General features: G+C 35.0%; 1 protein-coding gene across 1 annotated transcript; it reads left to right on the forward strand.

Annotated features, from left to right (window-relative positions):
• The first annotated feature begins 5193 nt into the window (after positions 1 to 5193).
• On the forward strand, positions 5194 to 106683 carry LOC149793235 (uncharacterized). The gene is made up of 24 exons (XM_089968968.1): positions 5194 to 5235; positions 5842 to 5892; positions 13831 to 13910; positions 14427 to 14498; positions 22810 to 22993; positions 31557 to 31651; positions 32652 to 32720; positions 36922 to 37141; positions 39804 to 39971; positions 44872 to 44999; positions 46016 to 46173; positions 86663 to 86723; positions 89226 to 89310; positions 89945 to 89992; positions 90933 to 91012; positions 94842 to 94913; positions 96126 to 96312; positions 98609 to 98703; positions 99671 to 99739; positions 101583 to 101817; positions 102683 to 102853; positions 104652 to 104822; positions 105484 to 105654; positions 106548 to 106683. The coding sequence occupies exons 1-24, from the start codon at positions 5229 to 5231 to the stop codon at positions 106553 to 106555; spliced, it is 2685 nt and encodes an 894-aa protein (XP_089825094.1). The 5' UTR covers positions 5194 to 5228; the 3' UTR covers positions 106556 to 106683.
• Positions 106684 to 144179: the final 37496 nt, after the last annotated feature.

Below are 144179 nucleotides of genomic sequence, written 5' to 3' on the forward strand. Positions count from 1 at the left end.
CGCTTGTGAAATTATTTATAACATATCTAATCATTTCATCAGAACTACTGTACGATATTATTATTATTATAATCAACAGGTTCGTATCCGACAAGAAGAGTGACACAGAATAATAATAAATCGAACATGATCTCATCCTTTAATATGTGCCGAATATAAATTAATTAAATTGCCTCTTCAAGTATAAATTGGCTAACTTGGAAAAGATTATTTGTTATCTGTATACTTTAGAATAAATACTGACCATCTAATATATCAAAAAATTATATCATATAGTACGGGTAGCATAAAAGAGAATGTAAGTTTATATTTCCAATGCCTCTACAGCTGAAGATTAGTTCCGTAAACTGGACAGCTTCATGACAAAACTTGTGCTGTTGTGATAATACCGAGTTGATTCTATATAAATACGATAGTATGGATGCTATCCTCAGCCAAATAGCGTAAGGTATTCGGTGTTCTCACTGCGGGCAACGTTATTGAAAGCCGAACACATTTTAGTTTAGGTATAATGCTAATATATTTCATACACACAATTCCATGACAAATCAACTCTTTCTTTGCTTAAGGGAAGGTCAGTAGATGAGACGTGTTTACCAGTTATACGTCGTGTCACTTAGTAGGTATGTTTGGAAACATTCCTAATGTTGTAAAAATGAATATGTGTATGCCAAGATATTCATACTCTTTTGGTTGCTTTGTAAGTGTATGTGATGGTAGGTGAAACGATTTCATTACTTGCGTGATATATTTAAATTAAAGTGTGTTACCTATAAGTGACAATCATGGATCGATTATATATATATATATATATATATATATATATATATATATATATATATATATATATATATATATATATATATATATATGTGTGTGTGTGTGTGTGTGTGTGTGTGTGTGTGTGTGTACAGTGCAAAACATTAATTGAAATGTGCAACTTACACTTCTGGGTTTGTCAACTCGTTCCTCCAGGAAAATAACTTCGGGTTAGTAGCAAGTTGAAAACTGTTGAAAGTCTGATCTACAATGAGATATACGCCCTATTATGCATTACAGTTTGACCAAATGCATGAAACTGAAATTGACGTTTATGGTTATCTTGGTAAATCAGCAATTCAATTAATACACATAAATAGTAATACGAGATATATAGAGAGAGCAGAATTGATTAAATCGCATGTTCCCATCATTAATCCTAGAATTATTGTCAAACATACGTGTAAAGAAATTAAAAGTGAATAAATTGTACTAATGTTTAGGGTCAACCGACAAAAGAAAATTCTCACATCAAATTAACAATTAAGTTAATAAAACTACGACCTACCGAGCAAACTATTAAAAATTCCATATACGCATAAATTAATACATTTGAGAAAGAGGTGATAGTAATAGTCTACAATAAGAGAGAAAGAGAATCGACCTTTTAGCAGATTTAAAATAACAATAAATTACTTCAAAATTGCATAGAAATATCATCGAGTGTTGAATATTTTATACAGATGCCTTGTCGCCATTGCACGCTTTATCTATTGGGTTAATATACAAACTGTTGCAATTACTGTACTGGAATATCAATTATCAAAATAATTAAGTGACGAGTGAATAACTTAATTTTGATATCTGCATTCTCCTCAAAGAGATACCAATAAGTTAAAAAAGTTGACATAAAAAATGGAAGGAAAATGTTTAATTGTATAGAAAAATTAGTAATACATATATTGTAAAAATTGGATTAATAGATACCATGTTTAAGATTAATCTGATACTAATTATTATACATTACATATTGTTATTAAGATGGCAGTCTTTTCCCCAAATTTAATAGATCAAATAGTAACGATATTATGTTAATCGATATATATATATATATATATATATATATATATATATATATATATATATATATATATATATATATATATATATATATATATATATATATATATATATATATATACATACATACATACATACATACATACATATATATATATATATATATATAGCATACGAGTTGAAGAGTTACTTTATGTAACTAGTAGCTCTTGATAGTTCATGGATCAAGCGTTATAAGTAGTCTGAGACATGATATTTTTAAGCTCAGTTATTTTTTTTTTCAGCAATACACGATAAATTCAGCTTCGCTGTGTTTTTGCAGACATTACGAATGCCTGATTTGAACGTTTCAGGCACATCGTGTGTCCTAGTACGAGTGTGTTACTTACAAGTTTAAAGAACGTCCTGTGTCATAGTAAATAACATGATAAATTCTAGCACACTGGGTTACTCCATCTTTAGATTAATAAATATCAGGGACTACAAGGCAACGTATAAACATTTCGCATCCTATAATAAGCGTCCAATGTTTTGCAACACTACAAGACGGGTAATGAAAAAGTACTCTTTTAAAATATTTCTTACCAATGTCTTTACATAGATAAATATCAGGGACTATAAGCCAACGTATATACATTTCCCATCCTATAATAAGCATCCAATGTTTTGCAACACTACAAGACAAGCAATAAAAAAGCACTCTTTTAAAATATTTCTTACCACTGTCTGCTTAACACTGTATTATGTTCTCTGATATGGAGAACAATATTCATTTATACATGTTACAAAATCACCCAAAACTCGTTCTCCACAACTTGTGTTTTGCCCATGGAAAAGGCCTGAAAAGCTAAGTTTCAAATTTGAAACATTCGCTTGCATTGGTCTGAGTTTCATGTTACTTTACAAACCCAGACAGTGTTACTTCAGTATCAAATTCTTCAAATTTTTAAATCGTGATTAGATCATATAAGTCTGACTTTGGCTCAAATTGCGTACCTCCTATGCGTGGTTAGCGCAACAGCGAAAGGGTCAAAATGGTTCAAAGGAACGAGATAGAACGTAGCTAAATTCAGTTAGATTTTTTTTCCCCGTAACCTACAAGCTTGACTTTTAAAAAGTCTAATATAACACATTGTCCGTTTCCCCAACACAGTGTTAACCCTTATAGTCCTTATTACCATGTAAAAGACAGCAGAGTGAACATTAAAGAAACATGATTAGAAGAAACAATATTTTAAAACTTCAAAATAGAATGCAAATGGAAGGTCAGTCTGCACTATTTTCACCTTGAACCAAATACATACTGAAAATAGTTCATACTTTGAAGTTTAGGTTGCATTGCTACACCTATACTGGATAATTTGATGGAAGGCACGATGAGGCATCAACACTTTCTATGTTTCTCTCTATCGATACTGATGTTGTGAATGTCTGGTTTCAATTTGGTTACCAAAATGGTCGATTCTGGTGGAGACAGATGTGTGTGCCAAACATTTTTTAATCATTTTGTAGCTAAATTTGCATAAGAACCTTGCCGTTTTCTCATAGCTGTGTCTTTATGCGTGTACCAGAATGCTCAGAATGAGTGGTTTTGCTTGAAATTGTTCCGTTTATGGTCCACTCTCCATGTCTTTGAATCAATATATGTGGAACGTTTTTCATTGCCTTTTCTTGTTTGAAAATAGGGAGTGGTGATGCCATAACGCTTTTTGTTGCGCTATCGTAGTGCAATTATACAGATAGCGAGCTTTTAAAACATTAGCTTAGCTGTGTTTATTTTTTCTACCGATTTCGTTTCTTCTTTTCCTAGCGTGTTTGATAAGGTATACATGCTGATAGTGATAGGGCTTCTGTTGGATTTAGATTGCCTTAGAAGTGCCACGATATATCTCGACCACGGCCGTTTAATACTACCACTGTGTTTTAGGGAAAGCTCGCTGCTCATATTGTCGACTAATGAGGTGGAAAAGCAATAGCAAGATTTATGATGCTGGCTGCTGCCGTGGCCATATTGGCTGTAAAAAAGGTCAGAGTTGTTATATAAAATTAGATGTATATCCTGAGGTTGAGAATATTAGAGAACAAAGTATTACAATCGGTTTTTTAAGGAGAAAAAGTAAGAGCAAGATCTTGAAGTGACAGCCATGTTGAAGTTTAGATTAATACTACCTTTTAGTCTCTTTCAGCCAGACCTTTGACATGCCTCCATAAGATCTTGGCTAGACAAAGATCATTCGTGTAGCTGAGATCCCAACACGCTAGGCGATAATCAGGCTGAGCGAGATAACACCTTGTTCATTTAGGTCATAATTTATATGCCACGTTTATCATACTCATTTCAGGATAAGTAGCGATAACAAGATGTCCAAGATTGCCGCCTAGGGGTCACCTATCCTGCTCTTAGCTCATTGTTTGAGAATAAACGAGAATCCTACATATTTCCCATACGTGGAGGAGTTCCTTGCAAAAATGTTGATCTTTAATCAATGTTCTACGCAGCGTTCGTAAGATACGGAGGATGGGATGTCATCCTGCGGAAACACCGGTTCGTAACTGACCTAATGTGTCTGCGTTGTTGTCCTTATGGAGACATAGGGAAACCATTTTCAACTGACAGGTTCAATTCAAGAATAAAATTGTGTAACACATTTTTTAGGATTTTCTCTATGTAGTTTAGGATAACTAGCAAAAAAAAAAATTAAAAAAAATAAGAAGCTGACGCAGGCCAGACGCTGGGCTATCGGTTAGAGAAGCAAACACTAATGAACATGCAAATACCATAGGGACACATTGTGTGTGTGAATGAATGAACAAACAATTTAATAGATGCATGAACAAACATGTGAAAGAAGTAGCTAATTCCGATTAGTTGCGCAATCTTAGAATTGATTATCTTTGAATTGTTTCTCTTGTCGCAAATAATGGCTTTCGAAGTGTTCGCATGATACGTGGGTAAAGATTTGGGGTGGTATCTTGGTTTAATGCCATTTTTCAGCACATGGGTAGCTCCAGATACGCTGTAAATGGTGTCAGTATATTTGGTAGAGACAGAACCCGGAGACAATCGGGGAAGGACTACCAGAAAACGGGAAGCTATTTACAAGAGGAGTGCCTTAGGCCACTCGTCCAACCTCTCCCCTCCTCCCGGGTAAAGTAAATAGTATCTATGCGATTTATGTTATAGGTTCATTAAGAACAGCCCATCCTAAAGTATCGGTCCGTACAATATTGGCAAATGACAATATGCCTTTAACGCTATTTGGTCCAATTGATAAGAACCATACTCCAAACTGTGAGTTGTGTCTTATCTATATAAATAGAAAAGCTTCCTTGTATTCTTAGTAGTACCTGATTTCTCCATTGCACTCGAGGATTTATTAAGCCAAAGGATGGATAGTAAGTTTAACCCAATCGAGCTAGTGATAGTCGTGCCCTTTCTCCAGTTTTCGAAACGTATTTGTTTTTACCTGCATGCCTTGAAGGAATTATTTAGATTGTTCTTATCTTTAATAAATTTTATCTTCACTTACTAATTCCATGAGATAATTACAAAAAATTGTTTAATTCGTATCAGGATCAGTACCTTACCGTTAATGTAATTTTGTTGTGTGTTAAACAACATTGTTTTCAATTGGAAATCTATAAAAATAACATCCTCATATATACGTTATTTAAGTAGTTTTCATGTGTGTTCATGTAGTGAGACCCACCTTATGAGTTTTAACATATACATTTTTCATTCATGGTATTCTTAGACGTGAGACGTTGTACATTATTAATTTCTAGTATCTATTAATCTAACTTTCTGTCGAACATTTATCGTCATTAAAATACAGACTGAAATTCTAAGTTGAAAGTACTTTGGCTATATTAGCAGAACTTGTATAAGTGACATCAAAACGGTCATGTATCTTCATTGCCTATCCATGAACCTGTATATCTATATGTCTAATGCCAATATATTCATAAATAAACACACTTATTTGCATGATATTCTTGTAGGTACTATATTTATTCTGGGATGTTTAATCAGCGTATTGATTTCCAGAACTGGTAAGTGATTAAAAGATTTAGTTTTTCTAGAGTTTGCAGTTGTAAAGTTTTGTGTAGTTTGATCTAATTTAGAATGATTCAAGTGGGCTAATTGCAAGGAAATCTGAATAAATATATCATTGCACAGGGGAATCAGATTGATTTAAGTCATTATATTACACACAGGAATCCGAATGCTTATATCAACGGATTACACGGGAGTCTTGGGTAGTATCAGGGGACCAAATGGGTTCAAATGGAGATCGTATGGGTACAAGGAAATTGTCGCTGGCCGCTATATTTAGAACGAGACCCTATGGGTACAAATTTAACGTTAAAAATGCCCAGACGTTTAATGCTTATGATTTACATGACCGGACAGTATGGATAGCGGAGTAATGACTATTTTAAACGTTAGAATTTGCTTTGATTCTATATGGGTGTGGATTTAACATTAGTCATTGGACTATCGCGATGAAAATGTATGGGCACAAAGGAAAGTGGCAATATTATAATTATTCATTGGACTGACTGCCGACAACTGATAAATTGAACGTAACCGACACTTACAAAACAAAACGATATTCGAGGTAACAAAACAAAGGTTAATACTAACCATTACAAAATACTTCTAATGAACACATTTATATGACACAAAAGAAGTGGATGAAATCTGACACATTTACATAAGCACGCATTTATACTATGTCGCAAGGGTATGACTTTTCACACATGCTAATATTCTCACACAGAAGTATATGAATGCTTTCATAGACACCAAACACCATCGCACACAAGTGTAGGAGTCCTCACACGAATAAGACCATGCCATCATATCCAAATGAGGGATTAAGTTTCAGTTATGAAAGACATTCACACACAAGCACTAATATAAAACACACAAAACATTAGCAATGGCTGAGTAGTACATCTAGGTGGCGATGAAAATGGCAATTTGGTTGTCAATCAATGAAGGTTAATATGCGATGAACGATAGGGACAAATCTCTGCACACTGTCTACCACATCTGGAGTAGCACCAAGGATTGACGGATGGTTTCGGATTCTTTATTTCCCTTGCAAGTTTCCTCCTGAACTAAGCTGTATTTGATGTTGCGAAATTTCTTTTCTTTCTGTCCCTCTTGCTTCCTCTACTCCTCAACCTAATGCTAGTTTAATTTTGGCCATATAATCTTACATTACTTCGTGGATATGTTCTTTTCTGTTCACATACACACAGGGATAATTTCCCTTTCAAAATGTCTTGATTTGGTAGGACAGTATTCCTTATTTTGGTCCAAGAGACGCTCTCGTTTCTAGGATATGACTATAGCTTAACCTGGAAGCCAGGCTGCTCGTTTTCTATGGTGTTGAGAAGTTGACTATGGATGGCAAAACTTCTGAACACACCAATATGTATGCTAAAGACGCATAGGTGGATGAAAATATCCCTCACATTTGGAGCCGCAGGCATGAAGGGAACATAATCTGGTGTTGGGCACGTAGAAGACAGAAAACAGGTCTGATGAAATCACACCGACAACAAGGAACACTCCTCCTTAAAAATGTCCAAAGATTAGCAGAGAGATAAAATAATAAGGATGTGAAACATTTTTTAAAAAATAAAATGACTCATTTTACACACACTTATCATCACTTACATTAACATACTATTTTATACAAGGGTATGTGTGCTCAGAGTCAACACACCAATATTCTTAATGCGGGATTACGTTTTAGCAGTATAAGATAAATGCACAGCATATAGAAACATAAAGCAGTAGTAGTATCTCGTGGTTTATATTTTAGAGCAATATATAGGACGACTGACACTCACTGTAGTTTTTATTTTGGACCAAAGTTCCACCAATATCCAGGACAAATGTCTCTCATTGGTCTGAGTAAATACTAAAGATGGATCTTTTTTAAGTGACATATGACTTAGAGTTAGGTTTACAACTTCCCTTACCTTGTAAAATTTTAAGTTGTTTAAAACTCTGCCAATATTCTTTTCGAAGTGGCGCTTTTAAGGGTAAACTTCTCTAAATACACTGCTCAGTAATTACTTCACTAAACTCAACAATTACATTGCTACACTAATTTGTTTGCTAGCTTCTTCGTTAATGTTCTTTGTGAACATGTCTATAATAGTTGCCAAGACTGCCAACTAATCCTGAATTTACAACATGTTCCTCCATTCGGCTATTCAAGTCAACTTCGAAAGTGGATAACCACGTAGGAATACGTTACCCTTAATTTGTGTTCTATAAGGGTCGGCAAAGATATTATTCGGGTCTGCAAAAGTACGTTCTCAATGTAGATTCGCCGTTGTCCCCTGTCCCCAACACGCATTTCGGGGACTAAACTGTAACCACCACGAACTAATCTTTTGACCATCGAGCAGGAAGGATTCACATAGTGTTTGCACTGCAGACAACCTAATTAATATTTGCATTTTAACCCGAAAAAACAATGCCCGAACTAGGAAAAGAAGGAACAGTACCAAACAAAGGGGCAACAGACGTAACCCTTCTCCTTGAAACGATATAGATGTTGTGTATAAGATGTACATCAATGTTTCTAACATTATTGAAATGCATGAGTAACGGTACTTATTTAAATTTAATGTTACGCAGTATTTCTCAAAGTAAAGTTAATTCTGTTGCGGTGGTGTCAGAAGGGTCAAAGTTGACATATAAAAAGGTTTTATCAATAGGGTTCTTTAAATAAGCCGATAATAAAACTTCACTGCTACAGACTTTGATCTCAGCTCATTTCCAGGTTAAGCCATCGAGCAGGCTGATCTACTCCAAATGCTGCAATGCCTGGAAAATGCCTGAATGCACTGGAAAGGTATTCTTTCCAATGTAGTTTCACGTCATCTTTTTCAGTTTGCAGGTCCAGGAATAACTGTTTCCTTCCCTAGAGATCCGGGGTGGCTGTAACTTTTCGCAGAATTTCTGTCTCCTCCTGTATGTCTGGTGTGTTTCCGTCTGGCCTGTGAAAACACATACATAACACAAAACAAATACTTGTAACGTCGATTCTGCGTGGCTAACACAGAGATATCAGCAAACTTTGCTGGAAACCTTTGTCGAATGGGTTTGCATCACGTATACTCTAATTGTAATAATCCTCATCATAGATTTGTCTGTTGGCTTAAGGTGCACGACACGATGTTTCAATTCCAACGTAGCCAGCTGGATGATCCTGTAAATATAATCAATGCACGCTAAACGTGTATCCTATTTGTACCCGTCCCTCACTAAGTTAGCCAACGTTTCTTCGTCACTTATACTTTTTGTTCTTGGGAGGGGGACACAAAATCCTTTCCATGTCCAACGATAAATCTGACCTCTTCCCTCACTTCTTTAGTTTCTCTTGGCGAAGACGCTAACTTTCTTGATCAAACCAATGCATGATGAAGTTGTCATATTGGTGCTTTAGGATGTAGAATTTAAAAGTCTTCAAACTTTTCTCCTTATTCTCTTCTATCATCCACTTTGATATATTTTTCTCCATTCTTGAATGCTCTAAGTAGGTTTAGCCGTCTCCACTAAAGTTTTCTGGTGAACCAGCTGTAGATGTTGCAATCATTGGACATTCCGCAGCCAGTTCTCGTTTTGACAACCCTGTTGTACTCATGAACGGTTGTTGTAAATTATACGTCTCTGCCAGATTAGGAGTATGAAATAAGTGAGGCATCCTTTTATAGTACCAATGATGGCGTTCCACCTACCTATTGTGAAAACTAAAGTTCAGTTTTTCGTCCTCCCATAAAATCTAAGGGTACAAGCGTTATTTGCTTCCACAATCGTGTGTCATTTTTTCTTCACCTCAAGACTCAGCGAGGTCTAGAAATTGACCCTAAAAACGAGCAGTTAATAAACGTGTGTACAAATTTTCCGCGTTGAAGGAGGACCGTTTTCGTAGGAAAGAGGGGAATCTTATATGTCACTATTTCCACAAAAAAAAAACTATGGCGGCTATTATAACTGGTGGAGAAAGAACTCGAGTATGCTCCAGTAAGAACCACAAGAAGCTACAACCACAAGAAGCTAGGCAGATTGATCACACTAGCAGATTTATCACATGCCACCCCTTGAGGATCTGATGTGTCCTCACTACGTGTCGTAAGAGGCGACTAAGTAGAGGCAACCTGTTTGCCCTGGGTTGCGCTCCATGTCGTGGAAGGAAAGGATCCTGTTAGTTGAGCAGAGGCGTTCCGATGCAATACACTACTTTGGCCTCTCAGGAAGTAATTTTACCGACCTTATAAGGCGGTGGCTTCACGGGTCAATCATAGGTAATTTTGTCGACTGAGTATAGCATATGTCTATCCCTATCACTTGAAAGGCGTCCCCTTGTTGGGCTCCATGGTGGGCGGAGAGCACGGGTGCTGAATTTTCATCAATGCAACACGAAAACGTCAACAAATAAATCAACACAAACGCACTAAAATTGGATCTGAGTCAGATGACGAACCATGTAGAGTGGAGCCATTTCACCGCTCCATGGTTATACAGTCCAAAGATGCCTCAAAAACTCTTGCCTCACTCTCTCCATTTGTGATTGAAAACACAGTAATGGGATCGATTTGCACACGAAAAAATGTGAAAAAATTTGATATCGCGTTGCCTTCTTGTTTAGTGTAAACGATGAGGTCAGAAAGAAAATATCTAGAAAATGAAAACTTTCATCGATATTCCAGTGACCTCATTCGCTCACACCACACTCAATATGTCAAGAAACGTGATTCGTTGTCGAGATGGAGTCAGCGACATCGATATCATTGAAGGAATGAAAAACGAAGGTGTCATTGCAGTCCGTAGAATAGTATTAAACGTAATAACAACCTGCAGAACACCAACACCATTGTACTCACCTTCAACAACCCAGAGTGGTCAAAGTTGGCTTCTTGCAAACGAAGGTTGAGATATACATTCCAAATCCCTTTCGATGCTATAAATGTCAGAAATATGGCCATTACGAAGACCGCTGCTTAAAAAGCCAAATATGTGGCCGATGCGGAGACCATTCTCATCAGGAATCTGATTGTAGAGCAACTCCGCATTGTGTCAACTGTGGAAAGGGGTACCACGCCATTTCCAAGGATTGTGATACTTGGAAACAGGAGAAGGAAATACATAGGTAAAGTACACAGCTAACATTCCCTATCCAGAAGCCAGAAGACTTGTACAGGCCAAAACAGCCCATCCTGACCCATCCTTCTCCACTGTAGTGATAAGCAATCCTAAAACAGCGAAGGACGCACAAATACAACACCAAGCTATAATATTTCCATTACTAAGCACAGAAAAACTCGGCATCTACTCAGACAACATTTAATAATACACTACCATCGAAATCACCAAAGAATAAAACCAAATCTCATGGAAACAGACAACACAAATAGGTCAGATGACCCCATTAAACTCTATCACAGGTTTGAAGACATTGAGAGCATGGATGCAGAAGAAACTGCTCCATGCGCTCAAGGTAGCTCCAGACCTACAAACAAAAAATCCCCCCCCCCCGTACTTCCTCCAGAAAAATAACCACACAAATTGCATCAGCAAAAGGTCTAACCTAGCTCCACAATCTTCAGTTTCAATTTATAATGAAGAACAGTATCATACAATGGAGCTGCTGATGATTTAAAGCAAATTACAATGATATGCTCCTCCTTTTAAAAGAACATGATCCTGCAATAATATGCCTTCAGGAAACATTCTTGAAAGATACGGATAACATTACACTTAAAAACTACTCCTTGTTTAACACCTACTCACAAAATGTTTACAGGGCCTCAGGGGAGTTTATGTTTTTGTGAACAATAAAGCCCCTCATAGCGTCATCCCTTTAAACACAAATCCGCAAGCCATTGCGGTAAGCGTCACTCTTCATCGAGTGATTACATTTTGTTCTATTTACCTGCCACCAAACACCAATGTAGTACCAAACAATTTAGACAAACAACTTCCCGCACCATTTGTTTTACTCGGGGATTGTAATGCCCATAACTTTTTTTGGCGATCAAAGCACATAAGTGACCGACTTCACAAAGTAGAAGACATCATTTCTAGACAAGATGTATGTCTATATAACACCAAATCACGAACATATTTACACCCAGGAACGGGTACATACATGTGTATCGATTTTACAATTTTCCCCCCATCGCTACTTTTGGACTATGAATGGAAATTCGCTGATGACCTTCACAGCAGCTATCACATTCCGTTTACTCTTAATACTACTGACGCAACAATTGACGAAGCAGCTCCACAAATAAATTTAAAGAAAGTCGACTGGGCCAAATTTGAAACACTTTGCACAGCTAGGCTGAACAAGGATACCATTTTAAACGAGAATAACCTTTTTCAATATTTTACTTCTGTTTTAACTGACATTGCAGAAGAATCTATAGCCATTTCCTCAGCAAACTATAAAAGAACCCGAAAACCGTGGTTCACACAAGAATGTAAAGAGGCCATTAGACAAGGCCGAGAAGCAGTGAAAACATTTAATAATCGTCCAACACCCGAAAATTTCACTTAGTACCGTATTGTTCGGGCCAAAACACGCCTCACAATTAAAGAAAGTAAAAGAGCATCTTGGAAAAAATTTGTTTAAACTTTAAATTCTCGTTCCTCGATAAAGAAAGTTTGGGACACGATCCAGAAAATAAATCGAAAGGGAAAACTCAATTCCTTTAGACATCTCAAATTAAACAACAAGAATTTCAAATCCAACCTTGATATAGTTAATATACTTGCTGATAGTTTCTCTAAAAATTCATAATCTCTAATTATTCAGAAGCCTTCAGAAGACTTAAAACTCAAAATAAAAGACACGGTTGATATTCACAACGAATAACTCAGAAAGTTATAATCAACCGTTTACACTGTATGAGTTGATGTAATCTCTGAATAAGGCAACGATACATCCACTGGGCCTGACGAAATACATTACCAGTTTTTGAAACACCTTCCAGAACCATCATTAACAGTCCTTCTGGAAATCTTCAATGATTTATGGATTACTGGTAATGTACCAAACATTTGGAAAGAAGAAACAGTAATAACAGTTCCCAAACCCGGTAAAGATAGCACAGATCCTAACATACACCATTTACATTCCCCGTGGATCGGGAAGCTTTAATTTTCACCGTTATCATCTTATCGTTTTAATTTCAACTATCTGGTTTTGATATCGCTGGTCGATTTCAGACTTTTTATAATTTTTAAAAGATTATAGATTAACATTTTGTTTGGCGCTAGATAGGCTAACAGTGTTGATGCGCCGTCAAAAATGCAATCAATCAATCAATCAACCATTCGCTAGTTAGACTAATTTCAGACCTATGTTAAACTCACGAAGCACTTTTACTAAAAGGAGGATTTCTCAATTTAATATATTGCTCTCTTATTTCGCAATAAAACATGACATTCTTAAATCCTAGTTATCGATTGTGTCGTGAATTACTGTTTGATGAATTTACTATGTGTTCGAAATATACCACAGTTCATTACTTTATATAGCCTCTCCTCTGTCTGTCTGTCTGTCTGTCTCGCGATGTTGCGGGCGCTTTCTCTGTCTCTGTCTCTCTCTCTGTCTCTCTCTTGCATCTTTTGCCTCTATCATGCATCTGTACATATAATTTTGTGAAACCACATTCTTGGTGAGCTTCTATGACATAAAGTTTATAATCTAATGTAGGGAAAGGTTTTGTTCTAAGTCATGGGAACTCATGAAACAATCCATTGAATCCCCAACATTTATATTAATAAAGCGTATTTGAACTATGAACGGGTACAGAAAGTTCACATCATATAAATGGATATTCATAAAACTCATCGATAAAGAGTTCAGACTGGTAGTGTCAATTAAAATATGAAGGAAATTATGATAAATATTTTGTCTAAATAATCAATTTATTTTTGCTGTTGAATTTTAGATACATACAAATGTCTTAGCTGCAAGGCAAGTGCTAGACCACGCGATTGTGAATTTGTCCAGGAATGTGGTCCGCATGAGGTATGTAATTCGATCTTACTATTACGTGTACATGTCTCCAAAATATATCTTTGCTATATTCTTCAACTTCAAACATGACATCCCTGCGTTTTAGAAAGTGCTGAAAACTTAAAATTAACAGAATAGACACTAACAATTGTCAAAGGAAACAAATATTATGGAAATGTGGACTTAAATCTATATTGATTGTATTTCAATAAAATATAATGTTGGAAATTTTCTGTTTCGATTTTTATACCGGCAGATGCTGTGACTGTTATCATACACAATTTGGTTCAAAACAGTAGTTTCAGTTACAATCTTATGCTGGCAGAAAAGTACACGTAAATTTCCTAACGTGATGAACTTCCTCTTAGTCAACTATTTTAATCTCTCTATCCTTTATATAGTACAATATTTATTTCACTGTACTACCAATTTAAATGTAGTACTACTCATAATGAAAACTAAAATATATGCGCCAATTGGATTTCATTCTGTAACTAGTGCAGACCCTCTGTTATATTTACTCTTCAGAAATGCTCCATTGAATCATATCTTACGACAACGGGCTACATCAGATACGATCTCGGTTGTATGGACATCCACGTAAGTATCATGTTTTAAATTTTTGGAAATAGTAATCATTAGTTGGTGTTATTATTGAGTGCAGCAATACTCATTAGAATGAACAGCACGGTCGATGAATTCTTTGCTTCGTGGAAATCAAAACTCATTAACGGGAAGTGATAACACCAATTAGAATCAATGTCTCCTTATTAAAGATGCAAACATTTTTGTTAACATGCATGAAATCAAATATTTGCATCGAATGCTTATTCAACTTATCATTATGGTATCAGTTACTGTATGGCTTCCAAACTCTCGATTGCTTTATACTTATGAAATAGGGCATCGCTCGAACATTTTTGACTCACCGTTTCATCTGATACCTTGAAATGAGAAACTTTCAAATAGAGAACAGTACATCATAACCATATTTTATTTGTGGATAAGAATGGTTAATATGGGTCATGCAATGGCTCATTTGAATGTGTATTTCTAATTGTGTCTGCTCGGAGTGAACATTGGAAAATTGTCAGTGTTGAAAATGCTCAAAAATGGCTCATGTTCATCAGTTTCGTACACATTACTTCTAGACAACATAAAAACTCTTTCCTGTGCCTATAACACTAATGCATAATAATATATTGAATAACTTGTAATTAGAAAACACACAAAATCAACACGGTTCAGAGACAATGATGCCATAAATAACGAAGTATCGTTTTATTTGTTCTCTCTCCAGAGCGAATCTATTTTCATAGCAGGCGTTCTCCTTCATCTATTTTTCACTGACAGGCTAAATTACAAAACCAAGATGTATTTAACACTATTATGAGATGGTGTAATAAAACAATATATTTCAGTACCAGTAAATATGTAAGAACCATAGTAAATTACAAAAGTGAAAAACTATTAAATTGCAGGCCTATATTACAACACCAGACTATATTACAATACTATAGTACATTACCGTAAAAGGTAAAACAAAATTCAGGCTATATTAACATGCCTGGCTAGATCACCATATCAGGTTATATAAGTAATACTACAATGGTAGGATGTACTACAACATCATGATATTTTGCAGTAAATGTCTATAAAATGCAGGGCTTCTTTACAGTAACAGAAAATATCTCAATTCCAAAATATCTTGTTTGTCCGTGTTGCACTTCAAACGTCAAAGATGACCATAGCATTAATAACTGATTTTGGCATATGCGAGTAGGGTGGTGGTTTCAGACTGATTTGCGCTGTAAACAATCTGTGCCACACAAAACAAGTAGGTGTGTCTTGTTGATGCTTCTTAAGTAAAGGAATTTCTTCATTTCCAATATTTACGCTGCTCGCTCATATGCACCGCCTCTGCAATTTCCTTATCTCAATGTATGTATATCTTCACTCAGTATTGAAATATTTTACTGATATTTTTAGGGTGTACTTGAATAGATGTATCTTTCCTCCCTGAAATCGGTTTTGTCCTTCAGCTCGCCATTGAAAACCATCTTTGATTGACACTCATCTCACATCCTGATGTTATAGTATGCCTATAACATCTGAACATTTCATGAATAAGTAGAAGCTTCGAATGCCTACTTTTGCAAGAACATCTGATTATGTCACCTTTTCTAGTATTTTATCCGAATCAGTTTATTCAGACATCATGTGTGAAAATGGGTCATCTTCTTGGCATGGCGTATATACACACCATCCCGGTTTTGTTTTTATATAGCAGGGTCGGCAGCAAATAACTTTGCAGACCTTCAGGATTGTTTCCAAAAACGTTTCTGTACTCCCACACATTTGCCAGAGGTCGACCAATGGTTACATGTGTTTCAACAAATCGGTAATGTGTATGCGTGTTTCAACCGAAGGTCTTCGTGTAAATGAGTAAGCAGAACCTCGGTTTGCCCAATTGTTCTTGACGTTCTCAGAGGTCACATTATTTTGTTCAAGCTGGCTGCACAGTTTAATGACAAATGTAAGTTTTAGACTCTCTTTCTCAATTTGAAAACGTTGAGCAATTCGTATATAGGCTGTATCCGGATGTCGAACTTAGAGACTATGAGCCAGCGATTAGTCTAGCATTATACACTTCTCATGGTATTCCTAACTCATACTTCCTGTCAGTATCTCCCCCTGCGGGTCGGGGTTGAAGAATTGGCCCCACGTGCCTCACTACATGTCGTAAGAGGCGACTAAGTACACTAATTTGGTCTCTGCTTCTTCTAGATTGGTCGGGATGGCCCCGGTCTCGACAAATTGGCTGGTCACGCCGAGCCCTAGGAATTCTTTATTTACTCGCTCACCTTTATCTTTCTTCTGGTACCTCCCTTGATACCACCGTTGCACCTACAGTCTATTCCTTTATCTTTCCCTTTCCAAAGTCTTCTAAGACTTCCTAGAAGGCGTGGCTTCACGGGTCAAACGTAGGTAATTTTATCAACTGAGTATATCATTTGCGTATCCCTGGCACTTGAAAAGTGTCCCTTTGTTGGGCTCTATGGTGGGCGGGAAGTACGAGTGATGAATTTCAAACAAGTCAACATGGAAATTTTAAAAACAATTCAACATAAACGAACCAAAACTTGATCTGAGTCAGATGACGAACAATGTAGTGTGGAGTCATTTACACGCTTCATGGTTATACAGTCTAAAGATGCCACAAAACCGCTTGCTGCACTATCTACGTTTGTCATCGAGAAAACAATCACCAAATCAATTGGCGCACGTAAAAGTGTTTTAAAAAGTTGAAACCGTGTTGCCTTCTTGTTGAGTGTGAGCGACGAGGTCAAACAGAAAATATCAAGAAAATTAAAATCTCTTCGACATTCCAGTGACCTGATTAATGCCCATACTATTTTATGGGGATCAAATCAAATAAACGACCGAGGACAAAAAGTGTAAGCGTTCATTTCTAGAAACGATTTGTGTCTATATAACACGAAATCACCGACATATTTACACCTAGGAACGGGTACATACAATGTTTTCCCTCTCGCTGATTTTGGACTATGAATGGAAGGTCGCTGATGACCTTCATAGCAGTGATCACTTTCTAATCTCTCTTAAGAACACCAACATTGCAACTGACAAAGCAATTCCACAACGGAATTTAAAGAACGCCGACTGGGCCAAATTTGAAACACTTTTCACAGCTAGGCTTAACAGGGATATCATTTTAAAAGAAATTTTTTAAAATTATATTTTACCTCTGTTTTAAACGACATTGCAGAAGAATTCATTCCCAAGTTCTCACCAAACTGTAAAAGAATACAAAAATTGTGATTCACAACAAAATGTAAAGATCCCATTAGACAAAGCCGAAAAGTAGTGAAAAAATGAATAATCGTCATACTCTCGAAAATGTAACTAAGAATCATATCACGATTAAAACAAATAAAAGAGCATCATGGAAAAGATATGTTTTAACTTTAAATTCTCGTTCCTCTATAAAGAAAGTTTGGGACACGATACGCAAAATAAATGGAAGGGGAAAACACAATTCCTTTCGACATCTCAAACTAAACTAAAAGAATTTAATCCCAAACTTGACGTAGTTAATATAAAGTTGCTGATAGTTTCTCTAAAAGTCCTCATCGGTTAATTATTAAGAAGATTAAAAACTCAAAAGGAAAAGATTCGGTTGCAATTCACATCGAATGGCTCAGAAAGTTGTAATCAACCGTTTACACTGTTTGAGCTGAATAAGGCCCTGGATACATCCACTGGGACTGAATAAATACATTACCAGTTTTTTAAACACCTTCCAGAACCATCATTAACAGTTCTTCTTGAAATCTTCAATAATATATGAATTACTGTTAATGTTCCAAACATTTGGAAAAAGCAACAGTAATACCAGTTCCCGGACCAGGTAAAGATTGCGCAGACCCTAACATCTATCGACATATTGCTCTCACAAGCTGTGTGTGCAAAACGGTGGAACGAATGATCAATTCTCGGCCTCTTTGGTACCTGGAAACTAACAATTTAGTATCTCCTTTCCAAAGTGGCTTTCGATATAGCCGGAACACCAATGATAATCTGGTTAGACTGGAAACATTTGTTTGCGATGCATTTGTCAAGAAGGGACATTTAGTAGCGGTTTTCTTTGATTTAGAAAAGGCCCTTAACACAACATGGAAATACGAGATACTAAATGACATGCACGATCTAGGTCTAAAAGGCCTTCTGCCCTCATTGGTATCAAATTTTCTCTTAGACAGGGAATTCAAAGTACGAGTGGGCTTTACCCTCTCATATCTGCACGAGCAAGAGATGGGTGTGCCTCAGGGCAGTATTTTATCTGTGACGCATTTCAACATCAAATTTAATAGCATCACCAAGTTGTTGGCTCCTGGTGTGGATTGCTCGATATAAATTGGTGATTTTTTCGATCAAAGTACATGCATACAATCGAAAGACAAGTACAGCAAAAGATAAACAATATTAAAAATCGGTCCAGTACTAACGGTTTCAAATTCTCGAAATCAAAAACGGTATGTATTTCTGTCCTTTACGGAGACATCACGATGAACCTAAACTCAAGCTACACGAAACACCTATTCCAGTTGTTGAGGAAACAAAGTGTTTAGGTGCTATCTTCAACAGAAAACTGACTTTTATTCCACACCTAAAGAACTTGAAAACTAAACGCTTAAAATCTCTAGATCTACTTAAAGTAGTAGCGCACACTGACTGGGGTGCTGAAAGAAAAGTTATCCTCAATTTATATAGAACGTTTATTTGCTCCAAACTGGACCATGGTTGCGTTGTTTATGGTTCAGCCAGAATGTCATATCTGAGAATGCTTAATCCAAGACATCATCAAGGAATAAGACTCACTCTGGGAGTGTTTAAGACATCCCCGAGTGAAAGCCTTCTAGCTGAAGCGAATGAGTCATCTTTATCACATCGTAGAGAAATGCTTTCCGTACAGTATGCTTCCACAACTCTTATCATGAACTCCTCAACAAATTTAAATGCTACACCATACTTTATACTGACGGATCAAATGATGAGGAAATACTGCTGAAGTCATCGTTAGTGGAAATCACACAACAGAAGTTCGCTTAAAAAATGTCACATCAATTTTTTCAGCCGAAATCAGAGAAATAGACCTTGCTCTGCATTAAAAAATGGGACAGACCTATTTTAAATAGCATCATCTTCTCAGACTCCCTATCAGTACTTCAGTCACTACACAATAGAAAACTGGAGATTCCATTGTTGACCAATGTTCTCGTCAAAAATACTAAGCTGAGTACCTCCCACAATATCGTATACTGCTGTTTACCTCGCCATGATGGTATTTCAGGTTATGAAAAAGCAGATCGCGTTACTAAAATGGTCCTATCTCATGGGGCCAACTGATTTTAAAGTACCGTATACTGATTTTAAACCTAGTATTAAAGAGACTTTACTTGAGAAGTGGCAGGTATCTTGCAATGATGCAGTGAATAATGAACTTCACGAAATCAAGCCAACCCTAGGAGAATAGGCTCCTTCCTACAGAACCATGGGTAGGGAGGAGGTAGTCGTTGCAAGAATTCGAATTGGTCATACTTATATAACCCACTCACACATACTAAAAGGCGAAGACACTCCCGAGTGCATTTCTTGCAATGAACCAGTCACTGTTAACCACGTTATATTTCGACTGTAACCTACGCGCGATCAGTATTACAATGTACATGACATGATTCGACTTTTTGACACAATAAATATCGCTTGTACAATCAATCAATCAAGCAACCTCTCTGTATTTTGTCTTGACTAAGATTAACCATTGTGGGTAGTGCGGATGCATACAAAACGTCTTGTCTGCCTTCGGTGCCACTGCTATTAGTGACTCACGGGCTTCATAAAATGTGGCCTTGATCTCATGTGGGTTAGTCATATTGAGAGAATCTGCCCTAAAGATAGCTGCTCTCTCATTTCCATTAATCTGTCATTCGTGTACTTTGTACAATCTGTGAGTTTGCTGAGCAGCAGTAATTTGATGGCAAAGTGTAGGTGACTGATAAACCTCCAAAATATAATTTTCCGTCAAGTCATGTTTTAATCAGAGCTGCTATCTAGATCTTAAAGATGGCAAGTTCCTTTCTTCCCAACGTGATTTGGTTGTCGTCTGGTCTATCTGTTGATGCAGTGACTTTTACAATACACACATTTCAAGCACCAACGTTTGGCAGGGTATTTTAAGAGCGCCTTTTGTAGCACCTCGCTTGTCTTACGGATGTCATTATCTGTGATTCTAAATCAGACTGCTCAGTCAACTGACGGAAGTAAAATTTTAGTGCTGCTTCCTTCCAGCGAAAAGCGATCCTGTATCTAGATCCTCGTGAGTAACGCTCTACAGATGCAGCTTACAGTGTATGCACACATGCTACTTTTTCGCTCGCCCATCGCCACAGAACGGGAAGCCCAGGACTTGTAAGCACTTAAATATCTTTGTCAAATAAATAAATGGCTAATAAAGAGCAAATCACACTGACTGGGTTTGATATTTTTCCAAAGAGATTTTGGAATTATTGCCTCAAGTAGTAATATACTTAAAACGTCCTACTTGGTAACAGGACAGAACTTGCTGACATGCCGAAACATTAACAGTGCTGTGTTCATTTTCATTTGAGTCAAAACCAAATTTTCAGCGTTCACGACGATAAACACAATATATTTCGGTGCAACTGGCACTCGTTCGGAATATTATAATCAAGATACAGTATCATTAATAACTACACAGGATTCACTGATCCACATTCAGTGGCCTTAAGGTACAACATAGTATAAATGAACATATTTTGCAGTAACATCTAGGACCTTGAAGAACAATAATGTATGCCAGTGTATCAAAGTATGAAACAAACGTTTCCATAAAGCATTCCTTTGAAAAATCTGTTATGAAGTAAGTTTGGAATGATTAAGCGATCATCAGTGAAAACCGCCATATGAAAAGCTCTATTTATAAAGAAATGTACATACTTATCATTTTTGTACACATGTAGTTCAGTATCCATCGAAATTACTCTTCCTTCCGTTAATAGTTCTTTTAATATGCTAATGTTTAGAGATAAACAACAACAATGTTTTGTTTTACGGATGCATTTACTCATGTCTTGATTTTTTCTGAGTGAGTTTGAAGAACCAGCAAGCTAGAAATTTCATAATCTGCATCAATCGGGACGAAAGTGTGCATAATATTGAATGAGATCTAAACATGAAAATTTACTTTACAAGAATTTAATTAACAGTTGGCCGATACTTCCTTAAAAACACCTAAATGATATGTAGTTTCTATCTTGTTTTCGATTTCAGACTTCAATAAAATTCTTAAGCAGTTCCTTTAAATTCATATATATGCCTTGTATTATAATTCAGCATAGGATTATAGGTTTTTGGGGACTATTGTTTTTTGTGCCTGAACCCTTATGTTTATACAGGCAGACTGCTCCTCCTGAACTTGACTTAAAGCAGCTAAATGCACCATTCAAATGTATTACTAACGTATGTCTGTTGCTGATTGTTATTGAACCAAGCGTCCCAATACAATAAACTACGATTCTAAAAGAACAACAAGAAACAAAAAACAATTGAATTGAATAACTTTGTAAAGAACACGCTCTCCATTTTCTCGCAAAGTGCAAACATTGCATTATAAGAAATATGGTTGGATACAATACAATATATAAGAGATGAATGAATGAAGTGGTATTTATCTTCATTCGGCTTGTATGTTTGCACACAATACCATACCTTTATCGCACTAGACAGCAACTCTAGTAATGGCACTGTAAAACATTCTGACATAGTTATATGTACATTTGGTAGAATATTTATATACTGTACCTTTTGTATGTAATTGTTCATGCACAAAACTGTACTCAAATACACCCTCAACTTATCTATTTCGTACTCGCAGAGACAGCGAACTTAAAGCTGCAGTACTAAAGAATTATTCTATAGGTATCCGTTCATCACAAGGGGTTAGAACTCTATATGCTATTCTGATTTTGTTTTGCAAAACTAAGCATACAAACCTCATGAAGAAAAGTTTCACAATTGTTGTCTATGAAATCACCAATAAACAGGACAGGAAATAGAATAATCAAGCGTGATAGATTTGAATATATATATATATATATATATATATATATATATATATATATATATATTAAAATCTCTCACGGGTTTCAGACCATTTTGCATTCAGCCTCTTGCAAAGAAATTTGCTGCAGCAACAATTGAAACCTGATATGTATCATTGACACGCTTTAAGACGCTTTCGTTATTTCAAGTAACCATATCTGTCAACGATTCAATGTTCACGTGTAAGCTTCGATCATATTTCCAGAAATGTGCAGCTTTTGGATCAAAAAGAGCTCTATTGAACGGCAATGTTATTGAGGAGATTAAACAGAAGGATAATTTTGCCGTAGTTCCTGACGAGCAATGGGATGATTATAACAAAGACTCGTTACTGTGTGCTGAATGTTGCACTAATGATTTATGTAATGCTCAAGGATGTGGTGAAGCAGGTAAGGACCATTTTGTGCAATCATGATAAAATAAGTTTAGTGGAAGTGTCAAGTCCTGAACATCGTTAGTTAATTGGATGATTGTATTATCTAAGAAGTACTCAAGACCTACAACGTAATATTGGCGGTACGGTAAAATAGGTCTAACAATAAAACTAACGATATACTGACGATTCATAGTTTTGAATATACTTTCTTATATTCTGATATTTGAGATACAAATGACGGATATCACTTTCCGCTTTGCATGATGTGTATTAGTAACTTCTATATTGATCTCTATATATCTCGATCTCTTTCAGAAGAATTTAAATGACCCCGTATGAGACGAAAGTTAATTATTTGGTCGTCCTTGTATCTGCTTATCAGGAATAGATATGTAAATATATGCATCGCATGGGAATGGTGTAATCATTCGATTATTTCATTCAGTTAATTTAAATACACGGTCTTTGCGAGGTGATGAAGATTTTAACATTTGCTGGCACAGTTGTTTCCCTTACACATATTAGCATTTGTAATTATGGATGGTTCCCCGTGCGGGTCCGGGGTTATAGAATTGGCCCCATGTGCCTCACTACGTGTCGTAAGAGGCGGCTAAGTAGAGGCAACCAGTTTGCCCTGGGATGCTTCCGGTGTCGGGGGAGGAAAGGCTCCCGGTAGTTGAGCAGAGGATTCTCCTATGCAGTACACTACTTTGGCCTTAGATGAGTGGGCGGGTTGGGCCCGTTCTTGACCAATCGGCTTGTCACCACCAGCCATAGGACGTCTTGTTTTAGTCGCTCACCTTCTTTATCTTTCCCCTTGTATCTCTCTTGATACCACCGTTACCCCTACTATCTAACCCTTTATTTTTCCTTCGTCCTACTCTCAAAAGACTTCCTAGATAGCGATGGCTTAATCGGGAGGTATCTTTACTTGCCGAGTATACCATCTATAATCCCTGGCACTCGAAAAGTGTCCCTTTGTTGGACTCCGTGGCGGGTGGGTGAACATGGTTGATGAATATAGAACACGACGTAATGGAAAACAAAAGCAAAAATCAACTGAAACGTTCTAAATCCTTAACGGACTCAGATGAAGTACCGTGTAGCTTGGAATCATTCCCACGCTTCATGGTTGTTCATTCAAAAGATCCTACAAAATCAAAATCTGCGCTATCACCATTTATATTCGAAAAGACTATACTTGTCCTAGTTGGCACTCGTAAAAGCGTAAAAACTCAAATCGGGTAGCTTGCTCGTTGTATGTGAGCGCAAGGTGCAGACCGAGAACATCAGGGAAATTCAGACTTTGTATGAAGTTCCGGTTACTACTTTCGCTCATTCGACTCTCAACTCTTCCATATGCGTTATTCGCTACCGAGACCTTGCAACGGACAGCGACAATGACATCATCGAGAGAGTGAGGAATCAAGGTGTTACTGCAATTTGCAGAATTCGTATCAAACGGGGCACATAATTGCAGGACACAAACACCATCATACTTACCTTTAACACACCAACACTACCTAAGGTAGGAAAATTCAGCTTTTGCAGGTTAAAGTTTAAGTGTATATTCCAAATCCTCTACCTTGTTTCAAGTGTCAGTAGTACGGTCACCACGATGAGTGATGCTCCAGAAGACTTGTGTGCGGCCAAAGCTGAGAAAACAGACATCGAGAAGCAGACTGCGTCGCAAACCACCAATGTGCAAATTGTGGCAAAGGTCATCATGCCAGTTCAAACGACTGCTAGACCTGGAAATTAGAGAAGGAGATCCAGAGGGTAAAATATACGTTACACAATCCCATTCCAGAGGCCAAAAAGATGGTCGAATCTAAAACCCAACTACATGGCCAAAAATTCTCAAATGTTGTAAAAACCAGTCCAAATACAACCAAGGATGGACAAACTCAAACTGATCTACCAGATTTAACAGCAGCTATTAGCATTCCACACTTCAAGCCACAACAAATCACAAACGTTCCTTGGATGCGGGAGGTCGTGGGTTCGATCCCCTGTCGAGTCATACCAAAGACCTACAAAAATGGAACTAATAGCTGCCTTGCATGGAGTTCAGCATTAAGAGGTTAAGTGTTATGATGGGTCGACCTGGTGGCATGATAAGGTGACTGGGTCGGACATCATGATACATGTCTTCAGCATCAATCCCCAGTGCTAGACATCACTATAACTGTCACACTGCAGACATCGTAGCGATATGACTGAAAAATCGTTAAAGCTACGTAAAAAATCCAAATCACGCACACACTCACAATCTCCACACATACAAATTTCAACAACCCCCCCCCCCCATATCTAAGTCTCCATACAAACAAAAGCAACAACAAAACAGGCAGAAAAAGGGGTCTGACGACCCCATTAAGCTACACAATAGGTTTGGCGACTTTGGGGACATGGATGCTGAAGAAACTGCTCCATGTTCGCAGGGCAGCTCAAGACGTGCAAACAAAACATTTAACTGGATACTTCCTCCAGAAAAATAACCACATTCAGTGCCACCGCGAAAGGATTAACTTAGCTACCTTATCTCTACTTTAAACTTATAATGAAGAACAAGATCATACAATGGACCTGTGGAGAACTTAAATCCAATTACAATGATATTCTTCCGCTCCTTAATGAACATCATCCTGCAGTACTATGCCTGCAGGAAACTTTCTTGAAAGATACGGAGAACATAACACTTAAAATCTACTCTGTTTTTAATAACTACTTTAAAAATGGTGACACATCCTCTGGAGGAGTTACTGTATGTTTGAACAATAGTGCTCCTCACAATGTCATCCCTTTAAAAACAAATGTACAAGCTATTGCTGTAAATGTCACTCTCCACCGAGTGATTACGTTTGGTCCTATTTACATACCACTAAACACCAACCTAGTACCAAATGAATTAGACAATCTTGTTCAACAACTTTCCACGCCCTTTGTGTTACTCGGAGATATTAATGCCCATACCATTTTATGGGGATTAAATCACATCAGTGACAGGGGACACAAAGTAGAACACTTCAGCTCTAGACACAGTTTGTGTATATTTAACACCAAATCACCGATTTATTTACACCCAGGAACGGCTATCGATCTGACAAGTTGTTATCCGTCGCTGCTTTTGGATTATGAATGTAAGGTCGCTGATGACCTTCATATCAGTGATCACTTTCCAATCTACCTTGAAAATATAAACTCTACTATTGATGACTCAAATCCACAATGGAATGTGAAGAAGCCCGAGTGGGCTAAGTTTGAACCATTCTGTAAAGCTAGGCTGAATGTGGATACAGTCTTCAACATTTATACCTATTCAGCATTTTAGTTCAGTTTGAATAGAGATTGAAGAAGCATTCATTCCGAAATCCTCACCGAACTGTAAAAGAACCCCAAAACCTTACTCACTAAGGAATATAAGGAAGCCATTAGACAACGCCGAGAAGCATTGAAAAAAATGTAACACTCATCCGAACCCAGAATATTTAAGTAAATACCGTATTCTCCGGGCCAAATCTCGCCGCACAATCAACGAATGTAAACGAGCATCATGGAAGAAATATGTTTCTTCTTTAAACTCCTGTTCCTCTATTAAGAAAGTTTGGGACACTATCCGCAAAATAAACGGAAAGTCAAAACTCAATTCTCTCCGACATCTGAAGATAAATAATAACACTTTTAGTTCAAAACGTGACGGAGCAAATATTCCTGCCGACAGTTTCTCTAAACATTCCTCATCATCTAATTATTCAGCAGCCTTCCAAAGATTTTTTTTAAAAAACGTCACGTTTAAAATTCATGTACAACACCTCGGATTTGCACGAGGAAGAGACAGGTGTGCCCCAGGGCAGTATCCTATCTGTGACGCTTTTCAACATCAAAATCAATAGCAGCACCAAGTGTTTGGCTTCGGGTGCGGATTGCTCGCTATACGTTGATGATTTTCTTATACGATATCGATCAAAGCACATGCATTCATTTGAAAGACAACTACATGAAAATATTTTAAGATTAACAATTGAGTTTCGAATTAGCGGAGTAAAATCCGAATGTATGCATTTTTGTAAGTTACAAAGACATCATGATGAACCTAAACGCACGCTGGACGGAATACATGTTCCAGTTGTTGAGGAAACAAAGTTTTTGGGTATTATCTTCGACGGAAAACTGACTTTTATTCCACACCTAAAGAAATTGACAGCTAAATGCTTGAAATCTCTCGATCGATTCAACGTAGTAGCGCACACTGACCGGGGGGGGGGGCTGATGATCTTCAATTTATATAGAACGTTTGTTCGCTTCAAACTGGACTAGGGTTGCATTGTTTATGGTTCAGTTAGGAAGCCATATTTGAAGATGCTTGATCCAATTCATCATCAAGAAATATGACTCGCTCTGGGAGCATTTAAGACATCCTCGTGTGAAAGTCTCCTTGCTGAAGCGAAAGCACCACCTTTATCACATCGTTGAGAAATGCTTTCCGCACAGTATTCTCTCAAGGTAAGATCAAAACATCTGAACTCTGCTGTTTCAGCTGTGTTTCAACCCAAATACAAAATCTTGTATGAAAATAAACCACACGCAATACCTTCCTTTGGAATTAGAATAGTATCCAGCCTTGACAGTACAAAAATTGATCTTTCTAAAATTCAGAAATCGTCCGTTCCCGACACACCGCCCTGACTATTTAAACAACCAAAAGTAATTTTTTCGCTACACGATGAAAAAAAAATCCGAGACAAACCCTTCCATCTTCTACAACTCTTATCATGAAGTCCTCGCCGAATTTAAAAACTACACAAGAATTTATACCGATAGATCAAAAGACTTGGAAAAGGCTGCCGAGGTTTTCGTTAGTGGAAATCGCACGACACGTGTTCGCTTACCAAATGGCACATCAATATTGTGCGGCCTTAATCAGAGCAATAGATCTTTCTCTGCAATATATCGAAGACAAACCTTTTTTAAACTACATCCTCTTTTCTGACTCCCTATCTGTACTTCAGCCATTACACAATATAAAATTGGAGAACCCTTTGTTGACCAATTTTCTCGTCAAAAATACTAAACTGAATATCTTCCACAATATTGTATACTGTTGGTTACCTAGCCATGTTGGTAGTAAAGGTAATGAAAAAGCAGATCTCGCTGCTGCAGATCTCTTTGCTAAAATGGCCCTTACTCAAGAACCGTTTGATTTTAAAATACATTATGCTGATTGTAAACCTAGCATCGAAGAGACTTTACGTGAGAAGTGGCAGGCATCATGGAATGAAGCAGTGAATAATAAACTTCACGCCATCAAGACAACTCTAGGAGAATGGACTCCTTCCTAGAGAACCATGCGTAGGGAGGAGGTAATCATTGCAAGGATTCGAACTGGTCATACATATATAACCCACTCCCACATACTAAAAGGTAAACACCCACCAGAGTTCGTTTCTTGCAATGAACCATTCACTGTTAAGCACATTTTGATGGAGTGCAAACTACTAAAATGTTCATTACATGAAGGAACTGTTTGATACAATAAACATCACTTGTATTGTGAAATTCCTGACAGAAGTTAACATGTATTCTAAGCTTTAACGTTTATGCCATCACCTAGAGCAGTTTTATATAATGTATTTACCGTCCCTTTTTTGCTCAATACCATTTCATCTGACTTTATTAACATACACAATTTCCATCCCCCGTTGATCGGGAAGCTTTTTTTCACCGTTAACCATCTTATCGTTTTACTTTCAACTATTTAGTTTTGATATCGCTGGTCGATATAAGACTTTTTTATAATTTTTCAAAGATTACACAGATAGCATTTTGTATGGCGCTAAATAGCCTAACAGTGCTGATGCGCTGTTAAAAATACAATCAATCAATTATGGATGGTCGCTTGTGAAGAGACGGAGTATTTAATCTGAAGAACAAAGATAGTGATACTGTTACATAATTGGTGATTTACCTAATATAAAAGCACGAAACCCTGCACTGACTTAAGTGGGACGTGCATCCAGGGATTCAGGGAAAATCGTTGTTTTAAATGTCATTACATAAAAATGTCTTATTAAAGCAATCACGTCAACAAATATCCTTGAAATAATAGCAATTGAAGTTTGTACATTTTATTAACAATTAAAACTGGTTAAATATAACATAGATCTCTTATCACACGCTTCGAACAATGTATGCTGAAGAGTAAATCTATCCTTCTATAACAATTTTATTTTTAGCTCAATTTCAGCTTTATATGCATTTTGAAAGTATCTTAAAATTATTTCAACATTTTGTGATAGTTTCTATTTTGTGAAATAAATATTACACATAATTAAATATAATTTATAGTAGGTGACGGTAGACGCAGAAATTGTCTGTACAGATCAGCCATTTTTGACAAGTTATTTTGTATAATTGTCTGTAAGACGCTGTGAGTAAAATTGATGCAATGTTGTACACTAGCTTGTACGCTTTGGGTCAATATTCACAAACATCTTCACAATCGAGATCATAATAGCAGTCGTTTGTGTGCATAATGCCTTGCAAAACAGTGCCTAGCGAGAATTGCATATTTCCACATGCACAAAGTAGCCAGTGTTCTGCCAGCACTATGTATAGTTAACAGTTTTAATTTGCTGAAGTAATTGTTCTTAATAAAATGAACAGGTATGCCTGATAGACGGTGTTCAAAATGCTTTACCTCTGTTGACAGTGTTGAAATTTACCTTATCTTGTTTAGAATGAAAGTATTTCCGACCGAATCGCATGGAATATTGAAATGATCAAGACTATGAGCTGCCGGATAAATTCGTAGTACATTTATATGTAATTAATAAGACAGTGAATTTAAAGCTTGGCGTATGTTAGACCTGTGTGCCGCACATCATATATATGATATGATGTCGACCGAGGACTTTTATAAGAGTTTCGAATATTTTGTTGCAACATTTGTATTCCTTTAAACTTCTAAGTAAACATAGGCAAACATAACATTGTATAAAATGATCATCTTCGGCTGTGCATCTTACGGACACATATATCTGTTGTGACGCGAAATAGCTAATTGTTAGTGGGCTAATGTGTCGGCGAAGAATAACAATTTCGCCAGTGAACAAATGACTCTCTGTAAAATCCATGCACTCTTAGAGTACTCTCTGAAATTTTTTTAAACCAGGTCTGGACAACGTTTAATGGTGTAATTCCCTGACATATTCTACAATACTGAGTTTGTTTTATCCTTGTAAAGATGGTCGCGAATCCATGGAAAATGATCCATGTTATGGAAGTGATATGAATTGGAAGTATTACCACTGACCAACTATTAAAAAAGCAACCACAGAACGTTAGAATCAGACTGCTGATAAAGCATGAATTTACTTTCTTGAACCCGAATCAACAGAAACAAATAAAGTTCATATCGAAGAAATTAAGCAGAGACTACAAATTGATCGAAGGAGTTGGAGTGTAAAGAGAACTGTATACGCATTAGTTTTTTTTAATGCAAATGTTCTTGTACTCAGACTCCGTCAAGGCAGATGGACTTAAGCAGTTGTCTTAAGTTCTAGAACACTAAATGACCACCCGTCTAAGTAATGGTACTGATGCCACTACTTCCATACAACCCTGATTCAACAAAACGTTAATTTTTGGATGAATCATTTTTAACAAAGATGTGCTGTGAGGCAGATGATTTGAAAATTGTCAAGCGAATGGGAGTGTACCTTTCGTGTGTATGAATAACATACCAAAACGTGATTTCCACATGGCATTTTATAACTGAATAAGCTGACTCAGAACGTGTATTGAGGTGTATGGGGAGTGCCTTCTGTGGATACACCGACATTATGGTTGCTACTAAAGAACTTTGTTGTACACTCACCAATATACAGAACTTTTAAATACTCCTCGCAGGTAATGCATAATTTTCATATTCAAGGAATCGGCGTGTACAGTCTTGTTGTTGCTGTAGTTTAAATTGTGATTTAATTTTATTTTCATTGGTCAGAAACATAGCGAACCTGCAATTACATTTTCACCATATGCAAGTTAAAACTACCATAATACGGAGATAAGACCGAGTACTATTTCGTTATCTGCTGGAAGTCAGTATAGAATGCATATGTCGCTGTGAGGTAACCTTACTGAATAGTTTGGTCTGTTTATTAGATATTTTTAAATCCGAGGACCGTTCCTTAAGACATTCATATAACCTTGTAGATTTGTTTCCAATCCTACATTAATGGTGGAATAAATTCTACCGATACAGATTCCTAAGTAACAAGAGCTCCAATTTATAGCTAAATTGCTCTTTGGTTTGTCGTTTTGCGTTACAGCCACAACAGCCTCTCTTGGTTAGTTTCTTTGGTAGAATGTAATAGCACTCATCGTATCAAATGTTGATGCAATATTGTGATAAATAATGTATTGGCATTTGTAACCGTGGCGAAAGTATATATTGGTTTTAGCTTGTAAAAATTGTTGACAAATATAAGAAGCTGATCATATGAAGAGACATTCGTCAGAGACATATAAATTTACTAAAATGTTGAGCTTTATAGTCTTCTTGATATTCGTAGGATATCCATCAGATAGCGGTCCCATCTGTTACAATTGTGCTCAAGGGCAGCGTCCCGACACGTGTAATCAAATTAAAGCGTGCGGCATAGATCAAGTAAGCAACCTTTGTTTCTTTTCCGTTACCTACTGATTAAATTACATCATTCAAATCAAAGTAGTGAATAATACAATTGTTACGTGTGATAAGTATATTAAATTAAGGATACACTAATATTAATAATTGGAAGATGCAAATATATATATATATATATATATATATATATATATATATATATATATATATATATATATATATATATATATATATATATATATGGAAAGAGAGATAGATACATACATACATACATACATACATACATACATACATACATACATACAATTTCGTCCAATAACAACGGATTTGTGGACACAAAATGTAATTAAAATGTGCGGTACACATGAAGTAAACAACTGTCGTTGTTTCTGTAATGTATTGGTTAAATTCCACATTTGATGTTAAAGTAGCATATAATAAAATTTGATCAATGACAAGCATGTTTCATTAAGGATACAATGCTATTAATAACTGGAAGATGTGAATATATATATATATATATATATATATATATATATATATATATATATATATATATATATATATATATTACTTCGCCTAATAAGAACAGGTGATGTAGACACAAAGTGTATTTACGTGTCATATTCTATACTTCTGTACACGCCGAAAAACTGTACGAGTAAAATAGTGTATTCGTTTCATTTTTCATAATAAGCACCTTGCTGCATATAGCAACAGAAAATAACGAAATTGTCGTAGTTCAAAAAAACAGAATCAGTAAGGACTGTAATAATTTGCGCTTCGACAAGACTAATTAACAAACCATGATTTCTTACTGCAAACGTGCAAAAGGAGATTAAATATTGGCGTCATCTATTTGCAAGTAACACAACGAATGTTCTAAATAAAATATTTACTTACAATGATGAACTATGCATGACAATATTCGACTATAATACAGTAGCTTCTTCCAGAATAGACTGCCATACTGTTATCACAGAGAAACATAAATAATTGATGCTATTCCCTTTTTCTCCAGGTATGCCACTTGTCATTCAATGCGGTGGGATCTGATTTAGTATTCACGACCGAATGTACAGCCAGACAGGTAACTTGGTTCTCGTTTTTATGCACAACGATGTAACATCAATCTGAACCTTTCATTTGTTTGTTTCTTCCTTTTGATTATTGATTTGATATCACATTTACCTAACATCATTTGGAAATCGGCTTATTTAGCATTACTAATTCTTCAACATAATACTGTGCATAAGTTTTACATTTCAATGGACTACTCCAGGGCGTAGAGAGCGATCACGGGCAAGGGGGTAAGAAACACCCGGGCTTCTCCTAGTTCTTGTCCAAACGAGGTTTTCTTTTACAAAATTAAAAAGTGTTGTTCGGCCCTGGCCCCCTTACGGGCCTTGGCCTCAGGGACATATCCCGGATTGCCCCACCCTCTTGTCGGCTCTGGACTACTCACTCGTTGTATTTGACTTTGCTAAATACTACTTTTGACTGCAGTTTTAAGCGGCCTTAATAAGCTGACCCCATGCTTTACCTATACAGATAAATAAAGTGAACATGTATTTTGGTTTTCATCTACTTTTCAGTATGGTTCCTTTATTTATTTTAAATCATAATCTATATTCCTTTAAGACTTTCATTTTTGCATGTAACCACGAACATTGCTCGCATATTCTATCTCCTTCATTTTCGAAAGTGCCCCTATCAGAATTAGCTCTGCATTCGCTGTTTAATTTTTAATTGATCGTTGCCCTTTCCATACTATTTTTCAACCATATCAGTATCTGTCCTCAGTATTCGTCTTCTGCAGCTTTTGAAGCTATCGTGTTTATCTATATCTCTATGGGAGCAAGCCATACAAAAATAACATATTCAATAGTGTGTGTTCGATTTTCCTTATTATTTGGAGGATAGGGGTGTGTGTCTATGTGACACTATCTATTCAAGGTACAATAAATGTGCACATCTTTATAATATTATAGCTTTTTGAAATCATGGACCATTGCGAAATATACAAATAAAGGAACACATAACCTATTGCTTCTAGGATCGCAACAATACTTATTAAATAAGCTCTCTGTATACTTGCTACGTTTATCTAACTTTTCCGATGTGCAGTTTGTATATGCATGCTACTTTCGTTAAAGAATGTGTAATTTTTTATTTTATTACAACGAGGCATGCTTTTATTTATCAAGTCTATAGTTATATATCTGTAATATGAACATGTTAATCACACAATAAGCTTTTATTCTACCTAAAAGAAAACCTTTCTTTCATACAAATAAGTTGCAAAGACCATTGCACTTGCTCTTGCTCTTTATCCTCTCTATTAACATTGTTTCAATTTTTAACTCTGCATGAAAGATGAGATAAGACTTTTACAGTGATAATGCAAGGCGAGCAAAACTTATTTTACATGTTTCCATTTTGATCTTTAAGAAACTATTTGTAAGCAAACCTATGTGTAAAAGTTGAACTTTTATACATTTTAAGATTTTTACATCTGAATTCTTTGCAAACCAAGGAAAAGACCTTTCCGTTCATTGTTTTTTTTAAAGGTTTAAATATTTTATTCCTTTTCTCGGTTGCAGCTAGCTACTGATTATTGCTAATTAGTGTTTCGTAAATTCTTGTACGATACTTTTTAACCATTATTGAAAGAGAAATGTACGCATGGGTTGTGTAATAGGATCGATGACGACCTCAACTTTATTTCTGCTCATGTTTATGAAAAATGTAGGTAACTGACCAAGAAACTTGTATATAGTAACCCAAGAACGACCTTTATTTACAAACTTGTTTATATACATAATTCCTTTTTGAATCCAGTCTTTGTATATAACACAAGATTGTTAAATCTATGTATGTGTGTGCTGGCGTGCACGTGCGTGCGCGTACATTCGGGCGCATGTGTGCGTCCATGCGCACGCGCGTGCATATATATATATATGTATGTATGTATGTATGTATGTAAATATGTATGTATGTATGTATGTATGTATGTATGTATGTATGTATGTTGTATGTACGTGTGTGTATGGATGGCTGGATAGTTGGATGGCTGGATGGATGGATACTTTGCTTAGGTTCAGACATAGACATATGTATACATGTATGTGTTGAGGATGGGTGATTTTAAAGCCATGAGAACAAAAGTGTAATAATATGAAAATAAGATATGTAAAACAGAGATATCAATTATTTTCATCCATCTTGCCTTCTTGTATGTAAAGTGTTTGATTTCAGCAACAGTAATATATTTTTGCTGGAATGCAGCTTATAATTTACTGCTCTGTTAAATGTTTACTTGCTATCGGAAGTCGTCGATCCTTAATATTGCTGCCATTCTGACATATTATTAATTAATATTTCCATATTCATGGTTCAGTTTGCGATTCGGTTATAGTAGTGGAGAAAGGGCGTTTGCAAATTGTATCCATGAGTAAACCTTTCTTTCACACACGATTGCAACGTAGAGATTTTCTGTGGATACACGAACCAGAACCGCACGTGTGGCGCGCTAATTTTGTTGATCAGCAAATCGGGCGACCGTCCTCCTAGCGTGCGTTCACGTGACACCGCTTTGCACAGGTACGACTATTTCTTCGAGCTTTAATATTGTTCTAAAGAGACATATACACTAAGACCGACAAAAAGAACCAATTGTATAAGCAAAATAACAGAATATGGTTTACAGTTTCAATATAAATTTCTATGGATCATCACAAGTGTTCGCCAGCGCTGTTAAGTTTATGTAGGAGGTTTTTTTTTCTGATGTATAAGATCTAAGCGCAGTCTAATCGGCTAAAGCGCTGTACAGGTTCCATTTGTTTAAAGCTCGACTCACGTTCGCGGAAGAATTGTGTATTTTTATTACTTGAGAAGACGTTGAGTCGGTGTTATGTTGCACGTGAAATATTAACATTAACTCTGAAGATGAGTTACAAGTGTCGTATACTAACATTGACTCATACATTTATTCAGAGTTTGTGTAATCGACATTTATTAGAACTCGTCAAGGACCGCTCGTGTGGCCTGTTGGTTAGAGCTTCCGCCTCGAATGCGAGATATCGTGGGTTCGAACCCCGACCGAGTCATACCAAAAACTGAGACAAATGGTACTGATAGCTGCCTCACTTAGAGCTCAGCATGAAAAGGTTAGTGTTAGGACTAGTCGGCCTGGTATCACGATAATGTTACTGGGTGGGACATCAGGCTACATGTCTGTGGCATGATGTCCTTGTGCTAGAGATCACTATAAACTACCACACTGCATATATCGAAGCGTCATGACTGAAAAATGTTTAAAGCTAGGTTAAAAATCCAAATCACACGCACACACACAGAATGTGTCTATTGTCTGCAAGAAATTATGTGAAAAACCTAAAAAAATTTAAATGTTACCATAAATGAACCTTTGCTAGTGATGGTATACATTAACAGGCAATATAATTTTATAATCACTAATATAATATTTGATAAGCGGATCCACGTGCACTCTTTATTTATGCATCCTGATTCTATACAATGGTCTTAAAAGTAAATCATGGGTGGATATAAGACTGAAGATACTAATTATATGATAAATGGGAACCAGGATAGGAAGGGGCGATGATAAAATTTAGTATATATGGCTATTGCTAGCCATGATTGTTTGATATGAAAATTTAAAGTTTAGTGAAAAGAAAGGTTTTAGATCTTATTCTATGTTTAACTGAGGAAAAAAAGCTAGAAGCAATGTTTTATTGATGTAATTTCAGTCCTTGTTCATACATGGTTTTGGAAACCACGTTACTAAAATTATCTCCTGATTCTTTAGGAGCGGAATTGAAAACACATGTTTAGAAAAAAAAATTGTTTTAAAGAAAGACGCGGCTTACCATGGTTTTCTCATTTATATCAAGAATGGGTGGCATTGAGAAAAATAATGGTTTTGAACATGAGCATTCATTAATGTTTAGTTATTTAATGTTTAATATCATGGTGTTGCCATAGGTTTACTATATAAACTAAATTATTATCGTGAGTTCTGAAGGATACACGCCCAGGGAGTAGATTCGAGACTAAGAGTCCTGATATTGAAATAATTATCAACAGATTCAAAAGCAAAATTGTTTTTTCGGTCATTACAGATTGAACCAATCGAACACCAACTTAGAGAAAATGTGTGTCTAGGTACTTTTCGAGCAGCCATATTTTAGCCATTTCATCCATAAGAAAATTAACAAGGAGAAAACGTACAATTGTAAAAATTAAACTTGTACCTTTTACTGCTGTAGGCGTGTCATGGAACCTTAGACATAGGACCCATTTTTGGTCGACGACGAAAAAGCATCGAGATGATAAGCAGACGCAAGAGGGCGCCACGATGTCATAAATGCTGTTCTAATAACCTTTGCAACTTAGACAACTGTACTTCATTGACCCACATAAATGCAGTTTCGAATCCGCCTATGACAACCGATTCAGTAACAATTGCACCGGTAGTTTCGCATTCAGGTACTTTCATGTCATGTCTTTCTCTGAACATTCAAACTGCTTACTTATCCAAACGATGATTTTTGTCGTAACATCGGATCCTGATGTAGTTTCAATCTAATATAACACTGTTAATTCCTTTTCATCATTTTTATTACGATCAACGTGGGTATTGCGCTGATTTCCATTATTCTTCTTCTTGAGAGGTTTTTTGCTAAATGACACATTACTTGAAGTACTTAGATACATATTCTCTTCTTAACGTACGCGTGCTTGTTTGTAATAATCATATAGTTTGTAGTAGATGCCACACATATCTTTAACTGCTACAGACATGCTAGCTAAAAACCGTATTTACTTGCTTGCTTTCTCCACTAGGCTGGAATACTTGGCTCCATTGCAGTATAAGTGTTGGTGTATGCACACGTTGCACAATGCGTGTCAATGACATGTATCATAAGGCAAATGGCTGACCTACGTACAGTGCTACAAAACTCATAGTTTTTCAACGACAAACCATACACAGTTAAAGCACTCTCTCTGGATCACTATGTTACATATTGTTATGTTTTTTCCTCATAAATTGCATTATTTAATTCTTTTTTTAAATATATTTTCCTTCTCAATGAAGCATCTGGATTGCATGTGGGTCTGAGAGTGTGTTTATTTGTGTATGTGTATTGGGGTAGGGTTGGGGGGCATTTAGTATTGCCTTGGTTGTTTTGGACGAGTAGCTTGGTCATGTGGAAACGTTGACAAACCGTTTTGTACCTGAAAAAATCTTCTAGGTCACTTGTATTTTCCCCACTGTGTCAAGTATTCACAAAATGGGCTGTGAGCGCTAGGACAATCGAGTTTAAGACAATACAATGTAAAAACAGTCAATAGTTTTTTGTCGATTAGTATAAAGATACTACACGTATTTACTAGGTACAATCGTTGGCTACAGAACATGTAAACTTTTAGCCCCTAGGCAAAGCATGTCCAGTCCAAAGTCCTACCTTGAGTCTAGAATGCTCTGGTAAATTTTGACACACAGCAGACTATGCTTACATGTTTAGTTAAGATATATAACGGTGTTAGTACAATTTATGGACAGCGCACTTCACGATGTCACGGTATTGACGTAAGATACATACTCTTTTTAACACAGATGAGAGAACTAATCTCATGCACCAAATTTAACAATCATAAGTACGCTTCATGTCGATGTTGTGTGTTGTTTAATTATGTACAAACATATTCGGAGTAGGACTCATTGAAAGCAAGTTCAAAAACATGTCGGCATTATTTATTAAAGAAAAGTCGACCCATATGCACAATTTAAGTCTTTGTACTTATGTTTACCTGCGTTCTGTGTGCTTTCTGTATAACTCCTCGAAGATCTTTAGAAGCTGAGTATGTTTAGGCTAACATGCTTAAGGTCCAACATATTAAGGAAAACAGCAGTGGCAGGCACCTTTGTAATTCCGAATCCGTGTAACATTTAAATGGAATATTCGTAAGGTCAGGTCCACTCAAAAAATAGGTATAGCAGGGCATGCATATCGCCTGTGCAGTTTGAAGGAATTGTCTCTTGCACATCCGACATGCACATAGTCATACCAATTGCACAAGTAGACTAGGTATTCAACTGATTCTAATTAAAGGTTAAAAGGAAATGTTAATCTTGTCGTCCTAATGATATAAATTTAGTTTACTAAGAGGGTGATAAACTAAGATATTCCTACCCTGTATAATTATGTCCGCTGTAAATTGCATTATTCAAGATCTCCGTCTGAAAACAATCGTTTGGAAATTGCGCTCAACAATTTCCCTCTTTATTTTACAACACTCAGAATTAATGTCAGTAAAATTTCTTGGCCGAAATGTTCACTAAATATTATTGACGAATGCATCTTTCTTACATACCCCTATTTGCCGCTATTGCTTAAAATTGTGTTTGAATGCATGGGAAAAATGAGAGAATCACTATATTCGCAAAAAAGATAAAGCTTCATCAAATGAGTAGAATATTAAATAACATATTACGAAGGGAAGACGGCTTGATTATCTTGGATTTCAATGTGGGGGAGTGTTTGCTTATTGTTAACCTCTTATAATGTGAAATACTTTAAATTAAAAACTAGCTATCTTGTTGTAGCTGGTATTCACAACTATTCGAGACGGTATAAGAATCTTAATATATATCTCCTTTTAGCGGGATGGATGCTGTTAACTAATAACGACGTGATAAAAGACTTCACGTCCTCATATTTGATGGTTAAATTTGATAACTCTTCAAGCTGGTAATACAGACCTTCCAACACATAACTTAACTTATATCAATCAACGCACAAGTATTTTCCTACCGTAAACAGAGCTTAAGAAATTTCAGGTTAGTTCCAATTTTGTATCATACCTCTGGTTGGCGACAAATATGAGTTTCAAATGTATCAACACAAAACTTTAAATTACCCTCGCTCGCTGATGGGCACTTTTTGTGAAATGTGCCCAACAAAGCAACCTCCTTTGCATCTGGATGTTAGTCGACGTTCTCTTGTGGATGAAGTATCGTATTTGTTTTATGAATAGCTGTAGTCGCATAAGTTAGATTTACTAAACAAATATCATCTTAATTAGTATTTCAACGTCTTATATCAATGCAAATTTCAAGACTGATCCAGTAATCTCTTCCTTTCAGTTGATGGCCAGTGGTCAGCATGGACGGCTTGGGGTATTTGCAGTCAAACGTGCGGAACCATTGGAATAACTGCCAGGCAACGTACTTGTAATAATCCCGCACCTTCTGCTGGAGGAAAGGGCTGTGTTGGTGGACATGTTGAAACGCAGCCCTGTTCGGGATCCAAAGGTAGGAAGACTATGAAAAGTACTCTCAGAACCTGGATAATGTTTCATGTCATCAAATAAATCTAATGATGTGTACCAATATTGCTAAGTATTAGAGTCACAATGTCTCGGATTTTGTTTTTTTTTTAATAATTTTTTTTACCATTATTCCAATCTAACCCAAGCTTGAAAAGAAGTAAATTATTTATTTTTAAAAGAAATTGTCATAAACCTTTACCTTTATTCCAATCTAACTAAAGCTTGGATAGAAATAAATTATTTATTTTTAATTTGTGTTATGATAAACCGTCCTTTGAAATAATAAAGACGTTATCTTTAAAGGAAGTTAAAATATTCAGTTTATTATTAAGAGGTGTAACCCATTATTTCAGTCACCGAAGTTGTTCCTAATTCCGTTTTTTTTCCCGGGAATTCTCAAAAAGTAATGATGTGATATATTCGGCCAATTCCGTTAGTGGCTAATCTAATAACATCATTTACAAAAAAATGTATTTGAGCGGGAGTAAAAGAGAGGCAGGTCATCCTTTCTTAATCGGATTTGAGAAGGAAAAGTGTGTACTAGATAAATTACGATATGAGTGAATATTGGTGATCAGCTCTGGCAATTGAAGACTTTGACTGGTGAACATTCTATATGAATTGGCAAGTTTACGACTTGAAACAAATGTGTCTTTAAAGGGAATACTAGGAGGTATACTGTCATATCGAACGTGATGAGACTCAGTTGATTTAAACAAAGTCACAAAAAAGGACGAACACCATCAAGTTTTGTAAAATTCAATTCACATTTACAGCATAAAGTGGCTGTGGAAACTCACGAATATTATTGTAGGTTATAATCAAGTCACCGGGTGAATCGAGCTGTCATGAAATCGAGCTGTCATGAAATCGAGCTGTCATGAAATCGATTTCACCGTAAGCTCAAGCGATATAAGAAACACATCCATCAAACAAACAAATCGTTGTTCAAATTGCCCGTCACACGTAACTGCTGTATAACAGGATCCGCATGGTGCTTGGTCGGTAATTTGTATTGTTTGATCGTTGTTGAACATTTCAGAGGAAGCAGAGCTTCCCAACGGAACGTTGAAACGTTCAAAGTCCGCACTGATGACATAAGGTACTTTCATCTTTTGTTGTAACGCAGAAATTTGAAAATGTTTTTACCAGATTAGGGCATTATTGTCCGCTGTAGTTTGTCACTTACTCAACCACAGTAGTAGTCATGGTCAGTGAGGTGTTAACTAGGTTAATGCAAGACTCAAATGGCCCTTGAGTGAATGTTTCACTAGCTCGTACGCTACCAGACTTTGTATGTTTGTATCCAATGTCTTATAGCGTTGGTAAATTTTATCAGTAGGGTTGCTTTGTTTCTTTAAGTCCTAGCATTGCTCTTTTTCTGCTTGTTTGCAATCAGATTAGTATATTGACTGAAAATAGGTGAGTCCGGATTCTATTGTTATATGATACCAAGAAATAATTGCTTAATGTATTCGCTCTTAGACCGGTTCAACCTTAATGCTAGAATATGCACTGCTCACATCATTAGACATTTCATTTATGAAATTCTCCTCGCTCGCTTCAGGTAAACTAAACTTCAGAGGTTCCATTTATTATTGCACTATTATTAAATCATTTCTTTTTTTTTCTGCTAGTAAGCTTGGCCATGTTTTCCTTTCCAGCTCTACGATCTTTCCTAAATTAATCGATTTATCAATGTGCAACCATTGTGTATCTGAAAAGGCATTTAACATTTTTTGAAACCCTTTCAAAATTCGTTCTATTGCATGCAACCGAAATAGCGATTTCAGATTTTCTGCTTCATGTTTAATTTGCATATCACTTTGCCGACTAACCCGATTCGCAGAGATAATTATATATTCCCTCAAATTAGTATTGACATCGATCGCTTCAGTATTGATCGACCTTACACACACACACACACACACACACACACACACACACACACACATATATATATATATATATATATATATATATATATATATATATATATATATATATATAAAGCTATCACACAGGTTAGATAATTTTTTAATTCGTAAACTAAGGAGATTCGAACCCAGATCCGCTGGTAAACGGCACCCATAGTCTTGGCTGCACACACAACCCCATATTCCTTCACCACTAAGCACACATCACCAAAAAATTATGTTAGTCAGTCTGTGTTATATGCGCTCGTGTGTAGCAGACACACTTGCATGAAGACCTAGTAATTAATTCTCGTGTATTTACACAATCGTTCCTGATTCCTATGAAAGAAATCGGTGTATATAGAATTAATTATAGAGACTTATAAATATACACCAAGCAGAAGTAATATTATTTGTATTAAAATATTAATTCTGCCCACTATTATGAAGCATTCTTCTATAGGAATCCAAGGATATCACTTTCCGTTCTGTCTTGTGTATATCTTACAAATTCGAACCCAGGTCCCCTGGTAAGCGGCACTCATTGCCTTGCCTGCACATACCAGCCTATATTTCATCACGACTAAGAACATTTCACCAAAAAATGATGCTACTTAATCGGTGTTATATCCACTTGTGTGTATATTAATTATCATCTATATTTAATCATATATACCTTGATTTCTTTCAGAGGAATCCGGAATTGTTGTGTAGATAGATGAGTATTAATTACTAGGTCGTCATGCGAGTGTGTAATCAACACACCAATGCATATAACACCGATTAAGTAGCATCATTTTTTATATTGACCGTTATAACACGTATTACAAAACGAACGATTATGAATTTTAAACTCATGCCATATCAACATCATAAGTTGAGATGAATTCAGTTGAAATCATTCAAAGTTTATCCGGTCGGCTACGTAACCATCTTTGGTTTTTGTGTCTAAGACTTGTTATTACAAATTCTTGATCAATTCTGAGTGCGGTGATGATGGTGTGGACATTAACGACCCATTTTTGATCATATTTCAGTCGACGCTAAGATTGATAACAAAATTGTCGTTCAACCTCTTGAGGAATATCGGTTTCAAAGTGGTGTTACTAAACATTCGTGCGATAAGGTATATAAGTGTGTTAGTGGTCAAATAGAAATGTGGCATTAGAAGAACCCTGATGTGAAATATCAACCCGAGGCCAACATAGAACCTTAGCGGAGGCAAGCACCCTAAGTTGACTGAACCAACGGCAAAGTAGCATTACCAGCTGTAACCACCCCAGTACCTTTCCCAAGTATAAATTTACACCAACATTGTCTTGAGTGAGATAAACATATCTCGACTTTTCTTCAACAAGGATCTACTTGTTTGTGTAACAGTTACTGAGCGAAGACGATCGTAAGAAGCAAATGGAAGATGCGTAATAATTGTGTTTTAAAAGAAGAGGGTGCTAGACTCCACGAAGCACAGTCTCCGGAAATTGAAATAGTCACATAACCGATATGACGATTCCTCTAAATACATCTTAGTTCATCATGCATTTCTCTCTCTCTCTCTCTCTCTCTCTCTCTCTCTCTCTCTCTCTCTCTGTATGTTGATTCCTTCCTATTTTACAGGAGATCCGCATGCTTTTATGAAATGCCAGTTGATCCCGATAATCTCGTTCGATCTATTAACTAACCAGCAGTTAATGCATAACAAATGAATCAACATTCAAGTCACTACGATATTTCTTGCTCATTTTTAAGAATTTTCTTTCACATTTTTGGGAATTATTCTTTTCGGAGTGGGAAATAATGTGTGATTTCACAAATTCTACTTGATACGGTTAAAACACATTTAGCAATCATACTGATATTAATGGATGCATGACCTATTTATGTTTACAAATCCTTTACTCCCTTTTCCAATATTTGGAGAAGAGACATTTTCACTCAGGTCAGAATCTTTTTTTCTTACAAACACGCACGCACACACACACACAGAGTCATTTAATAACTTGAATACTGGTGATTAGACAACGCAATACACTTTGACTCACATGAAAATATATTTTAGCCACTCTCATACATAAAACACCACAGTTTATCTACTGAACTCGTGTACTGAAAGCAGTACCTTTTATATGGAAATGTATATCCTTACAAACAGTCTCCTGCTCTCCGTACATATATAAACATTAATCGTTCTTTAATTTTGAATTGTATTGCACGTAAAATTGACATATCAATGCATAAAAATATATAGTCATAAGAACATTATTTGATATATATTCTTCAGGTTCATGTCTGCAAATACAAATTATAGAATATTCGAAGAAAAGGATAAATAATGTAAAAATTATTGATTTTTTTCTCACCTAACTATCGATACAAGATTCTGTACACTTTAATTATTTGATACTCTACATATCGGAAAATGTTAACAAGAAAGATTTAAACTAATGACAATAAAAGCATAGTATTAATACAGTTTAGTTGAAAGTGAAATTCAAAAAGAATCTGATAATCTTAAAATAAAAAAGCGTAATAGAAATTACATAAATGTGAAAAGTTATAGAGATGATGGTGTGGGGCTAGAATTTTGTATTAATTCAAGATATTTGTTTCCTTTCACCTCATGTTATCTTATTTCTTCAGCAATTATGATTTATAAATATAGCACCGTTTCTACATATCAGAGCAACAATTTTGTTTCAATACATTTAGGGGCATATAAAGAAGAGTAACTGCCAAATCCTTGGCCCTACTAAGAAAAAACTATATGGTCAGTCCCTACAGTAAATGGGACCATGCATGCTTGCAATGTAACTAATGTAAACTAGTATATAACCAACACATGCTACGTGTAGTTTTAGATTCATTTCTGTTCACAGTAGCAAGCAAATATGAAATATCAAGAGTTTGAAATGTGGGAGATTGACACATGTTGCAGTTCCGATTATTTTGTACCATTTCTACTTCCAGATCCGCAGGTTATTCAGAGTGCACAGAACTTTACAAAACCAACTGGTTCACAGATTGTGATACACTGTCTTGTGTCAGGTGGTGCTTCCCCAGCACAGGCTCCCAATATCACATGGATTGCTCCTCAGGTAGGTCTTGCTTTGTGTTTATCTTATAGACTCGGTGGTAGAGGGGCACTACCAAAATCCCACGCGTATGTAGCTCAGTGATATGTAGGACCAACACACTAATCAAACCTAACGGTTCGTATCGTGATACATATTCCATAAGCGATACAAGGCCAATAACAATGGATGCAAATATAGATTTCCATATAAATGGTATGGGTGAATGAGACAGTAAATACCAATGGATGCCCATTAAGAATGTGAGTTGCGCATTCTTTTGTCTTTAATAATCTTCTACATTAATTTAAGTTTAACCTTCAAAAAGTCACTCATTATTATTTACTTGCATCAGTCACACTCGCTTATTATTCCAAATGTTCCATTCCACGGCATTTCCATTGATCAATATGAAACATTCACTGTCCTCTTCTTCTACTTCTCCTGGGCCACTGTAGAATGGATATGTTGAAATGTCGCCGTCACTCCATTTCCATTTGATCAATCACGTCAACGTTTTGAACACGTTTGTCTTCTCCTGTCTAATCTACTCAATTAATCGCGTCACGTCCTATGTACATTGGTGTTTGCTACAATATTATTAAATTATGAAGGATACATTCAGGAGGGCCAAAACACAAAATGGTATGATATGATATGAATTATTTTGATACAAGTTGAGAGTTATTATTATTATTCCTTTAGTGCCATTTGACGAATTAGTTTTGAGCATGTTGTAATGGAAATTAACAAATATCTTAATAACTTTATTTCACAAAATATTCTAATAAAAATTCTCTTTTGATCCTGATAATGTTATCCTGCTGATAATTCATCTACTCTTTATAATTATGTCTGCCTGTATTAGTTTAGATGTTTGTGCTTTTTCGTTTCACACCCTACATAACTATCTCTGCTGCTGGTCCAACTAACTCTACTGCTAGAGATGTGCCATGCGTTTAAAACAACTGTGGAAACAACCGCTATCACCACAAACGGCCTCTACTACCTTAGGTGATAACCGCCATTATCTTTTGCAGATAGTTGGTCATCCCATACCAACAAATGTGGCACAATTACCAGACGGATCCCTCAGTATTGACATGTTGACGTTGGAAAATGTCGGACCGTACTCTTGTACATTAACTACTAATTGTGGCACGTATGACTCAGCCAAATTCTGGGTCAGTATACAGTAGTCAAGAACTGTACTAAGCACACGTAATAAAGGCTTTAACATTTGAACTGTGACTTTTATCGTTATTTGTCAACAACAGCATTAATATACATAAACAGAGCAATATAACTAATTTCGGTACCAGACTTTTGAAACTGTTTTAAGTACATGTCATTAATTTGCTGAATACAAGAAAAACAATAACACAATCAGTAGTAATAGTGTAGGGTTCTGTAATGTGTATGACTATTGTTAAATACCGTACCCATCAAGTTAACCTCTGACTTTGCATCAAGCAGGCAAAATTTTGGTTTGAAACTGCATAATAAATTATTGATTTTGTGAGACAAAACACTCGAATAGTGGTGTTTAAGGTCATTAGTTCACGTCAACATCTTTTCTCTCAGGGCCCATTCCAGTCATCTTATTGGACATGCATTTAGGAAACGTGATAATAAAATGTCAAAACATATTGTTCTATCTGATGAAAATTATGGTATTCAAAAGTCTATTGGTGTCTAAGATTGTAAGCTGCTCAGCCGACATTTCTAATCAATCATTTAGTGAGACGGATTAAGGCTTCTAACGTTTGATTAGTTTATACTGAACAAATGAGTTCCTTAGAATACTATTCTACTTATGGAAGCATTCGAAGAATTCAGGCCATACAGAGATGTATGTGGGACTAATATATGAGTAGAAACAAATTAACCTTATACTCAAGACTCGGAAATTAGAAACCATATTATGTATTTTAATCGCAGTCAAAAAACATCTTGTTATTTTGCATTCATTTTACAAACATGATTGAACAATATAGCTTGGTGTTATGTAGCAGCTTTTGTTCATGACATATCAAGATCAGAACTTGGATCTGTCATCAGGAAATGGTACAACATCCAGTTTCACGCGCAATCCTCAAGAATTAGAAACTGTTTTCATTTGCTTTAAAATTTCACAAATACGTTTAGCATATAGTACTAATATGACTTCGAAGTTTTGCTTATTTAAGCGAATTTTGTATAAGCTGTATGTGTTTGTCATAATGTATGTTATCAAAAATATTTAAAGAATAACCATCCCTTCTATATCCAAGTTCTGTAGCCAATCACATTTTTTTTTTCACGTTGCGAATATTTTTCACTTTCCCATTTCAGAGACCATATAGTTAATATATATCGTAAAATATTGTACACATTCTTATTATCGACAACAGGCAGTGACAGCGTCATAGGTTTACATAGAGTGAGAATCTAGGAAAACGATAGGCTGATTATTTACGAAAGATATGATTTAGACACTCTTAACGTCGCCAGACAGCCCACTCATGCATGGGCCCTTTTAGAAAGCATAGTATGTCATGACAATTGTTTCTGATAACTAGTGTTTATGTTAAAATTCTCTATTGTTCAATTGATTTAACAACATAAATAGTGCGTATAAATGATGTGAAGCAGGTATCAGGATACACATAAAGTAATATAAATGAGCCTGTCATTTGAATCTCAAATACGTCTTGGAAACTTTTCTGGGACACTTGATAGCAATCGTTCAACGTTGTGATTTTGCGCTACGCTGTATAAAAGATGTTACACATAAACAGAAACCCGTCCAACTATTCCACCCCATTCCCACTCAGAGAAGCATTTATCCTTGAATTACATGTATAATGTAGAAACCAACAGAAGGGATATCAGCAAAAACAACTGTCTCAATAAACATCGTAAAGAAAGATGATATCGCTTTGACAGTGATGAAACCGCTTTATAATGAAGCAGTTATGTCATGAAACTGTAGCATTTCTACAGTAATCCACAATACTTTATAACACAAAATGATCTCTTTCAAAAAATGTGTCTGACAAAATCTTCCATAAGACATACCAATAAACTGTATAAAATCGAGTTTAGTGAAGGGAATGATTTCAAAACATCTTTTGGACTACAACTGTTTTAAGCTCAGAGAATACCATGGGGTTCATTTCTTGAAAAGCTTTGTATTGCAGTGGGATAATGTACGGTGATGATAACTATTTGGTCTCTTTTTTCAAGGTGACTGCAGATAAAATCCATAATTATAAATCAGAGTACTCGGAGCATGATATGTTTGTTTGCTTTTGTTGCATGCACGGTATGTGCGTAATAGGCAGGATATGTGTATAATAGGTAGTGTGTGTGTGTGTGTGTGTGTGTGTACGTGTGTAATAGCCAACAATACGTGTGAATAGCAGCGTATGTGCGTAATAGGCAGGATATGTGTATAATAGGTAGGAGTATGTGTCAGTGACAGGGTATGTGCATACTAGGTAGGAATATGTTTGTAATATTATACATTGATTTGAAACAGTATTACGTCATTATTTAACCCCGGCCGAGTCATATCAAAGATTATAAAACGGTACTAACAGCTGCCTTGCTAGGCACTCAGAATTAAGAGTTTAGTGTTAGGACTGGTCGGCCTGGTGTCACAATAATGTGACTGGGTGGGACATGATGCAACATGTCTGCAGCATGATGCCCCCGTGTTAGACATCACTATACGCTGCTACACTGCAGACATAGTAGCGATAAGACTGAAAAATTGTTAGAGCTTCGTTAAAAATCTAAATCACAAACACATTTGTGTTGTAAAATATATAATTTATTTAGTTCTTCTGACATAGTACCTATCTATGCAACGACATGGATAGTGTGCAATTCTGTTCTAAACTGGAGTCACAAAATATAATATTTATACAGTAATCGACCCGATTCCATCTCTACTGGTCTGAACACTTTATTTTGTATAAAATAACACATAATACTAATCATGGTAATAACAACAAAAAATGACAAAGAAGAATGTTATTGTAACATTGATATGTACACAAAACAAGTCAAAGAAGGAACAGGTAGCAACAACAGAGAACCGAATGAAACAATTACAATTACTTCTAGTAACAAAACTACTGAATGCATAGAAAACAACAATGACACATTTCTAGGATTTAATACCTATAATACTGTAACAGATTTTACTGAATCATGTTTCCGGTTTGAAAGCACAATCTATATATTTTCTCAAGAAAATGGATGACACAACAAACTATATTAATGCGTATTATTCGTGTGTACACGAGTCCTTGCCAGTGAATAGTTACTTTCAGTTTTGTTCATTCATACAATGTTATCGGTAATTATTAACAATTACAAAATGGCTAAATTAACCGACATAGTAAACACAAAGATTGACAGACACTCACGTCATATTTGAAACTATTGTCTTCATGTTGATTAAAACTGATTATTGGAATGATGTCTTTCTGAGGTGCTAGTGAAACTTTAAACACTGAGAAAACAACAGATGAAAACATGATGAAAATGATGCAACACTATGGCAAACCATGAACATTTTTGTTTCAATCTATTCATTACGTTACCTACTTTAATTAAGGTCCTAAAATTAACAAAAGAAAGTGAAGATAATTTACCTAAAGTTCGACAACATTTATTGAAGGTCTATCAAGGGATAAACAATGAGGTTGATGCCTTGAAGTTTGCCATTAAGAAAACTAAACTTCTCTTAAAACTATGTCACTTTAACTTCTGAACATTAACATCAACAATAAGAGTGGATAAACGAAACAGAACACAACAATCACGAGATTGAAAAGTGGACTAGTCATAAAGCAACACATGACCTAGCAAATAAAATTCAAGTGTTAAAATCATGACCATAAAATTGCATGATCAGGTTGAATAATTTAAATGAGGTACAAACAACATTTTCATAAAGAAGTTGTTAGTAATATTAGCCTGATGAATGGAAGAAGAAATTTAAAGTAAAGCCCAGTCTATAATTTGGAACACTTCTAATATCAGGTACCGATACATTAAAAAAACTGGAGTGAACAAAAAAACATGTACTTTGTGGTAGCATTAATAACCTCATCACTGAAATAAACAAAAACATGGAGACAACATTGAACTTAAAAGAAAAATGAATAAAGAGTACTGTATTCAGATTTAGAATGGATGAATCGAACAAAGTACGTAATAGAGAAACAAAAATGCCTTAGGAAGCGAAACATATGCCGTTATGTAAACATCTTTATGATTTCACATTGCACCGAGTAGGAAGTATCCTGATTGCATCACTTCAATTCAAATCCCATACACCATACTTTTACAGAAAAGATAAATTTTCATATATCTAACGCTGCAAATGAAGAGTGTTGTGAGAACCCTGAAACTCGCATATTTAATTATATGATCAGGGTTGATTTACGAATTACGATTTCACCACAGACATTTGCACAAATTACCACTGGAACCTTATAACAAAATAAAATATGAAAAATGTTTACAACCACCTATGTAAACTGAAACAACAACAAAAACACAAACACACACAGACACACACACGCAGATACACACACAGACAAGCACGTATATATATATATATATATATATATATATATATATATATATATATATATATATATATATATATCGAGAGAGATCGAGAGAGAGAGAGAGCCAGACAGATGGACAGGAAGAGTTAGAGCTAGATAGATAGATAGATTATTTTTTCAGCGTATGAATGACCATAAAGGATAAGCTACAAAAAGTAATTGAAAGATTTATTGCGATATAAAAAGATATTTGTCTCTCTCCATATTTGTTGACTGTTCTTCTATTAATTAGTTTGTTTGTGGTCGCTTATCCGCAGCACCACCTCCTCCACACTCCCATAATATTGAACTTGTTGATTTGCAAGTCGTCGCGAAGTTACAAATGAGCCAACTGTATTGACGGGTCATAACAATATAATCCAAAATGTCCTTGAATGAATTCAAAATAATTTCGAAGATAGCAATTTAGGCCTGAATTAATTAATAGTTTGGTATTCGAGTGAATACTTTAAATAAATACATTTAATGGTCTCCACTGAACATAAACTAAAATTGATTGCTCTAAGATTAAAATTATAATTCTGATATAAACAATTTTATATATCCCCCACATCAGACGTAGGTCGCAATAGTCATTTTCTGAAGCGGCTGTGTGGTCGAGTGGTCTACAGCGCTCGCCTTTACCGACCACTTTCATTTCACCTCTGTCCGCGTGGGTTAGAGTCTCGGGTTCAGCCAGTATGGGAATATGAGAAAGCCGTCTGTAGGTTCCCTTGGGTTGGTTTTACCTACCGGGATTTTTCCCACGTTCTTCCCCCACCAACAATACTGACCGCCATGTATAGTCTTGCGCTTATAACTGGTGTAAAACACAAAAACCAAAAACAATAAAAGAAACAGTTTATCACAATACTCTGTCAGTTTACTTTAATGGAATTTTCCATCATATTCATACGCATGACCAGGTCTGTTTGCCTAAATTTTAGGAACCTAACTGAGAACGGACTGGCAGACAACGTTTTTCCGAGGAGAATACCAATGTCCTGAATTCAGATTAAACTAATAATTATCTTAATACCTAATCTAAAATCATATATAATAATTGGATATGTAATATATCCTCAAGGAAAACAGAAGACGTTAGACAGGTAGGATTAAACCCCTGCTTTCATTTATGGATGATTTATGGATAAAGGTCAATCAAATAAGCAAATTAAATATGCATAAAACATTCCAAACGTTATCATTCTCCTTAATCTTCTTTTGTTAAAAGACCATATAAGAGATTTTATATTTGGAAATGAGAAAACGAATATTTGACTTTATTTTTCAGTAAATATTCTTATCAGTGGTTTTAAGTTATCGTACACGGTAAGTGGGAGTGCAAATAATTTTAACAAACCCCATTCAAATGGGTTACAAAATGTGATAGTTCATATCACATTCAGAACATAGTTCCATCAGAATCTCCTATTAGTATATGATATTATATCATGCTTAACATAGACCGCAAAGTTATACTGGGAAAAGTTTGAAATATATTCCGTTCGCAGAACTTGGATAATTGTGTTTGTGCTATCACACAAAAGCTTTTGCAGAAGTTGTCTATGGACATGTTGATAAACGAAGATACAGAGAACCTAGCAATAAACGTCAATAAGCCCCTATATTATATTGCAACAGTGACATAACAAGTCTATGAATAATGTCACGTGATTCATATGCTGAGGAAACGCTGACAATGTGTCCAATTTTTAAAAAAAACAACAGATATTACCTTGTTAAATAGTCCCCTTGGCAAATATCGTAGAAAGAGAGAAATTGTTAAACATGCGGAATAACATTCATAAAAATTGAAAACTCGGATCCAAAGCTGCTTCATCTAATTGCTTTACGTAGAGAATGTCTTGAGCAACAGCAATACTAAGTGTAGATATCGTGCATAATTCAGATTTAAAGTTGAAAGTTAAATTGGTTTCGCTGGATAAGAATAAATTCAATAACTTTTACTGAAAACAATTACTTATTTTTCGCGATTCTATTTCAAAAGTGTTGAGCTTGCGCTTTTTAAAGTTCTTGGTAGCCAACATGATAAATGATCATGACGTTTTCTGGACATGTAGGTTTGGGACAGCACTTGCCTGGAGCAGGGGGCTCCATGTGCCCACACTAGGCATGTTCCAAGTTAGACACCTATATTTAGAATAAAAAGATGATGCATCAGACACATGTCGTTTAGCGGAAAATAACACGAATGACGTCTAAAGTGTGAAAATGCATACTGTTTCAGATATCGGACAATTACTAGAAGAATAATCTTAGTAGTACTGGAATTATTAACACATGCTAATTAGTTGTAAATGCCATAGTAAAAATCATTTAATCAGTAGAATATAATACTTTAAAGTAAGGATCTTACACGTGTATCTTATGAATACATGATCTGGTTTTCTATTTATCATCTTTTGAAATATACTTTTAAAAATGTTATTAACAGCAAAACGAGCACGGTCAAACATATTTTATTCGTTAGAGACGAACACAGGATTTATAAGAATTCTAACTAAGGCTGGATGCAGGAAATGAAACAGCCAAACCATATCCATGCTGTTTTTAAAATGGGTCTTTAAGTGAAGCCTTTTTGTCTGCTCTGAGTAGTATAACAAGGCTGGGCTCCTGACAGTGGTCTAGCTGCTAGCTATTCTCTCCATTTGTACTAAGTTTCCTTCCTATTGATGGCACTTGCAAGGGTTCACATTCCGTCAAAGTCACTGCTCTCCTTAAAATCCTATTAAACTCTAATTTTAAAGCCCACAATGAATTTTAACTTTAAAAATTGAACATATGTCATAATACAACTAAAAAAGAGACAAATAGGTGACGAGAAACTGTTAACTTACTCATTTATGAGATTTTGAATCACATAATTTAATTTGTTTTTTAAGTGTCTTCCTTTTGGCCTCAAAAACTAAACAAGTACATATTGCTGTTAGAAATCAATGTTTTACAAAATATTCAGAACACAATTAGTATTATTTAATGAGTTCTTGATTTGCTTATTTTTTATTGTTTGTTTCAATATGATTATTTAAATATTATTATACTAATATGCAGTGCAGAAAGAGGTAGTTCCAAGGTGAGTTAATCCAGAGAATGTCATATTGTCTTTGTTGCCATATACTATTCTTTCAATTTTGTCTGTAATTCGTTCACAATGTCAGTTCAATGAACTTCGCGCATCAGAGATGGTACTCCTAGTATTTTTGAATTTCATAATGAATTTGATATTTGTTGATTCGTAAACTTGCAACATTTCGTGTTTTCTTAACTAATTTTTTTCTATGTTGAATTCCTGTTTGTATTTTTCAACTTTGTTGTTTTGTTTTTGCTTCGGTTTTCAGCTATGATGTTTACATTCTATGATCTGCAGCTTTAATAAGATCCACGGAAAAAGCGACAAGATGCACAAGTTTCTATGGAAGACAAATGTGAGCCACAAGAAACTGATAAATTATATATGGATGCTTTGGAAAAGATCAGCTATCTATAGGTACACAGTTCACACCTTCAAACGGAGGAAACATGTATTCAGCGTAAACAAATATGTAAGAGTCTAATCCATCTATGAATATGCTAAAACGTGTACAAAATAAGATAGAGAGTTAATATCGTCAGAAAAGCAAGAACTGGACAAAAGAACTTACGTATTACTCAAGGAAATTTAAAACTCAATGCAGTTTAATCTTAATTTCAATTCGGTAAATTATTTAAAGAAACAAAGTCTAAACACTGTTGGCAAAGGTACACACATTTGCTAACCCTGTATGTAAAGATAGCGAGACAATAACTACAAATACCTCAAGAAAATAGTTACAGGATATATTCAGTTGACTTAAACATACAAACCAACGTTTACCATGTTTGGACCTATGCAAATTTCATGAATTTCAAACCTTAGAAAGTAGCACAGATAACCAGTATGTCCAGTAAACAAGAAAATCATAGATTACCATAGACGCCGATCACAAATAAATTTAAGTTAGACCATCTTCCTGGTTATATAAGCTAAAAAGACAGCTAATTTATCGGTTCAATGCAATGGAAGTTGTTTACTTAAAATTAAAATACCAATATCAGAAGATGAAGTGTATCATTAAGAGAATTCGAAACACAAACATCAAAGATGTAGGCAAATGAAAAAATGCAACTGAGAAGTGATAAATTAAAAGAACAGTTATATAATATTAAGAGTTAAATAGCACAAATATCCTGACATTCCGCAGATTCAGAAAACTATTTTAGACAAAATATCAACCATATAAATCGTTACATTAGATACAATGTTAACTGGTCAAACGAAATGTGTAACAGTTGATTTGATTTGTGTAGCTAATGGTATCATAACATTATGTCTTGGTCTAAACATATACATTGTACAAAAGGTTTAACAAGAGGAATCGGAAGTACGATTTGTACTGGTGGTTCTGGTTTTTGAATATAGTACCAAGTAATTCTTTTGTAAGTTCATAAGTCGTGTGGATATTATTGCAAGCTATTCGTTTAAATTACAAAAGTATAGTATTACTGTTGCCTGGAATCACTGGCAGTATCATATGTAGCTGAACAAATTGTTTCCTTATTTCTTGGCAAAAGAGCTTTGGTTGTTGTACCATTTCTTGATTTGTTATTGGCAACATAAAAAGAATAAAACAAACATGCCTAATGAAAGATTAACATGTAAAAGCAAAATTACACCCCATATTTAAATTATGTTATATTTATTAACCCTTGTTTATTATTTCATTATCTGTCGTATAATATCACTCTCAGTTACAATTACAAACGTTTGCTAGTTTTTGTCCTTCATTTATACATATGTCTTCATTTTTATTTCATCAATCATCATTCCGTGAACTCTAAAAGATCGTTTATCAGCTGCCGGATATTTATTTTACAACAACGGCATTTTAGTACTTAATTATTCCTTGAATAAAAATATGGTTTTGGTAAATTGTTCGTGTAGCCCCCAATACTATCTATATTCATTACCATATATAATGGTAATACAATTATGTCACCACCAATAGGATAGATTAATGTAATTGCAATATGTTTCGGACATCATTTTACATATTTTCATAAGAGTCATAACTGGATCACCCAAAATTGATTTTGACATAAAGTTTACAATACACTGGAAAAAAATAAATAATACATACTATTACGTTTTCTCACTCAGATAAATATTGTATGAGATACAATACTTTAGTTTAGTCAATATCTTCATTCATCGTTAGTCTGTTGTTCTCGTTTATTAAAACATAAGTCAATCCGAATAATTTACGACTGATACACGATGAGTTTATTTCTTCCAGGACATTTTTTGGTCCAGGCTTCAACTGTGCTATTTCCTTACTTATAACGTAGGCACTTGCTATATTAAATAGTAGGACTTATCCAAATCATTCTGATATAGTTTTATGTCCCTAAAGTCTGCTATCTCTAACATGCATATATATATATATATATATATATATATATATATATATATATATATATATATATATATATATATATATATATATATATATATTAGAAATTAGATTAATCGGTATATATCTACTGTGAATTATTAAAGAGACTAAAAGTCTATGTCTTAAATAAGATCATTAAATGTAATACAACTTGAATACACCATTTTCAACCAATAAAAAAGAGACAAAGTACTATTAAAAAGCACCAATGCTCCCCTGCTCTTGCAATGGATGATTTTTCCGGATCTGGAAAGATTTCATTAACTGATTCAACACAAAAAGAATAATGTTGAACTATATTAAGGAAAACAACTGTGAACCAAAAGAACGCTGCCAAAGAATTTAAACAAATTTTACGTGATTCTAATCGCAAAATGTTAAAGACTAACACAGTGATGACATTCTTTGCACCAGTGTAATGCCCTGTACGCATATACAAGGATTTGTAATGCATATGTTTCAAATCTTGTCATTTATACCTTAAATCACCCACCCATCCATCCAGATTGAGGTCCTTGGAATGTTTTGGTTTACATTGAATGTTTGAGGGCAGAGTGGTGAGTAGGATAACTAATGGATGCATTAATAAAGTCGCTATGAATGTTGTCGCGTTACGGGCTGATGCACATGTTCAGGTCATGTCACAAACCAGGAGAAGGGCACTAAGTAGAAAAACTTACTCCGAAAGGAGACAATATGTCATCGAAATTTCTTCTTTTAAAGACAGTGTTTCTAACTTAGTAGTATCGTTAATAGAGATATCATTAATATACTGGACTGTTTTGTACATGAACTGATGTCATTAATGCAACAAATGATGGCCTAAGCATAACACATTTTGAATATGGATTCAAAAGCGATCAGCGGCAGTCTCGATTAGATCGTAGATAAATTCAACAATAAAGCATGACAAACATTCTGTATTTGAAACAAATCGTTTAAGATTTACTTTTATGTTTTCATCTGAATCATGACCTCTTCAACTTAAATGAAATAGTCAACATTTGAAACTCATTGCTTCGTTTGTTGGCCCATCAAGAGCATATTCAGATTTTGGAATAGATTTTATATTTTGTACTTGGTCAACTACATCATGAATTTCAATTGACATAATACTCTGATGTAGACCCACTATTCATTCTTGTATGAGTCCATAATACTCTCGAGATATGTCCATCGTACTTCTGGTTTTATCTTAGAGATACATGTCTCAATGTTGTTTACTATCCGTCATCGTCTAATCCACAATTTCCTCGTTTGTAGGTCTCCTACCTGCATTCAAGTTATCTCCAACTCTGTTTTGTAACATGTTCTACACCCACGATCAACAAATAAAATTCCTCCCTTTTAAATATATCCAATTTTACTCTGTTGACAAGTGTCATCACAAACTAGTTCAGAAATACAATTATATTGTTGCTTTCAGATTAAATGCGTGATCATATGCTAATGGTGTTGTACATTCAGCTAATTTGGTATATGACAAATATTTACGAAACCTATATACTGATTTTCCTAACTCTGGTATGTCTATATCAGTTAAATACCACTGACAGATTTCATAACCTAAGTTGGCAACTTTACTCTGGAGGTCAATTTATATCACCAATATGTAATATTGCTCACTGCCATATATACGTTTCCTGATTCATTTCTGTCAGTTGTGCACTGAAGTTTGTGAAGGTAATTAGTGGCTTGTATTCCAATAGCAATATGGAAAATTGTTTTATTTCGTTAAAATCATTTGCAGTTCAACTGGTACATTAAACTGTGTTGCAGAATATGCTAAGGTATTCGATATGTTACTTTAATAAACTTAAATTGCATGATTTAGTTTTTAAAACACAAATGTCTTAGTTGTTTAGAATAACTGCATAGCTTGAAGCTTTCATTTAAATTTCAGCCAATGAGACCAGGGATACATGATGTCATTTGTTTTTTTTATAAATGCTAGCGCTAGGATATAAAACAGTAACTCATGTTGCCTGTGTTTTCGGCGCAAATAACGTGGCTGACAAAAAAGGCCGCAAATTCGAAAAGATTTTTAATTATATTATCTATTCGAACAAGTTTGTAATATAGTGTGGACAAATTTTACAAAAGCAAACCAGAACGAAATACAAGGTTTACAATAAATTCGAACATGTGCCAACAACTTAAATTGCTTGGCCTGGTGTCTAAACGTACAGGTAAAATAAGTGTCGGATGAACAATGGAAAAGGCTTATTATAGTATGCAAGCCAATTTAGCAAGTTAATAGGATAGGATACAAGAAATAAAAAAAGAAAAAGCAAGCAAGTACTGCTGCATCTGTAATATATGTAAGCTGCTGATAACGGGGTAATTTATCTATCTTTAATAGAAATACATGAAGATGTAACATCTTCCATTAAACTAAGCACAAAGTCTTAATCTCATTACTTACACAGGAACATGTCGAATAGCTAGCTACTGGCACTGTTCAATGAATTTAGCAAAGTATTATTAATTCTAAGGATACATAATTCGTTATATTTCCTTTGTAACTATGCACATGCACATAACTGAGCACTGTTTAACTAGCAGTCTGGTTCTATCATTCAGTGGATTTGCAATATAAAGATCAAAAGGAGATAAAGGGAAAACAGTGCGAACACAAAGAAACACCAAAACAATAATTGACGAGAACTTGAAAGAATCTAAAATTCATAATGTTCCTAATGGTGACATATAAACTTAATACATAGTTTAGAAATAAATTCTTACTTTGCGTATCACAAATTATGCTAGCGTAGACATAAATAGATGTGTCAATGGTATATACGTTTTGCTATAGACCTTTTGTGGTTGCATGTGTTGTTATTGCAGATGTGATGGAAAGATGAGCCAACGAATAACAAACGTCTGCGTTACATAGATTTATAGTGCAACATTTATTACATAACATCTCCCTTTCTACTTTGCTCATCTTATCAAAGCCACGTCTACGTCCAACCAAGTCAATGGCTCCTATGATAAGAATTCCAAGCTGATTGCACTCCTGGAGAAGCAGAATACAGTGGTGTAGCTAAAGAAACTCAATATATCACAGCAGGAAAATGTGGTGAGAATCATACAGGATTATTCGTATGTCCATCTCTCTTAATATATATATATATATATATATATATATATATATATATATATATATATATATATATATAAGAGAGAGAGAGAGAGAGAGAGAGAGAGAGAGAGAGAACCACGTAGCTCCAATACAAGTTTCCCGACGTTTCTAGCTAAACAAGCTCGTTGGCGGGAGAACAAATAACCCACAAGTATAATGCACACAAGTACAACACAATCAGGTTACATTATTCGTTACATAATTTGCATTGAAATTAATGACCAGTGATAGGTATTAGTTTTAATACTGGAGAGGAGGCTTTCGGGTAAAGTCAACTTCTACGTCAGGGGTCATAAGGTACTAAAGCCTTATTAAAATATTACATGTTCATAACACACATATAGCAAATGCGCATAGTGCACATGCACTGAAAAAGACGAATAAAACTTACTTGTGTATGTTTACAGTTACTATTATAAAGTAGATCCACTCCTATTCTCAAGGCTGAAATATACCATTTTCATGGCATGAAAATGATTGAATTGCAACTAATTTTTGAAATCATGCACTTGTTTAATTTTCCTCTGTAGTTAATCAATGATAATTCATTCTGCGTGTATTCATTTACCACGGAAATATTTAAACCTCGATAATATAAAATTCATATTATTCATTTTATGGAGACTATATTTTTTTTTGGATAAACTGCTTTAATTCTTAATGAAACAGTTTATTACAGGATGATGTAGGTTCGAGAACAAATATATCCCGATATGCGTCAAATTCCCTACGGAGTACCATTATTCTGTTGTGAAAGTATGATTATTGGTTTTGTTTACTCTTTTACTTACAGGCATATTTTATATGTGTCGTTTGGTGTATTTATCTTCATATATATATATAGTAGCATGATATTTGTTGTTATTCATGTGATGGTCTTATTGCACCTTCCTGACGCATATAGTTTTGATGCAAATAGATAAATTAGATATGAATATACATTTTTTGGTCAAAGTAGATAGTAGATGAAAAGAACGCATTTTCGTATGACACAGATACGTTGATGCCTTCAGGCTGATATATATTTATAAGTTATGCAAAATGAGTTATTTCCCCCACTATGTCGTATTTGCCGTACAGTTTGACATATGACGGGTCATACCCATTGGATGAAGATGACTATCAAGTCGACGACCACTCCGACATAGAGTCTCCAAATAATTGCAATCATGCCACGGAAAGAACTCAATTCAGTTTCTAAGAGACAATAGACGATGATGTTCGTCTTATAGTCCCTATGGAATGTCCTCCACCACCAATTACAAATATAACTTTCAAAGTCAAGATTTCGGTTGATGAGATGAGGATGACGTGCATTCGCCCTTTAGCCCTTTGCACACATCTTTGAAGAATGTGGAAATAGCCGGTCACTTATCAGAGAAATATCACCGATCCTGATAATAAATAGTCTTTTTTTCAGGTAAACTTCCGGTCACCTCTTCTCCCTAATGGTATAGTTCACTATCGTCCCACCTGTATTACACACAGACAAGTTTTAAATGCCGCATCAACCTCTGTCCGAAATATGGTTTTTATTTCATATATATTGGACGTGGCATCTCTCGCGATGTACAGCCAGTGAGAGAAGGTCGTGAGTAATCACTCTTGGGATGATGTTAGTCGCATCTCCAAAGTCATTAATAAGGTGGTCCATATGATGATGGCTAACATCTGCTTTAATATAGAACTAATACTCTGAATCGCTCAAATTATACCACGTAGGGACTTTGCAATCCCTCCCTTTGGGGATCCAACTGACATTTGGGAGACGTATAGGGGAAATCCAAAACCAGGCAGCTCATGAATTGCCTCTATAGTTGTCAGCACAAAATCCGTTCTCAGCTTGTCTCGTCGAAAACGAGAGAAGGAATGACAATATATAATAAAGAATATACTCCGACACAACAGTATGATATAGACAGCGTGAGCAATTTGAGTTCATCTAATCCTACATCACACAGATCAGCAGGGAGAGACTAAACATGTTTTTCTTCCTCTAAGCCACCTAAGGCCAGACCATAAATCATCCCTTCTACCGCCCCCTGGTAACCTTCATGTGTGTCAGGTTCCGTCTGTTCCACAGCTCGTATAGCAGCAACGTTTTCATTCATGACCGGAGATCGATACCATTGACTTTGGAGGTGCTCTGTATTTCATTCAACCAACAAATGCATTTAAAACCACAAGATATAATCAAAGTAAGTGAAGCATGAACACATGTCAAAGTGATATGCTTATGCAAGTGAAACACGACGCACTTATGCAACAAATTTCATAAATTTATGGATAACAGTAAATAATTAAGGTGCGGTCATGAGGTAAATGCAAAAGACGTAACTAAAGTCAGTAAAATAGGAAATGTAGGTTATAGCGCCAGTCTATAGTTGTTAAGGTGTGGTACCAATATAAATGCTCGTTCTCTCATATTTATATTATTATAGCGCAAACAAGGCTTTAAAATACACTAAAACACACACGTTTATAAAAAGATAATGAATCATACAATATAGATGACATTGCTCTACTTCAATAATAAGTGTGTAGTACTCACAAGATACATATTTTCACGTAACGTTCATAAATCTAGGTCATGCATTATATATATATATATATATATATACAGGGAGCTAAAATCTATTTTGGTCAAAACGCACATTTGAACCTAACCCAGTAAAACGTTAAATGCATGTCACAGTGACTTTATTTTTCAGTATCTAGGTACATAAAATAATCAAGTTGCATGATTCTAGTATGAACAGAGCTTACTCTTCAATTACATATTTTAACATAATACAGTAATTTATATTAGAATGTAGAGCTCGTTATGACAAATTTCGACATCAAGTTAACTCAATCTATGTAAACAAGTATATTTACAGAGTACTATTTCGTAACCTAGCGCATTACAATATAGGTCACAGTAAGTTTCCATTCTAGCAAGCCTGTGATACTAATAGCGATATACACAATCATATAGTTGGATGATTAAAACATAAATAGAGCTCAAGAAATAAACTTAAATTATCTGATTTAGTAAAAGTCAGTGAGGCGTGAAATATAGCTCACGGTCAGTTACATTTCAAATGAAAGTGCCGTATTCATCAAATTTAAACCTCTTACTAGCATTATTTACACAATGTGCAGAAACCTGAACTAAACGCAAACACGTAACCAAGAATGTGCTCATAATGTATTGGTTTGTGCAAATTTAGCCCCCATAGCCTCGTATTCGTGGATGTGGGTGCAAGGAAACCTCAAAACTGTTTCCTAATACCTATAAAAAGGAATGGTTTACTTTCAGTTAAGGAGCATATATTTATATTTTTCTATCTGCGCGGACGCCCACGTGGTAATACAAGACGTACAATAGCTATACATGAATGACTGTAGTGCCATTTCCATGCAGATCATTAAAAGTAATAAGATAATTAATAATCACAGCTTTCAAGTCAAGTGGATCTTCAGTTCTCCAATCATGAGTCAATATAGTTTAATTCAAATAACAATTCTTTACGTGATTTATCTTTCGTGCAAATGAATATTAGGTCCATAGAGATGAAAAGACTACTTAAAGAAAGTTTCTTTGTTCTTCCCTTATATACATTATATTCTAATGGCCTTAATAAAAGAGCATGCTATAACAGCTAAAAGAATCGATATGTAGTAAAACATATAATTGTAAGTACGACAGTTTGTCTCTAGATGGTGATTCCACGTATTAAAGTTTCATTATAGAATCTTGTAGCTTTCTAATTCCGTCGTACATATGAAATACATATGCTATGTAATATTATTAAATAACGTTATGCCATATTCCTAACTGTTGATTAATATATAACCGAAGTTCGTTTCTTACGACATATATAATATCCGAAGAAACACTCATTGAATGCGTACGTGTTTGCACAAATACATATGTGTTTGAGATTGTTTCATATATTACTTTGAAAGTTTGAAGAAAACAAAATTTCTTCTTGGCAATCGGTGGCAATCGGATGCTTGGGCAGTCTTTTTACAACATTGCAAAATTGTCAATCTTGTCGATACTTTTGTCCTGCTCGTATTTTGGCTTTCGTAAATAACACATTACTCCCGCAACGACAACAACCCTGCGCACACTGGCATCATAAAGTTACTTTTATGTTCTTTTTCTTGTCAATGATGCTTTGCAAAATAAACCAAAATTCAACTGATTTGCTTGTGTTTCAAACATTGGTCCTTCAACTAATTACTGCAACCAACTGTGTGTCAGACCAACGTTCCATAGATTATGTAGTACTGGTATAATTATACACATTCAATGAAAATTAAAACTAGAGGTACATTAAAGCTGCACGCCCATCCCGCAAACCACATAACACACAGATGCAGAGTTGATTAGAAATAAAACGTGCACAGGAACTTATATATTCATCTGAGCGACAGCTGATGGACTTTTAATTGAAACAAAATGTTTTGGTAACTCTATATGTCGTTTATATCGAGAAGCAGAGCAGACAACTCACTTCAGAGAGCATGCAATATCCAAGATTTGATATACAAGTAGAATGGGTATACTAACATTATTTACAATGTAAGCATGGCTCGGTATGCACAGCGGGAATCGTTTTACCGTCTCGTTGATGATATTTAATAACCTGATTAACTCCAGTGGTTGTGATCTTGTATATTTTAGGTGACATTTCACGTCTTCAGAGGAGCAAAGTCCATCCAAATTGTCTTTGACAAACATAGCAGTTGTTTTCTTGTGCGTTTTGGAAATTTCGATTATTTAAATTTGGTTCTGTCTTTCCGATTCGTAGCTTCACTGCCTTTTCCGATTGAAAGACATTTAGGTCCAAAAAGGTCATTCTGACGACCATAAAGGCACTTTGGAAAATACGAAGGTGTTTTATTATAAGAGGGGATTCTTGTTTATAATAACTAAGGTAACTAAATCATTTATGTTTCAAAATGTCATAGACAATGCACTGAAGTCAAGCTATTCAGTAATCATTTAAAATAATGTTTAATATAGCATTTGTGAATTTGATCAAAAGGAAAATTATTATTATTATTATTATTATTATTATCCATGTACATTCGCTATATTTAGAGGCTGATAACATTTAATTTATGGAATATGTTGATTGGTACTAGTCTGTTGACATTGACAATATAATGAAATCATTAATAAAAGGAAACATTAGCCGATGTTGCTCTTTGTTTACATTTAGCACTCGACGCTTCCAATGAGGTACATCTCTGTATCGAAAATGGCACTCCAACCCTTCGAAGACAATCTTGGTGAATACCATACCAATCGTTATCAGTATGTATATAATGAATGCTTTTGAACTGTATCACGATACAAATTAGATTTAAATCATTCGTGCGCGAAACAAATTCTGTAAATTTAGATCCATTTCGAGAACCTGACTTGATAATTCAAGGAGAACCATACGGCATATTATTCACGTTGCTGTGCTGAGTGAACTTTAGAAATATATCAATTAACGTATCGAACACGTGGATGACTGCTTTGTTGTTCCAAGAGTAAACAGTGTTGTAACTGACAGCTTCCGAGTTTGCAATTGAGGAAGGAACATCCCTCATTGGACATTGTTATGTACAGCACAAACTAATTGATATGTAATTCAAATCTACAATACACGTATGGCAAATCACATAGAAGATTGATCCCTCAAATATATGATTTGATGACAAAGAAGCTGTAAAAACGCCCGGCCACAGAATACTTATCCTCCCCTGCCCACACTTTCAGTGAGGTAACACTTGTTGCAATTGCTCACAACCCCAACTGGAGTTCCGAAACCAGAAGAGAGAATAATCTTACTGGATATGCCGCCATAGAACATTGAAACCAAGCGGTTTAAACCGAGCAGACTAGAACAAGTCAGCCACGCACAAATAAAATTATATTTTACTGCTGACACGTTTTCTTTTAAATATTTTCTAAATTTGCTTATTAGCCTATAATTACTATTATTAGGACAGAATTTTTTAGTACAAGTAACAAGATTGAAATTTTCTCTAAATTGTATTAAGAGTAAGTTTTGATTAAATTATATTGAAAGTAATTTTCTATTAAAATATATTGAAATTGAATCTGTTTATTTCGGTATTATGATTGTGTACTATTTAACAATGATCGCGCTCTTATGATCAAGTACGAACCGTCTTATACATATATTGCCCTGTATCTCAGAGTCAGCAAAAAGTACATTTTCTAGGTTACGTAAATAGATGAACTAGACAGATTCCAAATGCGCTGATCTTGCAGAAGTACCTATGTAATAATGTACATAGACCCAGACAATAATTTATAGAAACTACGAAGCCTCATTTTGAGATTCTGGCCAACGCAAAAGAACTAGGCTCATGTCCATATTTGGCTTTGTCTTAAGAAACTGATATATAAGACCCCAACCCTAGGGCACGTCAGCTTGCTAGCCAGAAAACTCAAGTAGCTTCTGTCTTTGCAGGTAAGATAACCGTCTATGTACAATTTATCATAGTAGAAGACTTTTTAGTGTTATAATAATTTTTAGTGTTAAGATGTTAATCTAACATCAGTATGTTTAAACATTAGATTATTTTAATATTTCTTTGCTATTCTTTAATATAATGTATTCGAAAGTTTAATTGTTTGAAGAACTTATATTTACTTGTAATTATATTATTGATTATAGTAAAAAGCAACGTTCCCTATAAACTTCATACTCAGTAATAGTTAATTTAGAAATAAAATACTCTTTAAATAATAGAATTTAATATGTTGACATTTTAGAATAAATTCAGTAACATATATTTCAATTACGGTATTTCTCTGAAATATTGAATTTTAGATTCATTTGCTATCGAGAATTTTTTCGATATTTACTTATCTGTATTATATTCTAAACGGCAGATATTATACAGTGTATGATGTTGGTAAGTGAAAGAATATCCTAGTTTTATATGTATTCCTTATATCCGCAATTTAAGCTTATGTAGTTTGATATTGGAATGTAATTTTATATGTTGAGTATTTCAATAAAGTTTGCTAGCCAGGAAACTCAAACAGCTTCTGTCTTTGCAGCTCGATCCCCTACCCTCGCAAGCCAAATTCCCCAGATGTAGCCACATCTTCATCATCAAGTGACACCTCTTTCCAGAGGATTGAACTTCCCTCCTTCTCTCTCTCTGTTTTGGAAACAGCTTGACTTAGAGTTTACGAGAAAATCCATCTCATAAAAGTCTATGGATAAAAAAAAATTCCGATAGATACAAACCATTTTTCTTCATAAAACTACTATAACAATGAAATATCCGGGATATCATTTACGAATGCATACATTTACATATAATAACATATGTCGTTATGGCTATTCCATTGATAGGTTAATAAAACTATTTTCCGGCATGTGCAACAAGTTGAAATAAATTAGTGAAAACATAATAAATTTAAAGGTTTTATTCCTGTAAAGTTTCGCTAACACAACTGTTTTTCTGTTTCATTTGTTCGTCTTGACTATGTTTAGCATTTGCCTTTGAGAAAGACACATTAAGAGTCGAAATGGCTCAGGCTAATTTGATACTAGTCTTTTTTTTACTGTTTTGTCAGTTTATTGCATTTATCTTAATCAATCCCTGACACATGTGATCCCTTGCTGGATTGGGTGTACTTGAAAGGATTGTTAGTTGCCATTTGTTTTGTTTTCTTTATGTACATGTGCTGGTCATTCTCAAGCGACGAGGTAAATCAAACCGTCACGTACTATAAAACAGCTTACACGGGATACATCATATTCATTAGTTAATTTACGTTTCAAACTCGTGTATAATTATTTTATTTCTTGATTACCTATTTATAGCAACCTGAATTTTTAGGAGCTTTGGAATTTGTTTTGTTCATGCCTTTGAAAATAAAAAATATTTATTTTATACATTCGTAAATAACTATGTGCAAAATATTCGCAAACCCTAATGAGTTAATGTTGGTTTACATCCACTACGACGGCATTGTGATGATATCATATTTCCTGTGCAAAGGAAGCAAAACTGAGTATCAATGAAAAAGAAACAATACACAAGAAAAAGAAACAAGTTTGACTTCACATATAAATGTAATATAATATGTTTATATATATATATATATATATATATATATATAGAGAGAGAGAGAGAGAGAGAGAGAGAGAGAGAGAGAGAGAGAGTAAAAAACAAACTGTTCTTTAGGTTGTAGCTAATAGAGTTGGACTGAAATAGATGATATCTCATAAATATTAAACAATATATTTGTAGGCTTGTATTCATAGGGGCGTAAGTGTAAAAGTGAAATAAGTTAACGTTCTCGTCCATTTTTATTCCAATCTAAATAAATAACTTTACGATTTTGATAGTTTGGACTTGGCTATACCCATGTAAACAGTAGAAGCTTACTTCTACTGTATTCGAAACGTTTTAGAAACAGTATCAGCTGAAGATAAAATCTAGCATTGGAATATGAAGTGATAGTAAGCGTATATTTCGAAATAGTTTGTAATATGGATACACTCTGGTGTAGACAAGAAGCTGATATAAACTGAATATATCAAACTGGTGAGTTTCAGACCAAAAATAAGTCAAGTAATGTTATTTTGGAGTGCGCAGTCTTGTACACACACGCCCATATCTACATCAAGCTCATCTCTATCTATCTCTCTCTCTCTCTCTCTCTAACTCAGATATCCTGTTATTAAATTTTATTATTTGTCATTTTAGCAAAATAACCACTATAGTGCAAACATTAAAGTTAATACTCTTTTAAATGAATTGTACACTTCCAAGGTCCAATAGGCGATATTCCAATATGTACACAGCCATTAATATTGGTAAAATGAATAAAATAGACATTATTGTTGCAGTTTAATGATAAGTGTATATGTCCACCATGGAGTTCACTTTAAGAAGTAGCCGAACATCATTGTTCAGAGGATGCTGCTCATAGTATGGTTCAACGACCAAAGGTAATATTTATACCATGTTGTAAACAACTGGTTGCCTTCAGCTGATTGGCTATATGCAAATTACGGGTATTGATTGCTATTTTGTATGTATTCATGCACTGTTCAACCAAGTTAGAAAGCTCTTTTTAACACACTTTTTTAATATGTTTTACTTTTGTTCTTTACAGATTTAAACTTTAATTATATGGATTGACTAGTTTATATTTTACTTTCGCCGATCATAGTTTGCAGAACGTTCTTTGCTTCAAACTTCAATAAACTTAATAAATAAAATGGGTCGTACTTAGTTATATACTAGTATTTAAATCTGTATTATGTTTTAAAAAAAGTCTGGAGCGAAAAATTAGTCTAAAACCAATGTGCACACGTGCAAATTTTCAAAGGCTGGAAACTTGTATGTCCTTCTTTTTGTTTTTTTTTTTTAACCTGTGTATTGATGATATATGAAAACAACGACGAGCATAATGATACTTAACATCGTTAATACAGTCTTTCTTTTGCGGCAAAAGCAGCTTTTTAGTAACATACCTTAACATAACATTATTTTGTATCCCATACTATACACGCTTGTGCCATATAATTTTAATTTGTATATCTTTAAACAAAAAACAAATAAACGTATTGCTATTTTGTTTATACATACGTGTGTATAAGAACAGGGTAAAGTGAATTATAATGTAGGAATTAGATGATAGATGAATTACCTACTGCCCATCCTAACAGTATTTGAAGTACAATACTACCAGATGACGCAGCTCCTTTCCCGTAACCTGGATTAAGCGATAAGAACATTTGACCAGTCTATACTTGTGTCTAATGTTATGAAATGAAGAACTTCCTTGTATTGCCAGAAATACTAGATCGCTCTCAGCATTCGGGAACCAGAAACTGCCAAGGGATGGGCAGTAAGTGCGTTGTGATTCGTCCAGTTTTGATCTTGATTTCTCTTCGTTTTCTTCATATAACATATCAGTTGCAGTTCTTAACATGAATGTCACGTGAAGGTCAATACATTATCATTAAGGTTCCTTTATAGTGTTGTTGCGAGCATTCGTATTTACAAATCCAGGTGATACGTGATTATACAAAGCTGGTTTTTCCTTTGCGTTTCTTACACTTTGCGTTCATAAGATCCAAAGCAATTTCCCATCATACGGTTAGTGTACGCATACTATCTGATATCCGAGGCCTAGAACTCATCTTAACTGTGATTGTAAATCGTATATTTAGATTGTTTGTTTGCATGCTTGTCGTTGTTTGTTTTGTGTTTTTATTTTGTTTGTTTTCTTTTTTCTAGCCTTAACAAGAGTAAAGGATTTGGTACATTATCAAACAAAGAGATTTGGCATTACGAAGTTGACACTTTCTTGTAAGGTTGCAACAATTTATGTTTGGTTATTTGCAAAATAGCAAATATTTTCTTAAAAGATTCTGACATGTAGTCTTTTTATATTGATATGCTTTAAAAATAATTACAAAAGTAAATTTCAAAACTAAAACTCTGCACTCGAGATAAATATAAATGAAATCTGTCCCACGTAAGAGACATAAGCAAGGAGAGTTTATCTATTACAAAATGTTTTGCATGCGTGTTTGTGTGTGTGTGTGTGTGTGAGAGAGAGAGAGAGAGAGAACATCGTATCCATAAGTTAAAATAAACAAATCAATACAAAGCAAAACTAAACATTTTTGGATATTTTGATGAATAAAATTGGCAATTAAATGTCAAAACAAAAACCTAATTTATTCTATTTGACTGTCTTTCTTTCATTGATATGTGCTCGCTGTCTATGGTTCATCTGCTGTGTCTTCTGATTGTCTTGCGTTAGGTTTCTTCAGTGGCATAGGTTTTCCTGCGCGCTGTTTTTCTTTTCTTTCCGTTTGCCTTGCCTTAAATTGACCTGTTATCTAGTATCTACCACCATGTGATCTAACATACTATACCCAGACTATAAGATCACGAATCTGCTGGATTGATTAAGATTCATTGAACGTCTATCAAATAGCAACACTATACAGTGATCTTCTATTCAACACGCAACACCTACTATACAGCACGCCATTTGCAGCAACAACTGTCCACGTATCTACTACCCAACACCCAGACTATACATCAACACCTCTTGAGGGAACAATATCCAACGAGTTACTATCTGACACCAATATATACCATCATCATTGAGTATTCAATTCCCGTTGATCTAGTCAAACTCACACACCTCCGATACGTCACAGCCACTACCAAACACCTCAACCATGCCATGTTCAACGATAAAATGCTCACATATCTACTATCCAACACGCACTACAACATCTACACACCATTGCAATGATCAACATTTGGACATATACTTTTAACCATTCAACATTTACTAGTCAACAGTGCAATATAAGTCTCTAACACGTTCAAAATGTTATCAATACTTCACACCTGCTAATTAAGGGAAGGATATAAAACAAAGTGGATGAAAGCAAAAGTTATACCTGTTCATTGATATATTTTGATTTAGATATATTAATTTATTTTTAATTCATAAATATTATTTTAGAATTTTATGTTTAAATTTTAAACTTTACAACTCGAGTCCCACTTGCAAGATTTGATAGATATAAAAATGGGAAGGTTGACCTATCCATATATTTCTTTTAACCTTTTAATGATTTTTAGCAACTGCATTTAAATGAGTTTCTTGCAGTAATGTTCCTGGTAACGCCTCTTTATTCCAAAACCGATTCCGAGGATATTCTCACACATGTACCTAAGAGTACCTCAAAAACGATGTTTTGAAAGTTATGTTGAATGTTGGAAAGTATGATAGGCCATGCGGTCGCACCATTAATATAAATTATTTACTTACCCAGGATTACCTGCGTGGTGGCGTGTAGTAAAACATATAAACCAAAACATTACTGTCAGAAACCAAATTCATATGATAATGTTAATGAGTCTCGAAAAACAACACGTGTTGATCCCGTCAGGGAAAGAAGTTCGATTGAACATCTATTAGGACAAAAAATACTTGTGCCAAAACCATTGTTCTGTTACTCATGCCAAAGAATTAAAATACGTAGGAAAACGTGGAAATGCAATTAAAATTCCACATGCAGAACTTGAATAGGCAGAAGCGAACAATCGTGGAAATCGTTGACATTTACATTACATCATTGTAAAAAGGAAACCAATGATGTATGAAGATAATTCTAAATCTTTCACGACAAAACAAAATCATGCCACTTACGATTATGGCAACGCAAGAATCTTAGTTGGAAGAATGCAATTTCGTGTGTTTATTACTACTATTTCAAATCTAGTTTTAAATCGAAGACTACACTGATCTGAATAAAAATTATAAGTAACGGATCCCATACTTTAAGCAGTAATCAGAATGACTGGCTGGACTCCAATCATTGATCAATGATCATATGTTTCAGGGTCAGTTACCTTCACCTTTATTCAATGGCAATCTAAGTAATGCAGGTCTCAACGGAGTTACATATAACTATCCTTTTCAAGTCAGTCACTACACTGTTTCCATGGCAGACGTTTTCAGATAAGGCGAGACGTTGTGTAATAGACCCTTTGAACCTAATTTAATCCTGAAGAATTATTTGACATTTAACGTGACCCTGAAGCACATCCGCAATTAGTTACTAGCAGTACAGATGGTATTAAATACGAGAGTTATGCAGAATACTACGACTGTCAGGACACGATTTCACCTAGATAAAGGCAGTGTTGAATGAAGTTTCCAACCCTTAACATCTGGACAAATCCATGTGAAAATGTGGCATAATCCACATGTTGACAAACAAGTGACAGTAGTAATCGTCTTTGCTGGATTCAACAATGCTGTTCAAATCACTATTTTCACAGACATGATCCTGCAGTACACAAAACAAATTCATTTATCTTAAAGTCTTGGACATAAACGTTCAATAAAATGACATACAGCAATCAAAATCAAGTCAGAGTGGTTAGGTAGAAAACGAACAGTTCTTTTACTATACCAAGAATTACACAGTCGGGCTCAACAGTTGCTTGAGACAAGTGACTTTTGATTTGTCAAGTCGAAAAGTTGCAGTAAGCCTTGAAGCTTTACCTCTTATCAAGTAAAATAAATCGGTGAACGACTGTTATAAAAACTTTCAAGACTACCAAAACCCAATTGACTGAAACTAAACGCATGGGAGGTTCTCTTGAAGCAGTGGAATAAATATTATTCCTACACCCCCACTTACCTGACGGAGCAGTTGAAAGCAAAAGGCATATTTTAAATTATATTCTAATATCAGATGTCAAGTCTTTCTTAGAACTATAATCAACGAATGCGTTGCGATCATATTACCTCCTACGACACTGTTTGGGTACAGACCCATAGGAACCAGTGTCTGTGCAAAACCTGAACTCCTTCGTCTACGTCGTTAACACCGACGACAATAAATGCATTGAGTGACTGCTTTTTGTAATTACCATATTGTAAAATATGTTGATTCGCATGGATTACACCGACTCCATCAAAGACAATATCTTATACTTAAGTAGAAATAACAGTTGTTTCGACCCTATTTTCTCAATGTGAGATTTAATTGAATTGTTTGTGTAATTGATATAATTGTCAGGCTGTTGTTCTTAATCTCTTTTAAAAAATAGGAAACGAGATTTTCCTGTCCTAGGGATCAGACTAGTACAAATTTTGAGAATCAGCTAGCAATTAAATTAGGTGTAAAGCATTCAAGATTGTTATATATTAGATCGTGGTTGGAAACTCGTTTTCAAACTCAGTTGTAGAGTAGTTTTTATTTCATAGTTTAAACATACCTAATGTGCTAAATTGTGAAAATGGGGTCGGATTTCAAGTTCTTACAACATTATATGAGCCATTCACATTGCAAATATAATGGTACACGCGAATCTAATACAAGAAGCTTGGTATAGAAATCCCAAAGGGAAAAAGGTTTATTACAAATTAAGAACTAACGGTTTAAAGAAGGAAAGACGATATCAGTTGCATATAAACAATGATGTTATACAATTTTCTTTTGGGAAACATTATTAAAGGCTTTAGAACCATGCTGATATATCGATTAAAGAATTTACGTTCTCCTGTGGAATGTTCGAGTCATATTGCATAAGGATATCGTTCATTCGCTTACAATATTTTATGCTTTTTCTGGAACTCAGCTAAAAGACTGTTTGTCCTAATACAAGTAGTCAGATACATTAATAGTTACAGCTTGTCACATACCACATAACGTTTACAATGATGCAATGCCATACGAACGCAGACTATATCGATTATTGGTTCTTACATGCTTAATGCACCATTTCGGTTTAGACTAGTACACAAGACAAAAAAGTCCAGACTGTACTAGTTGAAAAAAGAAACGCAGATAAAAACAATTAGCCTTTCTCTGCGATTCGTGTTTTCGAACTGATTTAGTCTCCTAGTCTGGAAATAATTAAAGGAATGCGGCAACCTATCACTGCCTTAGTTATAAAATGTACAACTAATGGTTTCCTTAATTATAAATTTACAGCCTATATTTGCCTTAGTTATACAATTTACAACCTATTACTGCTGTCGCCGAATAAAAACTGAGTGGGTCTTTGGACTAAATGAATAAGACAAACACAATGTGAGAAAGATGGAAATTTATGAATGAATTAAAAAAGATAAATATATGATGTAAAAATACAATGATTCTCTCACGCTCTCAACATACGATTTACTCAAATCACACTACACAACATTCACACATCGAAAATAAACCAAAAATATTAAATCAAAATGAAGTACAGATCCAAGAAACCTCATGGACTGCACATACGCTTCAAACAGTATTTTACACAATAAGAGATTCACATGATCTCGAATATGAATTCTATTAAGATTCAAAATAATCTTATGGATATAAAAAATGCAATGGAACAACAATTGATCCAAATGTATACCTCTTGACCCCTTGTACAGTCGCACGATTCCTTGGGTTGGTCCACACTCTTATCGACCACTCGCACCCTTTATGAATCCACCACGAGTACAGTCATACGTTACACGTACAGACAGCATACAGCACTTTTTCAATTTTGCTGCGTCTACGTCCGTGGCACAGACATACGTACATACATATATACGTATCGACAGCACGTAGCATTAAATGTTCTGGAAACTCCAGATAGCTCTAAGCAACTTTAGACGGCTTCGGACAGCTTCAGACCGCTCTAGTCATATTCACAGTCACATTGACAATCACACTTCATAGACACAATCACAGCGACAGTCACAATCAGCTACAATAACAGTTAGAATCAGCTTCAAACACAGTCAGATACAATAAAACCAAATTGAACATAATAATAGTTTCTGTATAATCTCTAGATATATGATAATACTTTAAATCTGCGTTGTAATAAATACGTTATTACGCGATAAGACATTACAAACCGAATAAACTTCGCATATCAAATAAAAATGTAAATTTAACACTTACCCCTATGGCTGGAGAACAATGGATAGTGTATACTCCTTGACGTGATCCAAAAACGACCAGTGTGGTTTTAGAAATTGGTCTTACTTAAATCCATAGAAGAGTGAATACAAGTCAGGGTAGAATACCCGTGCATATCATGTTAGTCATGTTACCTCGTCACAAGCAATCTCTGGCTAGGTACATGTTAATACAGTTGCTTACCTGGAAAAACACATTCACCCTAGATAACGTTGTACGCATGTACAACGAGAAATAGTCGAATTGTTTTAAGACAAAACCAAATTATTTCTTTGCCTAATTCTGTGACAATACCTTATCCCTAAGAGAAAAAAATAAATGTACACATTTTTTCTAAAACCGTCACAGAATAAAAGAAAAATAACTACTAACGGTATGTTACACTATTTACACGGGTAATACTGCAATCTGGATTTTCTATACTGGGTAAAAATTTATCCAAATTTCCAATCATGCCCTACTCAAGTAGTCTGTCCCTATATTTTCAGCCCCTATTATTGCCTCTACACGGAAGCGATATGATTGTAGTGTCAGCGCCCAACGCATCAATCGAGCGTTAGCGACCTTGGCTTTGTTAAAATACAGTGGGGTTGGTGATCAGTCCCGAGAACGAAATCTCTCCCAAAAAGATATGCATGATTTCTTCCCAATTCCCCACACTACGGCCAAACACTCTTTCTCAATAACTGAATAGTGTTTCTCCCTGGGTAGCAATTTCCTACTCGAATAAGCTACGGGAAACTTATTGCTATCTTGCTCTTGCAGTAAAACTGCTCCCAACCCATTTTCCGAGGCATCTGTTCTTAAAATAAAGGGTTTGCTAACATCTGGCAATTGTAATATAGGTGCACTGATTCGTTTCTCTTTCAGCGCGCAAAAAGCTCTATCTTGTGGTGGTCCACACTCTACTTTGTTGGTTTGCCCCTTCTTTGTCACATCAGACAGTGGGCTGGCAATGGCTGCAAAGTTTGGTATAAACTTTCTATAAAACCCTACTAGACCTAGAAACGAACTAACTTGCGTTTTGTTGTCCGATTTAGGTGCGTTCCTAATCGCTTCCACTTGCTTGGGGTGAGGTTTCAACTGACCCGAAGCACTGACCCTATGACCCAAACAATCTAAGTCTGTATAGCCAATACTGCATTTAGTGGGTCTCACTGAGGTTCGCTCTGCGGAGTCTATCGAAGAGTTCCTCCAAGACGGACGCGTTTTCACTCCAAGTATTCGTGTACACAAATATGACATCTACAAAGCTATCAACGTTTGCTAAACCTCTTAGCAATTTGCGCTTCAAACGACAACAGGTGGCACTGGCACCTACTAACCCGAATGGCATTACCTTGAATTGATATAATCCCTTCTGGGTCGCAAATGCTGTAAATGTACGGGACTCTTGAACAATGGGAACCTGCCAATATCCCTTGGACAGATCTAATTTGGAAATCAATCGGTTGCCCGACAACTTCGCAAATAGACCCTCCATATCTGGCATTTGTTCCGCATCGAACACCGTGATTTTATTTAACTGTCGAAAGTCGATACTGAATCGGTTCGTCCCATCTTTTTTTCTGACTAGCACTACAGGAGAAGAATATGGCGAGTTGGAGGGTTCAATCACCCCCCGATCTAACATTTTGCTCACCTCTTCGTCCACAGCTTCTCGTGCGTTGTATGATACCAGATAACCTTTGATTTTAATGGGGTCAGATGTATTCAATTTAATTTTGAGGTCTACCAAGGTTGTACAACACGGTCTGTTGGTGAATGCATCCGAGTATTTAACCAAAAGCGCATTAATTTGTTGACGTTGGTCTTTGGTCAACTCTGCACTCACATCGACTTGACCTACCCCTTCCCTTGCAACACCCAAGGGACCCTCAAGGGAAACCTCGTGTTCTGCTTCTCCCAAGTCGTCGTCGATGACTGACGTACAAACGACATTCAAGACCCCTTTTTCTACATTGTCGATGTCTCTTGATGTACAACTTAAGCATGTTAGCATGGAATGTCTTTAAATTACCGTCTATGTCAATTTTATAGTCCATGTCATTCTTGACCTCCCTAACTTCGTAGGGACCTTTCCACTGGACTAGTAACTTATTTTTGCTAGTAGGAAGAAGCAAGAAAACCTGATCTCCTACAAGAAATTTCCTATTTCGCGCTCTACGGTTATAATACTTGGCATATCTGCGTCCCGATTTCATTAATTCGTCGCGTGCCATCTGACATGTACTTTCCAGTTTATCTCGCAGATCTAACACGTACTGGTAAGTAGTTTTATTTCCTCGCTCGTGACGTCACCTGTCCACAGTTCGCGTAGTATCCGCATCGGGCCTCGAACTGTTCTTCCGTACAGCAATTCGAAGGGTGAAAACCCTAAACTTTATTGCGGTACTTCACGGTACACGAACAGACCGCGTTAAAATAGAGGTCCCAGTCTTGCGAACGTTCCGCGCACATCTTTCGTAGCATGCTTTTTAGGGTACCATTAAATTTCTCTACCAGTCCATTGCACATCGGATGGTATGGGGTAGTGTTTAGCTGTTTGATTGATAACAGTCTACTTATTTCACCCATGAGGTCGGAGGTGAATTGGGCACCACAATCCGTAAGGATTTCTTCTGGCATCCCTACCCTACTGAAGATGTCAACCAATGCTTCAGCCACCCGTTCCGTTTCAATAGTTGGTAACACTACAGCTTCGGGATATATGGTTGCGTAATCCACAAGACTAAGAATATACCGGTTCTTCCTTTCTGTAACTGCTTGTATTGGACCTACAATATCCACCGCCACTCTTTTAAACGGTGTATCTATTAATGGCATCTGTCCCAAGGGCACCCTTGTAACCCTTCCCTTACATACGGTTTTCTGGCATACGTCACAAGACCTACAGAACCGTGTGACATCGCCATTAACAACAGGCCAGTAGAATTCAGCGACTACTCTACTGGTGGTATTCGCCTTACCTAGGTGTCCTGCCATGCTAGACTCATGGGCCACCCTAAGTACTTTAGATCTGTATCTCTGGGGTACGACCACTTGCCAATACCTCTTACCCTCCGGAGTGATAAACTCCCTATGAATTAGCCCGTTCCTACGAACGAATCTCGAGCTGCCCCACCCTTGCAGTGTCTAATTGCGCCGGACGCGATTTTCCCAATAACAGTTTTGATGGATTCGTCACGTTCTTGTTCTCGTTTGAATTCATCACGCGAAATTCCGGAGATCGATTCAGGGACTATTAATTTCTGAAACGCGTTTTTCTCTCGTCTGGTTTGCGCTCGCGTTTCAACTGCCTGGGCCAAAGGTGTCCTGAAATTTGCTATGGTTGGAAGACGGGAACCTTCAACATTACCGATCGTCAGATCTTAAATAGGGTTTTCCATACAAAGGGCATCTACAGTTCCGGTTAGAAAAGGTGTTTCTACCGTGATCCTTGCTACGGGAATGCGTCCGATCGTTTGATCGAGTAGCATGCATGGGGACTCCCACCTGAGCATTTGGTTATCCTGCACGAGACTACGTTTGATCACTACCGCCGTGCAACCGGTGTCACGTAATGCTACAACTTCTCGACCGTTCACGAAACCTCTCGCGGTTGGTACTCGCGCTTCCGGAAAAAGAAACATGCCAAGTGTATGAATACCTGGTTCTACCTGCACCATATTACCAGATGTACTTTTACTCTGTATAGCCACGGCTACCTTATACGAAAGTCCCTTTCTCTTAGGACATTTTACTTGAATATGACCCTATTCCTTACACAAGAAACATTGTATACCCTGACGACCCGTATCCCTAACTGACCTACTTGCCTCCGCTGATTTCACAAGCACCCTAGGCTACGGTTTCGTAGACTGGTTTCCAGACTTAAAGTCTTTTGAAACCACGTTCTGGGTTCCCCCATGAGCCTCGGCATAGAAATCGGCTTGTTTAGCCACATCCTGTACGTTTGAATAGACTTTCTATTTCAGAAACTGACTTAGTTCCCACCCAACTGTATTAAAAAATTGATCTCTGAGAAAGAAATCAGTCAACCCTTCAGACGTTTTCACCGCTTTGCCGCATTCAATCCACCGCTGAAAATAGTTCGCTATTCTAACGATAAAGTGATCAAAGGTTTCTCCCTTCTCGGGCTTGCTACACCTGAACTTTTTACCAAAACCCTTTTCAGTCAGCTCGTACCTTTTTAGAAGTGCTTCCTTCAGGACGTCGTATTTGAACACATCGTCTCTAGGAAGTCGCGAGTACACGTCCAGCGCTTTACCTTTTAATAAAGCACTGAGATGCAGTGCGTAGTCATTTCGACTCCACTTCTGGTTCTCGGCATACCGCTCAAACCGATGAAAATAACTATCCATGTTATCTTTCTCATCGTCAAAGGGGGGTAGTTTGGGACCCTTTAATTTACTAGAGGCAGCATCATGTTCTCCTTTTCTAGCTGTTGCTAACTCTACCTTACGTTCATGATCTCGTTGCCTTAATCTTTCTTCTACCTCCAAAGCTTCTAACCTTGCTTGTTTTTCTAACTCTATCTTCTTCTTCTCAGCTCCCCTTTCCCATTCTATCCTTTCCCTTTCGGCCTGTTTTTCTAGTTCTATCTTCTCCCTCTCTAATTCTGCCCGCCTTTCCTCTGTTTCCCTCTCCCGGGCTTGTTCCTCCTGTTCTAATTCCATCGCCCTTACCATTTTCATCCTTCCCCCGGGCTTGTTCTTCCCTAACAAATTCCCTTAAACGTCCTTCCTCATACCCAAGTTCTTTGCCTAAGGCGACCAAGTCCTTATGGGATGACATGATTAATAGTAACAAAACAGATTTAATTTTACAAAATAAACTTTTCCTAATGAAGGCAACCAAAACAAAAATGAATAAGTATTTATACTAGACCTAGAAGTACTAAACAAAATAAACACCTACTTGATTATTATCTTGTCAAGAAGGTCACACTCGAACATAAACAATAAGTGTTTACTTTCACAAACAATATGATGACGATTCACTTAATCCAAAGATCCCACTTCTGACACCATTGTCGCCGAATAAAAACCGAGATTCACATAATCTCGAATATGAATTCTATGAAGATTCAAAATAATCTTAAGAACACAACTAAGATTCAAATAAATCTAATGAACATAACGAAGATTCAAAATAATCTTATGGATATAAAAAATGCAATGGAACAACAATTGATCCAAAAGTATACTTCTAGACCCTTTGTACAGTCGCACGATTCCTTGGGTTGGTCCACACTCTTATCGACCACTCGCACCCTTTATGAATCCACCACGAGTACAGTCATACGTTACACGTACAGACAGCATACAGCACCTTTTCAATTTTGCTGCGTCCGTGGCACAGACATACGTACATACATACATACGTATCGACAGCACGTAGCATTAAATGTTCTGGAAACTCCAGATAGCTCTAAGCAACTTTAGACGGCTTCGGACAGCTTCAGACCGCTCTAGTCATATTCACAGTCACATTGACAATCACACTTCAAAGACACAATCACAGCGACAGTCACAATCAGCTACAATAACAGTCAGCTACAATAACAGTCAGAATCAGCTTCAAACACAGTCAGCTACAAACACAGTCAGCTACCATAACAGTCAGCTACAATAAAACCAAATTGAACATAATAATAGTTTCTGTATAATCTCTAGATATATGATAATATTTTAAATCTGCATTGTAATAAATACATTATTACGCGATAAGACATTACAAGCCGAATAAGCTTCGCATATCAAATAAAAATGTAAATTTAACACTTACCCCTATGGCTGGAGAACAATGGATAGTGTATACTCCTTGACGTGATTCCAGAAACGACCAGTGTGGTTTTAGAAATTGGTCTTACTTAAATCCATAGGAGACTGGGTACAAGTCAGGGTAGAATACCCGTGCATATCATGTGAGTCATGTTACCTCGTCACAAGTAATCTCTGGCTAGGTATATGTTAATACAGTCCTTTACCTGGAAAAACACATTCACCCTAGATAACGTTGTACGCATGTACAACGAGAAATAGTCGAATTGTTTTAAGACAAAATCAAATTATTTCTTTGCCTTATTCTGTGACAACTGCATTAATTATAAATTTGCATCATATGTTTGCCTTTAGGTATGCAATTTACGACCTATATTTGCCTTATTTATGCAATTTACACGATACATTTGCCTTAGTTATAAAATGTATAACCTAGATTTGCCTTAGTTATACAATTTACAATATATAACTGCATTAGTTATAAAATGTAAACCTATCACTTCTTCATTAAAAACCTTGCAGCCTGACAATGCCTTAGTTATAACATGTACAATCTAACCAAAGCTGCAGGAATAAAGTATAAGCGGCTGCAAATACTAACAAATTCATTTCAAATGACAATGAGAATTGTCGAATAAAGGAAGTCTTATTTCAGTTAGAGATTAATTATCTATGCATGAAATCAGTTTTTGTGTGCTTTTTTTAATAGAGCACGATTTAATCGAAGGCAGTCGTATACAGTCAAATCGCAAGGTATCCTGAATAAAATATGATACATGTAACTTTCTCAATTATTGAACGGTAGAAAAAAGTTGCTGAAATAACAGTTGGGCAGCGGTTCCGTGTGTGACTAGTATATGACCTTTTTGGTTCGCTTCGTATTGTTCCATGTGCTGTAATTTGCTCATCCTAATAAAGTTTCGCCATTAATTTCTACCTATTGTGTGAACACGATATATAGTGAATAATAGAACAAACCAATGTGGAATGACAGGTGAAAGTAATTGCTGCATTTCCTTGCGATAGGCAATGTGAAACTCTATATTTTAACTACAGGTATGTATCATATTAGAGGGATTTGTAACTATTTACCTATTCCCATTTGATGAAATTATTGTATGACAAATATCATTCGAAAACGCAAATTACTGATAAATCTTTTATTGGTCTTCATCGATTTGAAAATATTTCACATCATTCATTTCTTCATACAAATGTATGGACCTTTAAATGATATGAGTTATTGCGACATTTCTCCCTAAAACACTATATTGTTTTACATAAATGTATTGCACAGCATTGACATAAAAGTCTAACCGTATCAGTTAACTTCAATATTTCATGAATTCAGCCATTAAAGCAATAGCAACAGCTAATATGCTAATAAATTGAAGTAACTAACAACCTAAGCAACATTACCACTACAGTAATAGCACCAGCCAATTACTAATGGCAACAACAAATAATAATAATAATCTTATATTACGTGCTTAGGCTCGAATAAACAGTAACACAAAAGAGTGAAAACAACGAGCTTTAGAAAATATAACAAATAATGTATTTCCCTGGAAAAATACTGTAAAAAGGAAGAAATATGAGAACTTACAGTTTCCAGAATCAATTCGGAAAATAATACAAGAATAATCTACGAATACAATTTATGAAGTCCTAATATTGAAGTGTTCTAATGATTCCAAGTTAGAGTCAAGACAAATAATCCAAGATGGAAGGCGATGACATATGCTATATTACGTACTGTGTTGACGTCTACAGTTTCTTGTTGAAACATAATAATTAATCATCCGGTCTTGACAATCCAAATAAACGTTTCAAGAAAAGTACTTGCTCAAGAGTTCTTTATGAATACAGTAATATTTCCAGAGTAACGACATCATCTTCTGGAGTCCAAATAATCTGAAGAAACATTTACATATAATTCAAAAACTCAAAACTTCAATATTGGTCACAACAGAAGAAAACAACTTACCATCAAGTGTTTAAAAGCCCGGACTATAAGAACTCTCTCTCTCTCTCTCTCTCTCTCTCTCTCTCTCTCTCTCTCAATATCACTATTAATACTAAGAATTTCCCCTCCTAGAAGTTGTTTACCTGATCCTCAATCAAGGCCTGGAACTAAGTCAAAAATAGAAACAAGTGTTTCCATTATTAGGCATTTATGGAAACATTCAAGTCAAACTGAACTTTCTGGAAATTATCAAATTCCTAGTAACAAAATTACATACATTGACATGTAAAAAAAATAAAAAGACCCCAAAACCCACAAACAATCAAATAACATCAAACACAACTTAAATCAAATATATGTGATAATAATACTACTACTACTAATAATAATTTGATAAGTAGAGAAATAAAAGATAAGCCAAGATCACGCGCTGTTATTAACCGCAAAAGAAGATTGGGTTTTTCGTTACTGTATATACACGACTGTATACGCTGGTTGTATATAATTTCCACAAGGCCAAAGTTAAAGTGTACTAAATCACCTCGACATTGGTTCAGTACAGGTTAACAATCTGGAACGAAATGAAAATTGCAGATATCTGATATAATCTTTCTTGATTTCATCCTCAGAAAAATGCGAGCAGTACCTCATTATTATAGAGATTACATGCCGATTTGTGGGTGCATGCGTTCCTCTGAACAGGAACTTATAAACCCGAAGAAGAACATAGGGTTCATGTTCTATCACTGACAAACATGTTGATATTCTCTGAACTATCGTGAGCATCTCAAACTATAATATCAATCTGAGAAGAAATCTTTAGACAATTTTAGTGAAACTGGGTTAATTGTCAGGACATTGTCAGGAAATTATTTTCCAATCATATTGTTCACTCTTCTCTCGAATAAAGCAAGAAAAACCAATGATACGGCTTCATCTTTTCACCTAATTGATGTATGATAATTCAGATGCCTTCTTGCTTTACACTAGTAACTTCGTTGGAGAGACTTTACAGCTGAGTACAACTAAAACGTATGTACCGTGAATGCAAATACATTGAAGACATACAACTTAGTGATATATGACAGCCGCTTAGCACTATGTTTTTGACAATGTTTGTTTGCCGATAGCTGGAAATGTATATTGCAAGCATTTATATCACAATTTTACAATATTATTATTATGTTCATTATATTATTGTAAAAATATATATCGAGGTAAATGAAAGCATAATGGCTCAGAATATAATCGCAGCTCCTCCCCTCGCCTCCTCCCAATATTTAAAGGTCACCACCTTGCCCAACTAGAATTTATGTGTATGTTTTTATTGCATAAGGTGTCATCTAAAAGCTGCAACTAAAGTGGGATGATTAAGTTTACGCTATAGAAGACACCGTGTAAGGGATGTTACTCTGACATGAGAAAGTTTTTTGATAAACAAAGACAGTGTAGACACTAAAGCCTACAAATAAACAAACAATTTATTTATATATAATACAAAGTGAAAACTCTAAAGACACATTATTGTGAATTAATTCCCGAATTATCCTGAATAAACCCAAATGGTCTATCACAAAAACAAAACTATACAATGTTGCCAATTAATTCCAATTGCAATTATCTTGAATGTCCTGATGTACCAAGAATCTTGATTGTCCTAATTAACCACACTGATATAATCCATAATGTCTTTGAATGCGTTTACAATAGTCAATGACCACTTTGTAATTCCAATGAATAATTTAAATAAATTTTTCATCCTATATTGTATCTAAACACAGGTGCACAAGATTGCAGAGACTGATTATAAACATGAATCAATTAGTGTTTACAAAAGCCTTACAAACATATTTCCGTTAACCTATATCGCAGTAGATTGCTCTGGACAACCCACATTTGCGATGGAAATCACCACCAAAGTGTAAGAAGTTCTCTTTCAGACCATTCTAAGCTCGAAATCAAGATTAGTCTTTGAAAGAAATATTTAGCAAATCACTTCATAAATATGATACAAGTCAGAACGAAAAAGCCGCCTTCAATCACCGACAAATATTAGGTGCACGATATAGATATACAAAACAATATTGTATGTAAGACAATGACAGAACTGTTTTCCATGACACGGTTTTTTCTCGGTATTTTGCACATTGCGTTTTCGTCCACCACCACCACCACCCCTCCCATTGCCAACGAAGTCTCGTGTTGCAGTTCTAGTATAAAGATTGCCGACGAGTCTCAATTGTCTATCTCCTTTAATCATCACTCTTTCACCAAATATATAAAATTGTTTGGAAATAAAATCTACTTTGCATATCAGTGGAAACGAAAATATATGAGAAGAAATAAAGAAGGATAAACAATTAAATTATTAATCGTATGTTTTTGAAGAGTGATGTGTTTTGTACAAGTATTTAGTGTTGTCTATCCTTCTTCATCGTGACAGATTCTAGATCGACATATTGTTTTGTGCTTGAAAGCAATTACATTACTTATATGCACGATGGTTCTAAAATTATACTAGATGCTAACAACGGTATGAGAACCCAGTGACGTAATAACAATGCCAGAGACAGCTACAAGTAGGTATACATGTAGGTCAATTTTCTAAATGTTCAAACAATTGTTTTGAGGTCAGTCGTCACGGATATCACGTTCAGTCCAATTGTTTACAGTATTTCTAGATGATAACTGACCTTTATAATATACCATCGCTACTGAGTGTTCCCATGTTGAATATTGAGCCAATAATGCCCAAAGTTAGATGCAATACTCAATCTTAGATAATTCAAGTATAAAATACATTTTGATTATTTTTTATCTCAGCAAATAGTCTTTCATTGATGCTATATAGTCAGCAATTTTGTGTATTTCAGCTTAACCCAAACTAACCAGTAACTGCTTGTTGACGGTCCAATTTTGCAAGCTGTTTTAGGTTCAACAACATAAATATGTCACTTGTTGTTTGTGACTGCTACTGTACTTATATATAAGAATCAATCAATTAATATCACAGTTGGACTTATAGAACTTATAGATAAGGCACAAATGCAGCTATCAGTCAACCAATCTCGTTTTAATTCAGCTGATGGTCAATGGTCAATGTGGACTACGTGGAGTGTTTGCAGTCAGACATGTGGGATCGGCGAAACACGTAATAGGCACTGTACGTGTGATAACCCCCAACCTGCTGTAGGTGGTAAAGACTCTGTTGGATAACCTTATCAATCACAGCGGTGTGACGGCCTGAGTGGTCAGCAAACAATGAATGGTACTTTTAGTATCTGAAAATATCAACGCTGCAGAACGGGTCAAATTATATGACTTAGTACTGATAAATTGCTGTATCCGCATCATGTCTTTGGACAGGTTGCTCACTAAGGCGTAATACAATGTGATTGGCGAGCCTGGTTTAAATTATTCCGAATTGTTTTGCTTTTATCATTGTCTTTCCGTCCGAAGCAATAATATGTATAAATATTCCCCTTCCCACAAAAGTATGACCACCGTTGTTCTGAATGGTTGGAAATAGTACACGAATGTTAGTATTTTTAAAATTGCGTATAAACACAAAGAGTATTTAAAACAATAATTGATCATTGTATGTTGAGTAATGTCAACATTGTACATATACTTGTTAAAACTTTCCGTGCTTCCAATTCAGACCAAGAAATGCAATTTTTAGTTCAGTCATATATACTATTTTATTGGGACAAATCTCGACGTAAATGATATGAAATTAATGCCATTTTTCATTTATAGGTGTTCAGTTAAATTTCCAGTTTGTCTTGAGACAAGGTCAAACATTAAACCTGAGCCACGTAGTTTTGATCTCAAGATGACAGTTTCAGCAATATATTCCGTACATAATCTGAAATCCAGAATAAACTGGTCGTACATTTGTGGCTGTACAACTGCCTTTTAAATATCACTCACATATATCAATGGTGCAGCGAAAACATCTTGCTTTCGTACAATCCGTCTGTACAGCTTACATCCTTAATGTTAGTCTGCCCCAATAAAGTCTCTAGTGATGTTGCTTAAATTTTCCATGATGAAGAATAATTATATTGTGCAGGAATATTTGAATACATGTAGATAATCTAATTAGATTTTCCTGCCACAAAAGCTGTAAAAAAATGTATTGTTAATACATTTTGGCAAACATTTAGGTCTTGTTCTGTTTTAGTGATAACGTTTTCTTGCAAAAGTCACTAGATATAGAAAATCCAAGTTTGGCACCCATGTTGGTATGTATAAGCAGATGACCACATTCTGTTTTCAAATCCCTCAAGTATATTTATGATTGTCATGATTTGTTTGAACAATTTTAAACTCCTACAATTTAGGTGATGTAGATCTTCATTACAAATCTAGTTATTTGTTGTCCGAGATTAATATCAAAATCTGGTTTTAGTAATCGATTATGAGTTGCATTATTGCTCCTGACCTTTTGAAAGAATACTTTCATCATTCTTCATTAACATACACCATTTACATAACCCGTTGATCGATAAGCTTCAGTCTTCACCGTTATTATCTTATCGTTTCAGCTATTTGGTTTTGATATCCTGGTCGATATGAGACTTTTTATAATGTTTAAAAGAGTATACATATCATATTTTGGTTGGCGCTAAATAACCTAACACTGCTGATGTGCCGTTAAAATACAATCAAACAAAGAAACAAACTGAATTTATATAGAACGTTTATTCGCTCCAAACTGGACTATGGTTGCATTGTTTATGGTTCAGCCAGAAAGTCAAATTTGAGAATGCTTGATCCAATTCATCATCAAGGAATCAGACTCGCTCTGGGAGTATTTGAAACATCCCCGTGTGAAAGCCTTCTCGCTGAAGGGAACGAACCACCTTTATCACATTGTAGAGAAATGCTTTCCGAACAGTATGCTCTCAAATTAAAATCAAAGCCTCTGAATCCTGCTTTTTCGGCAGTTTTTCACCCCAAATACAAAGCCTTATACGAACATAAACTAAACGCAATACCATCCTTTGGCATTGGCATATCATCCAGTCTTGACAGTACAAAAAGTGATCTTTCTAAAATTCAGAAAAAGTCAATTCCCGAAACACTACCCTGGCTACTTAAACAACCAAAAGTACTTTTTCAACCACACGATTGAAAGAAATCAGAGACATAACCTTCCATCTTTCACAACTCTTACCATGAATTCCTCACCGAATTTAAAAACTACACAACACATGTTCGCTTACCAAATGGCACATCAATTTTTTACGCCAAAATCAGAGCAATAGACCTTGCTCTGCAATATATCGATAACAAACGTATTTTAAACAGCGTCATCTTCTCCGACTCCCTATCAGTACTTTACTCACAACACAATAGAAAACTTGAGAACCCATTGTTGACCAATGTTCTCATCAAAAATGCTAAACTGACTACCTCCCACAATATCGTATACTACTGGTTATCTAGCCATATTGGTATTAAAGGTAATAAAAAAAACAGATCACGCTGCTAAAATGGCCTCATCTCAAGAACCATCTGATTTTAAAATACCGTATACTGATTTTAAACCTAGTATCAAAAAGACTTTACGTCAGAAGTGGCAGGAGTCATAGAATGATGCAGTGAATAATAAACTTCACGCAATAAATCCAACCCTAGGAGAATGGTATCCTTCCTACAGAATCATGCGTATGGAGGAGGTTGTCATTGCAAGAACCCGAATTGGTCATACCTATATAACCCACTCCCACATACCAAACGGTGAAGACCCACCAGAGTGCGTTTCTTGCAATGAACCATTCACCGTTAAGCACTTTATGATAGAGTGTTTCGACCTGCAACCTACGCGCAATCAGTAGTACAATGTGCATGACATGAAGGAACTTTTCGATACAATAAAAATCACTTGTATTATAGAGTTCCTGAAGACAGTGAATATTTACTCTAAACTCTAACTTTTATGCTATCACCTACATCAGTTTTATGCAATATATATATATATATATATATATATATATATATATATATATATATATATATATATATATATATATACCGTCACTTTTTTAATACCTTTTCATCACTCTTCATTAACATACACCATTTACATCCCCCGTTGATCGGGAAGCTTTATTTTTCACCGTTACCATCTTATCGTTTTATTTTCAACTATTTGGTTTTGATATCGCTGGTCGATATGAGACTTTTATAATTTTTAAAAGATTATACATATAACATTTTGTTCGGTGCTAAATAGCCGAACAGTGCTGATGCGCCGTTAAAATAAAATCAATCAATAAATCAACCATTTTATAGATGATGTGGTGGGTGATTTTCGGCTGTCTACATTATTAGCTAAATAAGCAGATTATGTTGTTCTATGCTAAACGAGTTAATACAGCCTATCAGAAACGTATGGGGCCACACATAAAGTTCGAGTGTTTGAGCAAAACCTAACCAAGGCACGTGGCGCTTTCCTTGTAACTTTTGTCTGGACAAGAAAGGCGGTTCGAGTAATCACGGATATACAAGCCAAACGAGTTACTGACAACTATAAACTACAAAATGCCATTTATGGTGTTAAGAAAACAGTAGATTAAATCTCCAGGCATAAAGGAACTGTCAAATACCCAATAAATCGAGCAACACAATAAAAACTTTAAGAAAGAGTAACATAACTGATTTTACATCCGATCATAGTTTGTCTGTTGATGAACGCAAGCAATGGATCAATGTCCACACTATCTTATCTCGTATAACAGTCTATCAAACATAACGTCAAAGTATTCTACAATCATGCATCACGAATTCACCTAATGACCTCTGATACGACAATGTCAGTGAACGGTAAGTATTAAAGTATTGAGATAAAGTAAACTAGTTTATGTTTACGAAGTATCCATGTTAACTTAAACCACTACATCTAATCCAGGAGTGATTTATTGGCTAAAAATGAGAATGACAGAAGAAACGTGATACCTGATTATTAACTTTGACTAGTAAGTCGTGGTAGTAGGCGCCCAATCTTCATACAGTTCGGCACATTTATAGATCCCACGCCACAAACAAATGTTAGGTTACTCCAAAGATGGATCAAATGCTGTTCATACGTCACATATTTAAACTACCCATTAACGCCAAATCGGTCTGTTCTAAATTCATGGTTTTCGAGCAGACAAGGCGCCCATTAACATTTACTGTGGGGCATGTTTACGCAAGACACATGCATGAAGATGAGAGCGAAATGTAGAACATTTGTGTCGTATTAATACTTCCTTTGCGTCCCACGATATTCCTGAGACAAGTGGTACCCGATGGAATATATTGTTTGTTTATTTCCCACCCCTTATATCTAATTGCTCGACAGAATGATTAAAATAAATTCTGACTTCCCATTTTGTCGTTCATGCATTTTGATTGTTCATAGCATAGGCCACATTGTTCGTTTTATAACCACATCACTCTCGTTATTCATTTTCAGTGTTATCGTCTGTTGGAGTCATTCTACTGCTCGTAGTCTCACACGCAGGTAGGTTTTTGACGATCAACTACCGGGTTCTTTTTTGGAGAACCCGAAAGGGAGAAATACTTGAAATGGTATATTTCGCTCCATATTTCACCACATTTTATTTGTATTTGGAAATCAACAGATGATACAACGTCATCATGTCGGCCTCTAATTAGAAATTAGAAATTGTAAACATGTCAATGTATATACTTCGTTAGTGAGTGTGCCTGATTTTCTTATACAAGTAATAAATATACATTTAGCAAGGCGTTGGTTTCAAACTGTACACAAACAAAACATTTACACACACACACACACACACACACACACACACACACACACATATATATATATATATATATATATATATATATATATATATATATATATATATATATATATATATATAAAGAGAGAGAGATGTCCGCAGAATAGTGTATTGTGACAAATTAGGTCTTTCCAACCATACCACGATCTGCTTTTCACATTATTTCCATTCCTAAACAAACAATATCAGCTATTTGATATCTCACTATGAAATATATTCGGTAGTAATGTAGGAAAAAAATTAGATAGAGAGAGAGAGAGAGATTTATAGATAGAGAGAGAGACAGATAGATGGATAGATATCATATCATATCATCCAGGTTAGAGAAATTTGAGATCGTACTCTACAAGGATCCGAAGCATTGTCAAGAATCTCCGTAAAGTACGATTTAGACATTCCCCAACATATATGATACCATTATTTCCTTACATTTACTAAATTACTTAATGTTTTTTATCATTATCCCAGTATGGTCTATGAATAGTAGTTTCTCTCTATCTATATATCAATATATATATATATATATATATATATATATATATATATATATATATATATATATATATATATATATATATATATATATATATATATATATATATATATATTCTGCATTCTGGTTGTATATGCTAGGTGGATACAAATGCCTTAACTGCAGTTCTATCGCCCGACCTCAGGATTGTGATAAAGTCATCTCCTGCGGGCCTCTTCAGGTGATTTCACATTGTCCTAACTGTCTTTGGTCTACATATCCTTATATGTATACTGTATATTTTTTATTCAAATTGTTTCTTTTGTGTGTAGTGTGTTATTAGCTTCTTAGTTTGTCAAGTTACCAGTCATTTCGATTTGATTGTATCAGTAGCTACCCTTTCTCGTGATACCGTGGCATAACAACGGATGAATTAAAGAGCTTAAGCCTTCGAATGATACATCTTGGTACAAAAAGCATGTCCCACTAAAAAAATATCAAAAGAGCGCGATAGTTTGTATATTGACTGTTGTTCCCAAGATGTCAATATCTCAGTGAAAAACATATTGTATGCTTTGTAATTCGATTTTCTTAGAATTGGTCTGGTAGACGGCGCACTATTTATTCCTCTAATTTTGGGAGGCAACAATAAATTATACTTTTGGATACTTACGCGTGTGTGATACCAAACTCTTCCCCTTAGAGTTTATTTTTGTCATATTTAGGTTGACTAGTAATTTAGCAACTTTCCTCACGAGAGTGCAGACTTGTTAATAGCAAAGAATAATCAATAATATACATTGTTAGTAAACCAGTCTCTCAATTAACAAAGGAGCAAATGTGTTGCTAAAGAATAGATAAATTACTTTAAAAATTGTACAGCTATGTATTGCCTTGTCAGACTGACTTGCCACTATTTACCAATGTATCTATCTATCTATCATCTATCGATCGATCGATCGATTGATTGATCGATCTATCTATCGATCTATATACCTACCTACCTACCAACCTAAACCAGCCTCATTCCCAATCCCACCTTACCAGTAAGAAAAAGTTCGTATATGCGGTACAATTGGCTTAGTATATTCTGGTATAGTTTCACTTCCAAAACGATCTGCCGAAGCGATTTTCAAATTGATAGTATCGTCCGTCATCATTAATGAAGCTGTGTAAATTTCAAAATGTTTGCCCGTGATTCAGCGCCAGATGAGATTATACCACTTAATCACTGTATCTCAAGGAATGACTACAAACTGTATTAATGTTGTTTAGGAAAGACGTAACTATAGTGCGAATAACCTCACGGACTGGTCAGTTGGGATGACAGATTCAACTACTTACCGACCTGTGATACTAGCTTGACAAATTAGGTTGGGTAAAAAAACAAAATATCTGTTTAAAATATCAATGGAAGATTTTACTAGATTCTCGCTTTGTAAACTATTACGGAACCATGCGAGAGTTCGAGTTAAAAGTTTCTCAAAGGCGGATTTTTGTAGAAAGACGACGACGTGTTTCGATTTTCTTGGGAGATATAGCTAACAACTGTCACGTCCAACTCAATGTACCGGAAGCAAAATATATACTTTGATCAAGTTTAGAATGTATGTGCACCTATTGGTCTCATTATACATCTTAGCAATGCCATGCAGCCCGATTTGGCTGAATTCAATTATGAATGATGATACGGAGACAAAGATAATGGGTAGAATACGAATTGAATAGTATGATGACGGCTTGGACTGGATTGGTATAGTGACAATGCGAATGTAATGTTAACAACGTCAATAGGTTTAACATTATGGATATGTTTGGGGACATAGGTCATTAATCATTACGTATGCTGATATGGGAATAATGCAATGGTTGATAAGTGCAAAGACTGTAATGACTTTCATGGAAATTTAACATTGATATTTAAAATATTTTTTTCTCGAATGCACGAGATTACGTATAAATCCCGAAACTAAACCAAATTTACTGACGAGTAAACGTATGTTTCTACAAATAAGCGTGGTTAATAACAAAAACATTTAAAAAAGATATCTTCAAAAGATACAAACAAATAAATTTGAAAACTTGCAAGAAAAGATTTTTGAAGGGACAAATACGATATACTGGACGTTCGCAGATTTAGAAAAGACTTTTGACCGAGTGCCAAGAAAAGCGAAAGCAGTAATATCAATTATTCATACATGGCTGAGGCTATTAACGTAATAAAGTGAGTGGAAACTATCAAGCTATCGTCGTAGTTACACGTCTCGTAAATAAATGCATTGCATCACACATGAATGTCATGTCATATTTCAAACGTTACTTTATTTATATACACGTATCTCTAAAATATATTTGTAATGCTTCTCTGACAAACAGAACTACGAATCTGATTATGAAACAATAAGCCAAATGGTATGAGGACAGGGGTAAATTATCATTATCAAATATTCGAATAATTCAGGAGGCTTTCGCTGAAGCGTGATGAGAATGATATAGTTGTAAATAAATAGACGACGAAGGTTTCGTCGATAATATCAAAGCAGAAAAGAGAAAAATTAAATACCGATCAAGTCACGTTTTCTTAGAAGAGCTACATTCAGCCTTCTTTTTTGACTATTGTAATCGATTATGGGGAAATAATCTGATACTAATATTAAGCAAGTTGTTCGGATGCAACAAGAAAAATGTTAAATAATATAATCTGAATAAACCTCCCCGTTTGTTGGTACCACACTACCGATTAAAAAAACGAAAAGCACCAATGCGATAAAAGATGCATCGAACATAGTCGGTCCATTTATTGAGTTACATTGTTAAACCTGATTATGCCCATCCCAAGGGTTGGCTAACACCGTTATTGTGTGTGCTTTGCTTTCGAAACTGATATTGTATGTGCTCGCCAGTCATTTCCAGTGTCTGGACAAGACCATATTTATTGATGGGACTTATGCACAATTATACAAGTCTGTACACAGAATGAAAATACTACATCGTCTGTTTCTACTATTTACAATGTTCGATCAAGAAAAGATGGAAAAAAAATGACAACTATGAATAGACCTATCACGCTGATTTAACAAGTGGTGTAATTTCTATGCTCATGTTTTCATAGGGATATAAATCTAAACTCTCAACATTTTGGTAATTTATGGTATTAACGGCAATTTATGGTATTATCTGACATTTACCGAATAGGATTAAGTACATCGAACTGGGAGGATTATTCAGACTATAGACGGACAAACTGGAAACCAGGAGCCATAGGATGCTTTAAAACTCCTACCATTTCAAGAAGAACTTCTTCGAAGCTCATACTAATGTGAAATGTATTGTCCGCCCCGGCTAATTTAAGAACTATATTTCAATACAGAGAAACCATATTGGTAAACAATCTTTTTACTTTCAAGGGTAGTTATATGAAGCACTCTTCCAAAACAAACCAAAGAATTATGTCGCAAAACAACTTTCACCGTATATGTATTAAATGGATGACATTCAAATCCTAATCATTAACTGAAAGCATATCAACCTCCTATAAGTACCTTTGTGCACAAAAGTATATCTCTGAATGTGTTACACAAAGATACACACACACACACACACATATATATATATATATATACATATATATATATATATATATATATATATATATATATATATATATATATATATATAACATAAAAATCATTTTAAATTCATGTAAAGTTTTGCAAACACAACTGTTATTCTGTTTAGTTTGCTTGTCTTGTCTATGTTTTGTATTTACCTTTGAAAAGACTCATTCAGTCGAAAGAGCTCAGAATAGTTAGATGCTAGTTTTTGCTCTGTTCGTTTTCAGTTTATTGCATTTATTTTAATCAATCCCTGAAACCCGTGATTTATATACATATATATTGTATGTGCTATATAAGTAGGTTATATGTGTTATGGAACTAAATAAAGTCTTTATTATTATTATTGCTATTATTATTATTGTTATTATTATTATCATCATCATCATCATCATTAGTATTTTTATTGTTATTATGACTATTATTATTATTATTATTATTATTACATGCAAACAGAAATGTTTTATTCAAGTGCTTGTGTCATCGACCCATTATGTGCATTACAATCTTGGATGCATAGAAGATACGGTGAGTATAACTCTGTGGTTATTTTGTGTAACCAATAACCAATACCGATATTTGGTTCCGGTTTAATTGGGAAAAAGTGTTTCATGCCCATAAAATAATTATGCAAATTTAACACATTCAGGCCATTTACGTAATGCGTGCTGTTGTAACTAATTAATCCTTCAGTATTATCTAGGAATTTTGTATCCGAAATCTCGCTCACCACTTAGACCTGAAGTTAACTCATTCTGTTTTTCTGTAGAACCTGAAGCCACGAAAGTGACTTATTTGCAAACGATAAACTACGAGAGATATATTTTGCATATTTCTATTTCCTTGACGATATAAATACTAGAATACCTGAAACCATTCAAAAGTAATATTTCAAGACACATGAGACATATAAACTATGTCCACTCCAAAACATTTGCAAAACAGCTTCTTTGAAAATAAAGAGTATTTAAAAAATTCCAATACCTATTCGAACGACACGTTACCTAACTTTGAACAGAACGAACTGATGATAATGATAGTTTAGGGTTATACGGTAGTAGGAGTAGTTGTAGTAGTTGTTGTTGCTGTAGCAGATGCAATAAGTATTTCCAACATATTCACCTGTAATGTAAATACATTGCTATTTTTGTTGTAATTATCTGACAATTTATCTGTCATTAAAACGTTTGAAGCCTGAAATATCGCGATTCTAAAACGACGTCGGTAACCAGACTAAATTAAGTATAACAAATGTTTCCAGCTTACGTATAGCACAGATGCATATACTGACAAACATAATTTTCCAAGTCTATGCTAAACTTATTTTTTGTTGCTTTATTATTATTATTATCATTATTATTATTATTATTATTATTATTATTAAAGTCTTCTAGTTCGTATCTTTTCATTATTTTAGAAAGGTTTGCATGAGTATTCCATGCTTTAATTATTTAGCTCTACCTATACATAATCATTGAGTGTGTGTGTGCGAGTGTCTTGAGGAAGGCTTATATATAAAGCTTGGCTATGCTTCAGAGTCGACAATCAGAATGTAGACAAACTAGAATTTAAAATACGTGACAAGCAACGTAATTGGTCAGCTGCCTACCAGTATGAATTGTTATTTGATATTCAATGACAATCGATTTTTATTTTTGGCACTAAAGTTCAGTTCTCCCCAAAGTTACGTACATGCAATATACTCACAGCATTGTGTAATTTATGTGTACTTTTTTTTAGAACTGTCCAGCTACTCAGGGTCGCAAAAGAGGTGGCATACATGCATCAAATATAAAAGAGCCTCAGGACAACAACGACATCGCCATACACATCGACAGTCAGTCGGATAGCTATAATACGGACATTGTCATTTGCACTTCGTGTTGTAACAGCGAACTCTGTAATATTAAAGGATGTGCCGCACCAGGTCTGAACCACCTTCCTGTTTTCCAAAGAGTAGAACCTGTCCATAAGTGTATTATCCCGTTCCAGCTATCTTATGGTAGAACGAATATGTTTTATTCTGGTTTAAAGATGACAATCTGGTTTTGTCGAAAGTATATTTGGTCTCTCAAGGGTGGCTAACATACGTCATACATGGACTGTCATTGATTAAGTTCAACAGATCTCCGTTGGACATTGATATCAAAGAAGGTGTTGAAATATAACACCAACTGATTGATTTCATGGTTTATAATTGTCAGGCTAATTAATATAGGATATAATTGATTGCAATTATTAGGAATCAATTCAGTTTGATGTAAATCCTATATCACATTTAACCTTTTAGCATGTAGGTTATTAATCTAATAAATGTAGTTGCAAAAGCTCACCAGTCAATGATAATCCCTTTAAGAAGAAATGCTCCTCGATGTTATATAAATGCCTTAGTAGCAGATTTGATTATAAACAAGCTATCGGCAGCTTGTGACTTTTGAAAAGATATACGTGCATTATTCAACTTTCTAATATACAACAAACGATTGTGATGGAGGAGCAAAACGGCTTTCTCTAATAAATAAATGAACAAAACAAAAACCTCAGTATGTATGCTGTACCATTCGTATGCCGATATACCACAAGTTGTATAAAAATGCATATAACGAATTTAATATCAACAGATACACAGTAATGTGATGCATATTTCTTATTTATATCAAATGAAAATATTTGCCTTTTGAACGGAGTTAATATTGACTACAGACATCTTTGTATTGACTAAGTAAATGAACTCTTCACATCCCTGCACAGTGTGTCTTCTACAAAATTTAGTTTTGTGCTTTTTTGTATTTATATCTCTTCATTCATATTTTCAAAGAATATAATACACACTTATGATTTAAACATGAAAGATTGCTTAAATGAAGAAAGTAGAGTAATACAAACACAGCCGAAGACAGAGCAAGATGTAGTGCTTTGAGGGTGGAAAAATAACCATAAGGGTGGTGTTGTTATTGTCCATCCATATGTTTGTTTGTTGTTGCATTACGCCTGATCAATTAAGATAGTGACAGAGGAAGAAAGGGGGAGCTAGTTTGAGACATTTAAGTTTCCGAACCTTATTAAAGGTATAAGAAACAAAAAACAAGAACACATATGAAATAGACTATATATGTGCCTCTTAATCAAGCAAGTATCGACATGCCATTGCAAATTTGTTACATAAGTGTTGTGAACACTGAAGACATTTCTTCAGAAATGTGTATACCGTTAGGACGACCCAAGTTAATATAGATTAACTGGTGTACGTGTCGAAGGTTTCATCAAGCCCGAATGATCTCTCTCTCTCTCTCTCTCTCTCTCTCTCTCTCCATTGCATGCGAAATAGAGAGGAAAAGGGAACCCATATTAAATTGATGAGCATCTCTGTGAAAAACATTGATTATTCATATTGTATAATTTTTCTCGCTATATTCTTACATCTTTAATAACAAATCATACTAAATTAATTATTGATCACTGCAATTAGAATCGAAGGCCTACTATTGAAACAAAATTTACATATCATATAACATGAGTAAAGATACATCAAACTGCATTATACCAACATTTTATAAGCCATGTTATTTGTAATGTAAGCGATATACATACATATATATATATATATATATATATATATAGAGAGAGAGAGAGAGAGAGAGAGAGAGAGATGCAAACAGATTGATCCTATCCACAATGATGCCATTTTAGAGAGAGAGAGAGGGAGAGACGGAGGGACGGAGGGATAGAGGATATTTCGTTTTCCTACTTTAAAAACGGATATATTTCATCATATGGTACCAAAAGCATGACATTTAGGATTATTTATTGTTTGATTATCAACGATGTTAGTGACTCCTGAACTTTAGTTTTGTACTGATGACAAATAAACTGTTGATGTTACTTACATTGTTGGTTAAATTTGTTGTTAATATATTTAACACCTGTAACAACATATAGGCGAATTGATGGACTGATCATCAAGCAATGCTGAAAATGAAACTGGTTCAAGAATGGTTGTCTGTTATGAATATGGCCGATTTATAGTATTTTTACATTTTATGTCTCCTTAATAGAGAAAACCTATATAGCACTTATGTTTCTTAGAATGTATCGTGTGGTGAAATATCAAACTGTGTACGGATATCATTTTAAAACTCGCAAGAGGTCAATAGTTTTTTATATAAATAAATAGGTCTCTAATTCACATAACATCTGACTTTAAATGTATATACTGTTGCCAGGTTTGCCCGTGGAGAACGGACCAGTATGCTACAGCTGTAACCAAGAGAGAGATCCAAACACCTGCAACAGAATTGAATATTGTGCTCGAGGAGAGGTGAATACTGCAATACCAAACAATTTTAGCATTTACAGATTGTGTGTGAGTGTGTGCGTGCGTGCGTGTGTGTGTGTGTGTGTGTGTGTGTGTGTGTGTGTGTGATTTGGATTTTTAACGTAGCTTTAACAGTTGTTCAGTCATATCGCTACGATGTATGCAGTGTTGCAGTTTATAGTAATGTCTAGCACTGGGGCATCATGATGCAGACATGTAGCATGATGTCCCACCCAGTCACATTATCCTGACACCTGGCCGACCAGTCCTAACACTAACCTCTTAATGCTGAGCGGCAAGCGATGCAGCTGTTGGTACCATTTTTGGTATGACTCGGCCGTTGATCTAACTCACGACCTCCCGCACCCTTTGCGGATGCTCTAACCACTAGGCAACTGGAGCGGTGAACAGATTTTCAGTCCTTCACCCGCTTGTTTTTACATTGTTTCCTGTGCCAAACATTGTTTTTGGTCGTCATCTCGCACCGTTAGAACTTTGTATATGGATGTGTAATACAATCTGGATACTACCAGAATAAACGAACGAAGAACCTCAACATAGGGGTTCTTCTCTGTTTGTTTTCATAGTGCGTAATGTGGAAGGTTCTTGAGGATATTTAAGACATTCTTGTAGCCATTGGTGTAGAATATTGTAAAAGTTGTTTGACGTGTGACAAAGAAATTGTTAGTCGAGTAAGAAGTAAACATTGTCTTATATTGTTATCCTAACATTTATGTGTAGGTATTCAACATAAAAGGCTTATATATATATATATATATATATATATATATATATATATATATATATATATATATATATATATATATATATATATATATGTGTGTGTGTGTGTGTGTGTGTGTGTGTGTGTGTGTGCAAGGTATCTGCTAATGCTATCATTATTGAAATCAAATTTAAATTGTATATGTTCATATGTATCAGATGTATGCATTTTTTATTTTATTATTAGGCATGTGAACTATCTTTCAAAATAATGGGACCAAACATTGTATACGACAGTGGATGCATTCCTCAAACGGTATATCCATGTTCTGATTTATTTTTATGTTCATGGTTTTTAGCTCCAATTTCCGATTTAGTTAGTAATTTTCTAACTTGTTAGCATGTATGTCTTTCTTTTTCTAATGGAGCCTATATTTTATTTTGTATATTTCTATAACTACGCACTGACGATTACAATTTCTAGTTCATGCTTGATATTGTCTTTTTATGATTAGTATCCACGTTGTCTCGAACTAATATGTGTGCTTTAGTGTGAAGTATGTTTTATTCTGCCCCGGAACACAATATAAAAAAATACACAATCTGCCCCTTATTTTCCATAAGGAAATACAATTTTCTACTGTAATTGTAGGTTGCTGCACTTGTATAAGAAACTATGAACGAGTTTATCTAAGGTATACGATACGAGGTGATTAGGGCAGTGTATATAAGAAAAAATCGAGTTCGTTATTTCATAAACATGTATTACGATTTTTGTAATTTGCTCATTTTGCCTTCTGATCCGAAGGCTGAATAATAAAGAACACAGTACCACGTAATTGCACAATCATGGTTAAGCAAATGCATTCAATTATAACAGTATTAATGCGCACATAACACCGCCCAGAGACATTTGATCTTGGTAGCGTACGGCCTGATAATCATTCGTTTAAAAATAGATCCTAGTGTGGTTTAATTAAAGTTATAATTTACAGACATATTGTGACTTACAGCGCCATTGATCAACCTTCATAGCTGGTCTGGGATACCGAGAATTTGTTATATGTTCGATCCAACTAAATTCTGCTTATCTCTTTGTGACGGACTGGAGTCTCTATCAGGGTGCGATGTATATGCCGCTTGAGGGCGTAGCATTGACAAAAAACTGCACATGTCCTTCAATTTTGCTGTTGACAGTTTGGTATCATAAGGCGGGAAAATATAAAATACACTGCAGCTGAAATTTGCAAGAAGAAATATATGTTGGAGGGCTATATCAAATTCAGTTTGTTTTGGAATGCAGTAATTTTCCATTTAGTACGATTTCCTTAGAAAATGTTCCAACTTTGGTTGTTGATCCAATTTTTGGAACTCGTAATTCTGAATTTTAGGTTCAGCCCTACAAACAACCCACATATAACCACAACAACAGAAATTATGTTTTTTTAAATTGCCACCCTGTTTAAAATACAATTAAATATGTATAGAAACTGGTTTTTTTTAAATGACCACCGTGTTTAAAATACATAACAACCTTGTTTGCGATTTGAGGGTCTTTGATACACCCATTGTGTTTAAAATCAGACCAAATGTGTTTGGGAATTGGAATAAATTAAGTAGCCACCATGTTTAAAACAAATGTCAAAGGTCTGATGGCCAATGCAGTTAAGAAGCAAGATGCAGACATTTAGTATCGTAGGAATTTTGAAAGTTATAGAAGAAACTGAATTATAGAAGAAAAGCCATTCCTAGTGATGAATCTAGGACAATTTAACTGACTTTTAAACATAGTGTTTCTTTTTTCTTTCAGCTTTTAGTATTTAAAGGGGAAAACGGATTCGTTTCTATACTGATGTACAAAACATAGTATAAAAAAATAATGAAATAATGAATTGTCCGTAGATATTTTTGCGGTATGGGGATATGATGTGACTGAATTAAATAAACAGGACATAATCAACACATAAATAAAGTAAGAAACTGCAAAGCTACTATGAGAGAATGTATTCCTTTCTGAAATGTGTTCCTCACGAAGTAATACAATATGTATGCTCTTGGTGAATACGAAACGATTCAAGTAATATTTACAGAAAAATATTGACTTTATGAATACTTGTAAAAAGAGATGAATCGATAATAATTTCCTCGTGTCACTGCAGGAATGCGAGAAAAATAGCATACTGGATGTTGGAGCTTTCCAATTTATTGGTCGCCGCAGGAGGAAAGGTGCAATAATGAGTAGACAGAGAAGAAGTGGATTTTGTAATAAATGCTGTACCCAGAACCTCTGTAATGCTGATGATTGTTCCTCTGTGACATATATCGACATCCTGGGTAGTCACCACCACCAGTCCAATCAACAAACAACTCACTTACCAATTCATAATGCATTAGGTAATTTGCATATTACGAGAGACATTTCCCTTTCAGAAAGACACCCTCCTTCATCGAATTATGACATTGGCAGATTTATTCCACCTAGGCCACAAGCATCTAACGTCTATTGATATTGATTAATTTAGTGCTAAACATTATTTTGTACAATGTTTAAGATCAAAGAATAACATTTTTGTTCCCTTGCAAATTCTAAAAAGAAGGAACTTTCTTCTTCGCGTTATTCTACATTTCTTTTTCAGAGTTTTCAACATTGTATCCTTCTACATCATCAACTGCTTTCTTCAATTCCTCTTAACTGTTTTTGTCGCATCCCTGTATGAATGAACTACCTTTCTCAACTTGAATGCTTACTCAATAATGTATGTCCACAAACAGTGACACATGTAGCTCTTTGCATATAGGTATATATTCACTTATATACTATATGCATTGTTTATTTCCGGTTAAATGTCGTTGCTTTTATTCTAACTATTCTAACTGTTCCGATATACAGTGTTAAGACCATTTAGATAGTTTAAAGACAAGAGTGGACTTAGGAGTTTTGTGCTTTATATTGTTGTTACCTCAAGCAAACTAAATTAATTTGAAAAGAGCAGTACATTAGCAAACCTTACATATTCTTTGCTTCTTATTTCTTTCCTTGCGAGCAGACTGCATGGCTTGCTCTAATGACTGACTAAATAAACGACGACATTGGATCTTATGGTTTACCGATGGAGAAAAAAAAACCACTTTTGCTTCTACTGACGGCTGACTGAAAAATTGATGTTTATGTGGTATACATACGCGTACATGCTACACATTACATTCCTTCTCTTCTTGACGAAGGTTTTTATTTTCATACATCTTGCTCATTTACCAGTGAATGGTGGCTGGGGTAGTTGGTCTCATTGGAATATGTGTAGCCTGACCTGTGGTGGAGGTCAACATTACAGAATTAGATTATGTAACAATCCTGCCCCCGCCAATGGAGGATCTACGTGCAGTGGTTCAAACAGAGAAACACAATCTTGCAACGACCAGCTATGTGCAGGTGCGGCACAAATTATAATTCTTCTGAAATTCATCAATGTGGCTATTTTGATAATGCAAGCAGTTGCCCTCCCCCTCCCTCTCTCTCTCTCTCTCTCTCTCTCTCAATGTACTATATGCTTTGATTCGACTAAACTTCTGACTGACAGAGAAAATAGTAATTTAAAATAAATTGGAGTACGCTCCAAATATAACATTACTTTATAACTCTAACAAGAGTAATTGGATGATATTTAGTAAAAGAAAGGAAGTGTACTCATCAAATGGAATTACTCTGGGATCACAGAATATTCCTAGAGCAAAAAAAGTGAAATATGCAGGAGTTACCTTTTCGCAATCAATGAAAACTAATGATCGTATAATCTATTCCTACGATAAAGCTAAACGTGTAACAAACTCACTATACTCAACTGGATTAAATGCAAATGGAATGAATCCTATAGTCTCTGTGAAAGTCTGGGAAAGAGTTATATTGCCATCTGCTTTGTATGGCTCAGAACTCTGGTTTAATATGTCATATCAGGGCATTGAATCAATGGAGAAAATACAACGATATTTCGCCCGGAGAGTACAAGGTTTCCCTCAAAGATCGCCTACTGGATCTACGACATCGTGCTTGGGGATGATATCAATGGAAGCTCGCATAGATAAGCAAAAACTCGTATTCCTTGGTCGCATGTGTAGAACATCAGCAAATTTAACGGCTAAAAAGGTTTTCCTCTGGGCTGTTGGAAATTTTATTTTTGACCCCCAACATAGCTACAACTCTTTTATATATGATGTAAATACTGTACTAAAAAAGTATGATTTAGAAGACTATCTCAACGACTTTATTTTCACTGGAAAATTTCCAGACAAAATAACATGGAAAAACTTAATTGGGACAAGAATACAGATATTAGAGGAGAGAAAACATGAAATGAGTATCAGAAATCCATCAGAGGGATTTGGTAGATTTTTAAAAATTAATCCAGGATTAAAAATGCATCATCTATGGAAAATAGCTTATACTGACTCAAGCAGAAAAATGGAATATGGGACATTAATTCGTATTGGAGGAATGCAAGCAAGACCTGGACTGTGTCCCCTATGTGGCAAAATGAGTCATGACCGTATTTTGCACATTTCGATGAATTGTGCCTTAACCTCAGACGACAGAAACCACTTGATGGAAAGTCTATTTTCGTATATGCCTCCAGTGATTTACCGTGATTTCTGTGATCAGATCGATGATGTTATACTGATTATACTACTTGGTGGTTTAAATGATATATCAGAACGTTTAGAATTTGAGGCATGGTTAAATATGATCAGACTATCTACCAAGTATTTCATTAAGATAAAGGATATTATATATTCGATTCAATAGAGAACTCACTCAAAATATAAGGAAAGAAATACTTGTACTGGATTGCAAAGAGAGTAGGAAACTATTTTTGTTGTGAGGATACATTTTCAAATGTTTTATCGTATATATATCTCTATCTAGATTAGTAATGATTTTAATTTATTTATTCGTTTGCTATTGGAAATGATTCAATAAGTAACGAATCTACTATTTTTGTGATTCTATGTATTTAAATGCATTTCTTTTTTGTCTTAAAATCTTCAGAAAATGGAGGAATAAAAGAATATCATCATCATCATCATTCAATGTACCAAATGCTTTCATTCTAGTGAACCTCTAACTGACAGACAAAAACAGTGATTTAAATTAAATTCGAGTACGCTCCAAACATGACATTACTTTTCCAATTCCAATGAACGGTCTTATTTTGATACATCTTGTTCACTTATAGTGAATGGTGGCTGGAATAATTGGTCTCACCGGAATATTTGTAGTCTGACCTGTGGTGGAGGTCAACATTACAGAGTTAGATTATGTAACAATCCTGCCCCCGCCAATGGAGGATCTACGTGCAGTGGTTCAAACAGAGAAACACAATCTTGCAACGACCAGCTATGTGCAGGTGCGGCACAAATTATAATTCTTCTGAAATTCATCGTTGTCGCTCTTTTGATAATACAAGCAGTTACCACCCTTCTCTCTCTCTCTCTCTCTCTCTCTCTCTCTCTCTCTCTCTCTCTCTCTCTCTCGTTCAATGTACTAAATGCTTTGATTCGACTGAACCTATGACTGACAAAGAAAACAGTAATTTAAAATAAATTCGAGTACGCACCAAACATTACTTTTAAAATTCCAATGAACGGTGTTATTTTGATACATATTGTTTACTTCCAATGAATGGTGGCTGGAGTAGTTAATCTCATTGGAATATTTGTATTCTGACCTTTGGCGGAAGTCAACATTACAGAGCTAGAATCTGTAACAATCCTGCCCCCGCCAATGGAGGATCTATGTGCAGTAGTTAAAACAGAGAAACACGATCTTACAATAACCAGCTAGCTATACGCAGGTGCGGCACAAATAATGGTTCTTCTGAAATTCATCTCTCTCTCTCTTTCTCTCTCTCTCTCTCTCTCTCTCAGTGTACAACAAGTTTCGATTCTACTGAACATTTGACTGACAGAGAAAGCAATGTAGTTTAAAATATATTCAATTACGCAAACGCAACATTACATTTCCAATGAACTTTCTTATATATCTTGATATATCTTGCTCACTTGCAGTGAATGGTGGCTGGAGTAGTTGGTCTCATTGGAATATGTGTAGCCTGACCTGTGGTGGAGGTCAACATTACAGAGTTAGAATCTGTAACAATCCTGCCCCAGCCAATGATGGAGCTACGTGCAGTGGTTCAAACAGAGAAACACAATCATGCAATGATCAGCTATGTACAGGTGGGGTACACAATATATTTCCTCTGAAATTTGAGTTTGTTGTCACATTGCAGACAATCTAATATTCTCTCTCTCTCCCTCTCTCTCTCTCTCTCTCTCTCTCTCTCTCTCTCTCTCTCACACACACACACACACACACACACGTGTACTCGTGTATTTGTGTGAACCTTGACATCTTCATTTGAAAGCATAGGAACTAATTTATCTGCAATTAAAGCTATAGACAGACATATACGCGTATTAAATGTTCAAATCTTATAGTTTTGGTAACAACATTTCAAACACAGCTTTGCAACTTTGTGGCCTCTTTTACTGACAAGATCAAAAGTTACCATCAAGCTGAAAAATGAGAACTATCATTATAACAAAAGTATGTATCAAATCTAGACATTATTGCACAATGAAAACATAAGAATATCAAACATATCTAACTTGTCATGTCATGTATTAAAATAAGAAATTAAATTTATTAAAGTTTAGATTGACACCAAAGCATCATACAATTCATAATTCAGTTTGCCTACTGCGAATTCACTGAAAATGAAGTTGTCTTTTGGAGGTCTGCGGTTGGCCAATAATATGACAATATATCACAGCTAAAGTTTAAAAATTATGCAGAATGAAACAAGAAGTTAATGAAGCTGCGTTACATTCGTTTTACGATTAAAGACACACATCATAGTACATATATGTGTACCACGTAACCGAGATATTTACCGTATAATGTCGACAGGTTTTGCAACTTTCTATCATTGATTATATAATTATTGTCGATCAATCTCAAGGTTGTGCACACTTATCGTTACGACGAACCATATTCTTGTAGGTTACTTGGTCTAGGTTCAATTTCAAGATTTTCATCGAGCCCAAATTATTTTTCTCTCTCATTCCAGGTTTCTAAGTATGTTGTCCCTTATGCATGACAGGTGAAGAGGAACAGAAAGCGGAAAGGATTGCAACGAAATTGTGTACCGTATTAAATTCATTCAGAAAACGTGGATTATTATTAATTGTATCGTTATCTTCTTACGCCACTAATAAATAATGAGTGGATAGCACACAGTTTTGTGGTAAAATGTCATGACAATCCTCAAGGTCGGGTCTTTACAATGAGTTATCTTCACATTTATCTATGATAAATCCAATGAACATAGTTCACTTAAACTGATCATGCATATGAATATCTGAACACTTTCAACGGCTTTTATTGTACAATAACAACGTGGGAACAAGGCGTTACCTGAGAAGAATATTACAAGTGCACTGGGATTGCCCTCCTCATTGGTCTATATTATACAATGGTGATTTTTCGACTACGGTGAAAGGTTCTGTACCGTTGTCAATGTCAATTCACTTTATCAGTTCGCCTTGACCAAAGTCATTCTCTACTGAAGTTTTAAATACATTTTTAGACCAATGGTAGCACGGGTACCTGATATAGTCGTAAGCTTCGGTTTCCTTTTCTCTAGTCTCAAGTAACGCATTGTTACAGTGGTATTTTACAATTAAAACAAACCTGGCGGTGGCCTGTCCTTGTACGCATTATACAGGTGGTACAATGCAAGGATTTTTTAACATATAAATGTAGGAAGTAGCCGAGATTCTACATATCGCTGGAATAAAAACACGTAACAATGTTTGTGGTGTATATTTAATTTGTATTTTGTTGGACTTTATCTATGATTATTTGTTATGTATATCTAAATTGTGACATTATACCTTGGTCAGTAATTGAGTTTATTGTCTACCTGAAGCAAATCCTATTGTTGTGTAGACAATGTAATACATGACTAATATTTCTCTATGATTTTAGATTATATATTAAGATCTGTAGTACTGGAGGTAAACTTGTTTACATGAGTTTTAATTTAGGACACTGGTGTTCCTCTTGGGAATCCTTTGTGTACCTGCTGCATTATATGTTCTTACTGAAGTTTTAGTAAGAGACCTAACATTAAACTTAAAGTATTCTCAAAATAAGCTTTCCATCTGGTTGTTTTATTATGTTATATTTTTGGGGACGGGCGGGGGGTGGGGGGGGGGCTTGCAATGGGAGAAGTTAACATAACTTCATTATTGCATGTCTTAACATCAGTTTTTGAGGACTCAGTGTAGGTTGTATTTCAGTTAATATTTTAAAAGATTAATTTCTTTACATTATTCACTGCAATTTCAAAGCGCTCTTTATTACTTCATTAATTAAATCACTATTTAGGAATTGTACTGAATTCATTCAAAGACGTTTTGGATTACATCACCGTGATATGTCTCGCTTGTTCGCACATTAGTACATTTGAGGCTGGCTATTGACATCATCTAATTCAGTACTGGAATTTGTTCGGATCACTCATGGAATACATTTGAAGAAGAGAAACACAAATGCAATTGGAGAAAGAAGGAGTTGCAGAAAGACGGGAGCGAGAGAGAGAATGTAGGAAAATGGAATGTGTGGTTGTTATTTAGATGTTTAATGTTGCGTTAAAAAGATTTCAGTCATATCGCCACAATGTCTTCAGTGTGGAAGTAATAGTGATGTCTTGCACTTGGGCATCATGCAGCATACATGTAGAATCATATCTCACCCGGTCATATTATCCTAACATCAGGCCAACCAGTCCTAACGCTAACCTCCTAATGCGACTAATAGGTTGAAATGCTAGAAAATGCGGCTCATACAGCTGATGATTATTTATCGAATCAAACGTTTATGTTGTCTGTAACTTTTCATCTCAGCAGTTTTCTGATAAAAATCATCTCAGTCACGTTTCAATACTCTCAAGTCTCATTCTGGTGCATGTTTTAGACATGATACTTATGACAAGGAATCTTTATCTCTTTATATGTGCACTTATTGCAGCAAGAAAGTGCATGCTGTTTCTGATTGCTACAGATTGAAAAATAAACAGCATAATAAAGACAGATTTTCCAAATACTCTTATTTTTAAGAGATCATGGTAACAGTCCTGTATTGAAACCAATAAATGTGTTGGGTCAAACAAATTAGTATGATTTTACTATTGATAATTATTAGCCATTCATGTCGACAGGTTTTATATCACCTGTGGGTAATTCTGCCAAGCCTATTCCTATTAAATTATTCAGAGACACTGGAGCTTCCCAGATTCTTTTTATATCACGTTCATTGTTTGCATCTGAGAAAACTTAGAGTGTTCTTATTCAGGGCGTAGAGTCCGGCTTTATTGTTCCTCTTAAGATTAGCGGACTCATGACCATTGGGTTATGAAACACACTGATCACCCTACTAAGCTTCTATGTCCACCTACACAATAATGTTTGAAACCAAAGTATTAAAAACAAAAAGGTAAAAGATGAGAAGAAAATAAAAAATTAAATGATTAAACTGCATTCTAATGTAATTAAGCCAGCCAGATACGCATGTATGAATATGACACATATTTCACTGCATGCAATACATGGCTGTATACTCATCATCTCCAAAATATGTTTAATATAAAAGATGCAACCCAAAGGACATCATTTTAGTCAATTTGTACGTCACTATTGAATAAATACAAGAAGCTGACCACAGCCTGCATTATTGCTTCCACTCATGAACAATATTCAAAATGTTGGTTACAATGGTGTTAAAGTGAAATAAAGTAAAAAATACTTTACCATAGAGGGTAATCTAGGGTGTTGACAGATGAACGAAAGGATATCAACTTCCATCCAAGGTGGAGGAGTCTTGACAAAAATAGTATCCCAGGAAAAGATATATAATACTACAGCTTTGTTACACGACAACATCATCTTTAGCATGAACAATCTATATTCTAGTCAGAAAAGGTAGTTCCTACCAAACTTGATGATACATCAAACTGTCAATTCCTTTTTGGAAGAAACAGCAAGAAGCAAGACAAATATATTTTGTCAAGTGTCAATGTATTGAGTAATTTAAATAATTTCATTTCTACTAATTCAGAGAGGAGCAAACACAAGTTAAGTAATATGTACTATAATTCCAATTAGATTTTTTCCTTTCTGTCCTAAAGACTGATACAAATGAGAAGTGGGCAGCAGCTCTTTGAGCACACTAAAAGCAGGTGCTAAAATACAAGTGAAGAAAATAGAAGGGATATAATCTCTTTGATTGACATTTTAAACATCTGACAAACAGAATTGTTAAATAAACAGATTCAACTGAAAGATGTTTAATACGTTTTGCATTCAGAATATTCAGACAAATTTAAATTGGAGCTACGAAATTGTACATGACTTACAATGTCCCATTTCAAAACTGTTGCATATTTCTTACCAAAGTATTCATGTCTCAATATACTATGAGTAAAGAAATTAAAATCTAAACTTCTTAAAACTAATATGAAACATGTACAGGAAGAGCATATTTGTAGAAAGAAGCAAACTTTAAACATCATGTTAAAAAACCGTAATGAATAAGTATACTAAAGCAATCATGACTTCAGAGACAACATTAATTGACTAAAATATAACAACTACCTCACTGCCAGGAAATATATTTGCTTAAGGAAAATATGAAAAGTTACAAATAAGAGCACTACATCTGAACACTAATTTAAACTTCCTTGACCTGAATGAAAATGAATCAAATTAATAAACAGAAATCTAAGAACACATTGTAATCACGACAGGAAAATCCAACCCTATTTCTCTGCCTTTAAGTCATTATGCCGTTTAAGTCGAATTTGCAAATGTTTTACTGTTTCAATCCTTCATCCATGTATAAGTAGATGCTGAATACAAGACAAGGCCAGAGAAATACCTCATTTGTATCCTTTTCACTACTGAATTTTGCATAAATTTGCATATCAACACCATCAATTGTTGCTAAAACTACCTAATTTGTTTCACACAAAATATTTAAAACAAATAACTATTTTTGATACAGATGCACTGAAAAATGAATAAGTTACAGATAGGATAAATATCGCAATGCTGTGTGAAATGCATTTTAGCAACTTCCGTTTTCAGGAAAATTAATGGTACGTATTTCAGGTTACTGACAATAGGGAAATTTCATCACTGATGCTAAAATGTCTTTTCCAGAGTTCTGTTTTGATGAGCCATACATTTGCATTCTATCGCATTTCATGCTATTTCTACATTACTGCCCTGTTTATCTCAAGCTTTCGTCAAAGAAAAAACTGCAAAGAACAAAACAGTAAATGTAAAGTAATCAGATACTTACCATAATTCTTCTGTTTCAAATTTAAATATTCATAATATTTATATAAATATAGTCTCCATTTAGGTCAAATCCAAAATATGACTATTTAATAATATTGCGTAAGTTTCTTTGTATGTACAATAACCTCTCCATTCCCAACAAATAAGTGTAAGTGAATATACACTTCATGTAGTTAGGTGTCATGCGGTTTTTATCTTCGCTTGTGATAATTGTTACTCTGAATGACATTTCTGGCGGCGAGTGCAAAATGTATCACTGGTGGAGAAACTTAGGCATGTGAACACCAGACATTACATGGTACAGTATTCTTAATACCCTACCCTATGAGTAGTCTCATTTCCCTCTTTTTATCTGGTCTCCCGAACATTGAATTCGAACAGGTTTTAATTGGAATGACTTGACCCTAGCATTAGTGTGTTTAATTAGCATGCAAATACCACTGCAAAGTTGTTTGTTCTTCGGACAATGGATATCATAATTAAAACTAGATGTTATTGTTGACACAGTTGTATCAATTGATCATTCAATGTAGCTTTGCCTTTATACAGAAGTATGATCATTATTGTCAACTAATTTAACAATATGGTTTACAATTGTCCTGAAACCGTTCTCTTATATCAGGGCATGCTATTTTTGATTATGAGTTGCAAGAAGAAAAATGTGATGGAATACCTTTGTCATGATTAATCATTTTCTAATGCACATATATGCAATCAAATTTAAACAACTTTTATTACAAATATTAGCTTAATTACATATGATGCACATGCATTTATTACAGAAAATCATGTAGATATTTTTTAATTCTTCTCAATGTCGGCTCCACATGTTTTAGTACGCGATCTCTTCCCTATATCATAATAATTTTACAAATTATTATTCATACTTTTGGAGAAACATGTTTTGTTTTTACATAACAAAACTTTACACGATGAACTATAGCACGATTTTAATAGTATGATCCATAAACATGTCGATTTGGAGCCCAGACTTTCTAATCCAAAAGTATCAACTTATAGGCCATCAAATATGCATCATCTGTTTGAATTTAGTAGGCAAAGGGTTTACATTTTAGCTTTAACACAATTTTAGATTTTGAATTTTTAATAAAGACTCTAATCTGGCTCAATGGACCCCACCTTGCCAAAGTAGGTTTCTTCCTCTTTGTCTCTTCACATGCTGCTTTTCCTGGCAGTGAAGCAGGTCTTATAAATTGTCTCAGTTGTCTTTATTCAGCTGTCTTCTCTTCCTTAGACCATGGTACTCTAGTCATTTTCTCATTTTTGCTTTCACACTTGACTTGCAGTTTCTTTTTACCCAAAAATGAATATCCCTTTTACTTTTAGATCTTACATTCAAAAAACATACTATTTTAAAAAGGAATTGTATAATAGGTAAGGGCTGTTCCATTAAACATACATGGGACCCATGGAAGGCAGATTTAAAGTTGGGTTCTCACCCAAAGATGCATTTTATAATTTTTTTTAATTTCAATATGAATTCTGTGACATCAAAGTATCCTGGCATATATTTTTTTTTAATTGTCTTCCTTGGGTACCATGCGTGTTTAAATGGAACAGCCCTAAGCAATGTAAAGGGAAAAAATACGGACAATAGAAGACATTTCAAATAGGCTATTTAGTTCACAATGACAAATATATTACTGCAACATACTCTTAATTTGCTTTAACAGCAATAGCTACCAGGGAATAAAATGTACAAGCATAGTAAATATTCCGTAAAATGTTTAACCTCAGGCAAATTTAATCGTTCACATCTCTAGGAACACATCAAATAAAAAATGGAATACCGTGCGATTAACTAAATATGATTTAGATATACTTGAATAATACGTTTTGATATAAAATGAGCTAAGTTTAATATTGTGGGAAAAAGTTGTCACTGATTGTTTTTATTAAACAATCTTGAAAGTACAAATGTTAGCATTAACAGGGATTTCTTTATTTTCATGTGCAAACAACTTGTAGTTTTGTAAAAGTATATTTCTGTTGTTGCTATAATGCTCTGTAATATAATTAGTTTGATGCAGCACAAGGTCCTAGCAATCTAGTATGATACAGTTAGATAACATGTTATAATCATGTAATTTCAGCTTACAGGTATTAATAAGTGAATGTCCTTAATATAAAAGCTCCTATCATGTTCCAATATGGATCATCATGGGATCATGGAATTAGTTGTTTTTGGTAACTATTGATATAGGAATGACAGCTTTAGTGTTTTTTTGTGATCACATCTGTTTTTGGTTGTTTGTTTTTTAGAGCATTGCCCATAAATTTATTTCAAATTCTAAACTCTAAGGACATCAAATTTAATAAATTACCTTCATAAATTCCGCTGTTATGTAAATTTAGTTTGCATTTTTTCTTATTTTTTTTTATTAACTTTTATATTTCGTTATATGCTTTTGTCATGTAACATTGTATGTTGGACCTGACCCTGCCCAAAATTGAGTTCATCTTCTGCTTGACCTGAATTGACTTTATTTAAATTTTATTTTGGAAACAACTATTACATAGCTATTATATTCTCTATGTGCATGAGCTTAATATCATCATCATTATTAATATAAGACCTAAATGTGTTTATTTTGGTCTTTGTCTAGGTTTTAAAATTTCCATAGTGTAATTAATTTAGCCCAGGCTCTCTGCTTTCTAATAATAACCAACAATGTTATTTTATAATTATCAGGATCATTCTACAACGTTTTATTTTCCATTAGGTATTAGGTTTTGTTTTAGAAAATTCAACTATAGAACTGTATAATCGTGTAACTGAAAGGATGTTTCAGTTGTGCTTTAGGATCTAGCACTTTCAAGTTAAATTAAAAGTTTTGTTCAGTATATCATTTCAGGCTGGAATCATTTTCTTCAAATTATTGAATTCAAGTGATTTTTTCTCGGGAAATAAAAAAAATCGCTCTGATAAAATTCTTGGATAGAGACATTCACTGGAATTTATAGTGAATTCAAACCTGAAATTATATTACTGTGATTCAACCAAAAATTGTTGAAACGTCAACACTATACAAGCCACTACAGACACATCAACACACTCAGCGTTGGATTTAATTTATTTCATTGTTTTAAATTATTAGGACTTGTGTTTGTAACTCTAGGGTTATTTGGGATTTAACGCGTAATATCATAAGTTCCTTTTAATTACAATTTCACTTTGTATTCAATAGAAGTCAATTATTTGGTTAAATTTACAAAGCTTATTGCTTTTGAGTCTTTTCTGTGACTTATATTAAAAGAATAGACTTGTAACACAACTTTTTTTTCTTCTTTTTCTTCTTCTTGACCATCATCCTGAAGATCTTCAATAACATCTGTAAGAATAAATCTTCAAATATATTTTATATTAAATAAAATGTAAGAACTGGATACTTCCCTTATATTTTCATTAATCAAAACTGTTATAACATGTTAATCAGTCCTGGTGTGTGTTTTGTATCTTGCTATAATCCTACCTTTAAAATTGGTACCTATCAAATACGTAAACATTATGAGCTCTAATGTATATTTGCATATAGTTTCATCATCATCTTTCCTGGAGCTAAGAATACTACATAGCAAATAAATAAAACACACTAAACAGAAATATTTTGCTGTAAAAGACATTCTGTCTAGCTAAGATACATATCTGGGATAATGATCAGCAAAAAGGCACGTGAATAGACAAATAACACTGCAGAATAATCGAACCAACTTTGGATTGCACAATCACAGCATCATCTTTCCAGCTTATTTTAATAATAATGAAAAATATTTGATCGCGATGGGAAGAAACAAAATTAATTATTAATTTCAAAATGAGGTCAGAAAAATCAAAGTGTTTATCTTTAAACAAACCATTTTTATGAATTTTAACAAGCTGAATGTCTACCTAAACATAATTCTTTACATCATTTAATGTTTTGAAGGACATTTATTAAGCCCAATGTTGATATCTTCAAAAGAGTCAGGATAAACAGTATTTTGTAGTAATAACAACCCATTCACGTTTGCGCTATGAAACAAAAGCAATATAAAAAGCTGCTATTAGGGTACAAGTCAGTCATATCATGTACGACATCATCCTCGATGTATGCCACTGAATGGTCAATGTAATACCTGATTAATCGCTGATGCATAGCATAACCTATCGGCAGTCAACAACAAGGACAAGCTTTCAAGAATATCTCTTATACTAGGCAGCCTCTATTGATAAAACGTCGTAGATTTGATTCTAATTGTGCTAATCATACCTTTCGCGTTACAGAAGTATATACATATAAAATCGAGTAGTTTTGTTGTTCAAAATGTGTTGACCATCATTTTAGTGGATGGTGAGTTATGGAGGAAGAGATATGCCTAATATGTTTAAACTAAGGATACATTTTCTTTTAACAAAATGAATGTCTAATAACTCTTGGTGGTAAAAAAATGAAATACTTGATTTTGACAATATTTACTTTCACAAGAAAAAAAGGCGTCATGTTAACCACAGTTTGATCAAAGCAATCAGACAATAGAGCGTGTATACAGCAGAAATTGTTCAGGAATTGTGTGTGTGATTATGGTTATGTTTCAGAGTCGACAATCAGAATGCAGACAAAATAGGAGTAGAAGCAAGTGGCACGCGGAATTACCATTTTCACCTTGTGACCGCGAACTCTGTAGTATTATAGAATGTGCCGCACCAGGTGGGAATCACCATGTTTTCCAATTAGTAGAAATTTCCCATGATTGTAGTATCCCATTCCGACCATTGTATGGTAGAACGTATATGTTATGTGCTTTTTTAAATATGATAAGCCGGTTTAGTCAAAATATCTTCTTGCCTCTGAAAGGTGGGCAATGGAAGCCATGTATTGGCTGTCGTCGATAAATTCAGATCTCAGTGGGACATCAGTATCGAAAAATGCGTTGAAATCTAACTCTATTTATATATGCTCTCTCTCTCTCTCTCTCTCTCTCTCTCTCTCTCTCTCGACACACATTTCCGTAGGTTTTGACCCTAATCCATCTTGTTTAATATTGTTTTCGAACTAGTGGTCATACACAACTGTACTCTGGTCCATCCCTTAGAGCGATGGTATGGCCCTTGGTTTTAAGATACATTTTCTATGATATTTATAGACTCTAGTGAATGTTTGTACAATTATGACAACAAACATTTTTAAAAAAATACAATTAAAGACTTGGAATAAATATTATGACCTTCCTAATAAATATAGAGTTGGTACTATGTAAATAATGTATTTGTTTTAAAAATGTTACAAGGCTTTAAACATGTGAGAACATAATACACTATGTTTATGGTCACTGAGTCGTCGAGCTGAATAACGGTTGTCAATGTTAATAGACATTGTTGTATAATATTACAAATACTTTAATGCAAAATAAATATATGTTTGCGGTGATGGCGAATGCTCAATGCACGCAACTCTCCAATAAAAAGATTACTTAATTTGGGGATATCATACCTTGTTTATACTGGTTTAGTCGAATGAAACAACCATTGTTTATCATGCCCGGATAAATAATTACCGACTTCGATTAGCGGTGTAAGTTCATACGAGTCAAAATACAAACTATTTTGAGATCTTATTACATATGTGACCCAGTGAGTGCCAGTTACTATTCATGAATCCATATTGAAAATGCCAGGTTCACGTGTGCGTGGCACCATCGATGCAGGTTCATCTCGGATATAAACAAAACGAGTGTTTCAATGACTTTGCCAAGAATTTTCAATGGATGGGTCAATGGCGCAAACTACTACGACTTGGTAATTGAGGACCTTTGCGCCAGAATATTAGACGCCATTTTCGTAGCCATGCCTGATGCAGTTTCGACACCCCTAATACTGCAGATTTTGCAACCGGTGTAGCTGGAATGACTGCCGTGAATGGAATTATTCCACCGGTATTCTGCATTTGTCTGACTCTGACTTAAATATTTTAATATCACTTTGTACCAAAGTCATCTGCGAATTTGTTTTGCGGGAAGCCATCGAATAAATGTATGTCTTTATCATACGATAATGGCTTCATATTGTGTCACGCTGAAATACGTACCGTAAATTTAACTTCAGTTCAAATATGTAATGACCGGTTAGCAATTGCTGAAACTTGTGTTCATTATGGGGCTAAAAAGTTCACATTCACCAGCAAAGCATCAAATGTTTTAAGAAAAGGCAAAAGTAATGTCGTGGCTACATTAACAAAGTTATCAGGAATACCATGGAGTAAATATACAGGGGAGAAACATCTTCCTGGCTATAATTACTGGGAGGCTGGTAAAGCACCTATCAACCTCGTAGATGCTGCATGTTTCTGACATGACCTTGCTTATAAATCACATCAAAGATATCCGTGGATGTCAACATACCGACGTGGATCTAATCTATGATTTAAATGCGATCCATCTGACATTAGAAACGATTCGTACGATGGGTCGTCAAATGAGATATAAAAGCCAAGACTGCACTTCATGGACACAGGTGATTCGACACTGCTTCTAGTGGACAAAATCAAAATTATACAGATAGAAGCAAAACGACAAACAAACATTGAACACAAAGAGCCGGATCGTATCCACAATATAATACATTCAGAGTGGGTACTGGGTATTTGAAGCGCCGTGGAACGGTTAGCCAATGCGACCATGATTGCTCATGGAATTGTTCAAAAATGGTTGACCAAACAAGCACTCTGGCAAATTTAGTTACCAGTACCGAACCACTCCTGCCAGCATGTTGTGTGATTTTGTGACTGAATAACAATCAATGATTTTTTCTGGATTGAACAGCCAGGTCAGCGATGATCCTTCGAACTATGTCTTGCTCACCATCACTAACAAGGTCGACTCGAATTCGTTTGCACAGATTTTCTGTGGTTTTCCAAAAACATGGCATTGTTCATGAATTTGAAAAAGTCCTTTTCAAACTCATTGGTGGCCTTTGCGCATAGGTCTGTATTCATCTGAATATGCGACACTTTCCGTACTTGCTGACTCAGCTCAAGTACTCAATCGATCTTGGTTACAAGCAGTCCCAATCGCAAATACAATTGCAGGTTTAGCACGTGCAGTACATAATTGTGTTTGGTCGTAAGACTTGGTTACAGTTTCGTTCATTCAGTGTATTTCCGGCGGAAGTCATCGACGATCGATCACTGATACGGAGACAACCACGTGCTGAGCATCAACTGCCTTTCCTCGGCTAGTGGATTATCGTTGTTTGTCTCATGTAAATGCTCAGGATATTCCAGATCAACTTCAAATAAGTATCCGTAGTTACTGCTGATGTTTCAATTTTGCACGTGAGTGTGTGGGTCAGTGTGTGCAGGATCGATCCACAGAAATCCACCAACCGAACGTGGCTGCGGCACGGCCCATCCATAATGTTTTTTTCTTACATATGAAGCATGATGTTTATGTAAATGACAGTGGGGTCATATCCATCCCCGTTCGTGTTGCTGTAATGATCGTACCTGTGATTAGACATGTATGGTATGCCTCTAAGTGATTCCTCGATAAACAGATGCTGATCAATAACAGTGAGTAATTCCAGATCGTTTTGGTTTGGACAACAACGTATTGGGCTTGTAAACATGAATGGCAGTACCAAGAAAGTTCTTAAATATATAAGTAAGCAACAAAATATTAGTGTGCAGATACATATTGTGGTAGCCACCAAGGTATATGCACTCGAATGTAAACAAACTTTCATTGCCTGTTCGAAATTGCCTTCCGATATATCGTCACGTGTCAGAGATAGATAAAACGCTTTGATCGGTGGCATCCGATTCTCAGTAAATTTATTCCAGTTATTCTTGTACCCGTCTGGAAACAAAATGTTTTCTGCAGCATGTCTATTATGGCTGGAGATTATCGACTAAAATATTCTAAAATTCACTGCCGTCAGATTGTTAGCTAACTTGTCCAAGGAAAAATTTATAAACTGTATCGAATCGATAATCCTCATTTTCCCCAGCCGGATAGTCATGTATTTTTCCATGCTGTTCAGGATCATGTTTATCGATGACTTCTAATCCGTGCCTAAGGCTTACATTATTAGTTGCCTATTATACTCATGTTGACGAACCAAAGGTGTCTTGGCTTTTTGGGGTATATTCTCAGCTGCAAATTCATTCATTTTGTGCGGCACCTCTGTACGTGCCAGTGATGTGACAGTGGTCACTAACATTGGAACCGGTACTTTTTGTTTGACTGTGCCCATCAGTGAAAACTTCGACACAAATCCAGCAATGAATGGTGCAGACAACTCACGAATGTTATCTCCAGTCATATTAATGTCTGCTGGTGAAAAATGCTGATGCCTAATCCATTTTGAAGTAACTTCGTTCCATCTGAGAAATACCTTAAAAGTGCTTATTGTACTAGTACTCTGGGTACGATAAAAGACTGGCAGACGTTTGTCCATCCATTCGTACTGCTACATAACATAACCCTCACTGAATCCGTTCAGGCGACTAGCACTGTTTGATCAGGCTCTTGCATGATTGTGCACTGTTTGTGTTCACTGATACTACCGCAGTAACAATCATGACCAGTGAGCAGTTATTGAGTCTTAAATAAATGCATGCAACGTCTGGATGAATAATTTTTACCGTGATGATTGTTGTTTCAAATTAAGCCGCCTAACTAGATTATTTATCTAAACGTAGTGCGATATAGATTATGTTTATTGTGTTTCTGCTTCTTTCATTTCGCTCAGCTCAGCAACACCAAATCAATCTGGGTTCGCCCGTTTCTGTCGATGGGTGGAGAGTGTCAGCAGATAAAATCACTTGTCAGAAGGTAAAACATTAACAGCTCTACTTGAGTAGAGTGTTTCAAATTTGTTCAGTGTTTATATTTTTAACTGCACCGGAAATTCGATATCACCAAAGTTGAGTTCACCCAGATGTTGCTGATATTTTCTTGGCAATTCTTCATTGTCAATAGACGCATATAGCACTATCCAAATTTGCCCATTTCAAGCATATGTTGGCACAATTTTTCACATTCATGACCGACCAACCCAGTTTGGTGTTGCTATGTAATTTGATCCACGAAAGGGTTGATACGGTTAGAGATGGACCTCGACTTATGCACAGCTTTGGATATCATGTTCACATGCAAATTGCTTTAGTTGTCTTACTATTGTGTTATTTGCAATTGTTGTTGCTGCTGTTGCTCTAGTGGCAACCGTTAGTAATGGTTGATTCAGTAAAAATACGAGTCTCAGTAATTCAGATATGTTTGCTTTTCTCATAGGACTTGCTGCTTTTACCAATAGCTTCTGCGAATCGTTCTCGAAGTTCACGCTGCAGTAAATCTCTTCTCGGATGGATGGTGCTCTATTTCTCTTTAATATCACACTGGTACACATCTCATTTGAAATGTCATCGCTATATTTATGGCCCCAAAGAATTTGTTTCATTAGCTTGCTTTTGAATATCCCCGTCACTGACATCATCAAAAACGTCACTCGCCTCAGATGCAGTTGGCGAGGTTTTGATTCTTTGGAATGTGTACACATTCACGATATTTTGCAAATTCTTTTCAGTTTTATTTGATTCAAACATTTGCCCAAATTCATTTTGTTCCATTTCAAAGATCACTCAGGGATTCAACAACTTATCAATGAGTTCTGAATTTATTTCGGAGAATGCACACTACTATGCATCTTTGATAAATCTATATTAAGCATTCAAACGATACCACAATCTCAGTTTATCCACCACATTTGTTTTATTCCAATTATTTGTCAATTTTGTATCATTTTCTGAAACTTCAATAAATTCCTTTTGTATACTTTGTGAGTCACTGGTCTGGCAACCACTCAAATCTTGTATTAAAGCATTGCTAATATTTCTATAATACAGAAATAATCACAGCTTTACTAATATAGCCTCTCTCCTTGTCAGGACAAACATAAATATGGACAAATATTAGTACATATCATTTTGTTGATATAGTATAATCGACCTACCCGCAACGGTAGAGTGTGGGTTAATTGTCGTTGAGGCAGAGACGAGGGCGAGGGACGGTAGAAGGCGAGGGCCGATAGAATGACCACAAATGGGACCAAATTAAGGCATAACGACCGCTCGCACTACTTCACATTATATCAAGAATATACAAAGCAGCAAAAGTAATATGAAATAATAGAAAATGTGTGTATAAAACATCTTCACGGAAATAAGATTTCACCTTGAAAATACAATTTAATGACGCTAACCGGCTTTCGGACAGGACAGAGTAATTGTGTAGTCAACCTTGCCCGATAGGGCCAGGCCATTGACTCTTCCTGTAGCTGTGGAGCTCTGCAGACCATGTCACACAGTGTGAACAACTGATCACGGACAAAGTTCCCCGGTGGACTACATGCTCTCCACCTTGCTGATGATAACGCTGTTAAATGGCTGAGCACGCGCTGCACACGATAATAATAATAATAATGATAATAACAATAATAATAATAATAATTATATTATTATTATTATTATTATTATTATTATTATTAATTATAATAATAACGAGAAAGAGTGCACTAAAACAAGTAACCGTCAACCAAATGTTAGGTAAATGAACACGCCTTCCCCAATAAGAGTGAATTATATGCAATTTAATGCAGAATAATTTCAACATTTATGAATTGGCCACAGTTTCTACAATTTGATGGAAATAAGCGTACACGTGACACTGATCTGGAATTATTTGCACATGATAAATTCTGCGGACTACGTTTGTTTGACTGTTATCTATAGCAACTATTTACAAAATAATAATAACAGCAAAAAGATCCCACCCAACAACCCATGTGTTTTCCAATCAAAGTTTATAATCAAACACAAAATTTGTTCTCTGTGCTACGTTTCACTGTCGGACTCTAGTTCAACATACCTATTCGATCTCACCCATGTATATACACCAGCAAGAAACTTACGCTCCTCTTCTGACAATAGTATACCCATTATTCCCACTATGAAAACAAAGTCATACGGACAGCGTTCTTTTGCGTACCAGGGTCCAGCAACGTGGAATGAATTGCCCACTGAACTTAGACACAAAGACACAGTGATCACATTCAAGAGGGCTCTCAAAACTCACTTATTTCGACTGCAAGAACAAACCTAAAGACCTAATAATGTTTCCTACCTGAAATATTATCCGCATGTTTTATATTTTTTAATATTTTTCTAATTTCACGGTGTTTGTTTTTGTAATAATATTAGTATATGGTTTATATCTTATAGGTGTTGTATAATGTTGTAAAGCGCTTAGAGCTTCTAAAGATTAGGCTCTATACAAAGTCATCATTATTGTTATTATTATTATTTGTCGATGTAAAAATGTGTTAAGAAACCCCTCACAAAGTTAAGATTTACTTTGTGAGAAATTAGGTAAAATTATAACAAATATCGATTTCATGTTCTTTTAATTACATACATACATACATACAGAAAAAAAATTTGGCAAAACAAGATTTAGAGTATATCTATTTGTTCCAGGCGCTAATCAGCAAGACAAACATGTTTAATCCGCATGAAATAGAGAACCAGCATTTAATATATGATTATCTGTTGCGTCATCATGACATGCTAGTTTATGTAACTTTGTGTCCTACAGCGTTGTATGGATTAACATTATAAATTATACCACGGAACAGTATCGTTTGGAACTATGATTAATAAATGGGTGCTTAAGGAGTAGAGCCAGTCTAAAAATCATCAATATACAACAAAACGTTCTATCTGCATCATTTATTAGACAAATGTAGTATCTTCGTGTGTGTATTTAGGCAGCTCTTGGATGGACACTATTTTTAAAGGGAAGTCCCTTGAGCTAAACTTCATTTTTATTGTAGCAGGAAGCATCCTCCCGTGCAGTTTATGTCTTGCAAACTAGTTTCGTATCTAGAGTTTAGCACATGGTAACATTTACTAGATTATATCGACATGGCAACGGCAATACATACGGTTAATGGACAGCATAAAATTTTATACAATGTTGTCCCTGGTTTAGTAAATAAACAGTTTGACGAATATATGTTGCATTGTCTGTTGCGTCGACAAATCCACGTTTTTGCGTTATATTACATTTATTTTCTGATTTTAATTTACCTATCGCTATGCATTATGTGTCTTGGTCTTCCTAACCTTTTAAGCATCTGAATTATCTGGATCTTTCTAATGATATGGACATAGGTACTGTAAATAGCAAATTATGCATCATGCATTTATAACTTGTAAAGCTAAAATGAACCAAGTATTCGCAGGACTAGGAGTATCAAAGACGTGTTAGCAGTGTAATTATGTTGTTATAAGTCGCAATCCGTGCTTGCAAAATTGTTGTCATTGATACTTTATTTAAACATGTTCCAGAAAAATACGCATTTCACCCATTTGACATATGTACCCATTGTTGTCATCAAAGGAATTATGTTATATATATTTATTTTCTTCTCAGGAGAAAATATTAGCTCCACCTCATTTCTTCACATTTGCAAGGACAGCTTCTAGTAGACGATATGGTTTAATGGAGTACATTACATGTGCGTGCTTCCTCTGTGCCATGTCAATACACTACAGGCCTATCCTCTCTGTCGTATGATGAGAATCACTCAGAAAAATTTAAACAAATGTAGACAAGGAATGCTGACAAATGAGCAAGCTGAAAATAAATACGAGTAATATTCTCCTTGTAGAATTAACTTTTTACTTTGCTTAAAAATATAATTATTAAATATAATAAGGTATTTAATGGAAACAAGAACCAATAATATGCATCTGAAGAACAAATCAAAGGGGAGAATAAAGCCAGAAAACAGCGAACTTCGAACAAGGTCTGGTACTATGCAGAAATAAATTCCTTCGGGGAGGTCTGTAGAATTCTTCGTGTCTTTTAGTTCGTCCAATACAAAGCTAGATGTGTATTATGATAATCAGTTCTAGACCAACTCAGTATATTCCTATCGACAAATTACTTGCTCCCTATACTTTTATAAAGGTTTTGCCATTTCGACTTAAAACCAAATGCAGTGCCACAGAATCTAGTGAACTTTACTAGTCTCAAATATTTCAATTGGTCTCCATTAAACTTGGGTAACATAGTGATCGTCATCTTAAAATGCAAATAATAACGAAAGGCATGTACACCAACGTATATTTTGTTAATATATCCTTAATGTAAAGTCTCGTATTAAATTTGCTTTCAAGTAGTAATGCTTTTAACAAAAGTTACAGAGCGGAAAACAGCATTTTTACAGATGTATCGTGACCGTCTAGAGATACATTAATCCAATATAGATATGGCGGGGCAGAAACTTATTATGGTATGAGTAACCATTCCAGAAATTGTACTGCTTTGGCTTTCCCTTAAATATGAACAGACTATAAATAATGTGATCACAAACTGTCATAGTGATTTCCTTAATCCAAGAATGTTTTCGAATATCAAGAAATTGCGAATAATGTTTTCGACATGCCACCCGCTATTCACACGTTTCACCTGGAATTAATCCTTGGCGGGAGATAAAATGGATAGGCATTTCTTATCAGATTATTCTAGTTTAGAGCACATTTTGTAAAAATGACCAGGACAGTTTCATATTAGTTATTTTCTGTTTCTGAATTTAAGCTGCAATAATATGTCGCAGCTGCACAGTCTGTTAGACCACGTGTTTTTGTATACGTTGATAAATGTGGTATTAATTTGGTATCGTAATCGTACGACTAAATGTAAACGCTTCTACAGTAATATTAACTGTAGCTAGAATCCATTGTTGTGTATGTGGCTCTAACAAGCAAGTAATTGTTTTGATGTCGGAAGGAACATGCTTTCGCTGTTGAGAGGATTGAATATTGTTGAAGTGTTTGCAAATGTACATCCATTAATATTCATTTATACCGTATATACTATTCAGCATAATTCTGTTTAAAATTTCCTCTGCATGTTAGATGAACAATCTTTATTGCACACATCTGCCAATATTTATTGCTGCATTTATTAAACATATTGCTTTGTTTCGTATCTTCTGATTGTGTATGAGTGATTCTATGTGCACTGGTAACATCACACACATTATTAGTCTTAATTGTGTCTTACCCACCTTTAGTTTGTTTCTCAGATAGACACATGTTTAAGTATCACACTGATACAACGATGATATGCTGAAAGTCGCAATGTAGTGAAATCAAAGTTACAAGTCAGCTGTTAGCATGACGCAATATATGCAATAGATTAACGTCCTATTTGAAAAATTAAAATAGTCACGCGTTTCAGGTTTAATATATTTACAAATCATGGATGACTGAGCAAGAGATCGGACCTGCCGTGTCTGGACAACAACGTAGTATATGATGAATAAATATAAAGTATTATGACTCATTTTTAGAGTAATTTTATTGAAAGGAATCCTACTTCTACAGTAATAAAAATTGTGAGAGAAAAAAAAATCACATTTGCCTTATCCTACTATTAAAAGTTCGAACATAAGCTTCCTGTCTCTTTTTCATTTCTGCGCTGTTGTTTTTGTCCAAACTACCTAAGTGCTGTTGCCTCGCTCCCTTTAGCAGTGATCAATATGCGAGTGGATTCAAAAGAAAAGTTGACTAAATCGGTAATGGACAATACGCTGAGTGACATTATGAGGAATGTTTTCTGAGGTTGGCAAAATTGTGCACGAATTAGATGTTCTGCAAGCGATAATCAGGTGAATGATAATGAATACAAAACTGGGAAAAGAGTATTTATACATGTACATTAGAGTCCTTTTTCAAATGAAAGAAGTAAACAATAGCAGGACCTTATCTGCAAAATCAGGATTAGGTATGTATTGGGTAGGACGAATCACATAATAGGACAAGGTATATATATACTGGGATGTATAGCTAAATGTACAGCGATTGTCTCCATGACAACCTTTTTAAAGGTTATGCTTTTGAAATCTGCCATTTCGCGCATATTCCCTTGTTCCCAATTCAAAATGTTAACCAATATGTTCTAGCACGTATGGTTCACGTCATCGTCTTAAAAAGTATTAGAACAAATTTGAAACACTGTGCTTAGTTATATCCACCAGCGGTGTGCCAATAATTATTGTTTTACTGGATGAATGAAACATATGCATTGACTATTGACTGCATCATCCCAAGTATGTTGCATTTGTTGCTTTCTGCATAACTATCGAAGAATGAATATACAAGTGTCTGTGTGTGCTAATCAAGCGATGAAGTAGATCAAGCCACCATGTGCGGACGCTAACCCTATGCATGATGCGTCATATGCATTACTTTACGGGGAAATAATGGCAGTACTTTTTCTGACATTCGCATATAATTATGTGCAAAATATTTTGCATGCTGTACTGAGGTAACGTTGGTTTCCATCCACAGCTAGGGCAATGTGATCATATAAATTTCCTTAATGAAAATAGCTAAAGCTGCGAATGAAAGAAACCAAACAATAAACAAGATAGACCACATAAATTTTACTTTATAAGACTTAGAAAATATAAAACTGAAACGTTTAATATGGATAGACCATGATGCACACATGACACTGACAGAAACTGGATGAATAAATCTGGGGAGTTTTAGACCGAAAAGTCTGTCAAGTAATGTCATTTTCTTGTGCCCGCCTGGCATCACTCTCTCTCTCTCTCTCATCTCTCTCTCTCTCTCTCTCTCTCTCTCTCTCTCATACTACAAAAATCATGTTGATTATACTTATTTCACATTTCAGGGAAATACATAACCTCATTAATATATATATATATATATATATATATATATATATATATATATATATATATATATATATATATATATATATATATTATCCAGGTTAGACAGCTCTATTTAACACTCGTTTTAATATGTTATTTTGGTTTTGTTCTTAACATGTAAATATTAACTACACGTATTGACCAGTATATTTTTTAATTTCGCTGATCATTCAGTTTGCACAGCGTTAATTGGTTCATACTTCAATGAACGTTCAAAAGACAAAACGTAGTAATTATTATTTATACTAATATTTACGTATAAATCTATATTATGTGAATATTCCTGGAGCGAAAAAGTAGTCTAAAACAAATTTACAAATGTGCAAAGTTTTCAAAGGCTGGAAATGTGTACGTCCTTGTTTTTCTACTATACGTGTGTATTGCTGACCTATGATATTACGACGAGCGTGATGATAAGCATCATCGTCAATACTGTCTTAAGCAGCAAAGAGAGTTTTTTAGTAACATACTTTTACCATAACAATAATAACGTGGGTACGTGAGAACACTTGCCAGTAGCTTCTCGTTGGTTGGTGGTTCTTCTATGTTTTTTTTTTCTTTCTCCTTTGTTCTTCCTCCACCAGTTATACTGACCGCCATGTATAAACTATCTTGTGCTGAAAATGACGTAAAACCCTACAACAACAACAACAACAAAAACATAACAATATTGTGTAACCTGAAATATACATGCTTGTGCCATATATTTTTAATTTGCTTACAGTTTTTAAAACATATGTGAAAACATTGCACTATTGCTTATGCATACGTGTGTATAAGAACGGGATAAAAAGAATTATAATGTAGGAATCAGATGATAGATGACAAGTGAATTACCAAAAGCCCATCCTAACAGTATTTTAGGTATAATACTACCAAATGACCTATCCCCTTTCCCGTAACCTGGCTTAAGCGATAAGAACATCTGACCCATCTAGACTTGTGTATAATCTTGTGAAATGACGAACTTCCTTGTATTTTCTACTAGGACACGCTCAAGCATATGAAAACCAGAAACAGCCAAGGGATGAGAAGTAAGTGTGTTGTGTTCAAACAAGTTTTAATCGAAATTGTTCTTCATTTTATTTATATAACGTATCAATTGCAGTTCTTAAAATGAATGTTATATGCTTAGAAGATTGGAGCGACCTCAAAAAAATGATTTGTCACTCGGAGGTCATTGCGTTATCATTAAGGTTACTGTATGGTGTGATTGGGAGCAGTCGTTAATAGTTACAAAAATAGGTGGTATGTGATTATATCAAGTCTTTTCGTTCCTTTCACTTTGCGCTTCATAAGATCAAAACCACTTTCCATCCATACGGTTAATATACGCATGATATCTGATATCCGAGGGTCACGGATGTTTTGGGGAATACGGTCAAGCGTGTTCCGATATCCCTCTTAATGTATGGATGGTAAGCTTATTAAATACCCCAAATAATTTTTTCGTAATTAAAAAACAACGAACCAGTTACATAATTATCGCTTAACCGTAGCTTCTAACGAGACTTGACTTTGCAACACAGGTTGACCTGTGACATGCAGAACCCATACAGGAACTAAAACGGGAATATCAATCCGGATCCTAGAGGGACTTGATCTAGAGTTGTCACTTGGAGGACATAACTGTCACTTGGAGGTCGTTGCGAAATTGATATTATTACTTATTTGTGTCGAGTTTTAGAATAGGGAAATCAAGGAAATACAGAATAGTATGGAGTCTAACGATAAACTAGCATTATTACATATTCTTAGCGCTTTGGTGAATAGAGGAATCACGGAAAAATATACATAGTATAGGGTCTAACGGGGATATTAAGCATTATGACTCAATAATTTCGCCTTGACAAATATCCATTGACCTACTCTCAATTTCCCACAAATATATCAAATACTCCTACACCTAAGAAATCATATGTTGTTTACACGGACCAGCGCTCATAACTACCCATCAGCATATGGCCGTTATAAGAGAAAAATGAAAGGGGTACACGAAGTGGACGTCAAACAATGTAATCCTCCGACTCTGGCTGCCATCCCCTTACAAAAATTACCTTTTTCTTCTACATCTATAATTGAAATAACTTACTAGTACAGTGTAATGGGATGAAGCAACAAGTGCGCTTATCCACATGTACACATTGCACATTTTACTTTATTCAACCCATTTGCAAATATATTGGTTATAAATGCGGTAAGAAGCCTACATAGGGTTTATAATGTATTGCTTCACTAGAATGAATGTTCCTATCAACAAAATACTGCTATGCAGTTGTTATCAAGTGTACACGAATTTCACTAAGAATGTAACCAAATTGGAGTTTTCAGTTTTACTAGCACATTGAAATGGCTCCCTTGCCTCTCATGGGAATTTAACATTGCGGTTATAATGTTTTGTTTCAAATGTTGTAATCTGTACTCTAAAAAGGATTAAAGGTGGAGCTAACACTTGCTATACTTATGTGGTCGTAAAATATTTAAGAGGTCAAGAATGAGAACCAACAAGTTTTGTGAGTTTTAAAATATAAAATTATTTTCCTAAAATACAAAGTAAAACAGCATAAATAACTTACAGTACGCTGAATGAATAATTACATTAACTGGGTTTGGATGTAATACTATATTATATTCCTTCTATTTTCCAGTTGTTTATATAATGTGGAGAGAGTCATATTGGTTTTTCGGTTTTTACCATTTTAACGATGCCCATAACTTATCTAATATGATACATCACATGTTCTTGTAGAATTTGTTTCCTTGCTTGATGGTGGGATTTTTTCCTAGCTTTTACAAGACTAAAGGTTTTGGCACACTGTGAAACAAATAAATTTGGAGTTGACATTTCTTGCAATATTGCAACATTTTCTGCTTGTGTTTTTCGAAAATATCATTGTCTTTAAAGATTCTGACATTTCGACGTTTTCTGTTTATTTGCCTTTACCAAAAAAATGCTACAAAATAAATGTGAAAACTACAAAAGAGGGAAGGACAGAGAGTTCATTTATAATACAATTTTTGCATGTATGTGTTGCTTGTGCATGTGTGTGCGTTTGTGTGTGTGTGTTTGTGTGTGTATGTGTGTGTGAGCTTGAACACCGTTTCCATAAGTTAAAATAAACAAATCAAGAAGTAACGACGCTTACATTTTGTTTTTGTTTTTTCGTGAATACAAAATCACAATGAAATCTCAACAACAACAAACAATAGTTTTAATCCTATTTCATTGTCTTCATTTCCTGAAAAAGTATTCATTAGCATGGGTTCCTCTGATATTTCCTCTCTCTTGCTTTGAGTTTGTGCACAGGCGTAGGATCCATTGCGGTTTTTGTTTTGTTTCATTTGCCTAAAATTGCCCACTTATATAATATATATCGCTCTTACGTTTAGGCTCATACAAAACGTAACAAGAAACGATTAAAGACATCAAGCTCTTTCTACAGTTTAACAAATATAGTATTTCCATAGAAAACTAAGGTAAGAGTGATAAATAGTACTCACTTTTTTACGCTTTAAATCCAAAATAAATCCAAAAATTAAAAAAGTGCCAGTAATAAAATGTCCTAATGAGAATGAGTTTAACTCCCGACAAAATCCCAAATGGAAGGTAATGACGTATGCTATGGTCAGCATTGTACTGATGTAAAAAGAAAGATTTGTATAATAAAATTTTCTTTTTACCATATATTAACTATATATGACGTATAAAAAATAACGTAAGCAGGACCTTTATGAATTATACAAATTGTACATGAAATAGTTTTGTTGAATCACTTGCATCAACATACAATTAAAATGACTGGCTGACATTTGGAGCGACAATAACTGGCGAGAGTTTTAAGCATGTCTGTATACTTATCAAAAGCCGCCTGACATTTTTCAGTCCAAATAAACTTGTTTTATTGCTCAATACATTTGTCATGGGTTCAGCAATCATGGATACGTTGGAGAAAAAGATCCGATAGTGTCAGTTACATTTTAGTAACAGACACATGGAATTCAGAAATACCTTTGACCTCAGCAGCTGTATGTTTAACTTGTAAATTGCCCCACGATATGTCCCATAAATGTTACACTAGCACGGCAGAACACACCTTTGGATAAATTAATTTTCGAACTTGCATCAGTGAGTCTGTCAATGTATTTCGTAATTGTCGCTATTTTTTCTTGCCAGATGTCATTGTTGATGATGACATCATCAATGTAAGAATAACAATAATCTAGACCAGAGGTAATCATATTCATTAGACGTTGAAAAGTACTAGGCGAACATTTCATCCCAAATGGCATCACTTTATCTTACTAAAGACCGTATGAGTCACGAATGTCATAATTTTCTTTGCTCTTTCCATCAGGGGAATTTGCCAAACACCTTTCGGAAGGTCACATTTGGTGACATACTTGACATATCCCATTTAGTCAATGCAGTGGTCAATTCTTGGTAATGGAAATGAATCCACATTAGTCACAATGTACACCTTTTTATAATCAGTGCACATCCGGAAAGTATGATCTGGTTTCGGAACAAGTACGCATAGTGAACTCCAGTCACTTTACTTGGCTCTATGAAACTATTCTCCATCAAATACTGAATTTTGTTTTTCAAGTATTGTAGTTCAAGAGAGTTCATCCTGGATGGGTGTTTCACAGGCTTGGAATTTACAATGTCAACGTCATGGAATATATTTGTTTGTTCTTGTAGGAACATATGGAAATAAGTGCTCATATTCAAATAATAACTGTTTAAGTTCAGTTCTTTGTTGTAGTTGCAAATATGACAGTTTCTTGTCTAGATTGTATTCCTTCACTTAAATGTTCACTGAGTGGACAGGTACAACTAAATCAGTTGCATGATAAACATGGCTATATCTCTCAATATACCGGTACTCCTTTGTTTTAGATCCCAGGAGTACTGTCATTATAATTTATCTCATTCAACTTCTTCTTAACTTTGTAAGGGCCATAATACCTAATCGGAGGAAAATGTTGATGAATGAGCAAGAGAACAAACTCTAAAAGTTCTCTCCATTGTCGTTCTGTCAAACAGTAATTTCACTTTTGACTAGAACAGATGGATGCCAAATCCAAACATAATTAGCTGGAAAGTTCCAGACCTAAACTTCTACCTTTGATCCGATTACACAGATTTGGGAAGACCAAATTGAGATGTAAACTGTATCAAAGCTTTTACTATTGTTCCAGATTTAATATTCATCAAAGGAATTGCCTCTGGTCAATGGTCAATAAGTATTGGCTTCATCATTTGGTCTCAGGTAAGGACCAAGAAAATATACCATTATTCTGCTAATAGATTTGTTAAATGCAGGAATATGTTGCAGATGAGCTGTATGTATCTTCTGATTGGATTTTCCTACTATTAGACAAGTATGACAAGGTGTACAGTATTTACAAACATTACTTTAATTTTTGGCCAACGTATTAATCCCTAATTGATAGGCCAAATGAGTTTTATGGACCAGACTAATTATTTCCTATCGGTAAGATTGTGTAACTACAATTTGATAGTCCACTGACCACTGGTCACCAGCTGGTACCTAGATGGCTCTACATGTTTTCATAAAAATTCCATTTTGAATGAAATAACAGACAGGTGCTTCAATGGCTTCAGTTTCACGAATAGCCCTTTGAAACAAACAAGAGATCTCAGGATCTTTTCCTGTTCGACGACAAGTGACTGTCGTTTGTCACTCTGATTAGAATAAAGAAAATGAATAGTTTAAAGAGTAGCACTGTGGTTAACACATTCTGATTAATCCAAACAAGGAGTGCAAGTGACCTCACCAAAAGGCTGGCCAATATATGTGTTAGATAAAGGAATACTTTCGTGATCAACTCATTGAATTTGTTCAAAAGGATCTACTTTTGGATCCAAACAAGGCTTGTCATCTACAAGTGGATTAACCGCAAACTTATCTCAAGCTAGGTAGCTGTAATATGCCCTCAACTTACACTGTCGGGACTGTCACGGGTCCTGAGACTAAGCCTGATGACAAATTTACACAATGAAGATGAACATTAACAAAGCTGCACTTAACTCCCTGAATAAGAACAGTCTCATTAGAAGAAGACTTCTTAGAAAATGGCAAGTGTCTGATAATACAGGACTCCTGTGTCCCTTAAAACTATTATAGGGATCAAACTGGCCGAATCACCCTTGTGTAACAGATATATAACTCTTCGATATGAATTGTTCATAATTCTCCATAATCAAATTAGGCTCTAGTTTATTAGAACAAACAAATGTATTGCCTTCAATACATGACCGTGACTTGACCTCTTAGAAATAATAGCATTTGGAATAGGTATGTCTTGATTCTGATGCTTAGTTTTTAATTTGTAGCAATCCAAAATAAAGTGTCCTTTATTCTTGCAATAGATATACGTAGGAAGAGACAATGATTTTTTACTAATCTTATCAGAAGCGTGAATTTTAAAAGTTGTGCCAGGTTGGGATTAAGAAGGACTAGTAGTAGGTTGATATACTTTTCTACCAGAAGACTGGTGAGTGAAAGTCTTGTTTACAAAAGAAATTTTATGAGGCAAGGAATACTCATCAGCAACACGAGCAGCATTTTCCAAGGTTTCGATCTTATGCTCATCGAGATAATTTTTAATGTCAGTATGGATACAGTTTTCAAAATGTAACACATGCTGTCTCAGACTTTCATAATCTTGACCAACTTTTTGGATAAGAACCATCAATCAAATAACTGCTATTTTTCTCTTTCAACTTCGATATAAGTTGTCCAGTTTCATTTTTATAGTTCATGAATTTTTGCCGATAAACCACAGGGATTAACTCATAGCCCGTTAAGATGCATTCCTTCACCAAATCATAGTCCTCACTTAGTTATAGTTAATTTGAGCTTTGCCTAGAAGTTCATAATGTAATAATTGAGTCCAATGCTCCCTTCACATTTTCAGCTACTGTTTCAATATTGGTCTACTTCTTTTTCTAGAAAACGAGGCACTGACATAATATTCTTAGTGACATCAAGTTGTGAATAAGTATGTTAAGTGGGAATGTGCTTTTCACTTGCAAGCTCCGTTTATTTTATTCAAAATTGAAATTCCCTCTCTTCCTTCTCTCTTCGCATTTGCATCTGTGTCTCTCGTCTTTCTACATCTATAAATGCATGTCTTTTTCTCTCTATCTCCTCTTTCTAAATTTGCAGTTGCATTTGCTATTATAATTTATGTAACTGCGGTTGTTCTTTTTGCTTGTTTTTGTTTTGGTAACTGCATTTGTCTTTCTTTCTCTCTTCCTTCCTTATCTAATTGCATTTTGATTTGTTCTTTCTCTTTCAGTAATAACATTTTGTTCTTTCTCTTTCTCCAGTTGCAACTGCATTTGCTTTTCTTCTTTATTTTTCTGAGGTTCCACCTTCCATATTGTATTTTAACTTTAATTCCATTACTTTTATGTCAGAATCTGATCAATAGATTATCAAGACCAGAACACTTTTATCCAAACTTTCTTTCTTTCCCGCAAATTATGGACCAAAACGTTTTATTATTTTCTTTCTTAAGGAAGCCTAAAAACGATCATATTTTTGCAGGTTGAGTCAAATCATCTTTTTTCATAAGGTCTAATTCATCCTTGGTTTAATTTGAAAAAAAAAGATTTCCACTTTTGATGACACTGTAAAAAGCCTGTTGATTTTACTAAAGACTTCAAAAATGTAAGATAACACTTGATATTTTAAAAACTTTGAAAAACTAGGGGAATTCAGATTTCTAAAACAAAGTTTTGAAATAATTTGGCTAAAATTCATATATCCCAGACAAGCCCCTAATATTTTGTTACATTTAGGCTCTTGGAAAACTTAACAAGAAAAGAGTGAAGACAGCAAGCTTAGTAAAATTTAAAATATACTTTGTAACATTTAACATATTTTATTTCCCTTGAAAACTAAGGTAAAATTGAGAAAAGGAACCTACTGCTTTACGAATCAAATCTTCAATTATTCGAACAATAATCCAAGAATTAAAACATAGAAATCCTAGTAATAAAATGTCCTAATGAAACTGAGTTAAATCCTGATGAAATCCAAAATGGAAGGCCATGACGTATTATGTGGTCAGCATCGTACTGATGTCTCAACAGCTCTTTGTGGAATCACAAAAAATATGATTATATTTAAATTCTTTATAATTTTCTAGAACTGTCTCTGTGCAAGAATTAAGTTATAGCACAAGTATATCTAGGAAAAAAACAATTTCTTGAAATCCAAAATAATTTGAAGAAAAATCAAAATTACAACTCAAACTGTTCACAACAAAACACCTTTATGCGTCAATGGTTTAAAGCCCGACTGACTAAATTCTCTATAGAAAACAGTTATGCATTCATTTAAGACGCAAAATATATACCCGTATGAGGGTCACATGACAACTCTTCTAAAACAAAGAAGGAGCTTTCTGCATACCTATTAACACTCACTCAGTATTGCTTTGACTAAAACCAATGAATTTACCCTGAGAAAGAATATTTAAAAAGTTGTTCACTTCAGCTCTTACTTATTCTGAGTCAAAGTCGCGAAATGGTCAGCATTAGATACAAAGTGTCTATTATTAGGTGTTTTCGAAAAAGAGTCTGGTCAAACTGAATTTCTGGAAAATGTCAAATCCAGTAAATAAAGTTACATTAAAATGGCAAGTGATTGAATAATCAAAACTATAAAACTAACATATAAGCAGTTAAATTAAATCAAATATAAGATAAATCAGATGTACATAACAGTCATCATTTGATCTAATATCCTATATCTACAATGTAGCATCACGACACAGTTGGAGTGACTAGTATCCATCGAAATTATATCCAATACCAACGATAGACCATCAGCACTGGAGTAACCAATACTCAGTGATCTTCTATTCAAACAACAACAACTACTATACAACAAGCCAATTTAAGCAAACAATATCCAGAGATCTACTGTCCGAAAACCACACTATAACATCAACAGGCCGCTTGAGTGACCAATATCCAGTTAGCTACTATCTGATACAAACACGTTACCATCAGCATTGCATTAATCAATACCCAGTATTCTTTTAGGCAAATACACACACCTCCGGCATATCATGCCGAACAAGAGAGCACCTCCAGCATGCCATTTTCAAGATCCTAAACCCAAAGTTCAACTACCCAACACACAATATACCTTCAAGACACAATTGCAATGATCAATACGTGGACATCAACTTTCAACAATTCCACATGTAAAATTCACAAATGTACGATTACTATCTAACACGCTTAAGATGTTGCCAATACTTCACACCTATAACCAAGTGAAGGATATAAAATAATGTGGATAAAACCATAAGTTATGTCTCTTAATTGATAGATTTTGTTTTTCATATCTTTATTTTTAAACTCTTCCGTTTGCCTCGGTTGAAAATTAGAATTTGCTAATGATGTAAAAGAAAGTGTTGGAGATACAACGAGCAAACATTCATACAAAGAAGGTAAGAAATATTCCGAACCTAAATTAATGTAATCATCTCTGGAAGAATGGCAGCAGTACTGATCGTGGTATCACTATTGCAACAGCAGAAAAGTCAGTTCTGCTCATTATATTGTGTGCTAATTGAGCAACAAATGTTAGTTTTTCACTAAAATGTGTCACTGACGTATATAGTTTCAGCAGCACATATTTTAACTATTTCCTCTCTGTCGCTCTGTCTGTCTGTCTCTCTCTCTCTCTCTCTCTCTCTCTCTCTCTCTGTAACTTTCGGTAAACCAAGACCAGCCCGTGCTTTGTTGCACCTAAACTGAAGTACTAGTGTGACAGTAAATTATATAGTTTCAACCAGGATTTCACTTGTCTTCAATAACGATAACAAACTTTTTTATAAACATTCTGCCATTAGCATAGTTGGTGAGGTTAAGTATAGCGAGAATATTCAATCTAGACTGGTACAAAAAATTATAAGCCTAGCATGGTCTCCGAACAATATGTATTATAGATAAGTTTGTGTGTGGTTTGCAAAACATAGCTCAGTTCACTGCTCTTTAATATGTTCGTGCATATGTATTCATTTTTCTTCTTTTACTCCTCTTTTAAAATTATAAGGATTATACTGGTAGTAGAGAATCGTAATTTTGTTTATAAAGTACGGGAAGAATATTTCCCTTTGTATATAGGATAACAAGAGAGGTCAGTAAATGGAGTTGAGAATGTTTGATTATAACTTTATATATTTAATTGTTTATACTCCTTTAGCTTGCACCTACCACTGATCTGTGCTAAAGAGTAGCTATCAGTGCTGGTCTGTCTGATTAGCGTATGTGTTACTACATTTCATGTCATTGGATAGTATGGATGGTGTTGAATGGCAATTAGTTAATTGGGCAATAGTCAGTAACTGTAATTTTAAGATTACATATCCCATTATATTTTAAACTTGTATATATTCCATTCAACACAAATTCGCAAACAGCGACACTGTGTATTTATCTATATTACCTTGCCTACCTTTCACATTCCCATAAAGAGACAATATGGAACACACATTATTACGTTTGGCTCTCAAGTGATATATCTTCTTTCAATTTCTGTTTGGGACATATTGCGATTCCAGTGTTAAATACCCGTTTGGGTCTATAGCGCTTCACGAGGAGTGGAGGGGTTAATAGCATTTGCAAGTTAAAGTACCACATACTGATACAGTGTTACTTTTCCCGCGAAACATACCATCATCATGTTAAACTATAAACATTGTAATATTAGATTCCAAAGGTTACCCTGACCAGAAATCCACAGATCCTAGTTAATATAAGATATCTATTATAGGCTCCCCTGGAATCGTATACATTTGAAATGAACGACAGTAATATATTGGCTTATGTGTGTGTGTGAGAGAGAGAGAGAGAGAGAGAGAGGGAATGATGTATAACAACTTTGTTGTATCTCTATCCACCCTTTTAACAATCTATCAAATGGTGGTTAGCCCTTGCACGGATAAATTAATTTCTCCGTCGAAACGGATGAAGATATTAATAAATGTGTATAGAACCTGCATAATCGCCAATTAATAATATAGTCTTGTAGCTTCATGTATACCAATCTATTAATGAATATATCTCTCTTTTTATCCAGCCTACACTCTACCTCCCTCTATTGCTCTATCTATAACAAAGTAATATACAGTGACCTAATTTACCCACTTTTATGATCTTATCTTAGGTGCAGCAGCTATTGTCGCAGCTTTGATATATGTGTCAGTTTCTAGAGCTGGTAAGTGACAGAAATAATTTTACCTGTATTTAAATTCTCTGCCATTTCTGTTTGGCATGATTGAAATTTTAACTGATATTGCTAATGTTTACTTTTATTCATGAAAATTGTCAGGAAGCTATATGATTTTAAAGATTAGAACTGTCTGACCTTCCAGAAAGAATTTGTATTGTATTGATTCCACAAACCCATTAAATATTAGTGAATATCAAACTGGGCCAAGAACTATGATGAAATACGTTTTTCACTTTCTTCACCAATAACCACGATTTTTAATTGAACGCCGTGAAGCTTGATAAATATTGTAGTCACCATCTGCAGAAGCGCATATTGTCAAATCACTGTAAAAGAGCTACTGCCCTTTTATACTCAAAGTACAAGTTCAATTCCACCAAACATTTGTCACTGGTACATTGATTACAGATTTGTAATACCATAATATTACAAATGAAAAAAAAAATTTCTAAATTCGCACGATCAAACCTGTTTTTCTTGACATAGACATATTTAGCATGCAAGTTTCTGCATGGTTAGTTAAGACTACAATTAGTCGCTGCATTACTTAGATCGATATGTGTTGCAAAAGTGTGCTTGAATTTTGCACACTTTTTCTTCAACTAAATAGTGTTAACATGATATTGTGAATGCGAGGAATTTTTAATGGATCGCAGTGAAACCTTCTAAATGTCTCACTGGACAGTTTATCTGGTGAATTTTCATCCAACAATGACCAATTACAGAAAAATGAGAATAATTTTATACTGAAGATACAAATAAAAACAAACTAATGATTTTTGTAGAAAGCATACATGTGAGATTTTGACTGCAGTAATCAGGTTAATTCCTGAATGCAACTGGTGGTTTGTATACTGAACCAACACTGCCACCAACCCCTAAATTTTACATACATTTTTGACAAGAAATTGCTATTTTTAATATTTTCCTGTGACAAGGCAACTAAAAGAATCAGTATGTGCCTTATGCATGAATAAAGTTCACCAGTACTATAACAAATTAGCATGATTTTCATCACCCCTCAACCATCTAGATTTTTAGATATTTACTTCTGTAGCACACATAAATACGTAAGCCAAGTCGGCAGCTCATTTGCAGCCCAAGTTACATATTTGATCTCCAATGCTCATCTAACTTTGACAGGCAATCACCAACAAACCAACCTGTTTCCAAGCCTAACTCAAAGTAAATCTAAACCACATTATAGATTTAGCTTATGTGTGAATTTATAAATGCTAGGCTTGTGATAATTAGATTCATGCCTTCTACCTTTAAAATAGTGGGGGTCAAAATACGAAACTATCCAGTGAGACCAAAAAGGCTCATACTTACAAATCTTTGTGTTCCAGTTATGACATACTATTTTTCTGTAACTACGTTGTATAGGTTTTAGAGGATTGCTAGGAAATACGATGAGTATTCTCGTCCGATATGCATGTTGCCAGGTCATAGTCCTCACACTATTTTAGTAAGAGTTATAACCCTCTTTTCAATATAAACTCGTCTCCACCAATGGGTACAATTGGGACAAGGGAGCTGATGTGATATATTTACTTGTACAAAGTTCCTTACTATTCCTCTAACTTTTTGGCAATCTATAATCAGTGTTCCAGTAACAACGCCTGTTCAAGGCGACTACAGATGACTAGACGCGTTCTTATATAATATGAGACTACGTCCGTATTTACAAATATGAAAAACACTGAAAGTCTTTCAGAAACACTAAGTCAATAGAAATTTTCAATTCCTACTAGAGTTTAATACTGAAATACAAAGTACGAATTTTTCTTTTGTTTATCAGTATGCATGGAAGTATTACTTAGATAATACTGAACCACTTAGACAACTTGTACATTTTAGCTTTGTTTTCAGAAATTCGTCTTTGAATTATAGACTGTGAACGACTATTTTGGTCTGTCTCATTTTCAAGCACGCAAATTTGACCTCTGGACTCTCTCTCTCTCTCTCTCTCTCTCTGCAACTATATTGTCCAATTAACTGTTTTGATCAAATTTGTTTTGAATGCACAAAATACTTGACACACATTTATATCGTCAACCTTTATGTCTCTTGCTGTAATATTGGATCCAAACGCAACGAATATTAAGCAACACGTAAAAAGACATAACATTTTGTCGCTCTGTAGCAATTTAACAGCTAAGGGTAACATTATAATGACTACAGTCTTTAGTGGCATATACAGAAAAACATACTCATATGTTATATAAATTGCTTTGACGAGAAACGAAGTCTGTGGTTTCGTATATATTCGTACGGAACGACGATTAGATTAGCGTTCTGCAACGTACACAGTGCAGTATGTGATATTCAACTTAGAAGGCTTTCTGTAGTCTCGCGTCTTCATGCTCTCATTTTAATCATATCACGAGTAATACAATAATTAGCTAAATATATTTTTCTATGTTTTTTCCACATCGTGCAGTATGGGGAATGTTCTTTTAGTTTCATTATATGATTTTGTTGTTGTTATTTAATTAATATGTTGTTTTTATCTCTGCGAAATTATCCCGATATAAAACATTTTTATATGAATAGGGACTTAAATTAGTTTGTGTGAAATATGCAGTATTTGTCCGCATCATCATTCTCGTAGACACTTTTGAACTAAATTCCAAAACGAAACGTTCTCGTCATGAAACATTTGCAAACAATAAACATATTGGGTCAGATTTGTACATCTGTCTAATGTAAAGACTCGTACAAATTTACATTACCTAATAAAGTATTGGATACTATATTGACCAGAAGCACATTCCTTACAGACAAAACGTTGCAAGAATTGACATGTAGTGAGGTGACAGTCAAGGATAACACTAAACGCTCCTAGATAAATATTGTGGAAACTCCAATCAGTGTCTTGTGTCTTAGTCATATCTTCATTTATTTTCAGTTATTTACTACTTCTGCTACGTACTGTATACACGCTGACAAACTTTAAAGTGTGTGATCACAACTTCCTACACTTATTACACGTTTGATACGGAATATCGATATATATAGTTCGACAAATGTCACTGGCTTTCCGAACATGTATTACTAAATTAGTACCGGTCTGGTGATTGAATCAGAGTGACATTTTCAGACAATGACAAGTATATAGGGGTTAAGGATCACTATCTTACAACCTGTGATTTAGAAATGACGATTGCGATATGTTTTCTGCTTTTAATTTGTTGTTTTGTTGAAAATTTCAGCTGCCTTGAAATGCCTCAGCTGCATTGCAGCTGCTAGACCACGTGATTGTGAGTACGTTCAGGAATGCGGCGTTCATGAGGTAAATTACAACATGTACTACTACATTCTAAATGGTGTTTTGCTCATATGAATAAATACGCAATTCGTTTTACGTCAGACAAATCTTATCCTGGTTGCTGAGAAGTCTTAGAAAAAAGTTTAGGTTTTGTTGGACCACCACCTCTCAAAATGGAAACAGAAGGGACTTAACTAAAGAAACATTTCCTCTTCTTCTTTCAAAATAATATTTTTATTTCTTCTGGCAGCTTATGATCAAGTAAAACTGCAGCAGACAAAACATTTGAATTTCAGAAATATAATGCTGTAAACTAAATCACGTTTATACTTATACAATTAATTTTGTATTAATAACACAGTTTGTCACGTAAAACTTATCAACGGTAAAGTGCTTAGGATATTGTTATTACCTTTATATTTCCATTTAGCCACTCCTTCATCCACCGTGATATTCTCTCCGATAGTTTTTTTACCCATGAGGTAAAATGATGAATTTAGCCAGCATGAGGGGTAAAAGATCGAAGTCGTCTACTACTACTTCGATATATTTGAACGACATTTTGAATATAGAACTGAGAATCATGGATCCAATTTATCAGACATTAAAAACGAATCAACATGTAAAGCTGATATTTGCCCCTTGTTATATCCTTACCCCACTGGGACCAAGCCATTGGTCATAATATAAAAACACCGTAGAGATTTTGATGATCTCAACAAAGCTACATATCATATGTACAAAAGTCGGCATGTGCCGTACATATTGACCTTTACTTTAAGAATCATAAGTAAAACAAAACTTTGGAGATTTCCCTTCTCTCTCCCCACCCCAGACATATACGGACCTTCGGCCATATCTGAATGTCAATTGGGGCCCCCTTACTATAACTATATATATATATATATATATATATATATATATATATATATATATATATATATATATATATATATAGCGCAGTTTTCCCTTTCCTGGTTGGCCAAAACCGTGTGGTTATCCCTTTCTCCGCCTTATGGAACCTTTGGTGTTTTAATATTGCATTAAACATTCGAGGCAGTCATTTTTCGAACCGATCGCCATTGGAGCATTTGGTGAAAGGTTTCGTCCATCAGAAAATGGCACATTAGCTCTCAGGTGCTTGTTACAAATACAACCAACGGTATCAGTAATTGAAGAGAGTGCTAGGAGGAGTAAGAGACCTGTACCTGGGATCTCCATGATAATTTCAAGCGCAGTTCAGATAGTAATTTATTGGACTACACAAACATCATTTTGCCCAATCATTTTGCCCAATGGACATTATGATTAAAAGGCAACGTTTGTCGTAATATGACTAACTTACTACACATTGCCTCGTTACAAATAAAAAAGTATCGGTCAATGTACAGGGAGCCGGTGGAGGGCGATAATATGGACCCCAGTTTATCACAATCGTAATAGAAACGCTAACTTATAGGAGTAAATAACTCACCCCTGTTTAGAGAAGAATGTGGTCATTTGTCGGTACTCTCAAATAAAAGAGTTCTTCGACCACATAATATGTTTCGCTACAAAATATTTCCAACGAGTTAATGTTTCTAAACATGTGATGCAATTCAGAATCTAAATAAAATTTGTTTATATCTGCACTGTAGTATTGTTACAAATACATAAAAACAAATAACTGATCAAAAATGTTATAAATCTGGAATTTCTACGTCCAGTAATCGTCCTTTCACGTACATAACCAACAAAGGGAATGCTTAGTAGCAGAATTGACACACGTATGCTCACAACATTGAGTACATTCTAATGAACGTGTAGTTATGATATTTGTTTCGACTGATCTAACGCCAGTAAACGATATTACATATAATGTACATGAGTTATGAACGGGAATCCGATGTTGAAAATTAATCATCCGTGTCAAACGTTCTATGGAGTTGGAAGTACATTTGCACTTTGAATTATAATTTGTTATACAATATCTACGTGTGAATATTACTCGTAATATAACTAATTAATTCAATTAGAGCCGGGAGTATGTTTACGCGCAACAAATGAAACGTCACTATCGGAGTCAGAACAAACAAAAGTAATCCACTTTCTCTCTCAACTATTTCCATTAAAATAAAAGCTATGTTATAAACAGAATTCAGTGTTACATTATTAAACATTAGAGGTCCTCTTTATGTCGCATTGTTGCATTGACCCAGCCTTTCAATTTTAAATTCATACAATTTCAAAACTATAACCTAATGCTTGCTCATAGTTAAGTGTCTATATATGTTAATAGTTTCGACAAAACGTGATAACACAATTACATCATTTGTACTCAGCTAAATCGTCTCTATGACATAAAGTTTTGTGTCACATTTGCTTGAATTATATCAAGAGTATTGAAGCGGTGATAGTTATAACTTTTTTTCTGTAGTTGTTAACAACGGCCATATTTGATAGCACATCGATATTGTTGTGAAGAAGTTGTTAAGACCTTTTGTAACATCTGATCAAATTCTGTTAAGGGATGTTGTATGGTACTTGATTAAATTTTGTTCTTCTTTTTGTTACTGCTGCAATCGTCAATATTAGATCGGTATCAATTGTCTAGATTTACACTCTCCGTTATCTCAGTATAATTTGAGACAAAGCCGATTGAAGGATCTTCTGTTTTACATGACTGCAACAGCGCTTGATTGAGGATCATCCTGATTTATACGCAAGCTAAATGCAGATTTGCATCATTTGTATACATTAGTTCGCAAAGGCCATCTTGATTGAAAGCGGTCCTGAAGTTTCTGAGAAGTTCAATATAGCAATCGTAAACGGACACTTAAAACGCAAGCCGAACGCATCACCCTTTTATGCCCCAACTTGGTCGTATGGCCAAGTGAGTGTAAACTTAAAAACAAAACGTAATAAGTTAATATTATCTCCTCAGGTAAGTGTCTAAAACCTGCGGGTTGGATCAAAACGGTTAAGGATGGCGATA

Source organism: Sinohyriopsis cumingii, chromosome 8 (genome assembly GCF_028554795.1).
Source record: "Sinohyriopsis cumingii isolate HCF-2022 chromosome 8, ASM2855479v2, whole genome shotgun sequence".
NCBI lineage: Eukaryota > Metazoa > Mollusca > Bivalvia > Unionida > Unionidae > Sinohyriopsis > Sinohyriopsis cumingii.

What these genes read in the sequence shown, in the direction of transcription:
- LOC149793235 (XM_089968968.1), top strand. An exon ending in ACCGGTAGTTTCGCATTCAG is followed by an intron (nt 37,142 to 39,803) that starts GTACTTTCATGT and finishes TCTTCCTTTCAG; the next exon opens with TTGATGGCCAGTGGTCAGCA. An exon ending in TCACATGGATTGCTCCTCAG is followed by an intron (nt 45,000 to 46,015) that starts GTAGGTCTTGCT and finishes TATCTTTTGCAG; the next exon opens with ATAGTTGGTCATCCCATACC.